Below are 143,559 nucleotides of genomic sequence, written 5' to 3'. Positions count from 1 at the left end.
AGGACTGCTCAGTATTTATTTGCATGTTTTGGACAACAGACTAGAGGACAAAACCAAAAGGATGACAGCTGGGCTGGGGGGGTGTCAGTCCCTCCTGAAGGCAGGGGTGCTGGGGTGATGTGAATTTGAGAGGAACATGAGACTCTGGAGAGCTGGGCCACCCTCTGCAGAGGTGACTGCACCAAGACACAGTTCTGGAAAGGTGACTGCACAGACACCAAGTGTGCTGGTCCAAACCACATTGTAACCGTTTTGGCAGCAGTACAGCAAAGAGCTGAGGTGGGACTGAATAGGAGCCTGTTAAGTGAGGTTCCCGCAGAAAAAAAGACATATCTCATCCTGAGATGCTTTAAGGGGAGTTTTGTGTAAAAGGCAAAGGAAGCAATTATTTTGTGTATTTACTTGATACTGCTGAGCTCTCAGCAGGAACAGTGTGTCCGATTCCAGGCACTACATTTTACAGGAGATGCAGAAAAATTGGGGAGAGTCCAAAAAAGGACAGCAAAATGATAAGAAATGTGAAAAAACATGATTTATAAGGAATGCATAAAATAAGTGAGTTTGTTTTCTCTAGGAAAAGAACAACAGGAGGAGAGGCATGATAACAGTCTTCCAGCACATAAATATTTGTTATAATAGGCAGAGAAAGTAGGCAGTTGTCCTCTACATTCACCAGAAGTAGAAGAAGAAATTATCAGTTTAATATGCAATAAAAATGATATAGCTAAACATTAGAAAAACACTTTGCAATGGCAAGAATAGCAAAGCACTGCAACACACTGCTTGGGGAGGCTATAGAATCACAGGAGGTTTTTATGAAGAGGTAAACAAACATCTGTTAAGGATGATCTTACCTCATACGCAGGAAAGCAATCAGGGAAGAGAAGGAAGCTTTTTGAGGCCTTTAGCCCTACACAAAGCTGCAGAGCCAAAGACCTAGAGAAATCTCAGAGAAATATTTTAAGTTTAAAATATATATATATATATATATATATATATATATATATATATATATATATCTTGCCGCCAAACTGGAAAACTCAGCCTGGACATCCTGGGTTCTCTACACCACCCAGTGCAGAGCAGAGCTTGAGAGATACCAGCTCAGGCCTGGGAGCAGGTTGGCTGTGTCAGCAAAGCTTTCCACTTGAGCTAATGATCTCCTCTGGAGTGGGGCTAACTATCTGGAGCAGAATGAAGCACAATGGTGCCGTGCTGTTTCCCATGCTGGTGCTAGCTCACCCCAGGCTCCCAGAGGTATCTCCACACTGCTCTGCAAGGAGGGCTGTCCTCAGGGAAGCTTTGGGAGGATTACTGCTCTGTTCTTTGGCTTCAGTGATGGCTCTGAACATGCCGCATATTAGGTATTTTCTCACTGTAACCACACTTCAACCAGTTTGTTCTCTTACTGTAGTAAGATTAAATGCCGTAGCTTATTTAGAGTGTTTCATCTGGACATTGACACTAAACATGAAAAATAGGGTGCGAACAACCTGCAGCACTTCCAGTAAGAACCTCTTTTCTCACTCAGTTCAGCCCTGACCTTTTCCAGAGCTGTTGATTTTAGAGAAGAAGCCATATGAGGAGCGGCTAAAGTCTCTGGGTTTGTTCAGCCTGGAAGAGACTGAGGGGAGACGTCATCATGGTCTATGGCTTCTTCACAAGAGGAGGAGGAGGATGGGGAGGCGCTGATCTCTCTGGCGGCCAAGGACAGAACCTGGGGGAACGGCAGGAAAATGTGCCGGGGAGGTTTAGGTTGGACATAAGGAACAGGCTCCCCAGGGGGGCAGTCATGGCCCCAAGCCTGACAGTGTTCAAGAAGAGACTGGACAACACCCTCAGACACATGGTGTGAACTGTGGGGTTGTCACATGCAGGTACAGAAGTTGGACTCGATGATCCTTGTGGGTCCCTTCCAACTCAGGACATTGTATGATTATATCTGAGGGCAGGAGGAACAGGAAGAGCCACCCACCTTGACCCATTGCAGTTGCTGGAGTAGCATCAGCAAAGCAGCCACAGGGAGCAGCAGCCGCTGCCCAGCCGCCTCTCGGGCTGCTGCAGCCTAAACCACTAGCGGGCGGTGTTTTCTCATTCATGCTCTGAGCAGCACCAGGGGAGACCCAGAGATGCTAAGTGAGAAAGGAGAAGGCACGTTGTGCCTATTACGCTGTGCATAAACCTTGCCTTTCTCTTCCCTCATTTCTTGAACTTTTTCTGCAAAACACAAAACTACAGCAAAGCAAACACAGGAAAGTTGCAGTGATGCAGTAATACCTATTGTGAATATGATCTTTAATAGTACTTTTACAACAGTTAAACAGATGGAGCTAAGCTAACATGAAGGTCATTTTTATGTCATTGATTTTACCCATAGAGTCAGTGTAAACTTTGTTGACAAAGCACTCTTTTTCTAGTATTATCTTTATTTTCACTTGAATCTGCATCCCTCATCCAGCAAATATTTCTTATGCGTACCAGCTGACCTCCATGATTTTACCTTTAATAACAGCATGGTTAATAATAAAAACTGCACTAAACTTACAAAGAACATGTAAGGCAAAGGAGATGAACTCGCATATGTCAAGAATAGGTGCTATGGTACTGCAGCAGCAAAACAAACAAGGCTAGGAAAAGAAGAATCCTCTTTTAGACACGTGATTTCATGTATCAGAATGATTTCACTTAAAACTTGACCAGGCTGTTCCCAGAAATACAGACCTTTACAACAGGTTAGAAATTCCAAGCTTTTGTGACAGCACAGGTGCTGTTTCTGAAGAGATACACTGGGAAAGAGCCCAGAGCTTGCAGGCAAGGTGTAGCACATGTATTATGGAGCCATCATGTACAACATGCCTTTCCTAGGTCCCCATATACCCTCCTCTTACCTGTCCCTTTCTCTGCCCTCTACCTAGAATCTACCACCTGGTTGGACATGGAGGTGGAGCACATCACCTGGAGGACATCACTGAGAAGATGTGAGAATAGAGGCAAGCTGCATTCTTAGGTGGTCCATGGACTCAAATTTCCCTTGGCATATATTCTAGATGATGGCTCTTCCACCACTATTGAGATCCTCCACAGAGAAATGGATCAGCTGCTTCAGGAGCTGTGAGGTGTTAGATCAGTTAGAGAACATGTCACTTACAGCCAATCTGGACTATGTAAAGTGGATCCAGGGAAAGCAGTGACAACCACCTGATAATACTTCTGGTAATAATTAATTGCTGCAGGCCTGCCAGTAAAAGAGGGCCTAATAATATCTCCCAGCCTCTTTAGTGGATCTCCACATATTTGTTTTATCAAGACCTTTTGTGCAATCTCTTAACATCCACAGGGACAAGGACAAAGCTTCTGAAAGATCTGAACAAGTGAGTATGTCTGGAAACAAACCATGTTATCTCACTGCCCATGAGGTTTGTTGCCATCCAGTTTCTGATGAGGGCTCATTCCCTACCCTTTTCTCCTTTCTTCTGGGCTCTTCTAACACCACCAAGGCCTGCCTTGCTGAGTGGTAGGTTCAGAGCTCTCAGGAGCGTTGTCACCACCCACTCTCCACCTTTATCTCCCTGCCTTCATTTCCACATGGCAGAATGACATGATGGAGGTGCGCTGTTCATATGAGGTGTGGAGGTGGCCTAAGAGAGCTCACAAGCAGGACAGGGGAGTGATGGGGATACAAAACAGGCCATTATCTGTTCTTCCAGTCCCGAGAGATGTGCATACCTGCCACACACTTTGGCTGACCTCAGCTTCTCATTTCCCACAGCAGAGCCTGTTCCCAGCCTCTCTGGGGAGGACATCCGTGGGGACAGTTCCTGTTTCCCTGCCCTTTCAGTCATTTGCCTTCCTGAGCCTGATATGATTGTTTCTCTGGGCACAGCGTAAAGATGCCAGCAAGGAACGGAAGCCTCTCATGCCTCAGCAATTTATTAAGAAAAGGAGGTTATTGAACTTGGAAGCTGTTGAGCCAGTCGTTCTCTTTTCCTGATCAAGAAGATAACCCGTCCATAGATAAATCACCCATCCAAAGGTGATGAGATGACCTGGCCTCAAACTAATAAACAGCTGACTATCTATGTATAGACCTACTAGAAAACATAGGTGGTAGGGCTGAAAGGCTTCCAATTTGGAGAGACCTGTTTTTGGTCTGTTTTTTTTTTCTGTCATTATTTACAGCAAACTTCAATCCCTTGAAGTCCCATTACTGCTCATTGAATACGATATTCTTAACAGCAATATGGTTTAAAGCACTGTCAGGATGCTTGTAAGAGAAACATTAAGGCTCTTTGGGGGTCCCCTGTCCTGAGGGGTCAGACCTGGCAAAAGTTTCAGCAGCTGCTTCTACGTCAAGTCCCACCTTGGCATAACAACTGTCAGTGACTCCTCCATATGTCCTGTGCTACAAGGCCCCATTCTTGTCTGATTGATAAACACTGTCATAATGAAAGCAGCTATTACTACAGAAGCAAGGACGTGAACTCTAATATTTCTGTTGGCCACCCTGCTTCGGCCCAGGGTACAGCAGGTTTGATGGATTTCTAATCCCTCTGCTGCGTATCAGGTCGAGTGCTGGCTCTTCCTTTTAAAAATGTGCCTTCTTTTACAAAAGCACAATATAGAAGTCCATTCTAATACATCCTCTTTAGCTGTGGCATCCCTTTCCATTTTATATTCATGAAAGCTTTGCCCACCGTGGGACTACAGCTGTAAGACATTGGAAAAGACGCTGGGATGGTTTGTATGACTGAATGTTAAAATCAATGGCTATAGCCCTAAGAAAGACTGAGTGGACAGAAGTGGGGTAAAAAGAAAAAGTATTACCTGCTTGCTTGTTTGTGACTTTGAATTGTAATTCCCTAGTTAACAATATTCAGTAACTGTGAGTCAGTGTTCCAGTAACTGGATTGATGATTTGGGTCTGCGACAGAAAAGTGAGCAACACCGGAAGGTAGGAGCACTGGTTTGTTTGAGCACTAAACAAAACAAAAAAAAAAACCATCAATTATTGCTTAGTTGAACACATACTGATGTTGCTGACTCAAAAACAACCTTGGGGATTTCTAAATGTTCTAAATAGCTTTCCCCTTTTGCAAATCATAAATGCAGAATGAACAAAACCTGTATTTCACCTCATCCAGATGGGTACAGTGATGGTAGAAATGAGAGGCTGGTAGCAGGTTTACTGATCCCCAATTAACTGCACTGTTCTATGAAGCAGAAGAAGGTCTAAAGTGGTAAAGCAATGCTTTGAAAGACATGATGTTTAAAAAGTACTGTTTCCCAGTCCTGAGTAGAATTCTGGACTAAATCAACACCAAGAAAGAATTTAAATAAGAAAATATAAATAATAATTCAGAACTGCTTTAAATTTTTTTACTAGGCACCAAAAATATACAGCTCCTCGGTAATGTAAACGAAAAAAAAAAAACACAACCAGGTTAAAAACTGAAATGGGAGTGGCTTTAAGTAAAACATATAGCAAACAATTATAGAGGAGAGAGGATATAAATTAGAAGATAGGAATTATTTTAAAAAATTATGGAAGCAAAAGGGGGGAAAAAAGACTGACAAAGCTATTTTTTTTAAAAAGTAAATTAAGAACAAAATTAGTCTTAATCAAGGTATTGATCTGTTATCAGAAGGAAATGTTATATTATTCAATAATAATGCAGACAAGAAAAATGAAATCAATAAATACTTCTACTGCAGGGAAAAAAAAAGTTGATGATAAAGACATTCTTGATGACATGTCTATTCTTGTAGTATCTCAGAGGAATTAAATACCACCTACTAAAATCAGACATTTAAAATCAGCTGGATAGGATGCCTTGCACTGAAATGTTCCTTTGTTTCTTCCTTTTTTTTTTACTTTTTTCTTTTTTTCTTTTTTTTCTGTTTTAGTTTTTTAAATAAGCTACACAGGATGTCTCTACACAATTTACGTTGATTTTCTGTATTTCTTGGTGCAATGGGTAAAGTCCTGGAGGAGAAGAAGAAAACATTTTGTAAAGACAATGTAGAAGAGCATAATTATTTTATAATTATCTCATAACTGAAATTACTCACAGGTAACTACAGACCTGCGATAGGATCTCAGTCCTAAACTAAATAATGAAGTGGCTAACACAGAACACAGGGAATAAAAGGAGAGAATATAATTAGGGGCAATCACCATAGGTTTATAGAAAATTCACTCCCTTGAACTGCATTAATGCTTTTCTCTGAGGAAATTGCACATACCATTGTTAAGTATAACAAAGCTGGTACAATATAACTGAGATTCTGGAAGGCAGTTTCCCTTCTACCACATGGCAATTTGATTAAAGAACTTGCTTGACATAAAAATAAGATAGGAGTCATTGAAAAGACTATAAATGACCTATCAGATTGGTGTCAAAATATAACTGAGAACTAGAAGTGATTTTTTTTGTTTATAGCATGTTTGTACCAAGATCCTGGAGGGTGTTTGGCATCACGATATCTTCAGTCAATAACCAAGAAGAAAACATGAAACGTTTTGCAAATGTCACTAAGTGCAGGAGAGGGATGAATCATGAAAAAGGGGACTGCTGATCTAGAGCACCCCTGATGGCACAGTGAGGTGAGCAAACACAGACAGGTTTTGCTTTAGCACAGGGAAGGTCATGTCTTGCGTGTCCACAAGATCAGCTGTAGCTCTGCTGTGGGGAGCTTTGTCCCAGGAAGCAGTGACTCCCTCTGCAGAGAGCTCTGAGCTCCAGGTACCTGAGGAGCTGCAAATGCTCACACTACAACATTGTGCTCGACAGGGCAAACGCAATCCTTGGATGTACATGACCCCTAATTCAGTAAATTAGAAAAAGAGTGCTTATTTTCTCGTTCAAAAGTCAGCTTGTTTTAATGACTACCCGCCAACTTGAACAAAGAAGGTGCCTCCCAGGACTGCCTTCTCACCTTGTACTGACCTGTGAGATCTCAGATCTACACAAGGGCTACTACTATGTAATTTTAAGGGCTTAAATTGGCTTATCTCTAGTCCAGCTCCCCAAAATAATTTATGATCTGCAAGGGAGCCCAGAATACAGTGTCAAAAGTGGCAACAATACAGCGTCATCCTGAGGATTCTTGCTCGTCCATTTCAAAAGCTGGTCCCATCCAAGAGCAATGTCTCACCTCCCAGTCCTGGAAAGACAGCGCCTATCTTTGCTATCCCTATAAGGGAAGCAGCTTGAGGGACACAGGCAAGACCATGTGAGAAGCAAATGTGAAGGGAGAAGACTAGAATTACTGCAAAGCAGAATGAGAATAGCAAGAACACTCAGCAGAAAACAAAGCATTAAAAGACATCGCCAGACCACAAACCACATGTGCCAAAGGACAGCTCACAGGCAACTTGGACGTAGATCCTCCCTCCTTCAAGCTTAATACAGACGATGCCCCACAAAGCACCTAAGTGCTTTTGTATCAAAGGGTATCACACATCAGCACTTGAGCTGCCTATAGCAGACTCGTATCTGTCCAGCACAAAGGTGCCAGCAACCTCCTGGTCGTTGTTACTGTGCTGTTTCAACTCTATTTATTGAAGTACAAATGACAATTCTGGCAAACTATCAGCAAACCTACACTTATGGAACAACCAGCCATCAATCAAATAGCCAGAAGAGACCAAAGAAATGCAAATTCTCTTGGATGCTATTTGCCATATACATTGTCATAGTTGTCAAAAGCCTTGTGACTGTCCTATGAGTAGATTTTCATTCAGCTGGAAATTGACACTGGCATTAACAGGTCTCCCTGATGACGAAGACTTTAGTTGCTGATGAATCTCACATGTCAAATGTTGAAACTACTTCATTTCCTGCAAACTAGTCCAGTGCTGTTACACTCCTTAAATGTATTGCCTATCCTGTCAAAGCATGGAAAACCTGGAACTCTCCTAGAAAAAATCTGTCCTGCGAAAAGCAAAGGCTGCCAGGCAATTAAGAAAGGGTGTTAATTTGTGACCTTTTCATTAAAAGCCCGTGCCTGGGCTTGCCCAGGCAAAAAGTCAAGCAAGAAGCAATTCAAGTCTTACTCATGGAACAACAGAACAAAATAAATAATGCAGGATTTCCGCCAGTGCAGGGAAGAGGGCAGGCTCAGGCTGGGACTTCTAGAGGCAGCATTTAGTCTAGCTTGTGTCCCTTAGAGAGAAGATAAAACTTCCATAGACTGCCATGGAAGGAGATCTGTGAAAATGCCAAGTGCTTCTGATGATCCAGGCTCAACTCGCCCTTTTAGGCAAGATATTTAACAGTCACAAAAGGCAAACCACACATCCCTGACCTGTGGAAACCACTGCCACAGACAGAGTCTGAGCCCTAAGGACTGTGTTTATCAAGAGTACTCATGATTTCAAGGGCTGTGTGTGTGTGTGTTACAGAAAGGGGAATGGACTCCTTGGGAAGGGTTTCTATCTGAGCAGCAAAGTCTTCATGCAGCAGGGACCCAGTGTTCCTTTTGAGTCATCAACCCGGCTGTTTTGTAGAGCAGTAAGCCTTCAATAAGGAAATACACAAGAACAATGCAGGTTGCCAGAGAGGGATGGGGTAGAGCGGAGGTCCCTGCTTCAGTTCCTGACAAAACCCTTCACATTTACTCCTCATAACTGGATATCCACCTTGGTGTCACAGGTGACACATCCATGAGCAGAGGTAATCCTGGTGCCACTGGAAACAAACCCAGGGAACAGAGTCATAGCATGTTTCTGGAGAGAACCACAAAAGCCCAAAAGCTATAAGGACTGGAGAAAATCTCCTGGGGCCCAACTGTGTGAGCACAGCCGTCCCAACCATGTGCTGGCTTGCAGTGATAACATTGTGTGCTGAGGTTGGCACGCAGTCCAGGTGAAATCACAAGAGGAAAAGCTTCCCACCCCGCACAGCCTCGGCGGTCACATCCCCAGCTCCTCACCCACTTACATCCCTCTCCCCGCTCCACCCAGCTGGCTCTCCTGTGCCGCAGGGGAGACACTGCCCAGCTTGGCTTTCTTCCATTGCGTTGGGGTAGGGCTGGCCCACAAGTGGCCATTGTGTTTCCTAGGAAGTGTGGTTACAGAAAGTACCTGCTCATACCGGCTGCATGTAAAGGCTCAGAGCCTCTGCTGGCGCCTATTAATATCACCCCAACCTCCATCCATGTCAGTGCTCATCTTCCCAATGCTGGTCTCAGAAGTTTCTAATGATGCATTGCACCACCGACTCTTTCACATGTGCACTCTTTGCCTCTGCCACAGTTTAAGTCTGCGGGGAATAACGTAAGAAATGAAGCCAAACCCTGGCATCATGGGATTATAGTTTTTTCACAAAAAAAAAAAAAAAAAAGTCCATTCGGGGGAGGGAAGGAAAAGAACTAATTCTTGTTTGGCTCAGAAATATAGGAGGATAACTGTTTGAGGTTTAAAGTTTGAAATATATGACAAAGCCATAGATGATGGTATGCAAGTGAATGCCTTGGCTTGGCCAGAGGAGAAATAAAGCAACACTGATAAATGACAATTAATACCTCTTATCACTGAACACCTCAGTGGACACTAATGAAGCCTCATTTGCTTTGGGATATTACTGCAGCATGATCCAATAAAAAGGTGAACCAAAGACTCTGAGTTCAGGTGAGAGGCCTGCACCTAGCCCATACCCTCTTCTCCCAGTGATGATGGTGCCTGCTTGCTCCCACTGTGGATTCTGACTTCTCCCACCCTGTACAACCAGACAGCCAGACCCATGGGTGCCACCACAGAGAGTGCAACAGTGCTCTGGGATGAGGGGCTGGTAGCAGGGTGGGGGTGGCAGCAGCTCATCTTTGAAATGTTGGTGCTCACCTCCACCATTCTCGGTGATCTTTCAGTGGTGCAGGTGGCTGCAAATGTCACAGAGTAGGAACAGGTTAGATGATTACATGGGAAACTGGAATTAAGGGGGAGCAATGGTGCTTACTGGAGCAATAGCATTTGAAACTTAAAGGGGGAGGAGTGATATGGAATCATAGAACCACAGAATCATTTTGGTTGGAAGAGACCCTCAGGATCACCGAGTCCAATCATAACCTAAACCTCTGGTTTGGCTGTTTCCACAGGGCAGGGTAAAAAGAAGTAAGGCCTTAGGTGAACGGGGGCCTGCCTTCTGCTATTGCCCTGAGGTCCCAACTTTCAACCCCATAGCTGCCAACACTGAGCAAACCTCTGCCTGTAATGCCAGAAAGAACTGCTGTGAGCACCCAGACCCACACCTTCGAAAACTTGGGTCAGAAGATTTGACAGAAATCCTTCCCATCTCTGCAAGGGTCTACTTTCTGACAAGAATACAGACACAATTTAAAAGCATCCTGTGGAGGATCCTCCACAACCCTCAGTGAGTTTTTCTAGTGGTTAATTACAAACAATGTTAGAAAAATAGCGCTCTTTTTCATGAGACTTTTCCAGTTTCAAATTCCAGTTTTGGGATCTTATCACCCTTCTGTCTACTAGACCATAGAAAGTTTGTTCCCCATGTATAGACACTGAAAAAAGTTAGCCTTCAGCTTTCCCTTTTCCCTTCAACTCTTTGACCTCTTTCACTGAAAGGCATGCTTCCAATTCTTTAACACCCTCGGGCATTGTCCCTGAAACCTCTCCCATCCAGGAACCACCAACAAAAGCACTAAATAGAGTACATGGGAAGTGACCATGTTAGTGCTAAATGACACACGCACTCAGCCTCCCCTAGAGCTATTCATCTTGAAGTTATTTACCAAAAGCTGCATGTGTTCCCCCAGCTACAGCATCATCCTGGAATTTTGTCATCAGCCAGTGAGACGCTCCAAGCCCCACTTCTTCCCTGTTGTTGCTTCCGGAGACAATCTTGCCAGCTGATAAGCATAGCCTGTATTCCTTATTCTTTGACATGTGACTTACAGCAGCTAATGTTATGCTTGGCCCCATCTCTCTGAGTCATCCAGACTATAGAAGTAATGTTTGGGTTTTTTGCTAGCTTACTGGTTTTTGAGTCATTCTGACTTATCGGTGACTATTTTGTTGTCTTTCAGATCATTGATAGTAGAGTTAAATACTATACAGCCACAAATGACCAACTTTTCAGTGCTTAGTCCCTTTTACCATTATATATCTCCATCCATTTGGAGGGCCAACACGTTTCTTGTGAAGTTCTAATGTCTGTGTTGCAAGGAACTGCAACAACAAAAATCCCTAAAAGCACTATACCAGCACTGTCTGTTCCTGCCTCAGCCAGCCTTATGTAATTTGATTGTAAGTGCTTTAAGGTAAAAATCACCATGCAATACTGTAACTTTGTTTCTATAGTGTCTACTACAAGTGGTCCTTCAATTAAGAAATGGTAGTCTTCCTTTCTGGCAGATACATACACAAGTGACTTAAAATTCTCAAACTACTGCTAGGATCTCATCTTTCAGAGATGTAACATTTCTCATGAAAATATAGGAATGTGAATAAGTTGTTCTCAGAGTATCTGTAGTGCAAGTCCCTGATCTGGAAAAGCTTATGCACATGCTTAACTTCATCCTGCACCAGAGGAATTAATCTCAATGCACACTAAAATACCAGCTTTCTGCTTTTGCAGGACTGGGCACTAGGAAGATGCATAGCATGCAACAGGGAAGGTGAAACAGAAGGTGAGACAGCCAAAGCTTTTCTTAATACTATTGTAAATACAAACCTCTTCTCACTTCTTCTTTTCAGTTGTTAAATACACAAATATGGTGTTGCATTCCCATGCCTTGTTGCCTCAGGGGCAGCACACAAATTACACAAATTGCAAATAGGCAAATATATGGATTCCTTTACTTCCAAGGGATTTTTTAATATTAACTACTTAACCCCTAATTATACCAGCATTGGCTGGCTAATGAATGAGGTGAAGCAAAACCCTTGGCTGGTGAGATTCATGAGGAAAAATGGTGGGTTGTTCCATCTCAGGGAGCAGAAGGGCTCATGGATCTGGCATCTCACTGTGCAGATTTCTCATCTGGGGCAGAGTCCCAGTAGTCTGTGTCTACAGGAATGTCTGATCTTTCCCGTTTCACTGTAGGATCACTGTATGAGAAGGTCTGAAATCCAATAGCTTTGTTCAGTGTAAACAAAGGGTCCAAGTGACACAGATCCTTCCCAGGGAGGCATTTTTCCCCACTGTCATAGCTGACTAATGTGAGCACAACCCACCTCCTCAAAGATTTCACTTTAGCTGTGAGGGACACGTTGGTTTCCTGCATCATCCAAGCGGTTTGCCCATCCATGTCTGACCACACACCAGAGAGGATGCTAGCACACTCCAGGCTGCTTGGGTTTCATGTTTCTGACTGGGAGGAGAGATGTGATTTCAGGGTGAATCAGTAGTCATTGCTATCAGAAACACCAGCCCTTGCAATATTCTACTGCATATTAAACTATTAGTAACCTTCACTTTGGTCTGTTGATCAAGACCAGGAAATATAGAGCAGTGTCTCATAAGCAGTTCCAAGCATCAACACCCTGCATACCCTGCACCCAAAGGTATAGCTGTGGCCTATGGTGACAGACTCATGAAGATTTTTATTGCCCATATGCCAAGAATGGCTGCAGAGACTCAAGCTGCATTCAAGCTAGCAAGAGAGGTGGGGATAAACAGACCATCCACGACTACTGCATGTGGCACTTGCCTGGTGATCCACAAAGTAAAATGGTAAATACATTCCTTCCATCATATCTTCCTTCACATTACTTCTGGGAGTATAGACTTACTCAGAGACTGGATACAGAGGATCCAAACCATGATAGAGCCACAACCCCCCAATAAGAATTCTGGATAGTTATCTAGGGGATAAATTCTGCTCTCATTGAATTTGGAGAGAGCAGCAGGACTTGGGAATCCACCATTTTTGTACTTGCCTGTGCCCTCAGCCTAGATAGCTGAAAAAATACAGTATTTACAGAGTGTATTAAAAGGCTGGGACATTTCTCCATTGTGCAAACTACTGTCAACCCTTCTCCCACCTCTCCCTGATTATTTTCTTCCTCTTTCCATCTTTGTTTTTGTTTTCGACTCCTTCTCCTTTCTGTGTCCCTCTGCTTCAGCTTGACTGGGCTTTCATTTCTTCTTTACCACATGACTCTGTCTTCAAGATCACCTTCTTGGATGATCCACACCAGTAGTATTGGGTACTCCACTCCCCCCTGACTAATGGGCTTCATCCACCTCACAAAAACAAATCCCAGTAGTATCAAGCCTGTACAGAAAAGCAGAGATCTCTTCATTACTGTTAGATACTCATTGCTTCATACAGGAAGAGCCTGTTTATAGCCTGGAGCCTACAAAGATTTCTGGAATTTGAAATGCTTTCTCCTTCCATTCTGAGGGCAAGCAGCTGAACAGAGCAGGAATCCTGCCTCTCCTCACAAATATCTTGTCCTTCCAGATATCGACCTTACCTTTAGATCCTGCAGCTCAGCAAATGTACTCTCATATATCGCAGTGTTTACTCAGCCTATGCAATCTGATAGGGCACCTATATTGAAGGGGGTGATTAACGTCTAAGAAGGGATGGGAGGTGACCTTCCACACAGCCATGATATATTTTTGGAAGGGCAAGGCAAAGTCAGAAGGGCTTACTAAACTCTTTGATCATTTAAGCTTCTGGTTACCAAATAACCATCAGTATCCTTTCCATAAACCCATTTATTCTTAGCAACACAAATCCCCATCCCCACTTCTGCAACATTAGCATCTACTCCTAAGCAATGTCTTTCCTCCCAGCTACACCAACATCCCTCAGCAGCCTCAGTAACCCATTCCCCAAGTCTTCTCCTTTTTCTGATTGATGACACATCATGTGTCTTGCTTACAGCACCCTTCTCTCACCTTTCACAGCACCCCAATCACTTGACGCAGAATCACAGAATCTTAAGAATGACATCATAAGCAAGCAGTAGGCCACAGTTTGAAAACTGCTATTTCAAAGCCCCCCACAAAAGAAACTGGAAGAGAATCTATTTAATTCATGCATTTCTCATAGCTTCTGTCATTCCTCTGTCAGTTGTTGCATTCACATCTGCTGCTAACTAGCCTCATTTTTAGCAAGATACAGCAGAAGCTAAAGAAAGATGTCTAACTCTGGTAGAATTGTAATAGCAGAATAACTCCCCCATTCCACTACCCTCAAGTCTTGCTTTTTCTTCTCTTTCCTCTTCTCTTTCCTCTTCTCTTCCCTATTCCCTTTTTCTTCTCCTCCTTGCTTTTTTGCTGGCATGGTGAACTGTTACACTAGGTCTGCAGCAAACATGAGCTGGTTGTTGCTGAGCACAGAAGCAGTTCAGCTGGTAGTTCACATCCCCTCGTTGCTGCACGCTGGACAAAGGGTGGAGGTGGCTGGTGCTGGGTGCCACAAAAGAGCACCAGCAAATACCAGCTACCCTTAAGGGACACCATGTACGATGTCCATGGGAAAACACTGATGGAAGGCATGACTTCAGGAGGACATAGGTATCTCACACCTATCTGTGGCAGAGGTATTCATCTCAAAATGGTACTCACCACCTTGCTGTCTTTCCCGGTTTAAGCACATAACACAGTGTTTCTTTTTGTCAGAAAGCACTCCAGAAAACAAAAGAAGACAGTAAACCAGGCTGGTGGTGACATGGCCCAGTGGGCCACTAATTAGGACATCTTACTCGAATGTGGGGAAAAATAAAATTAGAAAAAAAAAAGTCAAGTTCAACACTTTGCCCATTTGATCTCAACTGTCTTGGGCATATTGTTCTGCCATCCAGGCTGGAGCACATTCTAAGATTAAATTCACCAAAATCTGACAAGAAAGTTCCTTGAAATTTCAAAGAACGTAACCAGACAGCTAGAAAAAGTACAAATGTAAGTCTTGATCTTACACAGGCAGATTACCAGAGGGACATAAAGGAAGCACAGTCCCACTTTTTGCCACCATAACAGCTTACCCTAACACTGTGTACACTTATTTTCATGTGTTCTGCTGATCCACTGAGCAAACCGCAATGTCATAGCTGCCTCTGTCTGTACACTGGATTTCAGAAGTGAGGGGGCTAGGTGCGGTTTCCCATCCTCAAAAAAAAAAAAGTTAATACTGGTCATTTACCTCCTGGTCTGAGACACCAGACACAACACTTACTTTCTCCATCAGACGTGCACAAAGCACCAATTGATCCTGAAAGCCTTCTCTGAAAACCTGTATGAGAGCAGGTCCTGACAGACAGATGGACAAAGAGACAGCTTGCTTCTGGATCCCAGCAGACTGAAACGACAGCTAGATATCAGGTTTCTCAGGCTGTCACCAAATGCAGACTTTGGGAACATTACTGACAGATACCACGGACTTCCATGGTGAGGTGGCATCAGCAGTGTAGGGAATCTAAGTCTCAAGCACTAACAGTGGGTGCCAGGTAGCACGCTGGTACAGAAGTACCTTAAAAATATTTGACTGCCTAACTCCTAGGTGGGCAGTTAATCAACATTCACTTCAAGGGGGATTAGGTGTTTACTGTCTCCAGGGTGGCGTGTTCGTGATCCTACCTTGTACGAACAGCGTCAAGGAAAAAGTGTTGAAGTGTAAGAGAAGAAACTTTGAAGGCTTGGAAAAAGGCATAAAGGTGAGCAATCAGATGCAGAAAGAGTCAGTAAGTGGTTAAACATCACTCATGAAGATGGCAAAGCGTGAAGGGATAGCAGACAGACTATCGGGACATAGTTTGTCCACATGGAGAAGCTGAAACCTGACAGAGAAACCCTAGAAGGAATATGAAGCTGGAGAATAGCAAGGGTAGGCAGCAGGACCTGGGAGCCAGGAGGCCAGGACTGCAAGCAGCGCTGCAGTAACCAAGGACAACTGAGCTTTTCACTTAGACAATGTAGGCAAAATGTCAGGTTTTAGAGGAAAAACTGGTGAGATTTGACAGGTCCATATGCAAGACAGCTTGCATACAGTAAAATGTGCAGTAATCTGTATGTCACTGTCAGGGAGAATGCTGGAAGTGCTGGAGGTGATGAAGAGAGGTGGTTGTTAGCCTGAGTCTCTGCTTCAGGAAACCTAGGGAAAAGAAACTTCCTTAACAGTGGTCTTGGGAAAAGGCCCGGGTTTCCCACACATCAAGTTCCAGATGTTGGTAGGGGATGATGGAAGACAGGAGAAATGGGGAGATGCTGGAACAAAGAGGTGGCCGTACAAGATGTTGGACAGAAACGAGAAAGAGAGCAAGCGGGGGGAGAACAGTTCAAAAGTGAAGGGAAGATCAAAGCTGGTGGGGAAAAAATAAGAGACTCCTAAAGGTGGCTGGGGCAACACTAGATATTCCTGTGAGAACAACATTGGGATTCTCGTATTGAAAATAAACTTCAAGGTATCCAAGCAAGTATTGGAGAGGAAGAATTTGGCAAAGATAATGTGAATACAGAGAATGCAGAAGGAGTTTGTTCCATTCCTCAAGTTTGCAGCATGTGGAAGCGATTACAGGGAAATTACAAGACTAGTGCTATATAAGATACGGGATAATAACATCTAATGAATAACATAGTGCAGAGTAGAGCTGTAGCCCAAGAAGAAAAAAATATGTTGAGATCTGCATAAGTCTATTTTCTGAATAAGATGGAAGTGTAAAGGAGCAAGTCAAACTGAGACTTTTCATTGATTTCACTGGAAGTTTCTGTTGTTAATGATAATTCCTTCCTCTAAAGAAGTTCCTTGTTTCACCTTGCATCATTTAAAATAGTTGTACCAGGGAAGCTGAGATCTTCAGCCATGAAAAAGGTGAAGGACTTTGGCCCCAGGTTCTTTGATAAAATCTTCGGATGTTTTTTTCCAGCAAGGAATTTTAGCATCATGAATTTTCTCTCCAATTCAGGAAGGACACTAAGTCTAGGACTGATACCTTTTTTTTTTTAATAAATAAATAAAAATAATAATTTTAAAAATCATTCTTAAACATCCTAATTTCTTACTCAGAAGGAAAATTCTTCCTACCTGCCAGTTCCGTGACAGGTTTCATTGTTCTCCTCTAGTGATAAGATACTGTACACCAGTTTGGCACCAGTTCCAGAAATGACATACCTGCTCAGTAGTTGCTTATTGCTTCATATTCAGTGGTCCTTAGTTCAAACTCATAAAGGGAACGCTTCCAAGTGTATCACTGCAAGTTGCTTGCCTGTAAAAATAAATGTAAAATATCTTAAAAAGGGCCTACAGGTAGCACTTACATGTTGAAAAATGATACCCTCCTTTAGTGGTAATTAAGATTTGTACAAGAACTACTTAGGTGCGTAATACTCCAAGAGGGAGAAATAAGTTACTTCTGGGGGAAAAAAAGAATAAAGTCAACAAAAAATCCTGTGCATTCCTTCCCATTATCATAACTCGATTGCTTATAGCTCTAGGTACTAATATACTGCTATCACTTCAGATGGCTTATATTTCCAACCCCAGTAGGTACCGAAAAGTAACAGCTATCCCAGCTTCTGTAAACCCCTATTCTAACACAAAATCCATGCACTGCCATGCCAACCACATAGCACACCTGGTGCTCCTCATATCCAGGAGGTTGTTCTGCCCTCACCGTGTCTCAGCTTAGGGCCGTTTCTTCGTTACCTCGCTCTGGACCAGCATCCCACACTGGCTGCTGGCGATTTGGCCTCCCATGTTCTGCAACGCTTTCTGCAGAGCTGCTCGGGAGATTACGCCAGCGATGGCATTTTATCAGTGCTGCTACGAGGTGAGCGCAGACACGATAAGGAAGTGTTAAAAGTCAACGAGGTGCCGTTGACAAGGATTGGAGCTGGGCTCACGCTTCCCACCCACCATGTGTGTGCTGACGCTGTGCAGCCCCGTTGCCTTCTCACCAGCTGCTGCTTTGGCAGGCAGCACCTTTCCCCCTCTCTTTTCGGTACGCAGCCTCCTGTCTAGCCAGCCAGCTCATCTCCACTGGAAACTGTCGCAGGATCAGGCCTGCAGGGAACAAATCTTTTCTTATGAAACGCCCCCCAGGTTCCCTGCTGAGCATTGGAGAATTTTTTTTTTCATTGCTCAAATATGCTGATGGAAGGATAGCCTGGTTGCTTTAGAATTATAGAATCATGGAATGTCCTGAGTTGGAAGGAACCCACAAGGATCACCAAGTCCAGCTCCTGTCCATGCATGTGACAACCCCACAGTTCACACGATGCGTCTGAGGGCATTGTCCACTCTCTTCTTGAACACTGTCAGGCTTGGGGCTGTGACACCTCCCTGGGGAGCCTGTTCCAGTGCTCTACCACATCCTGGGTGAAGAACCTTTTCCTAATGTCCAACCTAAACCTCCCCTTGCACATCTTCCTGCCATTCCCTCAGGTTCTTTCATTGTTCTCCAGAGAGAAGAGATCAGCACCTGCCCCTCCTCCTCCCCTTGTGAGGAAGCTGTAGCCCCATGAGGTCTCCCCTCAGTCTTCTCTACGCTGAACAAGCCAAGTGTCTTTAGCCACTCCTCATATGGCTTCCCCTCCAAACACTTCACCAACTTCACGGCTCTCTTCTGGACACTCCAGTAGCTTTATATCCTTTTTACATCCTTTAGCTCCTGCCCATCATTCCCTCCCAGAGAGGAAAGATCTGCTCTCTGAAGTGACTGGTTTCCCAGGCAAGCATTTGCCCACACTGCCTGGAGCAGAGCAGAGGCCCCAGCAGCACACCTGGCATGCACCCCACAGAGATGAGCCGCCTTGGGAAACCTGCTGTGACTAACGGCTTGATTAGGACCCAAGACTTTTTCCACCAAGTGTTCAGGGGCAGGTGAAGAATCTCATAGGAAATTCATTTATTTTGTGCAGCCATTAGCACAATCCCTAAACTGGAACCATGCAAGCAGCCAGCAAGCTGTAGGATTAACCACACCACAGGGCAATACATGCTGTTAGAGCCAAAACACGCTGGCTCCATCTTTGCCATGGTGACCATTAACTCCACATAGACAATAGCAAAGATAGCTTAAATAGCCACAGACTGGTCACAGTGTCTCAGAGCCACCTGAAACTCAGGAATCTCTTCCACAACCTGCATAACAAGGATCCACACTTATTACCAAGGACACCAGGGATGCTCCCACTGCCAGAGCTACCACAGCTAAGGCCCAGAGGCTCAAGCAATGCTGCTCTGGAGAGCAACCAAGTAACCAGAGCATCACGAACAGGCAAGACCCCGCAATTGCTACAGCGAACTAAAGGGCTTCATTATAATCCTGTGGGGCAGGTGTGGTTGTAACAACCGCCCTCTTTTCCAGCTGGTACAGCAGCTTCAGAACAGAAGCCCAGGTCTGAAAGAAATTCTCAGTTCACCTCCAGAGAAGCCTTGTCTGTGCAAAGTTGTGATGAACCAAACATTTAACCAGGCAAGCTGCATATTGTCAGTCATCTGGCATCCTGGATTTACATTCATACTCTCTTCTTGGTGTGTGCGTGCTGGAAAACACTTTCTAAGACATCTATGCATTCTGTTTCGTAGCCTTTGTAAAGATGCTAGAGGCAAGAAGAGTCTCTCCCTGCTCATTGAGATTTGATACAAAAGCACATCCAATTGACACACCGTGCAAGCCATGGGCAGCACAGTCAGAGCCCCCTGCTTGGTCCTGGGAGAGCAGGAATGTCAGAGTTAGTGCGGAGAGCAGTGTCAGAGCCAGCCCTCACCATGCTGTACCACACTTGCATTGGCAGGCACCACTTCCCATGCTGTGCAAAACAGATCTGAGGCTCCCGGGAGAGTTAAAATCCCAGGAATATCATTAAAGGAGGATGTTTGTTTCCCACAAGAAACAGATTTCCAGTATAGGAACTCCATCTAAGGCCACCCAGCTGTGGATGTTCCCCTGTTTATATTTGCACAGAGGGAAAAGGCTGTGACAGTATCTCTAATGTGTATCACTGTAGGAATATCTGAAAACAACCGTCACTGACTATATGCAGGAAAGATGCCATTCAGATACCTAGCAAATGCTGTTTTAGCTTCATCTGAAACGATTTCTCCATTTTCTGTAATTTCTATTTGTCTCCAACCCATCAGGACAAAGGCTTTGTCCGAAGACAGGACTGTGCCTCTGCCAAATACCACACTGGAAACCTCAAGGGTTTGACCTGCTTGTCCTTTACATTATTTTTAAACACACCTCTGCTCTTCACCAGGGAAAAAATGCAATCCCTGAAGCAAAAGGTACTGGAGAGTTAGGGCCAGGGTGGGCCCATGGATCTGGGCATGTATACTGGTATATGTGGAAAAGGACTAATAGAAATCACAGCGAGGGCAGTGCAGGTAGCTGGCATGTTCCCCTGGCGCCCTCTCTGTGGGGGACACAAACACTGGCCTTTCTGTCCTTCCGGTCTCCAAACGCAAGCAAGCCTTCAGGAGTGAACAGAGCATCCCTCCCCATGCCACCCTGCTGCTAGCCAGGCTTCTTCCATCACCTGACACTGCTCCATGACCTGTGAAATGAGCCTTTGATGCTAGAAATGCAGAATTCTTCCAGAACTTCAGCAGTTTAGGAAAGGAAAATTTAAAAAAAAAAAAAAATCTGATGGAAAAAGTATTATTGAGAACACTTTCCTTTGCCCACTGTCTTCCTCCAGCACAGTGAGCCCTGCAGTTGCGTTGGGTGTCTGCCTGCCAGGTTTTCTGGCCTTGGCAGCAGCTGTATGGTGTGTGTCCCCTAGGCAGCCACCTCTGGCAGCCCCCAATGCCTGCTGCCCCAGGGCACGGCCATCCTTGCCCTGTCTCCCAGCAGGCATCCTTGGCTCCCAATTCCTCTGTGTCACCAGTCCTCAAGCATTTTAGTCAGGGACCTAGCAAGCTCCTGAGAACACAGCGCCTCTCAGGTTTTGCCTGGAGCAGAAGCACCTTCATGGACGTTCAGTCATTCAGTGTCTGCTCCCAGCCCCAGGCAAGAGCAGCAAGTTTGCCTGTCTGGCAGGCTTCCCCCCAGCATTTTCACAAGCAGTTGACTTACCTTGTTTGAGCTTCAGGGAGTTCAGCTTGGGGTGAAGGGTAGGTCAGCTCTTATCTCATATCTACACACACAAATGTAACCCTTACCAGTTCCCTTTCCAGCCCCCAGAGTTCCTGCCTGGCAGCACAGCCAGGACCACACTTTCCCTGGCTGCTAGGGCCATTCAGCAGGAGCCCAGCAGTGCCAAAGAGCCACCAAGATTCCCTAGGGACACCCCAGCTTTAAGGAAAATTCTGGAGGCATTTCTGACCTTTCTCCTCTGCAGCCTTTGATGAAGGACTCATGGCTAAGGAAAGAAGATCCACAGGTCCCTTCTCCAGTCCAGACTGGTGAGAGCAGCCCCAGGGTGATGTTCAGGGATGATAAGAGCTGAGTGAAACCCCCACACAGGACCCTGCAGGCCCTGTGAAATTCAAAGATTATGGAAAGCCACCTTGGCCCTCTTCTCCTTCTGGAAAATGTTTTTAGTGGAGCTGAGGCGGATTCAAAAGCTTCAGCTATGCGATGTTGCAGTTCGTTTAAGCAAATACCGCGTTTGTAAATTTTCCAAATGTCTGTTCACACACAGACTGTCATAGCATCCTGCCAGGACTCCAAACATTCACCTATGGAGAAATTTTCTGGGAGCCTTTGCCTGCATCTTTTCCTTGTCTTCTGACCATTTGAAGACCAATCACATAAATATGAACCCATGTGGATATGTAGGTGTAAAAGACTGCATTTTCCAAAGCCTTGCAGATGTATGTGATGTAGGGAGCCCTGCTCAGGCCACCATCGCCACCTTGTCCTAAACACAGAACCTCACATTCAGCTCAAAGTCCAGACTAGCAAATTGTATCTATAGCCCTCACTAGCACAGGCTGCCACAGGACAAAGGCACCAAAACTGAGTGGGGGTGGGTGGGAAGGGAATAGTGGAGCAAGCAGAGACAGTTGGTCCCATGTGTTTTCTTTCCTTGAAGATAAAAATTTACCCCAGTCAAATGAAAAATCAGGAACAATGCAGGAATTTTAAAGAGGCCCAAGCTGCCACCTGACTCAGCGTCTAGGCAGGATATTGATTAGTGAGGCTATTCTTTATTCCTCTGCTATTGTTTAAGACTGGCCTCCCTCATGACAGCAACAAGCGTGGGAACACAGCAGCTTTGGTGTTAAAAAGTGCTTTTATCACCAAGCTGAGTAGAGGGGGTCTCTGGGAACCAGAGATGGTGTGTCTGATTGTCAAGGAAAGGCATTCAAACCAAGAGCCTTATTCTGAGATCTCTAAGGCCCTGCTAACAACTCTGAAGCACACCAACGTGATGCAGCACAACTCCAGTCCAGCATTTCTTCTAAGTTGTATCCAGGCTCCAGTGAGTTCAGAGAGGTGTAGAAAGAAAACAACTCTGCCAACTCTGCCTGCTAAAAATTCTCAGATTTTTCCTTGAGCCCCAGTAGCTGCTGTGACAGCAGCTCCTACAGACATACCAACCCTGGTTTTAAAGAAACCAGACATGGTTCTGTAAATGGTGTGGCACAGCACAGAGAAGAGGCTCACCAGCCGTGTCCTTATCCCTCCTCTTAAGCAGGTCATTGCCAGCCATGTTGGGGTCCAGCCTGCAATGTCTGCCACAATAATGTCAGTAGGCAAGGACACCTCTTCCTTGCTCAACAGAACCAAGCAACTGTGGGGTGGCATATATCGCTGGCACTTAAACTATCCAGGTGCCTGCAGCCTACCAACAAGCCAACACGAGTCCCTACCAAGTGACCTGACGGTCAGCTATACAGCTTCTGCATAGCTCCGGCAGGAATAAAGCAAAAATCTTTGGTTTCCTAGTAATTCTCCATGCATTAAAAAGTAACACACTTCAGTACTTCAGTATTTGAGTACCTCTGACTTGACTGAGTAGGGGGAAAACAGCAACCACCAACCAGGTTTTCAGCCAGACAAAATATTTCTGGGTCCCCTCAGGGCTGTACAGCTGGCTCCCAGTTTTACATTCTCTGTATGTTTGTTCTTCATTTGCAACAGAATCTCATATGTAACCACCTTATATAAACATAGTGGGGTCTTTGTTTTCACCCGTCCTTAAGATAAAGAAATTAAATTCCTTCAGGTACTGACTGGACAAACATCAACATATCAATTCACTTCAAGGACATCCCAAATGAAAGTGCACAGTACACTGGAGAGTGGACACAGGACATGCTCTCTGTACACAACAGATATTTATTCCAGCACCTAGAAACACTCTGCAACATCGCTTCACGTGTCTGTGTAAGAACGCACAGTTTGGTAATAGTGTTGACTGCACCAACGTTTTCTGCAGGCTTTCATGCTTCAGTTTTGTTCTTTCCATGCATTTTTGACCTTCCCAAAGTTTAAAAGCAGTCAGGACTCAGCCAAGATTCTCCTTCTCCAGTCTGTGACAAATGGACAACCAAGCTAAACTTAGACTTTTTAAATAGGTGATAGCCCCCCTTCTACAAGAACCATGTTAGCACACAAATACTTGGCATTGCAAAAGCAAACCCTACTCTAGCACTAACCTGCACATCAATCCAGAGGTAAACAAAGTAGCTACTGCATCAGCTCACAAGTTTAGCAAATATGTCGATGATGACCTTATCCACATGTTTGGGCAGTCAGGAGTTGAGGAATCCATCATCTTGCCCATTATTCCACAGTCCAAAAAGCAATCCAATAAATGCAGCAGGTTGCAATTTAAGGGACAGCTCCTCTGTCCTTGAGCTCAGTGGCACAGTCATGTTTTCACTGCCTACTTTCTGACCTTCCTATTTCAAACCTAGCTTGCTCTACAAGTGAAGGTCCATCTACAACTCACAAATTAACAGGACCAAGGCACAGGTTCTAATATGACCCTGCTATCATCGGTACTGTTGAAGGGTCAGCATGCTCCCTGGCAATTTTGCTTCAAGCCAATGATGCTTTTCCAGGGTGGTTTGGGTGTTGGCCTGACGAATAATGACTCTCACAAGGCAGCATGGACAAAAGCACCATGTTTGGGGTCTGAGGGAGGAAGAGGAAAGCCAAATGGACAGAAGCTGTGCCATGAGCAGTTGCTCATCAATATTTAAGATGTTGTCTTTTTGCCCCATATTGATCAAACCCCAGAACCTCTGCCTGCACCTAGAAGCCCCATGTTTGGGGCATCACACTGCTCTTGTCAGGGAGCTGGTCACAAGAATTCTTCCTACAACTTTCTATGAGGAGTTAAGTTTACTTAGGAGCCTGAAGTACTTAAAGATCTATATGCTTCCTCTGCTGACACAGCCGTTTGTGCTCCTCCCACGAATTTTACCCACTACCATGCTGCTTTGTCTCCTGGCTATTTTCTATTACTCCACCACATGAGGCTACAAGCCACATAGGACTCAAGGCATGGTGCCTCACAGAGCAGGAGAGATGCCTCTTCAGGACTGCCTCAGAAATCCCCTGGCACATGAAAATAAAGGTGTCAAGCTCTGGAGCACTTCAACAGTTGTTCCCTAACTGGAACAGGAACTCAAAGGCAAGGATAATCTATGTGAAACTTGGAGACAAAGTATCCTCTGCCAAGGATGTCTCAATCATGGCACAATCTTCCAGAAAGAAGCAAACAAATCTAGAATGCAGGTACCTATTTTTACCAGTTTTTCTTGTTGAGAAAAGCTGGCCATGAAAATAAATGTTGATACACTTTCTTAACCAAGAAGACTCAATCAACCAAAGCACAAAAGTTACTCTGATAGATCTGCACCGAGAAAAGCAAATAATGTATTTTTAAAGATAGATGACTCTTCCTCAGTGAGCCATCTGACCACCCAAAATAGGAATGTTAATGATGCCATGGGACATGTATGCCAATGCCAATTACTCACCAGATACATACATAGGTAGATAGATACATTTGTGCTAGTTGTGTATTTGATCATGTTCTTGTCACTGTCTAGGTTACTACTATATATTTTAAACATTTGTGCTAAAATGTGCTCTGGGACGTGTCCCTTAATTAACTTTTTTTCTGTGTTAGGCTGGCAGACTACTTCAGTAATTTCCTTCTTTTTACTTGTTCATGATCTATAACAAAACTTCTTCCTCAAACCAAGGCCATTTGGCCTCCCAAATAGCTTAATCTGTGGAATTTTTGAAAAACAAGATGAATATGCTGAAGAAATCCTGTACACTGTTATGATTTACCTGTATAGAAGCTGCTGCATTGACCTCGATCTGCTACAGAACATCTGCTCCCAGCAACTTATAATCATAGCGCAATTCAGGTGAGAAGGGACCTCAGGAGGTTTGAAGTTCTTGTTCTTTAACTTCACCAGCCAAGATCAGCCTTCCTTTTAGACACCAGTTTCCCCAGCAGTTCATCTCTACTACCAGTACTAGACAGACTAGGAGTCTAGCCTGGATTGTGGCAGAGCTGAGCAGTGGTATATCTCAGAGGGCAGCCTATTATCAGGTAGAGCAATTTGGAGGCTGCTTTGTGTAACGCAAGAAGCCTCAAACAGTCCCAGAGCTCAGAGGGCTTTAAGATGGCTTAAGGTATGCAAGTGGGGGGTTTTCTCTGCTGTGTCCCCGTTCTCCTTCACTGCAGCTTACAGCCCACTCCAGAATGAATTTCTCCATATTAACCACACTTTGTCAGCAGCTGGAAATGCTGCAGGACTTTTCTGACCATCACCAGCTGGGTTCAGTAACTTAGGCAGGAGTTAACAGCAAAAGATTAGAGGCAGTAGGAGGCACAGAAATTTCTATCTTTGGAGATCTCTGGCCATTACCAAGGCCAGATAATATTAATGTTGGCATCACATTAAGTTTCTTTAGTTCTATCTTCTTTTTTTCATAGCTGAACCATCTCACAGCCTAGTTGCACTTGGAAACAAAAAGTGAGTTCCCATCCAGTTCAGCACCAAGCAGATTGCCTGCACAAAGCAGGCCAGATGCCACTCCACAGATCACCAATGGCCTCTGCGTGGATTCCTGTAATGCTGGTCTATTTGCTTACACAGCTGCAGGTTACTATTTCACATCTCTTCAGTAGCTGAAAGATAATCTTGTGTTATTCCTGTGCCGGAGTTTCCATGTGGATCCACTTTTCTGAGTGGAAAATAATCCTTTTTAACTATAGGAAGCGATTTCTCAAGGTATCCTTTTTAATGGAAGGATGATCACACGGTTCTGAGCAGAGGAGGAAAAATTGAAAGGATTGCTCGGGTAAAAGGGAAGTTGCATGGCCTGGAAGACCAGCTTGGATTTGCCCAGACCTATCAGATAGGAATGGGAGATCAACTTCTCTCAAAGGTTTTTGGGATGGAGCTGTAGGGAATGCAAGAGAAAGCACCTCATGTGACTCATATGGGCAGCCACAGGAGCTCCAGGAGAAACATTTGCATCAGGTTTAGATTTACCCTGGATTTTGGCATCTGGGAACTCCTCCAGCTCTTAAGAATGTGATGGCATTAAAGCACTATCAGCTACTCTCAAGGCAGCGTTCCTCATGTTTTCCAAACAATTTGGGAACTGCAAATCAGTGCAGATTTCTCAGCTCGGTAATTGTGATGTTGCCTCAGCATTTTTCTTCAAAGCCCTTTAGATTTTCTCCCCAAATATAGCCATCCATCTTCCTGCAACAAATCTCAGACCTCACTGATTATTAGCAATAAAATTATTGATGTTAGAAGTGCTGATGCAGGAAGATGAGGCTATTTAAGAACGTTTTACCAGATGTTAGTTGAGTGATACTGCATCATTTCATGCAGCACATCGCAAAACCTCTTTCTTCCATGCTGTGTTAAATTGTTACTTTCCCTGAGAGAGAGATGTGGTTCTTCACCAAGCTGGCCTGAGAGGAAAGTGGGGAACGAGTGTGGGAACAGCAGATAACATCAAGGCTTCCCATTTCCCTATTTTCTGCTTCTTGTAAGCAATCTTGCATGGCTTTTAACCACTGCCATTCATATTCTGAAGTGCTCTTTCAGTGGGCACATCCTGTGGTGTCTCTAGCTTGGTGATAACACTCCAAAATACTGAGTGCATTGTCAACAAATCAGTCTTGGGTTCCTCTTGGTCTGAACGAACCAATTTACTTTTCTGCTTTGGGAGGCATAGGAAGCCCTCACGTCATACCATGTGGGTATCACATGCAAAAAACATCTATCCTACTAATGTACATTGCTTAGGCATCTCTGTTTCTCACACACACAGAAAGTCAAAACCCATCCTCCTCAGACAGGAAAAAAAAAATGCTTGTTATTTTAATAGCTATTTTTGTCATATCTCAATTGGGGGTGGGGGTAGTTTTTAAGGAAAACAAAATTCAGTTTTCTCACCAGGAAGCCAAACTCTGTATTTGAGTACAGGACTGCAAGATTCAGCTCAAAACCAATGAGTTTCTAGCTACCTCAACTTGCTTCAATCAAGTTTAAATATCTCTTCCTTTACCACCATTTTAGGGAAAACAATAAACATTGGCAAACAAACACAATCCTGTCTGACATCACTTACCAGTCAGGTTTTATCACTGGATTTCTGCATGAGCTCATCCACAGGTCTCAGCACAGTGCAAGCCCACTTTGATATGATCGTCTGTCAATCACTAAATCAGAAAGATGAAAAAACAGCAACAAACGAAACATCTTGTCACAGGCTAGCAATTTTGCATATAGTTTTCTGCTGGATATCCCATGATCATCAGCTTCTGCTAGCATTAAAAACAAGAAGCTACAGTGTGCAAAGGACCCAGTGAGAATGCAGTGCCTGGATTTTTATAAAGTCAGCAGTTCAGATCAGAGCAGAGTGCATCGTGCTATGTATGAGAAGCAAGAGGAGAGAATTCAAATGAAATTAAATGGCAAGCTAAGAGGGGAGCTCTTAGGCCATCAGCAAGACTTCAGAGCTCAGAGAAATTTCCTAGCCCCCTCCTCACTCCTTATAGCTTTAAACATGAGCATTGCTTGTGGCCACCTGGAGAGCCAGCATGGCTCTCTGAGTGGCCTTGTCTGGCTGCTGAGGTGAAGCCAGGGCAGCCGCTTCCTCGCCCTTTGTGGCTGCAGGTGACTAACGCGCACACCTGCTTCCTCTGCGGGCTGTCACCTATTCTGGGCAGGGTGGGCTCCCAGAAAAAGTCAAGCAGGCAGCATTTTACCAGGAAAACACAGGTGTCTGGAAACACAATTAAGGAGATTTGAATTGACCCAATCTTTCAGCCTTCCAGAAAACACAACTGGATACAAACCTTTTCCAGGCTTTCCTCTAATAAATACTCAGGACACCAGGCTGCCTGTTACATCCCTGTGAGGCTATTTGCCTTTATGCAGCCACACAGAAGGTGCAGCAGGAAGGAGCAGGGCTGCTGCTTCCCTCACTCTCCTAAGTCGATCTCATGGCTCACTGTGGAAAGGGAAGCCCCTTGTAATGGACCGTCCCTGCACACTGTGCACCACATCACTAGGAATCAGTTTCGCTTGTGTGTTCTTGCCAACAAATGAAACATAATTTTATTCTGTGTACATGTGTGTGTGTGCACATGCAAGCTTAGTGCATGGATACTTGGTCTCCTAACATAAAATGCACCCTTCTAATCTGCTCGGGCTAGCAGTGTCCTCCTGCCCTCTCCCTTTGCTGTTGTTTGCATTGTTCACAGAAGGCTTCAGAATCCTGCCAACACACATCAGAAAACTGGTGGGAAGAACCATTACTCCTAAATTTGTGCAATTAAGTAAGTTCTTAATTTTACGCAGGAGGTCAAATCCTGAAGTGCTTTCAGACGATCATGAAAGAGAACAAACTGGCTGGGAACAATAAGCACCATCTGAGAATCCTCCCATAACTCAGGCTGTTTACTTTTCAGTTTCATTCACCACTGTCCAAGCACATGTCTCTTTTTCCTCAAATCCTTTTACTGTTTCTTTTGAAGTTGGCTTCCAGGGAAAGCTCCAGAGATCTCAGCCTTCAGAGCAGATTCAAGTCCTGATTACTCTTCCCCCTGCAGAGAACGTATAGAGCAGGCTGAGATGTTTCTAGCTAGCTTGCTTTATAATGAAACGTGTGCCTGTGATTCTTTCCACATTGGCAATATTGCTTAAGCAGCCTTTTTCTAAATCCTCGAGCTTTGGAGCTGGGAGATCTTGCAGCAGCACAGCTATCTATCCCCACCACGGGAGAGCATATCCCGGGAATGGGGTGCTGGCACCACATAGCAGTATGCTGCAGCCTTCTGGGGATGAGAGGTCCCCCAGCATCTATGCATCCAGCCAGCTAGTAACCTCTGTCATGCCAGGAGTTTCTGAGCAAACATATTGGCTCCTGGTAGAAAAAATGGGACCTTCAACAATCTACGATATTTGCCTGTCTGTGACATTTGTAGACAGAGGGACCTTTACCCACACGAATGGCCCCAAGCCGTGGCTATATCAAGTTACTCACATGACAGAGTCTTTGCAGGATCCCAGCCTCAGGGACTACGGAGAGACCCACAGTCCTGAGCAAATGACAAGAAGACTCTCACAACGTGCATTTGGGGTTGAAACACAGCTTACTAGAACAAAGCATGAATTAAATATTACCAGTCCATGCAGATGTCACAGATTCCAAATAAGTGCAATTAAAATATTTTCCATTGCCAGAACACTGTCATGTGATTTGCCCGTGGCATCCCTCACAGCAGAGGTGATGGAGAAGCATATCGACTAGCTGCTGTCTGCCTCGGAATTCCCCCAGCAAAGCTGGCCTGGCTGGCAATGAAGGGTGCTTAACTTCTAGGCTATTAAATTTTATTTGAATCAATGCAACTCAAGAATGTACTTAAAATTAAGTAAATGCCTATGGACTATAATGAACTAGCATGCTGTATTTCTCTGTGTGCTTCTCTGGCTTCTTTTTTTTACCAAGGAAAAATCTCATAGGAACAGAAATTAGAGACACCTTCTAAAAGATATAAAAATACCTTAAATAAATGCAAGCTTGTTGCTTTGACATTAAAACTATCACATTTAAGACCCAGTTCCTTAGGCGCTTCCAGAGATCATGCACTCACTTTGCCCCTTTTATAAGCATCTAACCCAGAAAAATTAAAAGGAACATATAAACAGAGATCTTCTGCCAACTTGCCAACAGAAGATGCTTTATTGCCCTATGCCCCAGAGAAAACTGTAGCTTTGCATTCTCGCTTTTAGTTGAGCCAACGAGGAGAAGAAGGAAGAGAATTCTTGAGGTGGGATCTTCTTCCTTTCATCTGAAAAGTGGTTACTGAGTTGCTCAAAGCTGGTGCACACAGCTCTGCCGGCTCAGCACCCGACTTTCTAGAGACTACTACTGCACTGTAGAATGTAGAGGTGAGTTCTTTCTATGTGCTCCCTGCAAGCAAGTTAAATGCTCAGTTAGCAGAGAGCCCTATGAAAAAGAGATACGGCTTCACATTATCAGAGTGTGTAAACGCTTCTGTTACTTGTTCTATTCTCTTATTGTTTCCTTGCAAACGAAACTCCGTAGAAAGGCTCAGGCAGCATAGACACTTTCTGCTTGTGAGTCTAATAGTTTGGTTGTCTGTTCTTCTCCCCAGCCACATGCCAGCGTGTTTCCAGTGACTTAATGGCACTGCTACTTTGGGGTAGCTGAATGGGGAAGCAGACTGCAGCTGTTTTTGAAGGATATAAATATTCTTTATAGTCGGGGGGCTCCAGCAATCCAGCAGGATCAGGGACACCTGGGCTCTATTCCTGGCTCTTCTGCAGACGTGCTGTATTGTTTTGCTCCTTTCAGTAGCTCTAAACAAAGATCTTTTCCTGCCAAATTTGTAATCTTAGGTGTGAGGTGTGAGGCTTCCTTTTGAAGATTTAGGCCATAATAAGGAATTTGGGGTGATGGAGCTAGCCTATGAATGCAATCCCAGGCATTCATTTGATAACAAAACTCCATGAAAGCCATCGCACTGGTGAACACCACAAGTGATTCACAGACCAACCTTACTTGCACCATTTACGTTAGCCATCTGCTCCCTTCAGACATTATTTTATGGCTTTCCTTTGTTTTCGCCGAGGCCTAAACAGGAATGAAATTGTGAGTCTTGTCGCTAGCCCTTTTAAATAAATAGCTCTGCCATCGCTCTAATAAGTTTGACAAGCTGGTCCCAGGCCCTGAGCAGGAAGCTAATAAACTTCAAGTTGCTTTTCTATTGTTTTCCTAAAACAATTTGACTTCCTTTCTGATAGCCTCAAATTCCTTCAATAAAAATAGAGTAGCTGGGAGCCAGAGGAAGAGCTGAACTTGAGCCAAGTTGTGCTTACAATGCCGCCTGCGTAAGATCACATTTTTATCCTGATCCATGAAGACTCTTTAAAAGAATAGCAGGCAGACAGCTGCCAGTGCATGTCAGGAACAGCTCGGGAGCTAGTCTCCCCCAGCATTGGTCCTCCCCCAGCATTGGTCCTCCAGGCTTGAGGGAACCTCCAGCCAGTGAGCCAGTGTCAGACCATAGCAGGAGGCTGAGCTCCTGGGAGCTGACCGGGGTTTGCTTACCCTGTCCAGAGTGTCCTTCCTCCGACACGGATCTCTTCTGGAAGCCAAACGCTGACAGAGAGTTGGGCTCCAGCAAGATCAAGGGGCTGCACTAAAGCTCACTCTTCAGTCAACTTCAACTGCTCCTCCCTCTACCTGTGCAGGCTCAGCAAAAAGAGGTAAAGGTCTGTTCTTTCTTTTCTTCTCATTTTGGGAAACATATGTATGTATTTATGTATACACACATATGTTTTTGTAAAGCAGCAATTCATTGAGCTGGAAGTTTACAGGACAAGATAAATGTCTGGTGGCCAGGTAGATGAGGACTCCTTGCTTGAAGATGACTTGATGATCCTTTGGACAAATCCTTTACACTTGGTTTGGTTCCTCTACCTGCAAAGCAAGAAGAGTGTTTATAGAATGTGTAATTACATTATCATTTGCAAAGCACTTCTCAACTACTCAGAGATGCTGCAGAGTTGAGAGGTAGAAGCAGTAGCTGTGAGAGTGCAGTGCTTTATCTCCAGTAACATAAAGCTGACAAATAAGCATTTACTTTGGGATAGGTGGTCATTTATCCTCAGTGAGATGAAATCCTCTTCCAGGTTTTCTTGCTGAAAAGTTTACTGGCAAAAGAGACTGACACACAGTGACATTTCACACCTTGCAGTTTCTCATTTCCTCTTTTCTCATTCATGCTGGTTTGGTACTGTAGGCTGGGAAGGGGAAAATGGACATCTATAACAGAATAATTAGAGATTTTTTTACTAAATAAGACACTGTGACCATGAAACTGTTCCCCCTCATTCAGGGCACCATCATCACATGCTACTCCTGTTCCCTGGGGCCCAGCCTGTCCTTGGGAATTTGCCTCCTGCTGGAGGATGCCTTCAAACTGTCTCCAGAGGTCTAACGTACAACAGAGAACCTCCCTCTCCTTCCTTCTCTTTCAATCATATCCATGCATGGGGATTTGGGATAAAAACATTTCACCAGAAGGTTAGCATCCATTGGTGCTTTAGGGAAGGTACTAGAAATGACTGTCCAGCATGGGACAATATGAAGAATTAGAATAAATGCAATGCTGTGGCCAGGCATCAGAGATTGAATATATACAAGAAGTTTCTATCTCAACCTCTCCTGAGGGGTGTTTTTTTCTGAAATTTCCCAATGCAGTGAAATCTGATATCCTCCCCAAGCACAAAATACTCAGCCATGTGAGGAAAGTAGAAGACATTTTCCCTTCAGACAGTCTCTTGAAGTTCGCAATCCTCAGGAGAGCATTTACCTACATTTGAAACAGCCTTCCAGCAAAGCCAGATGCTCCAAGAACATCTGTTTTATGTGAAGAAGCTCTTTCATATGTGAGCTCTCATCTGTACTACTTCATATTTGCAGACTTTCTCTATGCATTGTGTTGGTTTGCTCTTTTGTTTTGTTTGAATTCCTGATACAGAATGAATCCTCCATTAAATATCCATGGGATCAAAGCTGAAAAACTCATCACACTGAAACCCTGTTCAGGATTTACCTGGCTTCTGTGTAAAAGGCAGCAGCTCTGATATGGCAATAAAGCAAGTACAGGAAATAGAATGAAAAGGGGATGTCTTGGCTTATCAGGTTCAATCCCTTTGAATAACAGGCAAGTACAAAACAAATGGCCTTTTCTAAACTTACTAAGCTCTGTCCTAAATCTCATTAGGTTTCCACCCTCACTTGTGCTACTAGAATGCTATTCCAGCACCTCCTTCCCTGCTCTGTTGCTTAGAAACCTTCAGATTTCCAACCTAAATTCATTCATGGCCAATTTATATCTATTTATTCTTGTGCCACACTGTCCTTTAGCTTACGTAGCACTCCTCTCTCACTAGCACTTACTTTCCTAACCCCCAATTCCTAAAAGTATTTATAGGCAGCAAATCTCTCCTCTCTTAACCTTTGTTCTGCCAGACTAAGTAACTAAGCTCCCTTATAGTATTCACCCTGCAGGCACATCACACCGTGTTTTAATTACTTTGGGTAGCTGCACTAGCATGAAATTCAATGCAAAATAATTAAGGTAGAATATGGTACCTCATCTATTTTCAAATCAGCTCAAATATCTCTCTGCAGTCACTTCAGTGAGTGATAAGTAAACGTACTCTTGGCCAAGAGACACCCCGTTGCCTTTCTTTGCACCTGTTCCAGGCTGAATATCTTTCTTGAATGTGGGTGAGCAGCACTGCACACACTAGTTTGGTGGCATCTCACATCTTCTTGGATGACATTAATCTCACTTGCTGCAACTGGAAATACTGCTACATCCTGAAAGCTCACTTGCCTTTTTCACCCCTACGTCACATCACTGGTTCCTCCTCCTTTGGTGACCTTCACCCAGGACTTTCCCCTTCTCAATCATGCCAACCAGGAACTCTGAGCAACAAGTTCCTACTGTGTGACTTTGTACTCTCCCATGTAACCTCACCTGGATCACTCCACTCACAGAGTCTTCAAGCCCTCCTAGTGCTGGAATCCACCTCTGCCCTGATAATATCTCCCAGCTTGGTTCCATCAGTACATTTCATTAGCTTTTCTACTTTCAGTGCCAATGTAATTAACACAAATACTTAAAAAAAGATCAGTCCTAAAAGCAATATTTGAGCAGCCTCACAGATAACTTCCTTTTAACTGCTGTCTCAGTTCTGTCAGCCTCTGACTCACTTGAGGATTTCTCTAATAATTGCTGTTGTCTTCAGCTGAATCTTCTCCACTAATTTGCTTCTTTTGGGACAGCACATCATATGACTGACTGAAGTCCAGGTAGATACGGTCTGCTGTTTCTTTCACCTAGAGGGCAAGGAATCTTACCCCAATAAAGCCATTTACCTTTGATCAAAAGATGGTACATGTTGTCCTTTTTTCCCCTTATCTTCTCTCTTTTTTTCTCCTTTCCTTCAAAATCTGTTCCACAGCATCATAAACTGCTGAGATGTGCAAGCTGCACATGGCAAGCTATCAGCTGTTCTCCTCATTCCCACTGTCTGGGGGAGCATTCTCTTCCACTTGCTCTCCTCACTCAAGTCATACAAGTTTTGCATAGCAGTGTCTTGGGGAGGGGAGGAAAAATCCTTCTTCCCATCTTAGCAGTGGGCAAAACAGCTATTTCTCTAGCTGCGGAGCAGGAGAAGCTGCCATGACACCTCTGTTTTCACTTGAACAGGGTGCAGTAGGGGAAGGAAAGGACAACACATTGGCTGAGTCATCCATACAATATCCCTACTCGCATTTCTGTCTTTGCCTCCTGGTCTGCCTCCACCATTTGCCTTTTGTGCATCAAAATTCAAATAGTTACCATCAGCACCAAAAAAAAAGAGCTTGTAACAGTTACCTCAAGTGCATGATGCATCAGCATCATGCTGGACACTCATTCATCCAACTAGACTGTATCTGTTGGATTCAGAGATTAACTCTGTAGGAGAATGGGTGTGCCACTCAGGAACAACACAGGGACAGGAAACACAAAGGAATGAGCAAGTAGAGTCAGACCTGGTCACCCTGATCCTACAGTGAAGTGTCAGCCAAGCAGGGTGGGGATCACATTTCAGACAGCTCGCTCATGGGAACTGCCTCTCTATAGCATGTGAGAAACACTTGACAGGCCTTAGCTACCTTATCCCAAAGCCACCTGTGAGCTAGATCTGTATTATTAACACCTTTTTCTGGACATTTTTGTTATGAAGTCCTTGACAATTTCACTGGCATAAAATCAACAGGACTTTACACAATCATGCTTTATGGAAATTACTCCAGAAAGACAAAAGAACACAGTGATATTCTCCTTCCTGTGGAATTTCATCACAGGTATACAAATACCAGCCAGGAGAATGAAAAATAACTCCAGAAACCTTCCCATTTTCTTTGAAGTCACAGAAGGCCTTTCAATAAAGCTAGAAATGAAGCAACAAATGACTCTCAGTTTTTCCATATGAGGAGTTTACTGGGCTGCTATGGGAATTTACTGTGCGCTGTATGTCCTGCACTAACTATTGGTGACAATACAACCCTGTTGAAAGGAAGCTGCGCACTTAACTTCAGAGTAAGAGTGTTCACATAGGATGTGCCTCCAGAGGCAGCATCCTCTGCACAGCACCCTCCCTGAGTAGGCTGGCTTTCAGTCTTGTGACTAAAAGGGATACTAAATTAGTGGGAGAACAATGATTAGATTAGAATAGTCTGTGTTTTAGTCCCTGGACTGCTTTTGCTTCGTGACCTGCACTAGCTGCTGCATAGGGACCACTGGGATGGGAGATACCTAGCCCAGGAAGGCTTGCTGGAGGGACACCCGCCAATGCTGGTCCCACAGCAAGCCTGTTCTCAGGGTAGCAGAGTCTTTTGTGCAAATCTCACTCCCCTGACACCGGTTCTTTGAGACCAGTCTTTATCAAAGCCAGAAGGCATCCCTGATTCACTCTCATCTCTGGGGCCTGCTGTGCAGGAATCAGAGGCTCAACTTGACACATACATGAAATACAAGACCTTCAGACACTTGATGTGCCAAAAGCATTTTTTAGAAAGGCTAAACACTCATGCATCAGACTGTGTGCAGAGAGGTGGAGGGGTGTCAAAAACCACCTCTGCCTGGCCAGCACATTATTTTTATCAGTTTATCAGTAAGAGGGCCTGTGAAACCCTCCTGGGAAGCAGCAGGTGCTCTTTGGGGCAAAGCTCAAGTTGTGCTGGGCCTGTGGTCCAAGCGAGCAGAGTGAATCCTATGTTATTTGGGGAAGTGGAGGACCCTGCTCCACATGAACTCTGCTTTGCCTGATTAAGCTTGAGCGAGTCGGAAAAATATCCTTCTTTGATGTTCTGTGTGGAAGAAGCTTCCCAGGGTCTGGCTGGGGTAACTGTGGGCAACACTGACTCTTTTCACTTAAAGAAGGCTTAGACCATGGCATGTTATCTGGGGGAGGAGGCGCAAGGAACAGCAGTAGCGGCAACTGGAAGGGACAGCGTGAAGCCAGCAGTGAGTGCATCCTGTCGGCATGGGGAGAGTGGCGCGGGGAAAGTCTGGGAATGGAGAAGGAGGAATGAGATCCATGGTCTTTAAAGGAAAAATGACAGGAAAGTAGGTTTGAAAATAGAAAGATTAAGCTGGAGGGGGTGGGAAAGACAAGAAAAGTAGGTGAAGAAAGAAGAGGGAGAAAGGCAGAGAGGCAGAGGAGAAGACAGAAAGTGACACAGAAAGGGGGTGGAGAAAAAGAGAGGAAGAGAGAGAGAACCATATTAAAGGAATAAAACCAAGCAACTGAAAAGAACAAGGAGTCCAACTCAACTACAGAAAGGCAAAGCGTTAAAGCAAGGAAAGGGGACAGAAGACAAGATACTGGAAATCAGGTGAGTAACCACGAGGGGGAAATACCAGAACCGCAGGAGCATCGATAGGAGATCGAGCTGTTACACTCAAGGGGAAAACAGCATGAGGGGAGAGAAGGATTTGGTGAGACAGGAAAAGAAAGATGGTCAAAAATTACTTAAGAAATTTACTTTTTCTTTTAATGTCGTTCCAAAACATTCTCACTAGTAACAAGACGGGCTTGAAACATTCTAAAAATTAAACTCTTTTTGCCACGGGCAGCTACAGAAACGATGAGGAAGTCTCATTGTAGTGAACACAGATACCGATAGATTCCAATGCATCAGAAAGCAGGATAAGAGTCCCAAGTATCCTCAGACAGTATAAAGTACAAACTGCGGTTTCTGTCAGGTCTCATTTCAGCATGCTGTCGGGCTGCTCAGGGTAGGGTGGTGAAGGGAACTCTTACCTGTGAGAGGCTTTCAGGGTATAAACACTCGATAAAGTGTTTCCATGAACCGCCTGTATTCCAAAGTACGCAGGATGGTTTTCAAAATACTGCATTTTCTTTTCCTTGAGAGTATTGCATCCTGGCTGGCCTGTGACATGGAGCCTGAGAACATAATGTCAGTCTATTCTCTAACAGTAACTCAAATGTAGAGAAGTGCCTTGCTCGTATCTCCCAGTCGCCCGTACCGTGTGCGCCGTGGGGAGAATGCCTTTCTTCTCCATCCCGACACTGCCCAGGGCAGCCTCAGCAAAGAGGCACGCAGACCGAGGGACAAACGCCCTCTCCCACTAGCAGCTGCCGCTTCTTTTTATTTCCCTTCCTAAATTTTTTCCCCTTTCTGTAATTGGAATAATTATTTAATTGCATTTCCATAATTTAATACTTCTAGTACTGAAACTGCATGTTTCAAAGAATAGCCCAGCTTGAGAGCACAGTACCCCTATACCTCCACCTGGAAAGAAGCATCGGCAATCAGTGTAAAGGCTGCCTGCTAATTGCCACCTCTGATCTGTGGTGAATCCTTTGATTTCCTAAAGGGCCATTTTACTGGCCATTTGTCATTTCTAACAAGCTTTGTGGCACTCTTTAACAGCTCAGGTAAACTGAGGCAGTACCTCTGTCCCTGAAATACAGTAAAAAATATCAGAGCTTCATGTAGGTAGCATTTCTGGACAAATCTCAGCTAAAAAAATCATGGGCTGCATGAGCCTTAATTATCAAACTGTTTCTCCATGCCAAAACCCTGTCAAAATTTCTTAGTGAAGCAGTATGTGTGAGAGTTTTTCCCTAGTGCTGCCTATGTGATCCTCTCTTTAAGGCTAAAGAACTTAATGTATGTAACATATGTATGCATATATGTGTGCAGCTAGGAGCGGGTTAAGCTGTTATTCTGAAGCCCCACAATATTCAGTATTTTCACCAGAAGCTGAAAAACTCTGCATTTGCTGCTCTTTTCAAAATCCACTCTGAAAAGATTTCTAACTTTCTAATTTTCTTGCCCCTTTCCTTGGGAGCAGAACAGTAGTTTAGGAGAATTCCTGGGGCTTCAGCATTTAAAATACTCGTCAGGCTCTGGTCACTTGGGAACTATGTTAAGTATTCCTGCTACTATAACTATTTGGGGTTGTTGTTTTTTTTCCACTCAACAGTATATATTATCACAATATTTTAGTATTACGGGCTTTCACATGAAAAATTTAAACCTTGCCAGAAAATACAGAACTTCATACCCTAGCCTCTCTTTTTGACCTTCAAACAGATTTCACACATTCTGCATGTTTGCCCTTGTTTTCTGACTTATCTCGCAGCATTGAAAGTAGACTAGAAGGAATAAGTAATTCACCACTATACCATGTCATTAGGGAGCACATCTCAGAGGCTGCTCCACACCTCAGGTGCTGGTGTATGAGGCACGAGAACAGAGGCTTAAAATTATGAATAGTTCCCAGGAGACACCAGAGAAACTTCAATGTTTGGGCTAAGAATTCATAAAGAGGAGGGGGAAGGTCAATTTTATGGCTATTGATAAGCAACACAGAGAGCTCTATGAACAATACTGTAGCACACCGGCTCTTTCCTGAAACAAAGAAACATTCGTGCCACACAGTAAGAAATGAGCATAGAGATGCCTGCTTTTAAGTCTCTCTAGTGTATCTTTAAAGAGGGGTCAGTGGTTTTTAATGTAAGAACTAAGGCATTTACACTTACATTTCCATCTTTCTTCATTATCCTTGTCATTATGGACCTGCCTTGGGAATGGTTGAGAATTTCAATAAGAAACTCCTCTCCCTTTGAAGCAGAAAAGCTGACAGATGCCTTGGTCAGGGCAGAAAGTCGCTTGGGAAGGGAAGCAGTCCAGCCAGGGTGGCTGCTGCAGAGCTCCAGGGTCTTCAGATGCACTTGGGTGTCTGGAGAAGAAGGGAGGGAATAGCAGGACAGGAGAAAAACTGTCTTCAGTTTAAAATCAGATAAAGCTACCCAAGAGGACTGGGGTTAATTCTGGCTTTTTACGCCCATTTCCTGTCATGGTGGGGCAAAATCATTTAAGTCACTTTTCTTCACAAATTCCCCCCTCAGTAGTGTCTCTCTGGATGTCTGACTTCCAGATGTGGTCCAACAAGTGGAAGTGATAAACTCTCTCACTCCAGTGTTAACCAGACAAAGCTCTGCTTTGTATATATGTTATGTAGTGCTAAGTACACTGAAAGAAAAAAAACAGATTAGCAACATCACCAAACAGCTGCCAAAATTAATGAGCATTTTTTATCTTAATCTCTCACTGCCTTAGTTCCTCAACTGTAAAACTGATCTAATACCATCTCATCACCTCCAGGTGGTAATGAAAATAAGTAAATTAATAATTTTGAAGCAATCAGATAATGTTGTGATGAAAGCCATAGGAAAATCCATGAGGAAACTAATAATTCTGTCTTTAGAACTGGACTTGAATAATGTACAGTAAATGAGGCACAGGCCACCCACTGAACAATGAGAAGAAAACAAAACATTGAATAGCTGCTGTTCAAGAAAGCCCCAGCCAAGCTGGCACAGAATAATGCAGGCATCCTGTGCACAGAATTAGGTGACAATGTAAGGATGTGGTTAAAGACTCATAGCTATGCGGCACAGGCACAAAGAGATTGAATTAAGATTACTGAGAACAGTAACTCTAGCATTTCCTAACTCCCTACTGCTGGGTTTTGCAAATTTAATATTAGTTGTTCTTAAGGGGGAGGGGGGAACGTGTATATATGTGAACATACACTGAGTATATAAAATAATCCACTCACAAGTTATAGCCAAACTTTGCCCTCAATGAGAAATAAAATACTTCAGGCAAGGATACAGCAATAAGGCTGGAGCGTGAAGAGATTTTTGAAAGAAAGAAGAAATGAGATTTGACAAGGTAGTAGTAAGTGGGAAGCAGATAGTTACTGAAAAATGTCCCTTTCTGAAGCTGAAAGCATTGGCAATCTGTGTGCTGTAGAAAGTTAAGTGGTCAAAACTGCCAAAAAGCTGAGGTTGGTGGGGGGTGGTTTGACGGTAGGAGAGCAACAGGGAAGTGATAGGCAGGGAGACGCTGGGGGAAAGAGCAGGGAAGAAAGGATGGGAAAAGACCAAGAGCCCTCTTCTTCTCCCACTACCTCTCCAGTCTGTTTTATTTCAACACTATAACAAGTTGTATCTCGTACAGTCTATGAACAAGCCTAAAATCACATGGACGGGTCTTTTGCTGCTATATTTGGCCCAATGTGATGCCTGCCATCACCTCCGCATCTCCTTATAACAACCTCCTTCACTTGGCTAAGCAGTGCTTAAGATCATTTTCTCTCAGCAGAGCTCGGGAACTGCTTTACTACAGCAGTCCCCAAATTTTCCACGTTTTTCTGTTTTCCGGAGCTCCGTCTGCCCTGTTTGGCTGTCGTCTCTCCTGTAAACAGCACTGCCCAATTCAGCATCAGCTGAAAATTCATATAGGTTAGCTTCTTCCTGGAAAGATAAAGAAATTGTAAAGACCACTAAACCCTGTAATCCTGAACTGGATGCTTTTCATCCTGTTAGTTAAGGGGTAAACTGAATAATATCGATTAGCCTTTTTGCAGCATTTACATCAGTGAGAGAATTGCTGGGTTTTTTTCTAGCAAAAAGCACATGTCAACCTTCATTTAGCTTATCCCAAGTCTAGTTTTGTTGGACTCTCTAAGAGCCCACATTTCTCTGAGGCACAGAGATAATCCCAAGAGAATTAGAGGGTGCTCCCTGCATGCAAAATGTAAGCCTGGATACCACTATCACATAACTATTTGACTCAGGCTTTTCAAATACAATGGGAGAAATTCATTGCTCAGCTTGACTCATTTGAGTTCAAGGTCTTTTCTGGTCTTGGTCTCCTGCATCTACATCAGGCAGAGCTTGGTCTTAATATCTGCATATATGAAAGCATAATTCAACCACGGCCAAGGAAGAGAAAAAAATAGCATGAGGTGGCCTGGATAGACAAGTAATAAAAATTCAGCTTACTGGGAGCTTCTACCATCACTTCAGATGAAAATATTCTACATAATACTGTCATCTGTGTGTGTAACACATTCCTGATGTACACACTTGAAGGTGTTGAGTGATTTCCCTCCCTCTCTGTGTCTGTGTGCGTCAGGGTGGGTGTGTGTTTAGGAGGTGACAGGTCATTCAGCTCCCTTATCTTCTCACCCACTCTCTTTTTTGTGAGCTTTGAGATTCTCCACATTTGGAGAGGAGGGGGAAAGCAGACCTCAATGAAGGAATAACAAGCTGTCTGCAACTGTAAGCAGGGCCCATGGTCTGGATACCAGCATGACCCTTCCAGAAATTGCAGTGAACTCAGAAGGAGCAGAAAGATGGGAAATGTTGGATGTCTGTCTTCTACGACAGGAGCTGTTAACATGGAGCTCTGCCTCACCCACGAGATTTAAGCACTTGAGTCAAAGTCATTCTCCCTTCTGCTGATTCAGCACAGGACTTTGAACGCAAGGAACTAGAAAGGAACCTAGGGAAACATGTAGTCTTTTTTTCAATAAAGCATGAAGAAGTACAAATTTATTTAAGTCCACACCACTGCACAGATCAGAGTTACAAGTTTAGCTAAACAATTGGCCTATTTCCGACAGAAACTTATAAACACATGCAGCTATATATGAAGTCAGAAGGATGGTGCTTGGACAACAATGTCTAACAGGTCATTGCTTGTCCATTGTACACACGTAAGAAGAGGCCAATGTCAGTAAACCGTGAACAAAAAGATACCAGTTGAGGTGGGCTTTAGGATTGATCTATGTCACAAAGATCTGAAAAGCCTCTGGAATTCAAATAATCACACCCATTGGACAGTACATTTCTAATTTTATTAATCTTTTAATATTGTAAACCATGTGTCCTGGCAACGAAGGAGCACTGTACATGTATACTGAAAAGGCTCCTTCTTTCCTTTGGACACTGACCATGGCTGTGGGTGCTGCCAGCAATAAGATGTTCACCTCTTAAAAAGGCAGACAAAAAATTAAAAAAAAAAAAAATAATAAAATAAAAAAAGAACCTCTGGTTCTGCCAGTTGCACCTGCTGTAGAAGGGTAGCACGAGAGGGGTTTCTTCCAGGTGACCAAGACAGTATTGTCCTGGGGCACAGGAGACAGGAGAGAAGGGCTGTGGTCTGTAGAAGAAGATGTTCTCATGCTGTAGTAACATTGTGTCACTATCACCAAGTGTAAGAGGACAGAAAAAAGGACACGAGTTTACAAGTCACAACCCCTGAGCTCTGTCCCCAGACTGCCACTGACACAGTGACCTTGAACAAGCAGTTTGCCCTTTCTATACCCTAGGGATCACCATCTGCAAGATAAAGATGACAGCACCTGCACCGCATGGGATGCTGTGAGCCTGGACTACTGCTAACAGAAGGCTGGAAATCCTTAAGTAAAACATACAGCTGTATAGTAAAGCAGCATTAACTAAACTCCAGTGCAGAGCTGAAAGTGTCTTTCCCATGTGTCTACAGGTGTGAGCGGCCAGTTTTGCAGAGCAGAGACCACTCGGGTCTGGCTGCAGCCTGACAGCTGTCAACGCAGGGGAAAACATCTCTGCCCGCATACCCCCACAGTAGAATCATAGAAGAGTTTGGGTTGGAAGGGACTTTCAAAGCTCATCTAGTCCAACCCCTTGCCATGAGCAGGGACATCTTCAACTAGATCAGGTTGCTCAGAGCCCCGTCCAGCCTGGCCTTCAGTGTCTCCAGGGATGGGGCATCTATCACCTCTCTGGGCAACCTGGGCCAGTGTTTCACCTCCCTCATTGTAAAAAATTTCTTCCTCATGCCTAGTCTGATTCTCCCCTCTTTTAGTTTAAAACCATTACCTCTTGTCCTGCCATAACACACCCTTCTATAAAGGTCTATCCCCTCTTTCTTATAGGCCCCTTTTAAGCACTGAAAGCTGCAATACGGTCTCCCTGGAGCCTTCTCTTCTCCAGGCTGAACAACCCCAACTCTCTCAGCCTGTCCTAATAGCAGATGTCTTCCAGCCCTCTGATCATTTTTGTGACCTCCTCTGGACCCTCTCCAACAGGTCCATGTCTCTCCTGTACTGAAAGCTATCTCTTGTGCCACACGCTTGCCTGGACCTGCTATGAGGTGAGGCAGCTGGAAGAAGGCAGGCCACAAGCAATTCCCAGGCACAGACCATGCCACAGCTGGCCTTGATGCCCCACTGCACAGGTCTGTCACTTCCCCTGTGCCCAGTACCTAAAGGAGATGGCTGCCTCCCCATCTGGGAGCTCAGAGGGGATGAAGGCCTTGCCACACGGCCTCCACATGCAGGTGTGTGAGCCTCTTCACATCATCTTGGGCCACAGCCTTCTAGTTCCATGGGGCATCTGATTAACTATCAGGTACACACATTCGTACCCAGTGGAGCAAATCACACACGCAGACTGGGCAAAACCACAATGGCTTTGACTTTGTTACTCTCTCCCTCCCTGGGAACTGCTCTTCCTCCTGCCACACAATGAAGCCTTCCTCGGAGAGCCTCTCTGTGCCCCTGGGACCTGCTAAGGGGAAGAGGTGAGCCCAGCGAGGGAGAGCAGAAACAGTGTCATAATCAGGCTCTCCACTTCATTTTAGAAACATCCTGCAGAGATGCCGACCTCCTGTCACCTTCCTTGTGGGAAAAGTTAGTATGAAGTGTCAAGCTCAGCTATTTATATCACTGCTGATAGCCTTGTCTGTCTTCTAAAGAGGGGAAAAGTTTCTTCCTAACAATCCCTGGGGAAATAAACTCATATAAAGATGATAGTGCAGAAACAGCCCTCCTGGCTCTCTGGTGTGAATGTTCTAGCTGTTCCTCAAAGGCCTGGCTAGTCTGACCAAAGTGAGCACACTAGTCATAGCAAGTGGCAACAACGCAAAATGCTCACCTGTCCTTCAGAGCATGCAGCATCACCAAGGGGATGGGCAAAACTGCTCCAAGAGCAATGAGCGCTTCCCCTCCCACAGAAAAAGGCAGCACAAAAATGGTGGAGATGGTGGAGAGCAACCCATGGCCAGCGAGCCAGCCCAGCATACTGGCAGGTGCCACCTCTGCTGGGGTATTTTTATCATGGAATTTGGCAATCACAGGCAGCCTGGAGCTGGGTGGACTCCACGCCTGGCCTGCAGTGTGATATTAATTTTTCCCCAGCTTTAATAGCATTCCAGGTGATGATTAAGCCGGGGCGGCCACACCGCTGGGTTTGTGCCAGGCTGCGCTGGTTTTTGTCACATACGCATTTGCCAGTGCCAAGGTCCCATGACTGCGCTCAGCTCCTCTGCTGGTCCAGCAGGAAGCTGTCAGCCAAAAGCACAGCCGGGCAGTGGTACAGCCCACCACTCTGCATGAATATGCACAACTCTGCTGTCAAGACAGTCTGCTATCAGGTGCCCAGACCTCTCAAAGATACCCAGAGGTGCTTTTCGCTGACTCACGCCAAAGCGAGATGAGATTTGTCCAATTGAGTCCAAACTAGGAATAAAAAAGGCCGCAGATGCTCACATGCTGAGAGGTCAGAGCATGTGAGAACAGCAGTCTGGGAATGAGGAAAGGGAACTACATGGAAAATTCCCAAGAATAGTAAAGCCCTGAGGAGAAAGGCTGGGTCAGAGGCAGTCCTGCCTAGCCAGGAAAAGCTGTCAGGAGGTGACAACAATCCTTCTTTGCTTGCTGGCAGCACAGACCTAGATGCTCTTTTCTGTTTTAGCAAGCCCATGGACTGGCATTGCAAGAATAGCTTGCTAATAACTAAAAAACAGCTAAGCCAAAACCACTGCACTAGGAGGTAAACCCCTTATCTTGGGTTCCAAAACCCTTTCTCCTGTGGCCACTTACCCCCTTGTAGAAGCCACCTCAGCTCTCTGTGTGGCTGTAGCAGGACAACGAGGAGGTATTTGGCTCTTTGGGCAGCCCCTCCTTTAAATAGCCTGTGCAGGAGAGCAGCCAGCAGCAAAGAGCAGGAGAAATGGCCATATTATTTAGCCTAAACTTCATGGCTGCCAGCCTTGGATCATTCTGATTGACTTCCTCTTGGAATATTTTGTGCCTGTGTGAGGCAGGTAAATTAATGCTATTCTCACATCTATTACCATTTTTTTGTTTCTGGACTCCTCTTGCACTTACGTTTGCTTTACTTTGTGTTCTGTAGACTTTGATTTTTATAATTTGTTAGTGCCCAGATTTAGTAGCTTTCCTTAGGAAAAACAAATGACAGTAAAACTCCAAATTACCTGCACATGGTAGAACTGATGGGAAGAGGTACTCAGTTTTTGGTTGCACATGCTCACAGCAGGAAGGAAAACTCAGCCTTAGCACTGCCAAGGAGAACTGTGTTCATTTTTATCCTAACAAGCAAGGAAAATCAAGAAAAGGCAGCTGTCAGCTAACAACAGCAGGAGGAAGAGTGGTACCTGCAAACACCACCAACTAACCTGGAAAAATAAGAATATCCACCATTGTTCATGCTGTCTTGGAAAGAACATTCCATGCGTACAGTTGTGCTACAACATATTGACCTTGGATGCACCTGTATGTTGAACTGTAGGTAGCTGGCTGCCTTGTCTGCACTCTGGGAAAGAAAAAAAAAAGAGTACTTAAAATGCCTGATTTAAGTGCAACTGTCTGTAAATATTTCCCATCACTGATGTATCTGACTGTATTTAATCCCCTGGTATCCACAGAGCGAAATCATACACTAATTTCTCCAGAATGCAGTAACTGCACCAAAGCCACTTCAGAAGATAAGACAGACCTGCAGATTTCCCAGTTTTTACCAGTGCAAACAAGAGGAGTCAGAAAGACTAGCTAATTTTTCTGCATTACTGCTTCTCCAGTTCGGGGCTGCCAGCAGATGAAAGCTTCTGCAATAGGCCAAGCAGCCACCAGAACCTATGCCAGGAGGATGGCAGCATGCCTGCCAGAGCAGGAAGGAGCCAAAGCCCATCCTCTGCTTCCTGGTGCCCCTTCTGCCTCCTCACACGGCTTCCAACAGGTGGTGGGGCAGCAAGTGGTCACATCCCCATCCCCTCACCCTGCTGCAGGGCAGCCCTCAGCAGCGCCAGGAGTTTAAGGGTTCAACTTCTGATCTTCATCCCCATCCATCCTTGCAGATAGACACCACACTAAACAAGCAATGGCATAAATCATAGTGCATGCTGCTACATTAAATTATGTCACGTACGTAACCAGAGAAGGGGATGTTGTTCCCTCAACAAGCATATCTCTCTGTTCTCCAGCTTTTGCTCACAGGAAATCTACACAATATTGCTGCAGTAAATTTCCAGCATTTAACAGTGTCTACTCTCCACAGACATTCTCTGCACAGTAAAAATAATTGACTCTTAAAGACAAGACAAGGGACAATAAAGAAGGAGAGTTAATAATTTTGTCCCTACAGCTTTGGGATTTACCTTGACCAGTGCTTTTAATATTTCATTAGGGTGATTATTAAGCTTTTCATTTATTTATTAAAAGGATATTTTCAAAATGAGTGACTGTGGGAGTATAGTCCCTCCAAAGTAATACTGCACACTTTAGAGCACCTAGCCTGTAACTCATGTGCAAGGGAGAGCTTTGCAGTGCCCTGGGAAGGTAAGCACGATGAGTACAAATGGATCAAATGATCTCTCAAGTACTCCCACAAAAGATGGATTAAACCCATCGTTCTCTTTTTATCCAGAAGGTTAAGTGGCTGGGCCAGAAACGGTCTGTCAAAGTCAGAAGGGAAACTGAAGCAGGCTCTCCTACATCCCCACCTTGCAATCCTACTACCAGCCTACCAAACCTTTCCTCTTATCAAACCAGCTACCCAACAGCACTTCCCAGGAGCTGCTGGTCCTTGAGAGGCATTTCAGAGGAGGCTTTTTTCCACTGTCTGTGTCATTTGAACCATGAATTTTGTCTTAGAGCTTAAGAAAAGAGGAGGGAGTAAGATTGGCCACTTAGATTCTGCAGCAGTTCTCTGTCAGAGAGGAGTGACAGGGTGGCACAGCCCACTGAAGTCTTTACACTACTCAAAACATTTGCAACTTGTAAATGAAACTCTTGGAACTAGCAACACTGCAAAAACAAAGCAAAACCTATGGACAAGGGGCAGGTGGGCAACAAGAAGGTTTTCTCTGCATTTCTTTCAGTGCTAGCACTGAGCTCAGAAATTAAGCCCAGAGCTGTGAGCGCTTTACATTCCAGGTGCCAGTGCATGTATTACACAAAGGCAACATATGAAAGTGCCAAGGCACTGCTCAGGCCAAGCTGTAGACTCCAGTCTTATCTCCCAGGGGATCAACACATTGAGGATTCCCCAGAGCACAGTTTGCAGACAGATGAATACTGCTTTAACTACACAGTCCACAGAGGAAGGAATATGCAGACCTCAGTGAAAGGACTTTCTGGACTGAGAAAAAAGTCTGGCTCATCCTCAAAGTTTTCATGGCCCATTTAAGAGGTTGGAGTTGGATTATGAAAATAAAACAAAACAAAAACACAACACTTTTTGTGTTGGTAGCTGAATTAAAAAAAATAAAAAAACACACCACACTGTTTTCAGTGGATATGAAACAAAGTTTTCAGCAAACCAGACCTCATTCATTTCAGGTCAAATTATAACATTTCCTTTGACACAAACCAAATCATTCCACTCCATGCATTCCCAGTTGGGCGTTTCCTAACCCTCCTTAGAATCACTCTCTTCTATTTTCTCCCACAGAAGCTGCATTCAGTTATCCCCTCAAGACTCCTGGTGACCAGAAATGGGAGACTGGAGTTTCCTGGGAGAATTCCTCGAGGAGGTCCACAAACACTCCACAGTGGTGGGCAAGGTCTGGTTGACTGTGCTCTTCATCTTCCGGATGCTGGTGCTGGGTACAGCAGCCGAGTCCTCCTGGGGGGACGAGCAGTCTGACTTCATGTGCGACACCCAGCAGCCTGGCTGTGAGAATGTCTGCTATGACAAGGCTTTCCCTATCTCCCATGTCCGGTTTTGGGTCCTCCAAATCATCTTTGTCTCCACCCCATCTCTGGTGTATATGGGCCACGCAATGCACACAGTGCGCATGGAGGAGAAGAGGAAGATGAAGGAGGCAGAAATGGAGGCCCAGGAGATGAAAAACAACGGTGACACGTACTACCAGCAAAAGTGCTCAGCGGCAGAGAAGTCCGAGCTATCTTGCTGGGATGAATCAGGAGGCAAAATCATCCTAAGGGGCAGTCTGCTAAACACCTATGTCTACAGCATTTTGATTCGCACTGCCATGGAAGTGGCCTTCATTGTGGGACAGTATCTCTTGTACGGGATCTTCCTGGAGACTTTGTATATCTGCCAGCGGGCCCCTTGCCCCCACCCTGTCAACTGCTATGTTTCCCGTCCCACAGAGAAGAACGTGTTCATTGTTTTCATGCTGGCTGTGGCAGTGCTGTCCCTATTTCTCAGTCTAGCCGAACTCTACCACTTGGGCTGGAAGAAAGCCAAGGAGAGGTGCTCCCGGTCCTACAAACCCAGCCCCAGCACAGCCCCCGGCAGACTAGAGTCCGCCCCACAAGCAGAAAGGGCCCAGATGTACACTCCTCCACCAGATTTTAACCAGTGCTTGTCAAGTCCCAATGGGAAGTTCATCAGCCCCTTCAGCAACAAGATGGCCTCCCAGCAGAACACTGCCAACTTTGCCGCCGAGAGGGTCCATGGCCAGGAGGATGCTGCTGGTGAAGGGACCTTCATTAACTCCAGCTATGCAGAAAGTCCAGAGGTGGCCAACCAATGTGCAGCACCTGCCTTCCCTGAGAACTACTTCAATGAGAAACGCCGGTTCAGCAAGGCCAGCCGTGCCAGCAGCAAGGCAAGGTCGGACGATTTGTCTGTGTGACCTGTCTCCAGGAGAGATGAAGAGAAGAAACAGTCTCAGTGCTTAGTAAAACTTCTACAAGGTGGACTCCAGACTCTTGCCACTAACCTCGCTCTCTGTTTTAATACCCTCTTGCTCCTTTTCAGTCAACATCATTGTTATATTTCAGATAGCACCTCTCGCAGCTTAAGGCAGGGGCAGCCACTGGGAGACAAGTACTGAAGAGAGGCACCAGTCTCAAGATATGAAGCTCTTGACCATATTTTCATCATGGGACCCATAGGGATTGTAGACTAACCATCCTTAGCCTGGTAGAGCACAGGCCAGCAAACTTCTGAGGCTGCCCAGCAGGTATCCAATGTGACACTGCATTCAACAGACTGACCAGACCTCAACCCCCTTGCACCTTCTTTGGTGTCTGTTCAACATTCACTACAGCTTGGCACTTATACTGAGCTGAAGCTTCTTACACCTGCAGGCAGCAGAAAGTCTGAAAGAAAGACTTTCTGAAAGAAAGACTTTATCTGCTTTGTTCTAGCTCTTTCTAACCTTCCCTTTCTCTACTTGAGCCCAGATACTTTATATCAGTTTACTTATACAATAAATCCTACTTGAATTTTTTGACACTATGTATATAACTCTTCCCCATAGATAAAGACATCTGTGGTCCTCCACACACAGCTGCCTCATATCTAACATTGAAATTCCTTCCTCATTCCTAAGTCAGGGCAGCAGACTGGCCCTGGGGTCTGGGGATATCACTTAGATGACCAGTTGATGAAGACTAGGGAATTTTCCCAACATACTTATGTCATCAGTTCTAAGCAAGACATCCATTAACAGAAACAGAGACTCTCTTGTGAGAACAAATATCCTACTAGTAAAAAAGAAGGAATTACCACATGGAATCAAACTGATTTTTTCCCTTTTTAAACTTGTCTTTCAAGTAACATGAACGCTGCTGAAAGGGTGCTGCCAGCTGCCAACTTGAGAGAAAAAGCATTCTCTGTTTATCTGCTGAAGAGGTACGGCCTGTGTCTTCTCTCACTAATCTACCAAAACACTTCGGCGTATTTTGCAAGGAGCAAGAGTCCTCTCCAGGTCTTGCACACTATCCAGCTCCTGGCTGCTCTCAAGCCTGCCAGACAGTGCAAGCCAAGATATTTGTCTTCACAGCAAGTCCCTGTTCTGCCATCAGGTCATCTTCATCTCCACTCCATCCCTAGCACATATGGCATAAGAACCACCGATGGACCAGCGCTTTCCACCACTGTAGCCTCTCAGAGCAGCCATTGGGGCTCAGCACCCCACAGTGAGCCAGGTGGATGAGGCCCATAGGCAGCTCCCAACTCCAGATACATCTTCTCATTGCGGAGCTGACATCCTTCTTTTAAAGAGAATTGCTAAACAGAACTAAGCTGCTCCCCGTCGTTTACCCTGCGCTGCCCCCTTCAGACATGCGCCACAGCTTCCGAATGTTGGACTGCGTGAGTGAATGGCTTGGGACCAGCACATGAGGGGCCTGAGCCATTCCCTCTCTTAGGGGCCGCTGAAAGGGACTGTGAATCCTTGTTCCCAATACATAGCTAGCTTGGTACAGTTTCCTGTACATACACATACACACAGAGTGGGGGAAACCATTTTTTTTGTTTGTAAGGTGTTTTATATACATGTATTTTTTAATCCTGAAAAGACCTATGTGCTCTCCTTAAGAATTTAGTTAATCATGCCTTGGTTTCTCCTAATAAAGTTCTAAATCCAACTCTCCTTGTTGATGTTTCTCCTCTCATGTGGCTGAGAATGAGCTGCTAGCATTGATCAGGCCAGCCTCTGCTGCTCAGAAATCACAAAAATTCCCATCACCCAGAGTGGAAGGGATGAGGAGAGGGCTCAGCCAGGGGCATAAATAATGAATGTCAGGAAATGATTGATCGACTGGCTAACAGAAACCCCCTCCAGCTCCCCAGCTTGCCCCTGCATTACCACAGAAGACTGGGAAGAGCTGGCCAGAGAGCAAAGCTTCCATCCTCTTGCAATGGAGACACAACCTCCTTGCATCCCCTAGCACACCTCTGCACCCAGAGGGGCCACCTGCGATGTGAGGCCAACTCAGTAGGAAAAGGATAGCAAAACCCATCACCTGAGTATCTGGAAGGCTTTATAAGAGGCAAAGTCTTGAGAGACACTGAGAATCCACTGCTAATCATCCTCTGCAAAAAGTTCTTATGGGTACTCAGCTCTCTTAAGAGGTAGTTGCCCAGCTCAAAGAAAACCCTTTCTTCCCCCAGCTCATGCCTCTCCTCTCAACTTCATCCTTTGCTCCCACTTTCTGACTTTCACAGGATCCCTCCCCTTCTGACCCCTGTCCACCCAAAGGAAGTGCCATTCCTTCCTTTCTCCACATAATCCCCCATCCCATGGGATTCTGCAGGCTGGGAAGCTGGAGACCAGTAAAGTACTGTGTCCCAGCAAGGAGTCTGAGAGGGGGTATAAAGAACAAAACCAGAATTTGACGAGGACACCAGGACAAGGACCTTTAACTGTATTAGAATCTGCAAGTACCATTTAAGACGCTTGGTTTGGGGGTTTTCAGCACAGAAAGGAAGGTGCCACCCGAGCACCCAAAGCCATACAATGCAGTGAGGAGGCAGGATTAGGCCTGGCAGGCCTGGGTTTTTTAACTGGCACATCCCCAGCCAGAGAACGCCTGTCCCTCAGGGTGCTGCCTTGCCGGGAGAGATACACAATGGATAAATCAGGAGCTTATTAAAGCATACTCACAGCAGATCACTCCCCTTGGAATACGAGTGATATTGCTGTTTCATAGGGCCACTCAAGCACTAACCCAGGCCTTGTTTAATAAACCATTCTTGGTTTATAATAAGCAGTAGGCCAAACTTTAAAACCTCTGTGCTACAGCCACTCAGCATCTGTGCTGGAGAGCAAGGTATAGCCAAAATATTACGATAAAGATCTCCTCTATTCCATTTCAAACCTTGCACATGTTCAGAGGTGGTGTTTTGTGGGTCTTTGAAACCACAGATGTACAACCATCCAAGCTCTCTGTCTCCCAGCCTAGAGAATACTTGCACCAAAGCAGATAATCTCTCTCTGCCACTCATTCCTTAATGCCTCCCTGGTTCTATCTTCTAGGTATAACAAGTGGGGAATATTTGATGGATGGACGTTTGCACTGGCTGACAGACCATAAACTCATGATTCTTGGAACCCATTGTGAAGGCTGGCCAGGCTATCACACCACAGTAGGAGCACATTTACTTCAGCCAGCGAGCAGAGAGACCAGCCTGTCATTTCAGACAGATTTTGTATTTATTACTTTGTATCAGATGGATGGACAGACAATCTCATAGTTATGACCTAAATCAACATTATATATTAAATTCTGCCCTTGGACAGACACTCAATCTTTAAATGGCAGCATTACAAAGACAATGCTCTGAAGGCAGAAAAAGTGAGAATTTTTCATTCTGCTCTCAGCCATCTTTTCTTCAGAGCCGTACCTGCTGGCGTCCACTCAGCCTCTCAAAACTGAATTCTCCAGTGAGAGCTGGAACTGACATTTAACAGAAATACCATCCTCAGTTGTCTCCTTGGTCAGTGCCTCAAACCGTTTCAGCATCACCCCCTCTAACTGGTGTCTGAGGGAGCCCAGTTCTGATCTTCAACCTTGTGCTGATCAGCTGCCCATCCTAAGACAGGAGAAAAGGGAAAAGTGTGTTTCACCAAGATCTTAAAACAGCAATACTTAATTCTATAAACGGAAAAGCTATATTTAAAAATGCATAGAATGCCAAAACTAACAAAGTAATAAATCGAGACAGGGTCATGCCTGTAGTCCCTCTCCTCTCTCCGAACAGCACAGTGGGACAGCTGAGCGGGCCAAGAGACAAATGAGGGAGAAACTGAGAGAAATACTTAGAGGTAATGGCTGATCTAGAGCACGTGGGTTGAGCAAGTTGTTTCCTCTTTCAGAATATGTGAGTAAGGCAACACTCCAGCAAACTCAAAGCTGATAACATTTAAGACTTAAAAGGGAACAGGTCAAAGGACACCAGATTATACAATCTCCCCTCAATCACTTTTCTACAAAATATCACTGAGGCAAATGAATTAAGATCCAAAAGCCAAACAATAAAAGCACTGTGTGTTCACAGGAACGAAAACATGCATGACTGGACTGCAAATGTCCAAAGTATGAAGAATGCAGAAATTCATTATTCAAAAAATCAGCGCAGGGTAGCAGAGAGCCTGACCCGCAGCAATGGCCAGCACTGCTGCCCACCAGCATCAGCAGGAGCCGTGGAGCAGCATCTCTCCTGCCAACGCTGCTGTGGCCTCTTGGGAAGCCCAAAGCAGCATGAGGGGAATCGCTGTCCCCAGGAGAGCCCCCTCCTCTGACACCACTGCTCCCTTGGGAGTTTCTTTGCAACAGCATGGTCTGGCCAAAAGGATGCCCAGGGCCTTTATAAGCCTGTGTTCAGCACGAGAATTGAGGTACGGACAGCACACAATCTCTCTCAGTCTGGGCCTAAGAGTAGCTGGCACCTAATTTTCTACTCATCCAAGCAAGAAAGAATGATTAAGAACTGGCACAAAGCTGAGAGGCAGCTGAAGGGGTATAGTGCCACTGTTTCAATCATAGACCACAAGTGGTTTTCTCTGCTCAGCAAAGATCCCAGGGAAGTCTGGTGCTTTTCTTCCAACCTGGTGAACTATCACCAGGTGCACAAAAATCAGAAATTTCCCAGTGGCAAAAGTGATGACAGAAAAGGGCAGCAGTGTCTTTACAAGTGACACTAAAATAAATTAATAAATAACACAGCCAACCAACAAAACCAAACAGCCCTGTTCAGGGCTATAATATCAACCTGGAAGTTGTTAAAGAGAAAACAAACAAACAAACAAACAAAAATAGAGGAGGGAAATCAATACCTGAGCAACCTGGGGTATGGAGATCTGTTCTGGGTTCACATCACACCCAGGTCTCAGAGCTGAAAGAGCTGGTTGGGCTATGAGGAGGTTTGAGCTGTGATTGAGACTGGTTTGCAGCAAGAAACACCAGGATAGGGACTGGTCAACTTTTACATTAGCAGTCCAGTGAGAACTCAGCCTCTTCCCTCTTTCCCCAATAAAACTTCTAACTGTCCCAAGGAATTTTGGCACCTCCTCCCAGCACGGATTACAGGAGGGATCCTGTACAGGGCTGATGCCAATTTTTTGCACCCATTTGTGAATAAAGTGCAACATTTTGGGGATGAGGTTTACCAGAAGCAGCAAAGGTGTAGATGGACTCAAAATGAGAATGGAGAGCAGCAGCTTAAGATACACTTGTTTTAGGGAAAAACTGTGACTGAAGTACAAAATTAATGGCGTAGCTTTTGCCTTAAGCATTCATGGCTTTCATGGTCTAGATGATTAAATATCTTTCCGGGGACCACAGGATTTGTAATACCAGGTGTGTATATATATATGCATACACACATAACATTGTCATGAAAATTTGATGACAGAAAAAGAGAGAGAATCAAAAGAGCTTATAACACTCTAGCCAAATAATGCAGAAAGGCTCCATTTTGCCTCCAGTGAACATTGGTTTACATTTTTTAAAATGAATCTGCTGAGACCACATTCACATACCACCACTGGTTTCCCACAGACATTTGAGCAATTGAGTTTGACGGGCAACAGAGTTCTCAGAAAACAAATGTCAGTCACAGAAACTAAATTTTAAAATCATATGGGCCAATATCCCCCTCAGAGGCAGCTGTGTGTTCCTTCAGCCATCGGGAAGCACAAATATTGTGTAACCAATCCTGCCTATCACAAACCAAACAACCACCTCCACCGGAGAGTATGTCCAATAAATACATGCCAAAAGATGTTTTAAGGATAGTTATGCATTAGATCAGTAATAGAAAACATGTGAGAGAACCATGATGTACTGGCTCGTGAAAATAATGGCTACTCCAAAAGCATTTTTAGGACTCATCCACTCATCCCCAGGATGTAGGGAGATAAAGGGTGCAGAAGATCCCGCTTTCTTGACTGCTCATGAAGTTCCCATGGGAAGGTTCGAGTCCTTCAGCAGTTTCTCCACATGAAGACGCTTCACCATTTTGTGCTCCTGCACAGAGGGTTTCATCACCCCCTTGTCAAGCCCCTACACTTCCCAAGCACAAAAGTAGCGAAAGCACTGTGAAAGCACAACAGTGCTGGCATAAAACGTTCTCCCCCGTCCTCTAATGCAGTTTGCCATGCAGGGCATTGTAGCCTACCTACTAACATAAAACAACCAGCTTCTGGGTGAATAAGACCAATTGTACCACATTTACTATCAAAAAGCATTCGCCCAGAGAAAGCCAGGAAGCAAAACTCAGAAAGGCTGCAATATTTACTTATTCCCTTAAAATTATTTCTGGACCAAGGCCTGTAGGACTGCTACATTAAGCCACGTTCCCCCATTGAGGTGGCTGTATCTCATTAGCAGATCAGGCGCTTTTTTTCATTTCTGTATTATGAACTCTGTTTGCCTGGCCCTTGACAAGCTCCTGTGAGGCAACAGCCCCGCTGCAGCATTTGCAGCAGCAAGACCAAGTCCCCTGCAGACCATTGTTGGTTTCTGAGAGGACACCTCCGTCTCTCAGCACTGGGCCACAGCAGGAAAGTGCCCAGGGTTTACTCTCAGTTGGGTTTTGTGACTCACTATTCATAAGCAGAAGCTCCTTTTTATCATAAGGTTAATTTAGATGGGAAAGGTCAGGACAGATAGGGCCCAGCTAGAGATCAAAATGAACTGTTAGGGACCTGCAAGAGAGTTAAAATTTCTTGCTCGTCTTGGACATGAATCTCACCTTAAAAAGGCACGTTGGCGATGGTCGGCTATACGATGATATAAAGAAAGCGAGACACATCAAGCAATTTTTCTAGAAACTAGATAGGGGTTGCTAGGACATGACATTTTTAACAGCAGCCCCAGCAAAACCCGACACACTCATATTCGGCTACACATAGGGTTTCACTAGAAATCATGTTAGCCACCAGCTCCTACCCTTAAAAGGAATCAGATTAGCAGGCAGAGGCAAGCCTGAGGTCAGAAACTTGCTGCTATTTGTTTGGGTTTGTTTTTTAAGTAAATGCCGTGCCAGCTCTTCAGCCTGGGAACAAACTTTGAGGTTGAAAAATGCTCCTGACAGAACCAGTTTGATGGGTGCCAGGCTACGGGCAAGACGTTTCAGAAACAAGTGTCTAAAATTAGCCATTGCTAAATCACGTAGTCTAATGAAGCCATGATCAGTTCCCACCTTGCTTTTCTTCTACCTCAACCCAGATTCAAGAAAACACTTAGGCACACTTGTATTGCAAAAATTACCATCACCTTTGCTGCATAACATGAACTGCCAACCCAAAAGCATATGTGGTAGCTGGTATTTCACTGAACAATGGGCTTTTTTCCAATTCGCTTTCCCCTTACAGACCATGGCAACTCTTTTCTCAACTTTTTTTCCTCTGAAATTGGGATTTTGTATTATTTTTCCCCTCTCCGTCTAGTGTTCTCTTCAGATACGGTTACACTTTCATCTCTGTATTTCTAGTTTCTCCAGATTCCTTTCGTCTCTGGCATTTCCAGATAAATGCCAAATTTGAGGACTTTCTGAAAAGTTAATTGAAGTATCACAGTATCACAGTATGTTTGGGATTGGAAGGGACCTCAAAAGATCATCTAGTCCAATCCCCCTGCTGGAGCAGGAACGCCTAGGTGAGGTCGCACAGGAACATGTCCAGGCAGGTCTTGAATGTCTCCAGAGAAGGAGACTCCACAACGTCCCTGGGCAGCCTGTTCCAGTGCTCTGTCACCCTCACTGAGAAGAAGTTTCTTCTCAAATTTAAGTGGAACCTCTTGTGTTCCAGCTTGATCCCATTACCAGTCTTTAAGTACCCAGTCTTAAATGTACAATAAGGAAAGAGAACAATCCTCACTGATTCCTGATGGACACATCTGACCACACAAGCACATCACAGGCCCCAGCACAGTGAGGTACCCAGGAGCTTGCGGACATCCTCAGAAGCACATGCTGAGGTACCTCAGCCCTTTTCCTCTCCCAGTGCACACCTGGGGGTACAGGGAGCAGCCTCCTTCCTACAGTGCAAACAGGCTCTAGCTTTCCAGAATGCTCCTCCCCACAATTCAAATCAGGGTTGCCGCTGCCTCGTGTGTATTTCTAAGCAAGCAGCAAGGCTGCGGTACACATACATACATGCATCACGTCACAGCATCACACATCCGTGTCACCTCAGACTCGGGAACACACAACAGCAGCTCCAGCATTACCCCCAGCATCTCTGCACCATAGAGTGGCCCACAATGGGAGCCCACAGCTTGCCCTGTTTCACTTAGCAAGACAAAGTTAAGAAGCATTTTAATCCTGTTACTCAAGTACTGACAATGGGGACAGCGTTTCTGACAACCGATTGCTCTCTTAACAGAAGCGCTCTTATAATGAGGACTATTATTTTAATTAACAAGCGGAAAGCACAGTCTGGGGATGAGGTAATTTCTAATTATTGCAATGGGGTTTATAAAGGTATGCACTGGTACTAATAGAAGTTACTGACCCCACTGGAAATCACTGGTTAAGGTTCTCTCCCCTGCACTAAGCAGACAGTCAGACCAGCCACCACATCATTAAAACCTACAAATCTGTGAAAAGTTTGCTGCAGTCGATACACTGCAGTTCATAGTGATTATTTTTTGTCCACAGTGCTGCTGTTTGTTTCAATCCATTTAGCAATTCTCATGAGCTCCCCAGTTCAAATTAGGGTAATTGAGAGTAAGAGAACATGTAATAAATTTTTTTACTAAGGGAGACATGCCCCATTCCTTTCTCTGATTCATTTGTTGACTCTGTTGACTTGCAGTCATGTTTTACCAGGTATTTTCCTTCAGAAATGCCAAATGCATCATGGACTATGTTGTGTCGTCCCTTTCTTACAATCTCACCATCAATGAAGATTTTTAATCATACGTTTCTCTTCTGATTTATTCTATTAACCTACAAGGGAAGTACATTAAAATCCAATGCGAAGATGGTTTTGCCTCTGACTTTTTTTCGTGGCTGAAGCCACAGATAGAAAAACTAGAAAAACTCATGTGTGTCAACAATCCTTAAAATAAATACTAAAAAACAGTCTTACGACAAAACCAATGCTAACCATACCATTGTCTGGGATACTTCGCATTCTTCCTCTAGAGGAATCTCAGTCACCCGCATTAAATGACTCCCAATTGAGACATGAGAACTGGCAGCAGCGTAAATACCCACGGAGCACCGGCTGGTACAGCTGACAGCCAGATGGGACCAGAATGGCAATAAAAGATAACACTGAGTCTGGACAAGCAGCTCTGGCACCTGCCTGAAACTTTGGAGAGTGCCCTCAGATCCCCACTCCAGCAAGTTTTGTCTTTGACAAGAGGCAAGTCACCTGAGCCTTTCTTTGCCTGAAATTCCCATCTGGAAAATTAATATAGTGGGCCTTGGCTCCTGCTAATGAGGTGCTGAGATCCTACAGGAATGCAATGCCCTGAGATAGACAAGAGATGGACAGGGAACCAGAATAAAAAAAAAAAAACTTTGCATCCAAAGGAAAATCAGAGGAAGACAACTCAGGATAATAAAAAAGTTTAAACTCTGTGTCTGGAGCTACAGTAAAACACAGATAGGGCACTCTGTATGTACCCACACAACATGCAGAAAAGCAACGCAGGACCGTTTCCATTTAGTAATAGCAGAGTTTCTGTAACCACGGTCCAGGGGCTGTCAGGCAAGACCCAAGGAAAGGCCGTATTCCTCATTCAAACAACTACTAATATTGTTTGAGAAACAGTTGAGCGCTTGCATATACAAAACCTGCAGGCACTTCGCTACCTCGCAGCCTTCCTGGTGAGGCAGGGAATAAGTGTTATTCCCACCTGCCAAAAGATAATCTGAGTTGAAAAGGACTACTGAATGCTGTCTTTGGAAAGGACTACTGAACTACTGACTTTGACTCAGCTCAAGCTCTCAATGCTCCCTCCACAATTCCCATTGTGTGTCAGGACCCAGTTTCAAGTTCATTACCTTCATGTTTTGAATTAGCACCTGCCATCTGCATGAAAATGTACTATTTACAGCTACCATTTCAACAGCCTTCAAAAACTATGAAAACTCTCAGAAGAGATGCAGCTCGCTCCTTCCAGCGCTGTTGCAAGACACGGGCTCCTGTGTGCTCTTCTCTGCTTTGCCATGGATTCAGGGCATCACCCATCATTAAGTCTTCTCACAGCACCATCTCTCATAGGTGTGCACAAGAAATCACAATGATGTCTGTAGGACTTCACTGGGGAATGGCACAGATTTAATGACTGTGAGCTGCTTTGCAGTGTATGAATGAAATACACTATAGACTTATGAACCATAAAGTTAATAAGGGCTAAACGTATTCCTTCATTAAAATCATCAGCTGCTGATTTGTACTGGATTTCTCTTGCTGATTGCACATAATAGCAACACTCATGTTCTTTGTTTATGAATGTAAAAAAACCCCATGGTCTGTCTCATCTCTCTGCTAGTTCTTGGAATGAGGAGCATTCACCCCATAATTTTGCAATTGGTATCACACCAGTTCTGGAGACTGCCCAGTCTCTGCCATAATTCACCTGGTTTTGTGCTTCCTTATAGCTGGAGTGGGCTAAATGCTGTTGGCTCCCCACTGATTTACACCGTCCAGCGTCTGTGTCAGTCTGATATGCAAAATAGTTTTTTCCATTTGACCATACAAAACATGTTAAAGAGAGCTGCCACACATTTGCAATTAGGCACTGAAAAATAAAGTGACAAGACTCAATGTCTGCTTTGAAAAAGCTCTGGTTTAGCCCAACAAAACTAATTTTAACAAACCTATGGTGAAAATGCATTTTTTTTTAAGGTTTTGGGTTGTTGGTTTGTTTTTTGTTTTTTTTCCCAGGATACAAGAGCTGCAGGACCTAAAATAGAAGGATGAGTTATAAGCCTTTCAAAGCAGAGATTTATCATGGAAATTCTGACAACCGTCAATGTGAGCAATGCCGCCAGGCACCACTCACAATCCACTGCATCTTTCAGACCTGTCGGGGTTTTTTAGAATGGGCTAAAAATAAATGGAGCAATATACACACATACACACATATATATTGTTCAAAAAAGAACAGGTGGCCCTGCCAGCAATATAAACACAGATGACTCTTGAAAATAGCTAACAACCACCCAGCTAAGCAGCCTTTCCTAGCCATGCAAGCAGCACGTTCAGAGCTCTCCTTGAGTTCTCTCAGTCTGCAAGCCATAATCATCTGGGATCCTGACACTGTCGTGACGAGGTCTGAGGACTTCCAAGAGTCTTGATCTCCATCACTCAACGTATTCGCACAATTCCACCCTCCTGACCTTCTGCGGATTATTGCCCTTCTGAAAATAACGCACATGGAACAGCTGGTGGGGCCAGAAATGTCTTAAATGTAAATAGCATAGGTCCCAGACATGAGGTTTATGTCCTCTCTTCTAGCTCCCCACCACTTGATCTGACCCTCATCCTCATATAACAAAGAAGAGTCTATACTGAATGGGAAAAAGTATCAGGGTGCTATGGACAGCCCACACGCACTCAAACAGACAGTCTGGATGACTGAGTGTTGAAACCCACCAAGTCTACCACCCACAGGGAAAGCAAGGAAGAAAACAGAAAGCAGCCCTGGAGTTTCAAAACTTAACCAAAGCCTGAAGCAAAATGAAAGGATAACATTTTACCCATGGTTCCAGTTGTGTCTCCCCAGTCCGTGAGAGGGAGAAAACAAAGTTCACAGGTTGCATCACATACACGAATTCTACTGTTTGATCACTTCTGTGCAAGTATGAAAGCATAACAAAACAACTCACTTTGCTGGGAACCTACTGTAAGGTTCAGAATGACCTCTGTAGCCTTTTTCTCCTTGGTGCTTAGAAAAAAGGAATTGGAGTACTGCGTCCACTTCTGGGCTCCCCAGTTTAAGAAGGACAAGGAATTAGTGCAGGGAGTCCATTGGAGAACTACAAAGATAATCAGAGAGAGACTGAGAGGGTTGGGTCTGTTCAGCCTGGAGAAGAGAAGGCTGAGAGGGGATCTCATCAATGTTTATAAATATCTCAAGGCGGGGTGTTAAGAGGATGGGACCAAACTCCTTTCAGTGGTGCCCAATGACAGGATGAGGGGCGATGGGCACAGACTGAAGCACAGGAGGTTCCATCTGAATATGAGGTGAAACTTCTTTACTTTGAGGTGCCGGAGCACTGGAACAGGCTGCCCAGAGAGGTTGTGGAGTCTCCTTCTCTGGAGATATGCAAGACTTGCCTGGACACATTCCTGTGTGATCTGCTCTGGGTGAACCTGCTTTAGCAGGTGAGTTGGACTAGATGATCTCCAGAGGTCACTTCCAACCCCAACCAGTCTGTGGTTCTATAATCATTTACACCTGCACCATCTCCTTTTAATTTCATGTCATCCCAAAACACTCGGTGTTACATCTATTCACAAGAAGCAAAGGAGGTGGTAAAGATTATAAGTGCCAAGTGGTTAAACACTGCCACAGGGGAGCACATCTGCCCCCACTTCGGAGCACCAAGCCCCTGGATGCAGGATCTCAGCAGCAGGGAAGGGCTGGCAGCTCTCCCACCGCACCCACACACCTCAACCATGCACACATGGACAGTCCACCTGACATGGCTGGGGACAGCTTATCCAGCATCTCAGCCTTCATCTGCGTAGGAAAAACACTCCTTCAAAGTTGAAGAGAAAACTGGCCTGCTGTTATCTCAGAGAGGCGCATAATTGAGTCGGCAGGATGCCACCGACTACCAAATGCAGCAGATGGCTGTAGGCATCATCCAGTTTAGGATGACAAAGTTCGAACAAAAGACAAACAGAAGGCAGGGAGCACATCTTCTGTGCCTGGCTACAGGGCAGGGGATGAATCTTTACACCATCAGCGTGTCACCCAGCACACAGACGGCTTCCAGCTCTCCAGCTGCCCTGCTGACTGTGACCAAATGCCCAAGCCTTGAATTTGAAAGAAAGAGAGAGGAAGCATCATGTGGTCACAGAAAAAAGAGACAAGAAAGAAGAGCTGACTGTCTGATACCCTGTTTCTAAAATCCACAGAAAAAGATCTCCGTAAACATCCTCATGATACCACGCCTAAATGTCAGCACTCTGACTTCCAGGACTGTCTCACATAGCCTGCAGGAATTCAGAAATAAAATTATGACCTGCAAGTATCTATACACACCATTTCACTCCTGGAAGGTAAATGGCTGACGTGAAAGCATGCAGAAAAGGAGACAAGATGCATAGATCTGTACACTGTACCACGAGTGGTGCCTTACGAGGAGGGCTTGGTCTGCAGTGGCATTTAGGAGTTTATTTTTGCCAATTCCACCCCAAAGGATCACAGAAATTAGGAGTGGAAACATTCCTTCCATTTCCCAGGCGCCTTGCTCACAAAGCAGCTGCCTACAAGGTTCACAACGACAGACAGACTGGAGTAGACAACAGCGATACAGCTCCACTGGAAGCAACACAGCACAGTTAAACAACTTACAAATAAATTTTTGCTCTTTGTGAACACAATACAGCTTATACGCCCAGACTGACTAGTTTGTAATAGTCACTGTGGTCACCGATCCCAGCAGGACACAGAGACATCACTCGTAGCTCTGCAGCTGGGAATGGCAAAAGCTCTTTTGGCCACAGAGTAAAGCAGCCCGTGCTTCTGAACACAAATATTGTGTGTATTCTTGCCTGTGTTGCAGGAGTGGGGACCCGCCACTTACAACACCTGAGATTTCAGTAGCCGTAGCCACTTCAAGGGACCAGAGCAAAAGCACCTTAATTGTACTCAGAGAGCCACTCACAGGAACATTTTGGAGTGCAAAGGGTATTTGGAAGGGTAGGAAAACACTTTGTGCTCAAGAAGCAAATAGTCCACCCAGAAGTGGCTCTGGCAATTAAAGTACCTGGCCATTAAGATATATTCCATATGCTCCACGCCATTCATGGAGCTGCCACACAAGACCAGAAAAGGGAGATGTCATGTTTGGCCTGAGCTGCTCGTGGCTCACTTTGGGCCTGGTTATGCCACCCTCCTCTGGCAGCCAGTGTCACTGCTGTGTCCCCAGCACAGCTGCAGCCTGTGTTGCATAGAGCTGTGAGAGAATGTTTCCAGCCCACTTCCCTTGCTGAGCAAAAAGCACTTGGGAAGGAATCAAAGAAGCCAGGGCAATATAAACCTATTTTCTGACCTCTACCATTCAGGGGGAAAAACAAGCACCTACCTAAGCGATGCCCAGATTCTATTTCTATTCTTGACCCTGCAGACATTTTGCAGTAAATCTCTGATTTACACCACAATAGCTACAGTCCTTTGTTCGGGAAGAAGGTGTTTACCTAATCCAAGAAACAATCACAGAATCATAAAGTAGTTTAGGTTGGAAGGGACCTTCAAAGCTCATCTAGTCCAACCCCCCTGCCATGAGCAGGGACGTCTCCAACTAGATCAGGTTGCTCAGAGCCCCGTCCAGCCTGGCCTGGAATGTCTCCAGCGATGAGGCACCTACCACCTCTCTGGGCAACCTGTGCCAGTGTTTCACCACCCTCATTTCATTGTAAAAAATTTCTTCCTCACATCTAGCCTGAATCTCCCTTCCTTTAGTGTAAAACCATTACCCCTTGTCCTATTGTAACAGGCCCTGTTAAAAGTCTGTCCCCATCCTTCTTATAAGCACCTTTTAAGTACTGAAAGACTGAAATAAGGTCTCCTCGGAGCCTTTTCTTCTGCAGGCTGAACAACCCCAGTTCTCTCAGCCTGTCCTCATAGGAGAGGTGTTCCAGCCCTCTGACCATCTTGGTGGCCTCCTCTGCCCTCCCTCCAACAGGTCCATGTCTTTCCTGTACTGAGGGCTCCAGAGCCCAGTAAAAGACTGGAACTCATCAGGATAAATCGTTTCTTTGGTGGATATTTTTTAAACACTATTTAATGTCAACCCATGTTGTGGGACAAAAATCTAATCATGATATTTGGTCACATACCTTATCAACGTATCAGCCACACAATGACTGTGTGGTTTGGTTGAATTATGAAACTCACTATGACTCAGTTTCACCTTCAAGAAAATTTGGATGTAAATGCAAGTTTGTCATAGAGAGTGTTCTGAAGCATGATATGTTTGTGACACACTATAAAAAGGTAAACAACAGCAATGGTAATACTTTGCAAAGGTAGCAGTCATTGTAATTTGGTTAAATTCCAGCCAGGAGGAAATTTGCACACTGGTTTCAGCAAGAAAGGTTTCCTGAAGCTTGCTTATTCATTAGAGTTCATTAACTTGCCCCCAGTGAAAAAAAGCTCACCCACAGTGGCTATTTCAATAGCCTTCTGCTCCTTGTCTGGCCACAAAAAGCAACAGGAGGGTAAAAATAATAGATCCTTTGAAAATGTTTCTGTAAAGATGATGCATCTCAGAATAAATTTCTACATAGTTGTACAAAGGAAAAAAAGGGCAACACCATTTGCTAAAAAATTGACAGCCGCCTGCTATTTTGGAGAGCTCTCCTCTAATTGCACGCACCTGCTGTGGAATGGTATATTCTAAAATATATCTCAACAGTAATGCTGCTTGGCACCAGCCAAGTCCCCCCAGGAGGGACCCAGTCTTCACAGCTTCACAGGAACTGGGGTTTTCTTCCAGGATAACATTCGACTGGAAATTAAATAAATTCACTGTGAGCCTCTTTCCTTGTTCCACCTCTGCTCATTTGTATCGTATCACCTCTCTCTCTCTTCCTCCTTTCCTCCCTCCCCTTAATGACGTTTTCTTATTCCCCCTGCCCCCAGCATCCCTGAACCCCCTCTTACACTCCCACAATGCAAGATTTAGGCTTGGTTCCTCCATTTGTTATTTTCTTGGCTTGTGAGATATTTTTTCCTTCTCTCTCTGGTCTGGTCATGCCTCTGTGTTTCACATGCTCTAAGCTCAGAAAACTGAGGTAACCCTTTCAGAACAGTACTGCTTTGAGAGACACGAGGAGATCACCATACTCCTCCATCCACACGTCCTGGTGGCTGTGACAACCTCCTACCAGCTCTGGCCTTCGTGCAGGTCACCATCCTCTCCCTCCTTTTGCTCCTTCACTGTTGTCCTGCTCCCTGCGTGTACCAGCTGCCTGTGACTCCCCTGGTGCCTCCAGCCAGAGGTCCTGGGAGCTCTGCTTGCACCCCTGCTGGGTACCACTCCTAAGAGATAAAGGTAACCTCAGGATTGACACTCAAGGGTCTCTGATTCTATGCCCAGGTCTTCCTCGCAACATAAGGCAAATTATTCAGCTCTCTTCACTGCAGATTTCTGTCTGTAACATGGTATTTGTATTCCTGAATGGTTTGAGGATATTTGCCCTTAAAGTGTGGCAAGCCTTCAGCTGCTCTGGTGACAGGGTCATAGATGAGTTTCCAGCAGATCCCTCTGGGAGCAGGAGACCCAGGGTCTGCCAAGTGGACATTTACAGGCACATGCATTCAGCTTGTTCCCCAGCCTGATACCAGCTTGGCACCCATGCCACATGTATCCACACACGGCTTCTCTTCCTTTCAGGGGTGACCTCATGGGAAACAATCTTGTCTCTCTTTCCAGGATTTCTTTAATTGCCTGCAATGGAAAAAAAAAGGACAGCGGGACAGCTGGAAGCCAGGGCGAGGTAGATGGGATAGGAGGGTATGCTGGGGATGGGGACACTGTGTCCTCTCATCCTCACTGTCCCAGCTGACCCAGGCAGCCCACAAGCTGCCAGCACCCACTGCAGGTGCTGAGCTTTTGAATTCAATGGGGCCAAGCAAAGGGTCTCTGCTGGTGTAGGGGGCTGCTGATGCCAGGCCAGCAACTGTGATGCCAGCCCTAGTGTTAAGGGTCAGGTATGGCTTTCTTATGCTCACCTCGTGTGTCATCTAGGGCATGTCGTTGGCAACAGACCAAAGGCAAAGCCGCAGGATGCATACAGGAGACCAGAAAGCTCAGAGTCCTGGCAGGCAACAGACCTGCGTGTTTCAGACCAAGCAGAAAATCAAAGTCTTAGAGGTAAGACCTTCCCCAGAGGAAGGGATGCTCCAGACTAGGGCAGCAACAAAGCACAGAAGGGGCTCCTTTGCCTTTTGTAATGAGCTGTGGGCACTTTAGGGAGCCCTGAACACATCAATGCCTCACTGTAGCAATCTCCACTCAGTAGCTTTCCTGAAGGCCTCATTTACTGTAGACACCCTCTTTGGCCCAGTCTCCATTCCATTTTTGTGGTGTACTACTTTTCAAAAACCACTTTCCACCAGTTCCAGCACTTCAGGGAGTGCTCCAGCTCCCAGCAGACAGCACCTGCTTCCAATGGGAAAATAAGAAAGAGAGAGATAGTGAGTGCAGTGTAGTCTGGTCTGCAATTATCTGTGGGCAAATTAAAGAAATTATCTTTACACACAGTAAAATAACTGATAGCTTCCATCAACATCCCAAATTTCTACAAAACTTTTCCTGATGTCCCTGAAGAGCTTTAAAATGTTGATACCCTGAAAGAATAAAGATAAATTAGGGTGAGACAGACAGGACAAGTGCAACCAGGGAAAGAAGGGCCCCAAAAATCATCAGCATATGCGGGAAGAAAGGGGGGGACAGGGATTGTGAAAGAGATCCTGGGTAGAGACATAAGCCTACAAGAAAAGGAATACTGGAGCCTAAAAAATACATAAGGAGGCAGGATGGCAGGCTAGAGGAAACACAGAAATTCCTAATAAATGCAGGTCAAGCAGATATAGTCTAAGCAACAAGCAAACCACTTATTCCCTGATAAAAATACTGTTTATGCAAGAGTGACATCACCACCAAGTCTTGAATCAGGAACCAAAGACACATGAACCTGTTGATGGTTTTATAATGTCTAAGAAAGGCTATACGGATACACAGCTCTCCAACTTTCACATGTTCAAAGTTATTAGCCGCTAAGCTAAAAAGATACTAAATAGCACTTAACAGTTAATCTGTGCAGATTCACTCGTCCTCCACATCATTGCCAGGAAAGAAGCAGCAACGGTTTGAAGAAACAAGGAGTGGAACATCCACCTCCAGGCACCAGGTTCACATTCAGCCCAGGACAGCTTCGCCGAGTGCTGCTGGGAGATGCCAAGAGGCAGCTCTGATGTTACAAACAACCAACCCTGAACTTCAGGTGACAGGAGGTTACCTACGTGGCAGTGCCATGCCTTCACCCTCCTCCCTGCTGCAGCTCATCTCCAGTGCTGTGCTGGTTCCCAAAACGGCGGTGGAAACAACAGGTCAGACAAGAGAAGAGCAAAGTGATGCATAGGGGTGACTGGCCCACACTTGAGCTGAACACAACATCCTCCCCAAAGCTTCCTCCCTGATCACTGGCTGTGAACTGAAAGGCACAAGCAGACAGATGGAGAGGAAGCCAGGGACCCCCCTCCCTCCTCACGGGCTGTTCCCTCCGCACTGAACTCAATACACCGGGCAGCGCGGGCTCTTGCACCCGAACACACCACGCCCGCGGCCAAACGTGCCTTCGGAGGGAAAGACTGGCAGAAAACCAGACCGCGGCAGGAACCCTCCGCTCCGGGAAAGCCGCGCACTCGCACCCGGCCAGTCAGCCCGCAGGAAAATGAAATTAAAAGAGAAGGAGAGAATGGGGAGCAACCAGCAGGGAGGCTGCAGGGCGACAGCGCTGCCCCGCTGCAGAAGGAGACGCTGACAAAGCCCCAATGCCGCCCCACTCCGGGGCTGCGGCTCCCGGGGACCCCGGGGCGGAGGCGTCGCAGTTCCCGCCTCTCCCGCCCAGGGCGGGGCGGGAACGCCCCCCGAGCCGCGCCCGACCCTGCGCGCCTGCGCACGGCGGATCCCCGCCAAGCCCGCCCCCGCGGCGCGGTGCCCGCTGGGAGTTGTAGTTCACCGCAGCCCATGCTGCTAATCGGAGCCAGCGGGGAGGACTCCGCTTCCCGTCAGCCCCCGCGGCGCTGCCGCCGGGTGCCGGCAGTGACAGCGCCGCCGCCATGGGCTGGGGTGGTCGCCTGGGCCTCCTGGGCGGCCTGGCCCTGTGGGCGCAGCGGCGGCGGGCAGCGGCGGCCGCCGGACAGGACGGCAGCAGCAGCAGCAGCAGAGAGCGGCGGGACCTGGAGCTGAAGCTGGTGCAGGTGGTCTTCCGGCACGGGGCGCGCACCCCGCTGCGGCCGCTCCCGGGGGCAGCGCCGGTGAGGACGGGAAGGGACCGGCGGGGCTGCGGAGCGGTGGCGGCTGCCCGAGGGGCTGCAGCGGGCGCCCTTCCCCCGAGGCGGCGGGGTGGCCGCTGCGGACCTGCTGCTGTGCTTCCATCAGTCTGGCTTTGGTTTTGGTTTGGTTTTCCCCTTCCACGGCGCTACCGAGAGTAAACTTGGGGAAAACGCGGGAATTTGGGAGTGCTACAAAGATGATGAGGGGTCTGGAGCATCTTTCTTATGCGGAAAGAGAGCTGGGTCTGTTCAGCCTGGAGAAGAGAAGGCTGAGAGGGGATCTCATCAATGCTTATAAATATCTGAAGGGTGGGTGTCAAGAGGATGGGACGAAACTTCTCTCAGTGGTGCCCAATGATAGGATGAGGGGCAATGGGCACAGACTGAAGCACAGGAGGTTCCATCTGAATATGAGGAGAAACTTCTTTACTTTGAGGTGCCGGAGCCCTGGAACAGGCTGCCCAGAGAAGTTGTGGAGTCTCCTTCTCTGGAGACATTCAAGACCTGCCTGGACACATTCCTGTGTGATCTGCTCTGGGTGAACCTGCTTTAGCAGGTGGGTTGGACTGGATCTCCAGAGGTCACTTCCAACCCCAACTATTATGGGATTCTGTAAAGCAGAACAGCGATGGCATGGTCCCACTGCCTGTTAGCGGGTGGGGCGGGGGGAGGTGATGGCAGAGGGAACCATCTCCATGGTGGCTTCAGGAAGCCGCCCAAGGAAGGACATAGTGGTGGACTTTGCTGGGCTGCAGCCACTGGCAGCAGCAATAACTTGTGTTATTGCTGCTGCCAGGGACTTTGGTCTTTAGTGTTGAGCCGTTCCCCTGCACATTACAACAGATGCTTGGCAATGTGCCTTTATGTGCCTCAGTGTCATTGCAATTGATTCATCTCCCCAAGGCCTCCAATGAGCTGGCGGCTATTAGTTCTGGTAGTTAGCTAAAGAAGCCTTTCAGTGTGTAACAAACAGCATCAATAGCGATTTCCTACAGATTCTTCTCCTGTAAGGGGAGGAAAGCAAGTCCTATGTTTCAGGCACATCACCTGTGCGTGATGCACAGCAGATCAGCAAATCCAGGGTGCAGCACTGCTGTAATTTCTGTATGTGCCTCATGAAGACATCAGTTCTTTTTGGGCCTGTGTTGTGTTATTGGCAAGGCAGCACAAAATAACACCCCAGCATTGGTTTAATGCTCTTGAAAGTCCGCATTTTCTACTGAAGCACTGTTTGTCTGTTTTTAAACAGGTAGAATGGCATCCCACTCTTTTAGATGTACCCGCTCAGACAAAGTTCGATTACATGGTGACTGACCTAAACGGAGGGCCTCAACCTCGCTCACCCTATGAGGAGCACTACAAAAAGATCATACTAAAGGTGAAGCAGTCTTTCATGGTGGTTTCATGTTCCCTCTGGAGACCTGTTTATTTCCATGTTCTACTGGAGACCCTTCCTTTTCTTTGCACTTAGGGTGGTGCAATTGCAGGACAGCTGACAACAGTAGGGATGCAGCAGATGTTTGCCCTGGGTCAAAGGCTGAGGAGAAGCTATGTGGAGGAAGCCAACTTTCTCTCACCAACCTTTAAGCCTGCTGAGGTCTTGTGAGTCTCTCGTTTCTCTTCTGGACCTTCCCCTGTTTCCTCCTTAATGAGTAGCCCTGTGCTAGGGAAGCTTTCTAACCAGCATATACTTCTCCACCATATAGCAGACTGGCTGGTCCCTGGGCCTTCATCTCTGCTTAGCCTGGAGAGCCCGCCATTAGAACTCACTCATGACACAAAGCATCCAGCTTCCCACAGCCCTGAGAGGGATGCCAGGGACAGATTCATCCCACCCTACATTTAGCCATTGACAGCAGTATTATGCATCTCTATGGTGAGTGAAGGGAAACAGGTATTTCTGGAGCACAATTTAACTTGCTGTAGATTACACAGATAAGTTTGGTGAGCTGAAGTGTAGCCCTGCTGCTCACGTCAATAATGCTGGGAGTGTCTGGTTTAGGATGAGATAAAAATCACACCACAGAACTACACATTTGTTATCTCTGAAGGGAAGTGAAAGGGCTGTTCAGATAGAGGTATCTGTTTTTCAAGATAGTTATAGCAAGGCAAGGTGAATTCCACCACAGGTTTCCAAAGCCAGAGTGAAAGCAGAACCTTTAGTTCCACCAAGTCGTCCCCAGCTGCAGCCATATCCAGGTGGAGAAAGTGCTACCTCACAAACTCCTTTCTCTCTTTCAGCATCCGTTCCACCAATATATTCCGGAACCTGGAGTCCACACGGTGCCTGCTAGCTGGGCTGTACCAACAGCAGAAAGAAGGTTGGAGAGGCTTCTCACCAGCGCCTTTCCTTTCTCAGTCTTCCCTAGATGCGCATACCACCTCGCACATCCCAGCTCTCTCTGGCTCCTGGTTCTTGCTTCTTCCCCCGTTCTTCACTCCTGACCCTCTTCCCCTTACTCTCCTGGTTCTGTATGTTCTTTATCAACTTGTCACTTGCTCCCTCTCTTTGTGTAGCTTTCTGGGGATGCTCAGCTTGGATGTGTTGCCATGAATCCTGCAATTTCAGAGCTACTGAGGAGGTTAGCATTAACCTGCTTCAGAATCAAGAGGGCAAAAGGTTCCAGATTCAGTGTTCACGAGCTGCACATCTGAAAAAAGTTTCTCAGAGAAATTCAAGTATCTCAGCCATAGGAGTACCAAGATCCTTTACAAGTTTGGTATCTGGAGTAACTTTCAGCTGTATCCTACAGCTGACAGCTACTTGTATGTCTTAGAAATATGCTCTGGGTTTTGAAGATCTTGTTTCTGCTCCCTCTGTATTCAGTTCCAGGAACAAATAGCAAAACTGACTTGCCATAGCTCCTTACACCTCATGACATAGAAGCTGATTTTTGTCACGTACACAAATACTAGAAAAATGAACACACAACTGAAAGCTTCACAAGGTGCACACTAGACATCGCTGTGGAATTAAATGCTGTGTGTACAAAAACAAGCACAGTGGCTTGTGTTGCAGGTGATAGCTCAGGGGGAATTACTAGCTGACAACAATGAACTTGAGCACAAAGCCCATGGGAGTGATTAAAGCAGTCTAAAGACACACAGATGCACTAGTGATCACATAAACTTCCTTCTCATTCCACAGGATCTGTTGTCATTGTCACTGATGAAGCAAGCTCTGAAATCCTCTACCCCAATTACTACAACTGCCAGCGCCTGAAATGCTTGAGCAGGTAATTGCCAGCCATACCTCCCCATATGATTTCACTGCTGTTTCATTTCAGCAGTAGTAATTTAAAACAGCACGTTTGCTTCCCATTTCCCAATTTCTTCCCCTGCCACTTACTGTTCTTTGGGCATGGTTAGCTAGTTATATAAAATAACTCGGTGAGTGGAGTCATACACCAAGCAGTGGCACCAGAAGAAGAAAAACAGAGACTTTTTCTTGAAAGACCAATTTAATTTAGTCTGTGTCTAGCAAACACTCATTACTAACTAATGTACAGCTATTCTGCGGTATTGCTGCAGGGCAGAATTAATGTCATCTACATTCCTTAACAAGCCTTTCAAGTGTGAACATACTGGGCCTCCTTTTTATATTGCATTTCTGGTTTGGGGGTTATTACAACATTCGTGTCACTTTTATACCTTGAAGAAACTGAAATATACACAGCCTTGACACATTTAACAAAGACTAATGAAGTAAAATAAGGAATATCCTACCTAGAAAAAACAGTCATGTTTGCAGAATTAAGTACTCTAAATGTCTGTGCCAAGTTAGGCATGGGGTGGAAACTGAACAAGAAAGGCAAATGTATTACAGTTTGGTTGGATTATACATTAGCATATTTTTGTTCAAAATTCAAGAGTTGTCAGAATTCACTTGCAAAAGCTCATTATATAATGTTCGACTCTGCAGGCCAAGGGTTGTTCTTGGCAGCGCTGAGGTGACGGCCCATAGAAGGAGTTCATTCAGCCTCCTCTAGTAACATCAACTGTCCAAAACGGGAGTAAATTGGAAGCTTTTCTCCTCCCTCCTCCCCAGCCCACCAGCTGAGCACATTTTGTGACCATGTCAAGGTGGATTTTTTTAAGCTGCAGTAAGAAGCACCACCTGAGTTCACAGGCTACCTCTGCCAGAACTTCTAGCACATTTCATTTCAAACAGAAACTAGAGCTGTTCCTAAAAAAAATTAAAAAGCAAACTTAAAAAACATTTCCCACCTCCACCCTAACAGATTAGGGTCAGAGGAAACAAAACCTATGCAACATATTTTGCTTGATGTACGTGGCCAGCATAGATTTTCTCAGCTAAACTTTTAAAAATAAAAAACAGGGTAAAGAGGCAAATGGCTTCGAACAAAATGAGGGGTGAATTTAAGCTATATGTGAGTATCTAGGTGTTTCCCTTTTCCCACACCATACAGCAGTCAGTTCAAACCTTCTGCCCTTTCTTCTTTCATGAGCCAGTTAAAGGCTACTCCCTGAAGACAAAGACTTGTACTGTTCCAGTATGACCAGATCTGTTAGCTGATACACAGCCCTTGCTCATGGGAACCACTTCTGGAGTGTTCACATCTCATCTTTATTTTTTCTTCTGCCTCTGTGAGAGCAAAGAGCCAGCTACCGTCCTTGAAATCTGGACAGAGTGTCCGTCTGCTCTGCAACTCCAAACATCAGGAATCCCTCAGTATTCTGTGGTGCTTCTCTTCTATGCCTCACTGATATGAGACAACTCCACTGGGCTGGAGTCACAAAAAAAACCCCAAAAGATAGAAAGTCTGATGTATGAAAAGTTTTTGTTTTGTTTTCTTAATTCCTTGACAGGCAGAAGATGAAGAATGCTTCACAACAGCCAGGTATCTCTGATGACTTGAGAACAATTAAGGAGAAGATGGGTATTGATGGTGATAAGTCTGTGGATTTTTTTCTCCTCCTTGATAACATTCTTGCTGAGCAGGTGAGCTGAGCAGTTCTATTTCACTGTCACAGAAAGAAACATCCATCTACCTACATATGGATATATGTATGTATATATGGAGAAAACCACCAAGTGCCAACACCCACTGATAGCAGAGGGTACCCTAGTGCCTTTCTATGCAGCCCAGAAAGTTTCTAGAAATAGCATGGCCTTTTTAAAAAGCGAGACATGGAGTCAGCCTTGCTCTAGGATGAAGACTCATCTCCAGTATTTATGTTCTTACCTTGAAGTCCAGTATTCATGTGTAATGAAGTAGAGCTAAGAGAGCAGTTGGGCCTTGCTTTACCCCATTACAAAGTGTTTTCCCTTTTCTGTCAATCAGCACCTAACAGACATCTTAATCCTGATTCCAGTATACTACCTGTAAGCCAAGTTGCTTCTGCTACTGGCATATTTTTTGGCATGCTTGTACACCCCTTAGTACCTCTTGTTTGCTGGAGCTAATGGTAATTGGTCTGTCTGTCAGTTGAATAGCTCAAGGCCTTACACTCCCTTCACACAGAAATGTATCCTCAAGAGCAAACATCCATCCTTTTAGTACATGGAGAAAGTCTGTTTGTTTAAAACCATCCTAGAACTCCTCATATGAATACCATAGTACAAATGCTGTGACGTGAACAGCTGTTTTCTGTGGGCAGTCACCCACATATTTTCAGGCTGAGTTCAGAAAGGGCTGAACCGTGTTCTGCTGCATCTTCTCCTTCCAGGCGCACAATTTGCCGAGCTGCCCTGTGCTGAAGAACTTTCAGCAGACAGTTGAGCGTCGATCTGTTGACTCGCTGCTTTTCCTTCTGGAAGACAGTTCAAGGTGATTGCCCGTGTCCATGCCTCCAGCCTTAGGGGTTGTCTTAGGCTTACTATGGCAGATACAAGCCCTTTCTGATCTGCCGCATTCCTCCACCAGAGGCTACCGCCCCCTCATGAGGTTCGTGCCTCAGCCATCTCCATGAGAAGAGTCCAGTGTCCTTGGGAACATAAACCAGGAAAAAAAGTCCAGACCAAGGAGGCCAAGATGTGGGCTTAGGTCCTGTTTTGCTGTCAGTCATGGAGAGAGTGGTCTCCAAGCAGTAAGCCACTGAGGCAGGCAATGAACGCCTCTGTTGCCACAGTTAAGTGAACCTGCGTCAGAGGCAAAAGCAGAAGAGAACAGGAGATGCTTCCAGCCTGGGCACTGAGGCTGCACAGGCGAGGCTGCCTTTGCAGAGGCACAGCGGCTATCCAAATTGCAGCCCAGCAATGGCACCTGCACAGCTGGGCTGAGAAGTGTTGATGCTAGTGGAAAAGGTGATGCCAGGCCCTGCACACATGTAACTACTTGCAAAAGAATCTGTTGCTACATGCAGTTAATTGCCTCCTCCACAGTTGTTTGTAAAGGTGGCTGTGTTGCTAGCCTAGCAGCCGTTTTTGTTTCAGATTCATTCACAACTGCCATGTTCACCAGCTCTTGTCAGGCAGTGGTACAGGACTGCCTCTTCTGTTAGGACAATCGTCCTCAGCCTTTTCTTTAACTTGTATTAGAGGTGTTGGGTACTGTAAAACTGATTTCCCGCACTCCCACAACACCCAGGAGATCCACAGTCACGCTCATTCTGCATTTCCACTAACGTATTAATGAGGTAAAGGGAGGGTTTTTTTTTTTCACACAAGAAGTTGTCTGAAGATCTCCCCTTTGTTTAATACAGGGATAAAAACTAATTTTTAAATATAGCTGCCCCCTTCTTCAATTCCACCCCCGCTTTCCCACCAAAGACCTCAACCACTTCAGTTGCTGTCAACTACAGTCATCTTTCTCTAGCTGAAAACCATGCATCCAAAATGACAACTAGGCAAACAAAATATAATAGCATAGAGAACATCAAGGAGTTTCTAGGTTTGCCATTATGTGGGCCACACCTCATGAGACTGCTTGTTAACGCATCTCACCTCCCTATCTGCAATGACATTAGAATCTCTGTGGTGACCATACAACTGCTGAAATAAAGTAACCACAGCCATTGCATTTAGTGGTTCTTTGCTACACTCCGTACATTACCAATTTGTAAGAGAAAAGCAGGTTCCCAGGTGTTCATTTGAATTTTTTTTTTAAAGTTTAGCAACTAGTAGATTTATTTCTGCTTCTTTTATAGAGAAGTTCTTCAGATGAGTATTGGTCTCCTTTTCTATACCTTACAGAAGAACATTACAGAAGCAGTAGATTCCTCATCTCCAGCTGAAAAGACCAGGTACAGGGCAGATCTCCTCCTCTAATTGTTATAGATTGACTTGCTATCAGTGCAAAAAGCTGGTTCAGAAAGATGTTGAATGCGTGGGTAAAGAGAATGGGTGCTCACCTGCTAGAAAAAGCACGAGTGCCATATTTGCTTTTGCTGAGTTAGATTGTATGTGCAGCATACTCTTTGTGTAATCAAGACACCAGCCCTGAGCTTTGGATGCCCCATTGTAGCATTAGCATCTAGCCATCCATGGAGGAACACAGCCAACATTTTAGGTTTGTGTTGTTTTTCTTTTATTTTCCTTCCCTTTTTATCAGAAAGCTCATTCTCTATGCTTCTCATGACACTACCCTTATTCCTCTCCTGGTGGCAATGGGCACCTTTGATCACAAGTGGCCACCGTATGCTGCAGATGTGACCCTGGAACTGTATCAGCACCGGCCATCCAAAGAGTGGTTTGTTCGCATGACTTACCATGGCGAGGTAAGATCCCAGGGAAGTCGGTCTCACAAACCTTGGGCTTTTGTTTTTGTCATGCATACATAAAAAAAACAGAGTAAGGCACCTAGAGCACATCCATGGTAGCCCAGATCTCTTCTCTGTTGAGCTATTTATCTACTGTGAGTTTATGCAAAGACTTCGAACCTCTGCCTCTCTGTGTCTGTGCCTTGACTAGCATGTTTCCCTGACACAGAATGCATCATTATCAGTAAAAAAACAGCTTTGGCAATGCATGAGATCTGCGATTTTATCTCTTTGTCTTCACAGGAGCAAGTGGTAAAAGGATGTAGAGCAGGTCTCTGCCCACTTGGAGAATTTTTAGAAGTTCTTGCACAGTACTCTGTCAGTCCAGAGGAGTACAATAACCTGTGTTCCCAAATGGAGGGGAATCAGCAATCTGACTCATAAATAGCTTGTCTTAAATTAAAATTAGTATATTGTCACAATCTTTGACTATTTTTCTTTATAATCCTCCCAGCCTTCCACTGTTTTAAAGACATTTTAGATGAGGTGACTTTTTCCTACCAGACACAGGGTGGCACAGTGTCACTTTTCACTGTTAGCAGCAAGATGAAAGAAGCGGCGTAACAGAATGGCTCGAGTTCACTTCTGAGGTAGCCACACAAAAGCACAGAGAGGCTGAAAACAGCAAGAGAGAGAACAGCCCTGTTTAAATTGCCCTGCTGCTTCAGGAATACGAGAGAAAGCATACCTGTTCCTCATATGCTGGGACTGTGGGATGAAGCCCAGCTTGCTCTGTGCTTCCAGACTTGCGAGCTTTGACATAGCGATTGCTTTTATGTGTGGCAACCTGCAGAAGCCACTGCGCTGTTCCCTTTCTTCTATCATGTTGGAGGGTTGCTCTGCAGACGGGTGAACCTCCCAAATTGCATAGCATTTATCTACTCCATCTTCTTGAGGGCATTTTTGTGCAGGCAAAACTTCTCCAAAGGGACAGAAAGCCTCCAAACCTCTTCCCCGCTCTCCTGTAATTATGGAGATTCTGCTGCGAACATGAAAAACAAACACAGTGGGCCAAGCACAAGAACACACACTCCTGGTGAACTCTGCTTAATGCGCTTTAAACAAGGAAGTCCGGGGAGCTGCTATTGACTTCAGCTTTGGGCAGCATCACATCTATTTTGCGCTTGCCGAAACAAGAGTACACCAGCATAGCCAACAGAAGTACTTCTAGCTGAGATGATGACACTTTTTTTTGTGTAAGACAGTACTAAGGATCACTATGTTGCCAAAATCCCCATTTTCCAATCAGTAAATAACACCTGGATCCTGACCTACTTACTTTGGGATATGTAAAGGCTAAAATAGCAGGACCACTTATTAAGAACGGCCCTGCAGTTTTTGGTGCTGCGTTACCCCTTCCTTCTCACTTAGTGAAAACAGGCTGCAGTGATGCTAGTGGAAGCCATTGGCAGATATGTGACTGGAGGCACTACAGCACCTTCTCCCTGAGAAGCGTGGGCTGGATTTACCTCTACTCTTTCATTAGCCTGCCCCCACCACAATTACATGTTGACACCACGCACAGTGAACAGAATAATTTGAATACCAAATACATTGCTGGAGGTCTCACTGAACTGCTATTAGAAGCTGTCAAAAAAGCAAACAAAACATTGTTATTTTCCACCAAGTTTTTATACAGCCTAAAAACATAATGCCATTATATAAAAATCAATGGCCTACCCTTGCATAAGAACAGTGCGTTCTGCTCTGATCAAGCTCTCTCTTACGCATGGTATAAAGTATTTGGAGAATGGTGATGGAAACATTAGGCATAAAACGGCAAACTGTGAGGCACAGAGTGCTTGGGAAAGGGATATCAGGGAACAGCACCAGAAGCTTTGGCCATGCCAGTAGACAAAACAGGAATTCACATAGCTTCTAAACAAGAGCTAGGAGCATCGCCCAGCAAAAACAGCTAACAGCCAGGTTAAAAAATGGTGACATAGTCAAGAGCCATCGGACTCAGCAAAACAAGCTGACCTAGTACACATAAGATTGGTCAAAGGTGCTGCATTCACACCATTAAAATAACTTGCTCTAGGCAGGGTAACATACATTTCAGTAACAGCAGAAGACTTCAGAAAAAGAGGTTAGCTCCTTCCTTCTAGGAAGAAGCCTCTGCTGGGAAGAAGTTATTTCCCCCATTTCTTAGGGGGTTTCTGCCATGCCCTCTGTGCCCCACTCCAGCCTCACCATCCCCTCGAGGTGGAGGTGATTGGGCCACACATTGGTCTCATCCACTGAGCAACTCCATGGTAGTCGTGGCCCATGGTATGAAGGAGTCATTTCTGACCGCAACTAGCATAAATAATGATTTCAAAAGAGTGTTGGTGGGACAACAGACGAGTTTCAGGACCAAATGACACAGGTAAGTGGGAAGTGCTGAACTGCTAACACAGTGTGGACGAGCTGAGGCATTCTGAGAATCGTAGAATCACAGAATGTCAGGGACTGGAAGGGACCTCGAAAGATCATCTAGTCCAATCCCCCTGCCGGAGCAGGAACACCTAGATGAGGTTACACAGGAATGTGTCCAGGCGGGTTTTGAATGTCTCCAGAGTAGGAGACTCCACAACCTCCCTCGGCAGCCTGTTCCAGTGCTCTGTTACCCTCACTGTGAAGAAGTTTCTTCTCAAGGTTAAGTGGAACCTCTTGTGTTCCAGTTTAAACCCATTACCCCTTCTCCTACCATTGTTTGTCACTGAGAAGAGCCTGGCTCCATCCTCATGACACTCACCCTTTGTATATTTATAAACATTAATAAGGTCACCCCTCAGTCTCCTCCAAACTAAAGAGACCCAGCTCCCTCAGCATTTCCTCATAAGGGAGGTGCTCCACTCCCTTAATCATCTTCATTGCCCTGCGCTGGACTCTCTCCAGCAGTTCCCTGTCCTTCTTGAACTGAGGGGCCCAGAACTGGACACAATATTCCAGATGTGGTCTCACCAGGGCAGAGTAGAGGGGAAGGAGAACCTCTCTCGACCTACTAACCACCCCACTTCTAATACACCCCAGGATGCCATTGGCCTTCCTGGCCACAAGGGCACGGTGCTGGCTCATGGTCATCCTGCTGTCCACCAGGACCCCCGGGTCCCTTTCCCCTACACCGCTCTCTAATAGGTCATTCCCCAACTTACACTGGAACCTGGGGTTGTTCCTGCCCAGATTCAAGACTCTACACATGCCCTTGTTATATTTCATTACATTTTTCCCCGCCCAACTCTCCAGCCTGTCCAGGTCTCGCTGGATGGCAGCACAGCCTTCTGGCGTGTCAGCCACTCCTCACAGCTTGGTGAACATGGAATAAAAATTTCCAGAAATCAAGATTTTTCCCAACAAACCAGTGCATTTGCCTAAATAAGCCACCTCTTTGCAAGAACTGGAAAGACACAAATCCCAGGGGACAGAAAAAAAAAATCCAAAACTTCCTTACCCTAGGCTGTCAATAGCAGAACTGCTGACACAATCAGCTGACTGACATGTTCAACCTGAGGTTCCCTCAAACTTGAGCTGGAGCTGCTAACCCAAGTTGGTCTGCCTCCCTTTATTTTAGTCCAATGCAGTTAACACAGGTTGGTCAACTTAAAAAAAGAGCCTTTTAGGTTTATTTTGTATTGCAAACCTATCCTCATATAGTATGTTTCATTTTATAGTAGGTAATTGGCAGGAAATATGTCAACTTGAATTCAGAGGTTTGTTTTCTCATCATGTAAAACATTTTAAAATGAGTTTCCTGTATCCCAGACAAAAGAGCATCACTTTTTTTCCTGCCTCATGCTCTGACTCAAACAATCATAAGCTTAAAACCTGAGTGCATAAGAGTCACAAAGAACTACATCTCTTGACACAAAAGGTTTGCTAGTTGAAGTTTAAAAGGAGATCAAGAAGATCGTCATCTTGGTATATTTGTCAATAAAACCAACATCATAAAGCTAGCAGTTTGGGTTTGTTTTTTTTTAAGGCCTGAAGAACACTCCTGATATAGCAGTTTAAGCAAAGCATGATAAAGCTAGGTCTTACACATCTGCCACAACAAACAGCTTTAACAGAAATAACTGGAAAGTATCTGGACTGGATAAAAATGGAAAAGGTCTTTAAATTGAAAGGTCTCCTCATCAGAAAGATGGTATACAGCACATGTGCAAGACAATTTCCCTTTTTAGGTTAAGAATTACTACCAATCGATACAGTAGTGTGCATTCTACTAAATCCAGGCCTACATCAAAACCTGGATCATTTCTCCTCGAGAAATATCAAAATAGGGAACAGGTTTCAGCCAACAGCCTGCGAAGGCTGCATGAGGAAAGCATTCACCACGTTAAGATAACCAGCAGTGAAACGTTGCTTTTTCTGCTACCAGAATGAAAATCAGCGCAGCAGACAGTCAGCACACCCAGCATTGCACAATTAAGTCCTGTGTATACAGTATTTGAAACAGCCCCAAAGCTTTAGCACAACAAATGCTGTGTTCCAGGTGTAAGCAGTGTGTTTAGGCTTCACACCCTCAGGAAGAGTCAGGCACCCATGTCTGCTCCAAGTCAGGACTCACGTATCATACCAGAAGCACCACAAGCATTCAAGTCCCAACCAAGACTGATGCAGATTAGATCTCCACACACTGGTCTATCTTCTCAAACGTTATCCATCAGACACCACTTAGGAGGTCAGGACTAAATTCATAAGGCTGGCTACTTGCTTATCATGTTCTTTGGCAGATTAGCTAGCCCATGATACAGGTACAAAGCCAGAGTTGATTTGGATGATGCTCAAAACTGCCAGCACACTTCACAGATGACCTGTTCGCAACAGCCTACTACTTTAAAACAAACAGATTTCAAATAGTTTAAACTTTTGATTTAGCAGGCGCGTTACTTCGCGTTTCAGAAGTTCACCATCTGCTGGGTTTACCTTGTAAGTCTCTCCACACTCCGGCTGCGCAGCCATCTGGGATGAGATAATTTGAACGGCAGACTGTTTCCTCCCATGTTACTAGAGAGGAAGAGCAGCCAAGCCTGCATGAATAAAGTCTATTTCATTCTTTCAAACAAAGGTGGAGGAGGATTATTTGAAAGTTTAAAGAAAAAAAAAAAAGAGGGAGGGGGAGGGGAAGAAAACCAAAAACGGCAAGCCCGCTTTCCGTCTTCAACTGCACCATGACTACCAGAGCTGAGTCACGGTTACTATTGATTATAAATAAGCAGGAGAGAACAGAGTCTGACTTACAGATCCCAAGGTGAATCTGCAAGGCTGGCAGCTAGAAAGCTTTTTCATTTGTGAAGCAAAAAACGAGAGAAGCAGAATCAGAGCAAAGCAAAGCAGCTCAGCCTACATCTACCAAGTCGGTTTTCTGACCAGAGCCAGCCAAGGCAACAGCATCTCCTGCCCATTAGCTAGTGCAAACCTGGCAATGCCACTGAAGTTTAAATGCACTTACACAGACTCGGGAGAATCCACATCTTTTGCATTTTCTGTAGGACAAAAGAAAATCTCGTTAAGATACCGAATACCAGCATATTAAGTTAGACGGATAGAGAAAAAACTTTATTTATCCAGCATCTTTAAAGTGTATCCTTTCACTATCAAGTGGCTTTGAAACCGCAAGCCCCCTATACTAATTTTTCTAGAATAAGTTGCAGTCATCTCAAATCCTTTGCTGTTCAAAATGCCTCAACAGGCAAAGGAGGCACTGAGAAAGACTGCTAAGAAAACAAACCCTCCAGGTTATTTCTATGCCGATCAAGAAGTTTGCTTTGTTCAACACGGTCAAGACAGTCAGGAGTCGTGCCAGAAGTGGCAACACTTAAAAAGGCTGCATTGTGACAACTCCCATGCAAGGTCCTCAAAAGGGAGCTGTGCAACCGTTTAAAGAAGAGGTAACTCCATTCTACAGAAATAGCACTTACTGTGTCAATTGTCAGCTCTTTCTAAAATCTTGACAAGCCCGTGCTTCAGGCACGCTGCTTGTCTTGTTAGAGGGAAGCACCACAACATACATCCTACACTTTGTCAAAAGAGTAATTCTCACCCAAAATCATTGTAAATTTGCATGACAGCACAAAGGTGAATCTGGAAGCAGGCAACAGAAGGCTCTGAGGCTTGCGTGCCTCCAACAGTGCATGGCTTCACTCATCCTGTAAGACTAGCAACGAAGCTTTAGTAAGCCAGCCACAGACAGCAATTCTTTTTCCACCTATTAAGGATCAGTTAACTCCAAAAAACTTCCCAGACAAACATATTAAAGGTACTCATTGTTCACACAGTTTCCCACTAATAGCCAGTCCTTTGAGGAAACTACTCACTGAAATAATTTCAAGTAATGGTAAGTGGAAAAAAAGAACAGATTACACACTCCATACGCAGTCCTGGGGGACCAGAGAGCAAAGAGCCACAGAATCCACTCCCTGCCCTACAGATCCACATCTGGCTCATCCCAGTCTTCTCCAGAAGTGGGACTCAACTCCCAGTCCATGTTTTAGCATCCAGTCTTTCACTCCTCACAGACAAAACCATAAAACCTTCTTGCGGAAATGCCCTCAAAAGGCAAGTTTGAAAAGACAGTGGATTAGGAAGCGATCAATGAAAACTGCCATAAAGCAACAATTTACCCAGCAGGGTTGCGTTGATAAAAATCTGCTCGCTGACGGTTTCTCTCTCACCTTTGTTATTTAAGTTCATCCATTCCCCCCTATCACAGCCTCTGAGCGATGGCAGTCAGAGACCCTACCCAATCCAGAGACCCCAGGGGGACACACAGCCCTGGTGCCCTGCACAGCACTGGACTCCAGCACTCAACAGGCAGGCAGGGCTGCTTAGGGAAGCTCAAAAACCACATACCTTGTAGTGCTGCGAACACTCACCTGGAGGAAGCGACAGAGACATGTTTCATCTGCTCCTTGACTCTCAACAAATTGAAGAAGACAGACTGCAACTATCATCCCTGCTTGTCCTGAAGACCTCACTCCAAGGGAAAACGAGCTCAGTCCAGGATTAAGGGAACAGAAGTACACACAGCTGCCTACAGACCAGACTTTTAGGAGCTGCCAAAGCTTACCCCAGCTGGCCTCTGCGCTGGCTGTGATCACGAGAAAGAGCAAACAGTCATCTGGCCAGCCATCTGATGTACACAGAAACAACTGGACTGGATAAAGAAGACAGTTCATTTTTGTAAGAAACAATATATTTTATTTTTCTGACACCACAGCCCTGGCGAGTGGTTTTGTACCAAATTTAATGGAGGTTACACAGAACGTTTTACGCTGGGGAGGAAAAAAAAAAAAAATAACCACAAAAAAAATCCTGGGTAACTTTTAGTGTCTGTTCCACTCCCACATTAATAAAATCACTTGGGGTTTCTAAGAAAAGGAGAATAGGAAACAGTGAGAGAGACTACTGTAGGATGTAACAGTGTCCAAGTCCAGGCCCTTCCTAAGAGTGGGAAGAGTCCCCCACGTGAGGAGAGGCTCTCCTAGGTTTACTCCTCAAAGTAACACAATGTATTGCAGCTGCCATAGGAGGAGACAGAAGGGGGACGGAGAGAGAGAGAAGTCTATTTAATAAAGAGTGGGAGGGAGAGACAGAAGGTGCTGGACAGCACGCCATAATTTGAAAAATATGTCCTTAACTTATTATTTATTTCTTTTAAAAGATTCCCCTCACTGAACTTAAGTTCCTTTTTGTGCTTTTCATTAATACTCTGCTCTGAGGTCGTAGTTTGGTTTTTCTATACATTGGAGTTGAAGGAAAATAGTCCGAAGTTCTGAAGATGGATTCTCCACCTAAAGTAAACAGCCTAGAATCCCATTCTCCTCTCACCCCAAAGACTAAAGTCTCTGCTAAAATCCCTTTTACAATATAGTACAGTACACAAAAAACCCCAAAAATAACCGAGAGTTCTGGGAGAAGCCAGTCCAAAGGACGTAAACATACAGAGAATGGTGCAACTTGTGACAAATGGCAATTCTCAAAATACAGCTAGAGGTTCTCAAAGCAGGTGCCATCACGGGATACCCAAGTCCACAAAAATAATTTTTAAAAAATAAATCTTAAAAAAAAACAACCTGTTAAAATGAATATTTTTTTTTCAGGTAATTCCATACATTCGAGATTTCCCAAAGTGTCCTCTGGTCTCTTTTCACCTATTGCATGGCCAAACTGTACTCCTGAAGCTCCCAAAAAAGCCCTCAGGACTTGGAATCTCATCTTGACAAGGATCAGAATATCCAGTCTTATGGTAGCAGCTTAAAACATCATGTTCCCTGGGTTTCCAGGGCCTTGGCTAAATCCTCCCATGCCAACGTCAGCAGCCATACCTCGGGGCCTCATCTGGGGGGGAATCATGATGTTTTGTTGGGGTCCCACCATGCCCTGCATTGACATCATCATACCAGGCGAGCCTACGGGGCCCGGGTGGCTGTACAGCCCGGCAGGGGCTCGGTCCTTGCCTGGGATCATGGCCACGGGGTTGCTCATGAGAGCGGGCTGGCCGGGCATGGCCGTTTGTGCTGGTGACATCATGCGGTGGTGCGGCCCCATCATGCCTTGCTGCAGGAAGGCAGGCGGTCTCATCGGGTTATGGCCCGGCATGGACGGAGCCGTCCCAAGAGGGATGTCCGGAGTCCCCACGGGCCCGGGGCCACCCATGCCGGGCAACGTTAGTCCCATCCGCGGGGTCTGCTCTCCTATCATCCCCTGCATGTGGGAGAACCCCGGCCCGGGGCCCTGCGGCTGCTTGCGGCCCGGCACCTCCCCACGAGGGAAATACTGTAGTGTCTGGCTCGGCTTCTCCGACGGGATAATCCTGGACAGGTCAAACTCGGGTATTCCCGTGGCTCCAGGACGGATCACCTCCTGCAGCTCCGGATCGGTGAAGACCGAAGGCATGTTGTTCCCAAGAACGGCGAAGGAGTCTGGACCGCCAGGGCCTCCAGTCTTGCAAAGTGCTGGATCTGTCGAACTTTGGGGCAGGTTGGTGGGACGCCCCAGAGGTCCTTCTCCGTGGAAGCCCATTCCTGCTGGGAAGTTGCCTTGTCCACCGCTGGGCCCGTTGTGTGGAAATGGCACCTGCTGTGGAGGGGACTGTACAGGAGGGAACCCCTGTGGGAAGCCCAGGCGTCCTTGAGGTACCATTGGAGACTCCTGGGAACCGTGCCCCATCATTGGATTGTGTGACATCAGGCCAGGTCCCACGGGGACCCCATGAGGAGGTATATTGGGTCCCATAGCATTTGGAGAGGGCATCTGGTTGTTATGGGAAAGAGGCTGGGTCATTCCCATTGGGCTAAGGGTTGGCATTGGACCCACTGGGTTTGGACCTGAAATTCGAGGATTCTGAGAATTAATGCCCATTCCTAGGGAAGAAACAAAGAGTCACATTTAGATAAAAGCCAATAATAATCAAAGAAGCTATCAGAGAGCTTTCTGGATGGTTATCAAATCCACATGCACTCAAAAAAAAAAAAAAAATTAAAGCTAGTAAAAAGCACCTATAGCAGCTCTGGAAAATGTTACTTTAATCAGAAAACAGATGCCACTTGCACGATAGCCTCCCTAAACTTGCCACTGCCCTATCAAAAAGTGACTCAAACCTGCTCTGTAAGTAGGATCTCAATCCAACCCATACCTTTACTACTTCCCTGGCAGTCCAGATGAGGCAGGCAGTAACAAACATGTCTGTGGCAGATTACCAGCATATGGACACTTGTCCGCTGGGAGGTGACTGAATCTCCTTTCAAAACTCAAGAAGTGATGAATCAAGTAACCCTCATATGACTAGGAGGCAGCAATCAATGAGGTTAATGAGCTATCATCGTGAATTTATTCAATTAGCCAGCTTCCCCAGGTATACTCACAGCCACTCTGATCATTACTGCGTGAAACAGACAGCAAAGCTACAGGTAAACTCATCAAGAATTCATTACCAGTTGCCACTCTCATGAAACATCCACTCCTCTTCTCTTTCAACCACGTCAGTTCAATTGGGCGGAGAGGCTACAGCTTACTTTGGTATTAAATATGTAGCCACAAACATTAAGCTATCAGCAGGAACTGGTTTTCTCACACAAGTAATTCCAGTCTGCCTGAGTGAAAATCTCTCCCATACGTAAGGATTTTCAAGATTAGACACTTTCTGAAGAACAGACACTTTTTGGGACAGAGAAACCAGTTGCAAGGAGAATTTCTGTCTCCCCACTTCAGAAAATTGCAACTGCCTTCCTCAAAAGCAGCCCACGGCTATATATTCTTCTGGGCTTTTTCCTCTTACCATCTTCATTTATGAAGCTTTCATAAAAATTACACTCACCATATTGCCTGATAGCTTGGGCTTAGGTTTCTTCGCGTTTCTTACCTGGTACGCTGTTCATAGGTGGCAAGTTTGGGGAGCGTGCTGGAGGGGAGTCATCATCCGAGCTAGCCACAGTTTTGATGGCATCATGATAGAGCGGTGTAGAGCTGGGCATGGCAAATTTGGACATCCTGGACATCATAATGGAGAGGGGATTCTGGGAGAGGGTCGGCTCTGGAGGCATTGTGTAAGGACTGCTAGAGGGAAGATTTCCAGGAAGAGTCACAGGAGCAGACTGGCTGACTGTCGAAGGAGGTGGACCACCTTAGGACACAAAAAAAATAAGGAGAAAGAAAAACACTTTATATATTTTTTTTTCCCTCTTGTAATTTTTTCTTTAAACCACACCCTTTTCTCCTAGAAATCTCTTTTATTGTAAGAGACCATCTGGCTAATGCAGTCAATGGTTGTGAAAAGTAACCAGAAAAACAAGCCTATCGGTCAAGATGGCTAACATTGGTTATCCTGGATTCTGCACTTCTGCTGGAACTATCTTGAGCCTCTACAAATCCACAAGAAGAATTATCAGGTAAGTCTGAAAATCCTACAGTCCAACTGCCATACACTGAAGACAGATTTAGGTACCAGGTCTAGCCATAAAAACCTGTAGTTAATTAACTGTGCCTGCACCCACCAAACATCAACTATAACTCCTTTCCTTTTTTGTTTAGGAAGCAACAAACAAGCACAAGAGACATAGCCAGTACAACAAAAGCCTTAGCAAATATTATGCCAAGCAATGCAAGCAAATTTCTGACAAGGCTGCTGCAGCAATTACAAGTAAATCTCCCTGTTTGTGTTTCATTTCAGGTTTTATATACATGTATTTATTGCTCATTCCAGTTAAAGAAGTGTTCTCTGCATCTATTAGCTTAACGTCATCCTTTGCTCTCCCAAAACTACAAATAAGTTAACAACACTTCCAGTATCCTTTGTTCTTCACCCATAAATTTCATGCCATCCAGACCACATTAAGGAAAGATCCTAAATCAAAGTTGTTGTACCACTGAAAATTCACTGCACATTCCTCAGTTTCCCCCAGAGAAAAAAAAAAAAAGGAGAACAGAGAATATAAAATTCCTGCGATACCGAAACATTTATGCTTTGGAAGAGCTGCACATAAAAACATTTATTAAGCACAACATTAGGAACGGACTAGAGAGCACTTGGTTCAGACTTGCAGGCACTTGCGCTCACGCTGGGCACAGCCTCAGCAACCAGGACAGACACTAACACACAGGCTCCCTTCCTGAGCAGAGACACCTGGCCAGCAACCCCAACAGCTGCTGTGAGCAAGAAAGAGGTTGCCCTCCCTGCCACCGCAGGCATGTCCTGGCCACCATGCCATGACCCGTTGTAGCACCAGAGGGCCCCACAGCCAAGCCTCCTCTCTGCCAGGAGACCCTCTGGGCAGGACAGCCAGGGCTGTGGCACTGAGAGCCTGGATGGAGGGACAGAAGGATGAACATGCTCCAGGGTGAGCTCCGGGAGGGTTTGGGAGCAGGAAGGAGCGGGCAGGGGCACACAGACGTGCAGGAGCAGATGGGGCAGTGCCACCAGCAGCACCCTGAGGTCCCAGGCACAGCATAGCTCAAGCATGCTACCAAATGCTACCTAGGGTGTTTAGCTCTCTCCAAACCTACAAAGCACTAACCATACCTAGACTGGTGACTGTCTTTGTAGTAGCCTTCTACCTCAGTGTTTTCACAAAACATCAATAGGATCTTCTCCACAAAGCTATGGTCACCAGGAGCTATGACAAAATGGCCAAAAATCCCTCTGAGGAGAGATTTCTCCTATCAACACTCCACATCTTTTCACACTTCTTGACCCCACCCTTTCACTTTCATGTTCTCTGAGTGACCAGCCCTCATCTCAATACACAAACCACAAATACAACAGGAGGAAGAAAAGCGCTTGCACTCTACTCACGTAGCCGCCCACCAGACCCTGGGCATGGCCTCCCTCAAATGGGCAAAGCACTTGTCTGTTTTCTGCCACCCTGCAAGAAACCTTCCCCTCGCTGCACACCTCAGGGTAACCCAAGGTGAAGAGTCACATCCAGGAGCAGAGGCAGCACTCACCTGACTCCACATTCCCCAGCATGGCTGGAGAAGACATGGTGAGAGACGCCTTGTGGTTTGGGGGTATCCCAGGGCTCTGCAAAGGAGGCTTTGGAGACGAAGTCCATCCAGGAGAAGGTGCAGGAAGAGATGGAGACTTGAGGTGGACAGGAGAAGCAGCAGCTGACCCCAAGACAGGGGGGGACTTTATGGAGGCAGCGGCAGCTGCGGCAGTGGGGCCCGCAAGCATTCCTGCCAGCTGGGAGGGCGTCTGAGGGGACTTGAGGTTCCCCGAGGGAGACCCCATCATGGGAGACTGGACCTGGCGCATCGTGGGGGACTTCAGGGGGTTGATTCCTGGTGAATGCACCTGACCCGCCGTGGAGATATCCAAGGGCTTGCGGCCGAGGCTGCGCTGCGCGGGGGGAGCAGTGCTGAGGCTGTTGGGGTTACTGGTGGGATTGAGAGGTAGTGGCGGCATGTGGCTGAGCCGGTTGTTAGTCCTTTGGTCAGGCCCGATCTGTTCTCTGAGATTTCGGAGACCGACTCCTGGGCCCTGAGACATGGGAAGGAAAGGCCTGGGACCCATGCCGTACTCCTGCTGCGGGTGCTCCCCAAACGGCAGCGGCACCATTTTCTGCTGAGAGGAGAGCATCTCCGAGACGCCAGGGCGCAGCTTCATCATCTCTTCTGGCCCGACTCCTGCCTCCCTCAGCTTCTGAGGGACCAGGGGCGGGTTGGAGCCCATGCTAACATTCATGCCCATGTCCCCCTTCATGCTGCCAGGGCCCATCCCGAACTCCAGCTCCCTGTTAGAGCCCATTTGTGGGGGTATCCCTTTTGGGAAGTCCCCCCTGGAGGGGCTCATCGGCCCTTCCACCGGCATGCGAGGGAAGATGGGGTTGTTCCCAGGCTCCATGTGTCTCTGGGAGGGCATCATTCTGTTCATCTCCATGCCGGGCCTGATGCCTTCCATGTTCATGCCGGGAGGGAGGCCCATCTGTTTCTCAGCCAGCTGCTGCTGATAGAGCTCTTCGGGCAGGCCCTGCGGATTGGGGAACCGCTCCCCTCGGCCAGGGCCACTGAAGACACCCTGGCCAGGAGGGAAGTTTCGGCCATCTGGGATTTTTGGCACATCATCTGGCCAACTAACTCCCGAAAGCCCAGGCCGGGAGGCAGGATTGGGGACACTGGGGCCCTCCATGTCCGGGTTCATCATTCCTGCAAAACCAGGCAGGCGCATCTGGCTCCCAGGCATGTTGGGATGAGGGGCCATGCCCCTGGGAGGCAGAGAGTGCGACATGTTCATGCCTTCAGGGAAGGGCTCCGGACCCCCAGGTCCCCAGCCCTCCCCAGGGGTCATCTGATAGGGAGGGGGAGGACCTCGGACCACTCCCCGAGGCCCATGCTGATGGACCATCATGTCCTGCAGCGAACACTGCTGCACAACCACCTGCTCTTGCTTCCTTCTCTTCTCCTCATAAAACTCCTGCTGTAGCTTGAGCCAGGCCACCTGCTCAGGAGTCATGTGGTCCAGGTGGTCTGGACCTATGGGTCCTGACTGGGAGTTCATTGGTGGTGGCCCAATTTCATCTGGGGAAAAGGGCATGTCCCTGTGTCCTTGAGGGCCAAATGGAGCCCCTCCATCAGTCCGAGACCCTGACCCTTTGCCTAAACTTTGGGATTGAGCCATCATGGCCTGTATCGGCCCTTCAGGTTTCTTTTGGGGACCATCCAGCACTCCAGCATTTGGGGGTGGCCCCCCACTTTGTCCTCCTGCAAACTCCTTCTCATCAGGGAAGAGCATGCGCTGTATGTCTCTCAGGGTCTGCAACGAGCGTTCCCGATGCTCCAGCTGCTCCTGTGACAGTCCATCTGGGTTCTCGCCCAAACTGGATGGGTCCCCACCAGACACCTGCTGGGGAGGACCTTTGGGGTCTGCAGCAGAGCTATTGCTACCTTGGGAAACTGGGCTAACTGCTCGGTTATTGGGAGTCGAACTCTGCCCAAACCCTTCTGTCTGCAATGGGGTAGAGTTGGCAGGGCTGCCCACAGACATCACTTTGCTTTCCACGCTGGGACTGTCCTGATCTATAGGACATGTGGGGCCGGTGGGTTTGGATACCGGCGCTGACAAGGGTGGAGTCGGCTGCATTTTGGCATTCTGGGGAGGGTTCTGGTCCTGGGTGGAAGGGGGCTGCGGCTGCGGCAGGGGCTTGGGTTCAGTCCGAAGTGCAGTGATCTGGGGGTTCTGCAAGAGAAAGCCACACGCTGGCACTCATTCATCTTATAGCCGCGCCACATAAGCAGAGGTACAAACAAAATGTCCTGTCTCAACCCCACCAGCCCACACTCTGCAAGGGAGGGTGGCCTCCTTGCAGAAACCTATTTTGTTCAAGCATTACAGCAAGCAGCCCTTGCTTCTGTGCTAGCTCTGCATAAGCAACGGGTCAGAAATACACAGCCCAAATATTGCAGGACTCAAGGGTCTTCTTTGCATGATCCAAGACATTTATTTGCAGAAGGCTAGGACAACAACTCTCTTTAGGGTGTTTTTCCACCCTAAAACTAATTTCAGAGTGTAGATAATCATCCTTCTCTCTGAATCACACACACACACGAGCACATTTACCATTTCCCTTCCCACCCACATGCAGATATTCCCTACCAAGGGTACAGTGTTTCGTTCCGCCTTGCTCTTCGAGATGTTCTGGATATGAAAGGACACGATGGTTTCCACCTGTCCCTTCAGCACAGCTTCTGCAGCCCTGAAAAGACAGACAGACGCGCATATCCAGCTGAAGCCAAGAACCAATTTTTCTTAATCACTCTCCCTTCTGTCCTTCAGCTGGCAGAATGGAGAAAGACTTAACCACACATATTTCATTCTAGATGAGTAGCAAAAGAAAAATGCTTACATCTACAAACTCATCGGCATTCAGGGTTCATGTGTCAGTTTAAGCCATCCTGGCTGCTACTCACTGCATGGATTGCAAAACAATATCTACCAGCATTTGCCAAAAAAAACACACCTTGGGGGAATAAATAATCGCTTCTCAGAGGGCAAGAGGTAGCGACATTCTCCACTCCAGCCTCTTCAGCATCCCCAAAGTAATGACTTTTTGCTACAAGAACACACTTGACAGAGGAAATGCACTTGTGAATTGCTTAAAAAGGGAGCACAAATACAAGCACCGCTCCCTGAAGACATTTAAGCATCTACCTACTTACTTGTTGGCCATCTCAGTAGAAAAGACGTAAACCACTTTGGATGGAGTCTTCTGCCCACTTGCTGGCTCCAAAGCAGCAGTCAGGCCATGGGAAGGTGTGGAAGACCTTGGGGCTGAAGCATTTGAAGGAGTCATGGAGTGTGGTGTGTGCTGAGAATCCTGGGACTTCACATGATCAGCAGAATTGCAGTCTGGAAGGGAAGAAATAAGAAAAGAGAGCAATCAATACCTTGGGAGCTCTTTGGAAACCATTTCTGGAAGCTGAGCAGAGCTTTTCCTCCTCTGAAATTTCCCACTTCTCTCTCAAGCACCACTAAAGGCAATTCCTCTATTACACCATGCATCTTCCCTCTAATGCCACACTACCCTGGGAGTAGCACGGCTGGGAGAAAGCTCAACTTGTCCCTTTCCAAGGCAAGTGACAGTTCTGAGAGTTGATCCCTTTAGAATTTTCCAGTGGCCACAGAGATTAGCAGGAAAACTATACACCACAGTGAACAAATGTAAATATCTCTGCACCCAAGGTGCAAAATTTTACTTTTTTTGTCCTTCAGCCACCTTAGCCAGGTGACCTAGCAAATGAACAACAAAGGAAAGATAGACAACTGCACATCTACTCTGTTTTCGCACTGCCTCACAGACATAATGTTAGAGCCAGGAACAGAACACAGAAATTCCAACTCTCTGGCTTGAGATACCAGTCAGGGTGCTACGGGTTATGTATCTGTGTTGACAAAACATGCTTGCATATTGTTCGAAACCCATTTACAACAGAGCGGCTCCTGAAAGGCCAAAGGCCAGAAGGAAACCAACAGGTTGCATTTGTACTTTCAAATCCTCCAGGGGAGTTTCAGAGCTACAAAGGAACTTTCCCACTAGAGTCAGGTCTGCACTTTAACTGAGCGTGAATGGGACGTTTACGGATGCCAGCTATGAAAACTCCTCCTCACCTGCTCTCAAGACCTTTATACTTCATTGGCTGGAACTTACAGAACCCCAGACAAATAAATGTTTTGCTAACACTTGCATAGCAATTCTCCATCTCACAGAGGACTCAGACTAATTGCCTGCACTTGCGCACGAATTCTAGCAAACATACCTTTGATTTCAGGGTCGTCGTTAGGAGTCCCAGCTTCCCTCTGTTCAAAGGAGTCTGCCGAAATGCTCCTCTCTCTCTTCCCCTTCCCCTTGGCACCATTTCCAGCCCCATTCTTCAGCCCCATGCTCCCACCTGGGCCAGGGAGCACTTTGGGGGGGTGACCTCCACTTTTGGGGTCACAGGGAGAGGGCTGGGATTGGCTGGTGGAGCCCCCTTGTTTGCCCTGGTTGGAAAATTTGGAATCCAGCTGGGGGTTGCCAGACGGGGACATCACTGTAGGGGGACGGACCATCACCTCCTGCTTTGATTTGGGGCTACTGGGGACAGAGCAAAAAAAGGAAAAGCAAAAAATGTGACAAACCACACCATTGATTCATTCAACCCTGTAGGAACAGATTAGAGAGAAGCAGAAACAACCACTGCCACCTTTGCAAGCTAAGGCAATTGCTGACAAATAAAAAATGCCTGCACGCTTAGAGCCATGCAGGTGCTTTTTTGAACATGCCCTGAAAGGGTTATTATCCAAGACAGGATCTCATTGCTCAAGAAGGCACCAGGGCAAGCTACAGACCTGCCAGATCCCAGGAATTGCTGTCACATGAGGACCTACCTCTAGGGCTTCTGTCAATAAAGACAACGGTTTCTATGTGCACAGAGAAGCACCTCACATGAAGACCAGCTCCGAGTAAACACACAAGGCACAATAAAGTTCACCTCACCAATCTCCTGGACCTCAACTATATGCTGCAGCTCTGACTAGAGCAGGACCCCCCCACCCCCTCCCTTGTACCTCTCTATCCAGTTCTACAGGGAGCACAAGGAAAACCCAGCATTACTGCAGCATTTATCATACATCGGGGCAAGCTGCCAGGAAAACACAAACCTCTGACCGTGAAAACAATTAAACCAGCTACAACCTGCCTCTGAATAAGGAAAGAGGAGGATACCATCTCCCTGCACACTCCTGCAAAATGGGGCAGGCAAAGCTGCTTTAATTTGCCAAAGGAGATTCAGAGTCTTTCCTTCCCTGGTCCATTCAGCAAATTGCATCCTAAAAATATTTTGTTCCTCTGGGTTTTACAGAGGTATTAGCCACCCCTTCCTCCTCACTCTCCAGTTACTCCATTGCTATCAGATCTTCCGCACTGTGTTTTCCCATGATCACTACCACTTCCAACAGGCAGTGCTACTAGCATCCTCACTGTGGGACCCACACAAGCTGCCTGGTCCTTTGGACAGACATCTGACTCAGAAGTATTCCCACTGAATTACTCTTAAGCTCCAGATGACCTCTAGGAGTAAGTAATCAAACTCGAGAGTACTGTCAATGATATTATTGCAAGTCCCCGGACACTGCTTCACTTTAATATTTTTCCCCTTACAAATGAGTGGAGGAGAGATGCTGACCTGCTGCACAGGCAGGTGAATGATGCAGAGGATCTCAGTGCACAGCTGATCCATCCTCCAGGCTGTTCAGGCCAATAATATGGAGGAAGCATTTTGGGTGAAAGTACAGACAGAGAGACCTGCTGCTGCCCAACTACCCCTCAGGGAAACAGATAATTAGAAGAGGGAAAAAAAAAAAAAAAAAGGAGACTCAGCATGTTTACTCTCCTACAGCCTATTCAGACACCTGATGGGAGGAAAGAGGGCATGAAGGATGGAGAACCTGCACCTCACACGTGTAGAGCCTTAAGCTCATCCTGAGCCCAGCTCATCAGCACTGTGCAGCCAGCGCCCAGGTACTCAGCAGGTCCCATGGTAGCACAAAGGAGGACCAGCAAGTCACACGCACCAGCCCCTAGATAATTCTGGAACAGGGCAGGGACAGCATCATGCTCCAATCCAGAGCGGGTGAGTACAGGCTCTTTTCCTTACCTCTGTGTGTTGCCTGACGGGGAGTTCCTCACTTTGGGGTTACTGGAATGCATTGACAGAAATCCTGAGCTCACAGTCTCACACGCACGCAGATGGGCTCTCGTCAAGTTCCTCTGGGGAGTGTGCTGCCAGAGGCAGCGTCGAAGCACGTTCTGCCACTCGCTTCTCTCAATGCTGGCTGTCTGCTTGCCTTTTTTCTCTTGGCTCCTCTCTGGTTTTGCACTGGGTGCTCCCCTCCTGCAGTTCCAGCATTCTCTAGACGCGTGCCTCCTGCTGCCCAGGGGAAGTCTCGCATCTCCAGGGCACACTGTTTAAAACCACCCCACAAGAAGAGAACAGAAAAACAGTGAGGAATTTTCCAAGCATACATGGCTGGTGTAAAGCAGTACACAGCGATTTTTCCCCCACTGCTGAGAGGACGCAGAAGAACAAGAACTTTTAGATGGCTCAGTACAGCTGTGTATTTCCAAGCAAAGGCAGCCCTGGCTGGCCACTCGGTCTGCAGGCAGTGAGGCCATCTTCGCTTCATCCAAAACAAATCACTCTGGAGTCAGTAAAACAGGGAAGCACCTCGTACCTGAACGCTTTGATTCCACACCTCTGCTCAGCTCAAAGACACCTCAGAGCAAGTCAGTAGGAAGCCAAAACGTCAAATCCCCAACATGACTTAGCTATCCAGAATTCCCCTGTGAATAGCCATCATCTGATATTTCTTAAGAACATAAGACTCTGCTCAAATCTCTTCTGTCTCCTTGGTCCAATATAACTAGACATATCTCCAACAATGTGTGCTAAGGTTTGCACAAAGGGAGGAAAATAAAATAAAATGTCTTCCTGACCACCTGTAAGTAACCAGCTATGCTGTGATAACTCTGAAAATACCAGACGTTAGCCACTCATTTAATCTATTAGAAAGAGCAAAAGATCACCAGAGAACTACAGCTTAATTCACTCAGCAACACTATACAGACTATTCAGAATTAAAAAAAAAAATCCCCCCCAAATAAGCACTTTTTCAGCATCTTTCTAAGAAACAACATGTGTGACGCAGGCAATAAGGCACATAAAACTGTTTCTGGATGAGGAAACTATTGAACATTATTGTTTATGTCCTTTGGGCTACATTATTTTGGAACAAATTTCTGTCTTGTTTATGTTTCAACAAAATCTCTCCTGTTCATCTCACCTACTCAGATGCAAATCCACTTAATTTAGAATCTAACCAAGATTTATTGTTAATGTATTAAGCATTGCTAGTTAAATATTATTCAAATGTAAATATTCCTAGTATTCCTTCTCAGCACCAAAGAAGCAGTTTCTTCCTGGGTATATCAAATGAAACAAAACAAATCTCAGACTGGGAGTGTCTTGAATTTTATGAAGAAACTACTGTTTAAATTGCATTTAGAAAACAAAAAGTGGTTTGCTTACATGCTGACAGCAGAGGACTAAAAAGCACAGGTACTACATAGTCACCTCTGGCCAAGGACAGTTATCAGTAACTTGTAGCACTCAGCACCATGGTTTTCCAGTTCCCCAATTTTATCTTGTTGTGAGGCTGTGCCATTACACTTTTTAGTGACTTTGCACTGCTGTGCTTTAACATGATCATGCTCCACACTGCAGTTGTTCCATGGAACTCTGCATTACCTCCAAAAATTCTTCTCTCTACCACACGCCTCCTTCATGAGCCAGAGGAATCATTCTGCTCCCTCTTCTCACCTCCACTGCACAAACTCCAGTCTGAGCCACACATTCCACAGGATCCACACATCTCTCTGGAGTTATCACCTGGTTATCCCACTGATTTTGAGAACAATGTTGGAGTTACTCTATTCCTATTGTTACTATGATCACGCTGTAATTAGAGCTGGTGCTATACAGATATATCAAAGAGAGAACATCTTCACAAGAATCTAAATTATACCATCTTTGCATGCAAATTTGTCTCCTATGTCTGTTTGGACAACAAAACCAAACATTATCAACAGCACCCAACTCCACTTTTCAGGAAAAGTCAATGGAGCTCAGTGATACTTTGGGGTTCTCACTTAAGGTGAAGGTGTGATGGAAACCATAGTGCATTTCAGGTAAAAAAAGGCAAAAAAGAACAACAGCATTAAAGTGAGCAGAGCTCAATGCCAAAAGCAGGATGCAGATGCCTGTGTGATGAACTTAAGTATTCTAGTTGTTTCATCCTCTGCTTTTCCACTTCTGATATTTATGCATTATCATGTTACCTTTTATTATAAAATGAGAATTTTCTCAGACTCACAGTGTTGCGCAGTGCAATGAGAAAGCTTGAAGAACAGACTCAGGATGACACTGGCTGCACAATATTTCTGACATCAAACTTTCAAGTACTTCACAGGGAAAAAAAAAAAAAAAAGAAATACACCTTCAATTTTTTTAACCCTACTTTTTATTACATGTATCTTCTACCTATTAGAACTGATACACTCTGCAAGGGAACTGTATTTTCCCATCTCAGTTTAAATTTCTTCTTACCAGAGAGAGCTTTAAAGGATACATCAATATATTCATTGGCGGAACAACGGCAACTCAACTTCCTCCGCTTCTCATTTCTGCACACTGGGAATGTACCATCTTTTATAATGTGAAATGGAACGCCTCATGATTTTTCTAAATGTGCTTCCAGCATATGTGTGTCTGGGAATCTAGGGTTCAATAATGGAAAAGCTCTAGAGAAATGTATTTTTGCAGCTGGAGTCTGCCTCCCATAGCAAAGCCTTTATCGTTGCTCTAAAATTAGAGGAACAGTCATTGACAGTGAATGGTCAGGCCAATTTTCAAGACATTTTGGCAAGCTACATCCAAAGCTGTATTTTCAGGATTGCTATACGGTATGCCAGGCAACGGCTGCAGGGAAAAGGGACGGTTCGACTGTCTACTCATTCTCAGCACTTCTCTCCTGACTAGATCAGGGAAAGATCTGAATGGGAACCAACCCAAGGGAAACAGCAGAAATCTCTATTCAGCTGGATCAGTCCCCTGATCTGGTTGATCATGTAACCACATCAGCACCACTGCAAGCTCAAAGGAGGAGGTGAGAACAGGTGAAAAGTAGCCTCACCCCACTTGGGTACAGCTAGCAATTTGGATGGATTAAAATTACTTCAAACCTCAACTGCAGAGACAAGAGAGAGGGACCCAAGTTTGTGGAGATATGATAGGTCCTTGCCTTTCCAGCACGTAGTTCACTTACCAAGACCCCTGGTGTCACGACACGGCAGTACTCATTGTGAAGGTCACAAGTTGTGAACCACTTGTCTCACAAGAAAAGATCACCTGGAAAAAAAGAAGAGAGCGGTAGAGTTTCACCAACAAGAATGCACAGTCAAGCTGTGTGTCCCTCCCACGCATCCCACCTCAGAAGTGGAGGAATCAAAACTTGCTCTGAACCACTGACAAGCAGAAGCCTCTGTTCAGACTGGCAAAATCTGTCAGCACTGAGAAAGCCACCATGAGACTGGAAGAGTCTGAAGACGCGTGCTGCACAAAGAGGGGAAATAGCTCAGACCTGCTTTAGCACTCCCACATTTGAGCTACCTGGATTCCCATGAGCTCATCTGTACTTAGAGAAGCTGGCACAAAGCTTGGACGTGTAACCTCCCCTTCTCTGCACCCATCTCTCTTCAAAGGCTCACCATCCTCTCACTGTGAGCCCATCAACTTCTGCCAAACCCCTGTGCTTCATATATATAACCTCCTCCACAGCCAGACAACATCTAAATAAAAACATCAAGCATCAGGTGAAGCCAGGGAATCAGTCAGTCACATCTAGGGGAAAACCAGGCAGGTTTCATATGGAAGAAGGACTGTGTACTGTTTGGCAGATCCCACTTCACATCACTGTGCTATGCTATAGGGAGAAGGGAATCCAACTGCAAACCTTCCCAAGTAAGACACTTCCCAAGTAAGACACTGCAAGTTTGCTCAAGGTATAGGGATGAGCTCCACGTTGTGCTGCAGTTATTTCCTATAAAGCCAGAAGAGTTCATGGCCCAAGAACCCATCAGCCACACTTTCAGTGATGGAGACCACCATGCATCAATTAATCTTCACACACGTTAAAGCAAGTTTAGGTGCCTGAAAGTTCAGTAACACAAGGAAAGGCAGACTCTGAGGCATGTCTTAATGGTAAACCTGAGGTCAGTAAAGAAAGAGCAGCTACCTGCCAGCTTCTCCCTCACCCACTGTGAAAACTGGAGAGGCTGCAAGAACAGTATGAATTCACACAACATTCACACTGCCAGGGTGGTTTCTCAGAGCCGTCTCAGTTATTTACACGGCACAGCCAGCCTTCCAACTAAAGAACGACTGCAAACTGAAATCACTACCAGAGGTTTTCTGTGTAATCCCAATGCATTCTGCTGACCAGATCTCCCAACAGGAACACAGGAGTTGTTGCGAGGCTCAATTAGTTACTCATTGTGAAACCCTGTGCACATCCTCTTCTCTCCAACATTCTCCAACTATTATCTACTGCAGCTTCACCTTAATAATGTAGCAATGCACTGCCATGTAATCCACCTCAACAAAACCAAACTACAAAGCTAGTCCCAAACAATGCAGCTACATTCTCCACCCAGTCCAGCCAAATCAAACAATGAAATCATCAGCGTGATAGACCATCCTTATCTAGCCAAGTCACACCTGCAGACAGAAGCTGAAACAAACACCTATCGCAACAAGCTGCTTCATCCAGTAAAACCTACCACAGCAGCACAATCATCCCTGAATCCAATTACCCAGTTATATCTCCTCTCCCCTTTCCCCCACCCCACCCAACAAAACAATACAGGCTAAGCCATGACAGTGCCAATACTGACACACCTCTATCAAAGCAGTGACAGAAATCACCTTTTCCCTTGAAAGGGAAAACATGTGAACACCAGCACGCATTGGCATGAAGAGAATCTGTCAGAGCCAACAGTTGGGGCTCTACTGCTTGTACCACCAAAGTTCAGCTTAGCCAAGCCCCAGAGCAGGGCAACTCTACAGACCATCTCCCAGGACTGCAAGTGGGACACAAATGATCAGACATGACCCATCTCTAAGGCTGCCCAGACAATTATTGCAATGCAACTCCATCCCCCACAGTTTACCATTTCTGCTGCTTACCTGCACAGTCTTAGCCCACAATCAGCACAAGACAGCTTGCTCCACAGTGAATTTAAGAGCAAAAGGGCAAGAGCACGTACACCAGCAGCTACCACAGAGTAACTAACAAGAAACAAATGCACATCTTAGCTTACCTTTTGGTAACTTATTTATGAACCACCCCTGTACCTCTATGAACTAGCCAGCATGTTATTGTACTGCAAACAGAAGAGGAAAAAAAAAAAAAACAACAAACATCCAAACTAGTTCATTCATCCTTTATGCCCTTAAATTGTGGAAGCTTGATAGTGACAAGTGGTCAGGTACTTGGAGGTGTACGGAATTATGGCTGCTTCAGCAGGAACAGCTGCAGTTATCACTGCCTCACTTCAGTCTTTTCTCCCTCTTTGAGAAGGATAATGTGGAGAGATGAAATAAAGGCATACCAAGTAGATAAAAGTATCCAACTTGTGGCCTTACTGTGACACGAAGCATTAAAGGCAAGAAACCTCTTTCTCTGTGTACAAGAAAGAGCATGCTTCATTTTTTTTCCCACGGCCTTTCTGAGACTGTCACTCTGTGCTGGACTGAGGGTGGTGAGAGCCCCAGATCAGCACAGAAAAAGAAAAAAAGGCTAGAGATCTGCTACAGAAAACAAATGACGACTTTGAACGCAAGCTGAGCCAGCACCCTGAATTGTAGCTGTGATAGTGGAGTGGGAGAGAAAGAAGAGATGGAATAAGAACAGTGGAGTAAGAGATGGCTTTGGGAAGGGCAGTGGCTCCAGGAGGGACCAAGCACAGCAGCAGCAGGAGCTGTTGGAGCCACCGCTCATCCTGGCACTCACCGCGAGGCAAACCTCTGCGTGTGCATCCACTAGTGGATTCCTCCTGTCACCAGGGAGGTGGGGCACAGCAATGAATCAATCAACGCGCTCCTCCAGTGCAATTTTACCGGGAAGGGCACAGCCTATTTCTCCGACCCCTCAATTCAACCACATAAGAGGCAGAACATCTGCACTGGCAAAAGGTGATTCCACAACACCCAAGACACCCCCAAGAGCTAACACTGTTTTTCACCACATGCTATACAATCACGAGTTTTGTGAAGCATTTGCTTATTCTGCACAGTTGCAGCTGAACTGCACGTTACTTTTTAATAAGCTGCTGTTTAATAAAGTGCTTGATTATACACCTCATTGATACAGCGTGCAACTGGGAAACAAGGAAGACACAAGAAGTATTATTTGATGCTTTTATTGAACCATTAGACTCCCTTAAGAACATATAAAAGTAAAAGCAAATAGATAAATTGACATGAGTATTCTACACCACACGCATCTCCTCATGACATTCAAGGATACAGGGACAGAGGACATCTTAAATCCCTTGAACCAGTCCCAGCTTCTAGATAATGGCCCCTACCAAGGGCTTTTTAATTACATCTTCAAATCTGCCCCTACCTCTTAGCAAAAGCTGCCTTCCTCATCCTTTCCCACAAATGCATAAAGCATGTGCTTGTAATACAACTAGTATTGGACCCACTAGCATTCAAATAGGTTTGTCAAAAACACTGCCTTACCTGCTGTGCACCAGGTGTGTGCTGGACCCAAGAAATCAACCAGCCTAAGTCTATCCAATTCTATCCCTCCCAGCCATTGCTAGCACTTGTGACCCAGATGAAAACTAACCCTAGATATGATTAATTTTCAGCGGACAAGCTTCCTGTTTCAGCAAACCAGGTGGCCACATGCTCACTGGTGTTGGCACAAAGGAGGCAGCAGTGACTGATGGCACAGGCACGGAGAGGCTTAAGTTGGTTTTTCAAATATACTTACATCCTTCTCCTGCCAGGTCCCTCTGCCCTTTTCCTTAAACAAGGGCAGAAAATACATCAGGTACCTAAAGAATTGCTGGGGCTAGACACAGTATCAATATGCATGTCATCTGGACACGATACATCCCTGCTTGTACAAGCAAGTTGTCAGCAGATGGCCTGACTACCTACTGTCCCGGCTCTTTCTGTAGCAGGGTTTGCAGACCTCATCCTTTAATCAAACTACACAGCTACCACATGGTAGACTTTCAGCTGATTCGCTCATGGGTTCCATCTGCCAGAAAGGCAGTGACCACTTGCACCAGGGGCACCTCATCTGGTACACAGACTATGCTTCACTCAAAGCAGACGCTTATTTGGGGAAAATACCATGTTCTGTCATTCCCTAGTAAGCCACAAATGTCCTTTACTTATAAATTACTTTCTCAACATCAAGAGCTCTCTTGTTAATACTAAGCTGATTAGACAGCAACTCACAGCCAGTCACCAATTTCTAGATGGCTCTAACCTATTCTGAAACAGTATGGACTTTTCTACATTTATGTATTGGCAGTAAAAAAAAGATGGCATATACAAAGTCCTCACAGTTTCCCAAAGCCAAGAATTCTGCATTCCAGAAAAATCACTGCTAATCCCAAGTCTGCACAGCATTACCTCTTCACTCATGGTGTTGCACCAGAACAATCAGTAGAATTGAGAACTTGTCACCTAAACTCATTTTGCAACAAGAACATGGAGACTACACGATCTTTACCAGACTTACTTCAACAGAGAAAATAACTCCTCTTGCACACGTGGTGTGTACTCACCTCCCTGTTAACGTCTAAAACATAGGCAGATTATTGCCCACAACTACCTCCATGCCTTGACGCACAGAGAAAGGGGCTGAGCAAAGACAGGCTCACTTAAAATTAACACCTTGATGACCTATGGGCACATTGACAAGGAAAAAGCAGGCAAGACTCTTTGCCATTACAACAAAGAGAAGTTCCTTAAAGCAGCTCAGACTAATTTTAAGAACTTAGAACCACAGGATAAACCTCCCAGAAACTACTTAATCGCCTCCATGCAAATTCAGTATGCACGGTCATATAAATGTAGCTCCACTGAGCCTCCCTGTGCCTGTCCATCCACATATCTTGAGTAAGACAAGTGCAGACACTTTTTTTCCCCACACTCTTCCCCCCACAGCTCCTATCACCACATGTGGCCATTTCCCAAAGAACCAGTCTCTCCTCAAGTCCATTCAAAACAGGGGCAGTCACAGAAAGTCCAGCCTTTTGCTCTCCATCCTTAAAAAGTGCAGTCAAGTACATCACTGACAAAGTGCAATACAAACCCAAAGCCTCAAAGAATAAAGTGGTTCATGACACTTCTCACGCAACCATCCCCTGCTTTCAGACAATGGTATCTGCATCAACTACTCCTTCCTCCTTCTGGCAAGCACATGGATAACCAATAGTAGCCATGATGCAAAAGGTGCTTAAGTAACTATGCTTTTTAGGTAGACCAATCGTTCTAAAATAATATTTTGCAACAGGCACATTGTTCACTACACTCATAACCATCACTTTTAAGAGCTGTAACACCAACACCTTTTGTCAAAAGACAACTACACATCCATTAAACTTTATTTTTAGCACCTCTAACAACACGTTGGTGTGTTTTAACACAATGGGGATGAACAGCTTACTAGACAGTTTCTGATTTTGTACAACTCTTTCTACAACTCCTTCCCCAGAGTAATGGAGTAGCCACTTATGGACACTGGTGAGCAGAACACAAACACTTGAACTACTTGGTCCACTTGGGACTAGAACAACCTCTTGGCAAATTCTGACACAGTTCAAGAAATCAGTTAGGGGAAAAAAAGCTAAAAGGAAAACCCTTAAAAAAACAAACCTAAAAGCCTAAGCTACAACTATCCACTTCTGTACAGGGATGCTACAAACACTTCCCCTCACCATTCACACCATTTCAGCTTCACCAGCACCAGTGGCATTTCCCGGTGCAGGTCAGCCAGGCGGCTGCCAGGGTGTTAGGCGTGCGGTTGCGTAACCCGTAGCTCCCCATGACGTCATGCTGACCTCAGCTCAGCTTCAGCGTACTCCAGCACAGCTGCCAACGTCAGTTCAGCTCCACCTATGTTAGCAATGTTGGGAGCAGTCTATGTACATTACGACTGGAGTTTTAAGCACTTTATGCGGAGCGTCACTTACCTTAGCAGCAGCCTGTCTGTTCTAGAGTTCCTACTATTGTTAACACTGATAAAGATCAAAAGCTCTAGCAATAAGGGATTTTTCAAGACATGTTTAAATAGTATTTCCCTAATATATGACAGGCTTCTGCAGCTTACTATATATCATGTTAGCAGTTAACAGCCCCAGCATCAGTCAGCATTACACACAGGAGTCCAGTAGATAACGCCAGAGCTTTCCACAGGCTGCTTTGATACCTTTGCCTTCTGTCAAAGTCTCATCTGCTTTTTGGGAAGTAGGTAATGTGTTCGGAACCAGAAGTCATTTCTTCTCCCTTACTTCTCTGGGTTTATTTTTTCTAAAATGTAAATAGGGACATCAGTATGAACAACCAGAGGTAAAAGACACCTGTATCAAGCTTGCCAGCAGCCCATTCTTCAGAAACTAATCTGTGGAGTAGGAGGAGGGAAAAAAGAAAAAAGGCGGGGGGAATGTGGAAATAATGGATGAGAAGACAAGAACAAGGAGACACCAGTTTGTTCTTCCACATGTAGTAACACCACACTGTATGTGCACAAGGCTTGGAAAAATAAGCCACCTATCAGTTCAACATGAAAAAAAAAAAAAAGCACTTTTTCTTTTCATTTCAGCATCCCTTCTCTAGGCTTCCAGAATGAGAGATAAGAAACAGTCCTGAGGCATAACTCCTCAGGCTGCAATCCTGTCAGTTTTCATCAGCTGAGTGGGGTCAGTACAGCACAGACCTCCTCCAAGGAAAACCCAGCGCCACAGCAAGCAGTAATTCCCCAGTATGCTGCAAGGGAACATCACACAGGACACCCGTCAGAATTGCTGGCGGCAACCCGCACACCTTCCTTCGCTTTAACCTCCACCTTAATAGGTGTCTGCGCACTCTCCCATCCCAAATGAGCAGCTTTTCAAGGCTCCTCTAAGCACTGCTGCCTTCCAGCACTGTCCGTAGGACTGTTTTTTGTTCAGGACTGTCACCACCAGCCATCTCTCTGCTCTCCTCCCTTACGCCAGCTCTCCTGCGGCTTCGCAGCACCAGGAGCTTGCACCTGGGGAGCTCAGCACTGCCAAGCGGGCATTCCCGTGGAGGCAGAGATGGAGAATTACTCTATCCCATGCAGCCTACTGCTGGGTAAGGTTTGTGCCAAGGGCTATGCATTCCTGGTGCACTGAATGTCTCATTTCTTTGCTTTTAGACCCACATTCAGCAAGTTAAGATGTAGAACGACCTTCAGTGACACAGTGCAGTGCTTCTGTGCGCTGGTTTCCTAGTCATTCTATGTGGGATCTTCAACAGAGCAATGACTCTTCTCAGGAGTAAGGCACTTCAAAGAACTCCAGCAAGTGAAGACTGCATGTACACTGTACTCCACGATGCTACATGATCATATCAAAGCTGCTGGGATGAAAAGCTGACATTTGATAAATAACATGAGGTCACCTAAAAGATCTCAACACACTGCATGTGAAAATGTTATTTTGACAAGAAATTAGCAACTGTATAATCAGGTCTATTATCAAATCTACTGCTTTGACATGATCTTATAGAAGCATGAAGAGCATGTAATTCCAATTTCTGTGGGATCCTCCCTCACTCAACACAAGATGTACACGTTTAATATTCTTCTAGTTAGCCACACATGTACAGCAAAGCCTAACGTACTTCAAAGTATTTACTGTGCTGTATAAACAGAGCACTATTTTCAAAGACTCATAACTGTCAAATCAAAGCTAGCTTTCACAAGAACATTCAGAAGCATTTCTGCTGGATGGTGGCTATTTGCCTGACAGTTTCAACTTTCTATCCCCAACCACAAGAAGGTTATTTTTTTTTAATATATATATATATTTTTTTTTAGAGACAGAAGAAAGCATTTTCTTGCTAACAAGCTGTCAAGACATTCTGGCCTGAAGTTCTTTATTCTCATACATTCACATAAAATGTGGTGGAAAACTCCAATTCCACTAGCAAAGGTTCCAAGAAGAGTTTCTCCATACATAAGATGCCTAAACTCTCCATGTGGCTGCTCACCTTGACAGGCTACAGCTTTGTTTTGTATTACATTGCAAATACATTTCTAATCAATCCTCAAACAGATTGGTACATAGATAAAATACTGTCATTTCACAGGCAGTGGAACAGCGATATCAAGGCACCTGAAGAAAGCTTAGCAAAATGCAGAGAGCACAGCTCTGAGCAACCTGGAAAGGGGTCTGCTGCTTGATCTTACCCAGTGTTTTTAAGCAGTGACCACTAAACCAGAATTTTCCTTCAGGTTTTGCAGAATTCTATACACACTGCAAAGGTGGCAAAGATAGCTTCCAGCAACATACACAAGCAGACTCACAGATTTAAAGCAATTTGTAGAGCATAAGTGACACGGTCAAGCAGATAAAACACAGATGCATTAAGAGCCAGGTTCTGTTCTCAAGTTTGCCACCAAATCCAACATAACCTGGTTTTAAAAGAGCCGATGGGCCCCAGCTGCCTTACCGATAAGGTAAAACAGATACCTGCAACCTTGGTTTAGAAGGCAGAGAGGACAACAATAGGCACATGGAGACCACCCAGCGACAAGATGGGTCAGCAATTTAAAGCTCCCTTGCTCTGCTACGATGCAGACAGCCCCACCAGAAAGCCAAGTTGGAAGAATACAGTGGCACTGCTTTCTTGAGTGGTCGAACAGCCATGAAAACAGAACCACCAGATCAGAGTAGTTGCAAATGATAGGAGTTGAGCAGGCAGCTGTATGGGTATCCATGCCTGAATCACAATCACTCTGAACTCAATACAGAAAGCAGCAAGCCCTCCCTCAATTCTATATGCAGTTAAATTATCGCATATATCATACACTCGTTTTTGCCATAGATTGTACTGCTAAGGGGCACTTAAATTCGGTATTGTGTTCAAGACTACAGCACCCAATTTTCAGTGAACTCTCAGAGGACATTGCTCCACCACCTCTCAGTCCCACTTTGTTGAAAGAAATGTCACTGGTAAAGCGTACTATCCATTTTCCTTCATTCAAAATTATTTCATTGATTCTGCCCAGGCTTTAAAAACAAACAAACAAGCAACCCCCTTTTTCCACTTTTCATGTGCCTTCCCAGTTCCACAAGCTTCTTCTCAGAAGCCAAACAAGGAAAAGCTCACCACTGCTTTTAAGTCTGTCTGAAAAAAGTGGACCTTGGAGCATGTCTATCTATTCTAAAGACATAATATTCGTTCTTCAGATACTGTAAACTACAATTTCATAACAGTCTTTAAAACAAATTCAATAAGTGTTGTCAAAGTAGATCAAAAACAAAGCACTGAGATCTGACTCTGCTAGAGAGCAGGTAAGAGCAATCCACAGAAGTAGGAGTAAATCAAATGTAAAAAGTCAGGTAGCAGCAGTTCACTTTGCAATAGCCACAGTTTGGTAGCTCAGACCGGATTTCAGGATGGGTCACCAGGATCCAATCAGAATCCTATGCAGTTCAATGGCATATCTCACACGCTGGTCCCAATCAAGTTTCCAGAGAAGTGTGCAAGAACCCCACAGAAAACCCAGGCACAAGAAGCTATTCCCTCCCTCCCTTTCCCAATATAGAAGCACATCTGCTAGAACAGAATAAAAATCAAGGTTTTTAGACCACAGGTTTAATACCTCTTCCAAAACTTCTACTGTCACTGATTATGATAATTGAATATTCTTCATATTCCTACAGACATCTGATTCTTTTTAACTCTTGTTGAATTCTTGCTCCTGATGATTCTCACAGCGTGAGTTTCACTGCTTAATTGCAACCATACTAAATAGTCTATCATCAATTTGAACTACATGTTCTGTATCATCACACAGTCTTGAAGCAGCAGAAACTTCTCCATACCTAAACCACCATACTCTTTGCCCTGTTTAAAGCTTCTTACAGAGGGTTTCTCTTTTTTATACAATGCATATATGCTCAGAGATGAGAAACATTTTTGGCAAAAAGAACAAGGTAAGCTGAAGGAACTGTTCTCAGGCAAGGGAAGCTGTAACAAATAGGTGTAAATAGCATTTCACAAGCTGAGCAGACTCTTCAGGGTATAGTTAGATGAGCATTCCTCTTGGCAGCAATGCCAGCTTCAAAACTGCTGCTACCAATATTTACTTCCAGCCCTGCACCACACTGTCTGATGTGCCCATACAACTGTTTGCATGGCCCAACAGTGAACAAGTTTGGCAAACTGATGCAGCCAAAGTGTAATCATTTTCTTGTCAGGCTACTTATAATCCAGATAAGTTCCTTGGTCCGTTTCAGTTCAGGGCTGCTCCAGCAGCAGTACCAGCACACACAAAGGGGTGATGCAGGCTCAAAACAGGCAAGTGCTGAGGACTCCTCCAAAACCAGCCCTGGCACCAAAATAAATGCTCACAGGCATATGAACAGAGGGCAGCCAGGCCTATAGGCAGGAGTGCAGTCATGAAGAACAATCCCACTTTCTTAAAAATATGAATAATGCTCAGATTCAAGTCAACACTGGAACAGTTCATTTGGATTCAACACACATTAAAAAAAATCACCCTATGTTTTGCTATTGTTATTGAGTTAATGAGATTTAGGACCGTGTGGTCTTACAACTCTTCAGAAATTCCCCAATAGATGGGTTTTTTAGCTCGAGTTCTTCAAGATTATCCAGAAGTCCTTATAATATATAAGGTTTGTGTTCCTCTGCACTTGTATAGTCCCCATCACAAAAAAGGTCCAGCTTCAAAATTACTAAATTTTTAAAACAGAAAAAAAAAAAAAACAGATTATTAAAGGTAAGGGGCTGGGGGGGGGGGAGGGGGGAAGCTGTTTAAAATACGATAGGCAGAGCAGTGCTCAGACAGAAATTCTCCAACAAAATAACCTTCCATTCACAAATTACTCTGAAAACCTGAATTAACACCTTCATTTGGCCAGCAGGAAGACTAGAGGGACTCCAGCAGAGCTTGTAAGCAGGAAATCCAAGCCCACAGCAAATCTTGCTAGGTTAAAGGACTTCATATCTATGTAAACAGACGACAGACCTTACCAAGGCACAGAGATTTCTGTGAAGTCCAAGGCCACACAAACTAGACAGAAGGATTTTATGAAGGCTGCCTGCAATGCTCTGAAGAAATTCTGGTAAACTTCTAGAAAGGGGAAGAGATCAAACCCTGCCAGGTAACGCAGCTGACATTTAAGATGTGAATTAGTTTGAATACTCGCTTGAGTGTAAATTGCTCCACAGGATAAAGTTGAGGGTTTTTTTTTTTCAATTGAAATTATAAAAGACCAACAAAATTCCTAAGCCATAAGCACAGTTGGTAAGGCAACAGAACTGACACAGCATGTCAGAAACTCAAGAGAAAAAAAAATAAAATAAAAAGAAACATGTAGAAATAGGTATAGGAAGTCAACATATTGCAGAGTAGCAAGCCTTTGAATAGCTAGCACATATGGATCAAAGGTACTCGATTCCACCTCAAACATATAAACTGCTCAGAAAAGCTTTTGTATATTAATATTTTAGCCTTGTGGCTTACAGTTGCCTTCGTGTCTGTATTTGGATATTTAGTGACAAATGTAGATTCTCTGGCTCTGGACTAACCCTAACTGAAAACAATCCAAGTACACGAACTGTAAAGACGAAATGCAAGATGGGGGGAGGGAGCAGAGGAAGCTCAGGGAAGAAAGAGTCCACACCCTTTGTATTCATAATATACAGAAGAGATCTACAAAGTTTTTGGTTGCATGAACAGAAACCTATTTATTTTATTGCATATTAAAATTCAGGTCCTGCCCAGTTTAGAAAACTATGTTGATCAATAAAGAAATTAACTGATCACAACAGAGGAAAGCAAAACACCTCTGCAAAACCACAAAAACCTAAAAAGACACCTATATGCACACCCCTAGCCCACAAAAAAAGATGGTTACAACAGTACTGTAATAGTCTAACTACTTCCCTCACACCAGAGTAGATCATAGTTTCTCCCAGAACATCTTTATTGCATCTACGAGCTAAATAATCTGTATTGGGAAAACTATACTGGGAAGTCAGCAACAGAACTTTTACCAAATGTTGCCAAAACCAAGTACATACACACACACAAAAAATACATCCCCAACAGAATCTCTAATGTTAACCTGACCAAAGATGAGCAGCTGAATGGGAGGGGGGCTTAGACAAAAACTTGTTTCGGGTGGGTTTTTTTTTGTTTGGTTTTGTTCACACTTATTTAACGTCAATGATTGATTAACATTTTGGATAAAGGAGGTCTTTGTTAGTGATTCAGCATCTCCACCCCTTCAATTAAGGTGTTAAGAGTTCACAACAGTGCAGTGAGATCCAGAGATCCCCAGACTTCTCTCCACACACACAAAAATTTCAAACAAAAAAACAGATTAAAAAAAAAAACCACCCTATTGGGAAAATTCAAAAATCCCAAAATTGACATCGTTGCTAACTCCAACTTAAAAAAAAAAAAAAAAAAAAAAAAGAAAGAAAGAAAGAAAGAAAGAAAGCTGTCTTTCTTTTGTTGTTTGAGGAGGGGCCAGCAAGGGAGACAGGGAAAGAATATGAGCCCTTGAGCCATTTTTATGCTCTGAGTAAGAAAAAAAAAGGGACACATTCATTAAAAATAATCTCTTTGGAGATCACTATTAAAAAAAAAAAAAAAAATCACCACACAACAGAGCCATCACGCCAAGTCGTCCAAAATGGCTGTAATAACTCACCAAAGCAACTCCTGTGATTCCCAGGGGAAAGCAGATCGGTCTGCCTTGGGATGTGGGCATGAGCACTTCTGCTAGAATAGCTCTGCTGCAAGCGTAGGGCAAACACAAGACACGTGGGTGTTAGCCTCTATTCACCTTCACCAGTTCAACACCTGTAACACCCCACTGCAGACAGCAATTGCATTACAGCCCCTAATATAAAGCAGGAGAGAGGTAAACAAAAAGCAGACTCAAATAAAGCTGTCTAGGTATATTAATTCTTTCATTCTATACCCTGATTTTTCTTAAAATTCCATTGCATGTAATGCCTTACCTAGCCTTTCAACACTTGTTTTCATAATACTTTGAGCAATGACTGACCCAATATTATCTTCCAACAAAACAGAAGAATAAAAAAAAAAAAATCTACATCACTTTCTTTCTCCTCTGCTTTTTTAAAGCTTGATACATTTAAAGATGCTTCAGAGCATCCTATGATGTCTGTGTGGGCTTTTCACAGAGAAATTGAGGACAAAATACTTTCAAGGAAAATAAAAATGTTGCTGGAACCCCTCAAAACTGGAAGAACTGTCTCCCCCGCTTCCTCCAACTGTATTTTGACAGAAGAGCAACTAGTCACCAACAGGGAGGCTTAATGAGCCAGACTTGACTTGGCACATCCTTCTCTTCTCTGCCCGAAACTCAGTGAGAGGCTAATGCCCAAACTAAGATGTCACTTTACGAGATAAGAGCTATCAAGACTTGATGCTCCTCTCCTAGAAAGTGAGGTTCGTGGTTATTTCTGGACCAGTTGCAGAGTCCACATTAGGTTTGACATCTGGAGAATAAAAGCATCTTCCCTTTCATATGGGTGGGCTCTTAACTGCTCCACAATCAGCTTCCTTACTGCCATTTATTACATCATACTTTCTTTCTTTTGCTTTCCCAATTTCTCATTTTGTTTACTATTAAACCACTAACCATATAATCATCCCACCCTAATATTTTATGCCTAAATAATAACCCACAATTGACTGTCACATCAGAATTTTCATATCTGCATCCTCATGCTTTGTCTGCCTTCCCAAAGTAATATCCACCTTCCACATCCCAAACATTCAATCATCAGGTCTTTTTAGTCCCATTATCCCATCACCTACACAAAGGCCTCAGGGACAGAAAGCTGGACAACATGGAAATACCGGGTGCTCTCTCCCATCCTATAAGTGAAGCCTTACTGCTAGTATGCATCCACCTGCCCCATCATTTCTCTCAGAATCTGGGGTCCCCAGTGTTGGGGTTTTTTCCCCCCCATTGTCCAACTCAACCTCATGAACTTGCAGTATCTCTATGGATTTAGCCTCTCTCATCCCACCGACAGCTCCGCATACACCCTTTGCAGTCGGCCAGGGCACAGACTCCCTCTTATGCACACACACAGAGAACTCCCCTCTCCTCTACCTAGCAGAAACACTTCCAAATAAACAAATTTCCCCTGCCTTGTCAGATACTGCTCTTCTCCACAATCCCTATACACAAGACCCCCTCCCATATTCTTAGAATCCCACAAGCTCCTCTTGCACAACTATCCCACATAGAAGCTCAACACTGCATACTTAGCTTCCCTGAACTATCTACGTTCTTTCCAGCTCTGGGCCCCTACAATTCCCTTTATACCCACAAGCGCCACCTCCCTCGTGCTAAAAGCACTTCCTACCCCATTTTCTGGCTCCCAGCACTTCCCCACTCCCCACCCCCACAATCCCACTCCCATCACTCAAGTCCCAGCTCCTCACATCTTCTCATTCCTACATACATCCTTTAGTGTATCAACTTATTCTCCCCATCATACCTCATACTCCATATTTCTTCATCCACCTTTCCACATCCCTTCCTGCAGACAACAATATTTCCATTCTTCTTGCTGTCCCTTCCTCACAGGGAATCCCAGATGATCTTATGTCCCACGTACCATCTCCCATCCCCACGCTCCATGCTTCACCTCGTACTCCACTCCCTACATCCCTACTGTAGACATTTTTGCCCCAGCCCCTCACTTCAGATCCACTGCAGAGTCCACACCCCCAGCTCTCACCCAACTTACACCAGCTTTTTTCTCTTCGGACAACCCACACCCCTAAACCCAACAGCCTAGCCCCAGTGTTGCATCCCCTAATATCTTATGTCCCAGTCCCTCACTGGGATTAAAAACTCATAACGACCTCTCTAATCCACCCAACTCCATCCTCTCCATTGAGCACAGCCCATAGGGCAACCTAAGCACATCAGCGCATCTCAGCACAGAACGCTCCATGCACCTACTCGTACATTGCGGCCCCCAGAGCTTCTCAGTGCTGCAACCCACAGCACCCCGCACAGTACAGCCACCTGGGCATTCCCTGCACCCCAGAGCACCCCACACAGAAGCCCTAGGGCATCCCCGACATCACAGGGCATCCTACATGCCCCTCCATGCGGCACAACCTTCTGGAGCATCCCCTGCAAGCCAGAGCACCCCATACATCCCTCCATATAGCACAGTGCCCAGGGCATCCCCTGCACCACAGTACAGTGCAAAGCACCCCGCATACCCCTCCACGCAACACGACCTTCCCGTGAGCACCACGTTACCCCACACGGCCCCCCACAGAGCACAGCCCCGGGCATCCCCGCACCCCAATATCCCTCCAGAGAACACAGTCCCCAAGACACCCCTGCACCCCAACATCCCTCCACAGAGCGCAGCCCTCCGGACACCCCCAGCAGCACACAGCACCCCTCACCGCTGGGTTCGGGGCAGCCCCCGCGCACTCCCGCACGCCAGGGCACCCGCACGGCACTCCACGGAGCGCAGCCCCGGGGCACCCCACGCACCTCGGAGCATCTCCACCCCCTTCCGCGCCGCACACCCCCGGGGCACCCCACAGCCCTGCACGCAGCGGAGCCCCCGGGGCACGCCACGGAGCCGAGCAGAGCCCCGAGCGCCCCGGCGCCACCAGCGGAGCCGCCAGAGAGCCACCGCCGTCCCGGGGGCAGCGCTCCCCTCAGCCGGCAGCGGCAGTCCCACCCCGCGGCGCCCGGGCCTCCCCCAACTCTCAAACTTTGGGCGGGTGGCGGCGGCCGGTGCCGGTGGTCGCCCGGTGCCCGCCGCGCCGCCTCCCCCACACTCACCGCTGGGTCGTGGGGGAGGGGCGGGGGCCGAGGCTCCTCTCAGCCCCGGGCGGGAGGGGGCGGCGCAGCCTCTCCCCCCGGCGACGGCGGGTCCTTCCCCCTCCCGCAAACACACACAGGCTCCATTGTCCGCCAGCGCCTCCCCCCCCCTCTTTCCCGCACACATGGTACCGCCCATCGCAGCCCCTCTCGCCCGCTCCCCCCGCGCGCTCCCTCCCCCCCTTTTCCCCACACCGCTGCCCCCCCCCTCGCCCCCCACCGCCTCGCCTCCCCCCTCCCGCCGCGTCCCGCAACCCGGAGCGAGGAATGGTACCGCCCGTCGCGCGCGCCCCGCCCCAGGAATGGTACTGTCCCCTACTCACTCCGCCGGCGGGACCGCCTCTTACACCCCGTTCCGGGCAGTGGTCTCGCCCGGCCCCTCGCCCCGCCCCTCCCCAGCGAGAGGGCGGAGACTGCATCCCTCTCCCCCCCTTTCCCCCCCCCCCCCCCCCCCCCCCCCCCCCCCCACCCCGCACACGCTCTCCTCCCGCCTTCGCCTACACAGTGGTAGCAGCCGGGCTCTTAAAGGCACAGGCCCGCCACGGCGAGCGCCCCGCGGGAAGCACCACCCACCCTTCCCTCCCCTCGTCCCCGCTCTCCGCGGCACCGCCCCCTCCATTAACATAGCCTGTCCCCCGCCTCGGGGCGGCCCCACCCCCTCCTCCCCTTTAAAGAGACCGCGCGCCCAGGGCGCTTCGTAAAGGGGCCGCCCCTTGCCGCGCAACATTCCCCCTCCCAACTCCCCTCCGCGAAGTCGAGCGCAGAGAGTAACCCCCACCCCCTGCACCCCGCTCCCCGGGCGGGACCGCGCCGCGGCCGCGTGCCCCGGTGCCCGCAGCCGCAGGGGAGGCGCCCGGGGAGGGGCCGGCGCGGGTCCCTGTCAGCGCGGGAACCGGCGCCCCCCCCGGCGGCGCACGAGCACCTCGCGCTCCCCTGAGGCGGCGCGCGGGTCCCGCCCCCTAACGGCACCCCTAACGGAAACAGCGCGGGCCCCGGGGTGATGGGGACGGGGGGTGCCCGCCGCCAAGCCCTGAGGCCTCGCGCGGCCCCCGAGGGACGCGCACGCCGGCGCCGGGGGGGCTGCGGGAGAGCGGCCGCCCGGCCCAGAACCGGTGCCCCGCCAGCCGTCCTCAGCACCGTCCTGCCCGCAGCCACCGCGGCTGCCTGGGCGGCTTGCGCCATGGCACCTTTGCTGGGCACTGCCTCAACTCGGCGGCAGGCGCCAGCTGCCCGTGGAGGGGCTGCTACACACTGGGAAGCCGAGGCGGGCGCTGGGCATCGCAGCCAGCCACGGGCACAGCCGTCATCCCGAAAGGGGCACGGCCCAGAGGTACCGGCTGGTGGGTAGGCAGCACCTGGAGCAACTCGCTTGCTCGGCCCGCTGACAGCAAGCATGGAATTTCCCTTCCGTATATCTGAAGAAGGAAGGAGACGGATGGCCATCGTTAGGAAGAATAGCAGGAGAGAACTTGTGGAGGAGAAGCACGTTTCTCCTACCTGGTGGCTGAGCAACTTGACTCTGCCCACCAGCTGCCAGCGAGTTGATGGAGCCACTCTGAGGGCCTCTTCTGATGGGAGAAAGCACTGGGTTAAGCAGCAGCTTGCAAATAAACAGGGAGGAACCAGGCAGTAATCACAAACAGACACAACCTATCAACTCCTAAATATGCTCGAGGGCCCTATCCTGAACAAATGCTCCATGTTTGGGGGATTAAACATCAATGTAGTTTGAAAACAGCTGGCAGTTATGAGCTTTGAAGATGTGTAGCAATCCCCCCGCCCTTTTCAGTTTGCAACTTACTCTGTGAAAAGAGCGCCTTCAACATCCACTAATACTCCTTCACCTCCACAAAATATTCTTAAAACCGGCAATCTCGTGAGTTGTGAGGAAGAGCCTTCCAAACCAGCGGTGGCACCCAGATGCACAGAACCACTGCAGCCCAACGAGAGAAAGCAGACTGATCATTTTTGCATATCCGCGATGCCTGAATAACCTGTTTTGCCAATACAACTGAAGTGAATAGAAATGCAGAGTTATGTTCTCGCTCTATCCTCAAACGACCCACTCTTTACCTTGTCCAACTCCCACTTTTAAACAACCCAAGTCTTTGGAAGAAGACCCTTTCAGCACTGAGCATTCACACTGGGCGTCACCCTGGCAGATAAAACCACCTCCTCTCTGCTCAGCCCTCAAGGGGCTTTTCCTCTTTTTGTCTTGCTCTGCTTCCCTTGTCCATTCCCACTTGGTAACTTCGTTAAAGAACTCTTTACAACTTCCTGAGCACTCCAACAGTAGCTAATTCACACCTCTTACCCTAGATAGATACTCTTTCCTTGAGGGGGATACTTCTTAACAGCGTGTTTCAGCCCCTCCTGATTTGCAAATCAGATCTCACTGGACTGACTTTCAGCCCACTGATGCCTCTTGCTTCCGTCCCTCTTGTTACTTTTTTTTCAGACAAGTCCTTCAATCTAAAAGTTCCCAGGATCCAAGACCCAGTGGTGGAAACCACTGGCTTCTGGCCAGTCCTTCCAACTGACCTACCAGAACTAGCCCTACCTGGACCTTCCCACTGATCACAACAGGATGTCCTATAAAGGTGAAGTGTTGGTGAAACCTGACTGATCAGCTCCACTTGAACCACCACTTTTGTTGGCATCGGTTCAGGCCGCTTATTTACCTGACATATAAACCTTCTCTATTTTCACATTGATATGGGTCTTTTTTAACGTAACACCAATGATTCCTCCTCTCCTTTACATGTCCCACACCAGAGGACAAAGCCCAGGAAAGGTTGCAACAGCAGTACACAGCAGACCAACCAGGCAGCAAAACATAGTGTAATGAACAGATACATCTCGTGGTGTTTTATACAGAAGGCCCAGTCCCGCTCTCACCGACATCAGGGACCCATTGTGGTTTGCTTAAAAGAAAGTTTGTTTCCCCTGGGCAGTAGAAGCTGGGATTTTTCTAAGGAGCCTAAGGAAGACTGGCACCCAACTTCCGTTTCCTGAAGGTACTTTTGAAAATCTTACCCTATGCTTCAATCCGGACATATGCAACAGCAGCGATAAAATATGAAGTGTTAGCTGACTTCCTTTTTTGTTCTTTTCCCTCCTCTGACCTGGTACTTGGCTGCCTCATCCCTTGCGGAGTTAGACTAGAGAAAAGGAGCATAAAATCCTACTAGTTCGCAGATGCTGTGGTTCCTCCAACTCCCCTCCCATCCCCCCGACCCCATCCCCCCACATTTCAAACAGTTATAAATGACTGTGCAACTCTGCAGGCAGCGGTCTCAAATAACCACACCAAGCCTCTCCCCTCCAACGGCTTTATGTCTCTTCCTTCCTCTCTTTGGGGCTCCGGATAGCAACTATCAAGGTGTTCTGCTTCACTCTCGAGAGTTAAGTTGCTACTTCACCCACCACCTTTGGGAATCTGCCACAGTAAACTGCCATGAGCAGTGAATTCCCCAAGCGGGGATTCTCTGCTGAGAAATCCCTCCTGCTGTCCTCGAAGGGTTTTACCATGGGAACTGACAACAACAGGCTTCCAAATGATCTTAACTGTGATGACAGGTTGTAAGGCAGGATTTCAGGTAACGGAGCCCCAGACCACAGGACCAACACTGCCAACCTCAAGAGCATTGGGGCCTTGCCCTCCCTCGGCCCAGCTCATAAAAGCTGCCCTAGAGAAGCCAGCTGTCTCGGCTCTTTAGAGCACTCCAGCAAATCCAAGAACATCTTGGAAACATTACAGCTCTCGCCACACTGCAGTTTCCTCATGATTCCCTGGCTGCAGCAGGCATAGAAGATCAAGCCTTTCTATTCAAAAGCAAGGTCCTCTTCCACTAGCACCATCCAAGCCTAAGGAAAGTTGCTACAGGAGCTCCAGTTCTGCAGAGCAGACAGATCAGACGAGATAGGCCAGCCAGCAAAACACATTTGCTTACACTTTCTATATATGGTTCATAGCGTGGTACATCCCAATCACGGCTTTTATTCTCTTTAAGGGCCCAGCCCTGCAAACACTTAATTTTACATGTGTAAGTAGAGTCTCACTGAAACACAATGGAGCTGCTCATGCAAATAACGTTAAGAGCATGTAGGGCTGTGGCTCCGTTTCACTATTCCATCAGTAGCAGGCCCACTTTAAGAGGATCCTGCCGCGCTCTCTCACAGTTATTAACGCTCGCTTGTACCAGTTAAACCATTTATGTAGCTACACTCATAGGTGAGCTGTTTAAACAATGCAACTTTTTTTTAAAAACCTTACTAACAGGAAGAAATCCTTAGCACCAGACCAGCTCCCATGCAGATTTCATCCCCACAAGCAGCTGAACTGGCACAACTGGAGGAGGTGGAAACATCTGAGGAAGAGGAACTTTTGAAGATGGGATTGAGGGCAGGCGAAATGGCGACACGGAGCCTCAGCATGTGAAGGCTGGAGGCATTGCTCTCTTCTGAAGATACGCCCTGCTCCTGACCATCCATTCTGAAGCTGAGCCTCTTCCCTAACCACAGTCGTTCCACATGAAACAAGTTTCACCTCAAATGCAACAGCAGATTGAGCCTTTTCAGTCATTCATGCTTAAAAACATTCCCTCGAGAAAATCTGTACCAGGAAGAAGGATCTGCCAACAGTCACCATACCCAGGATCAGGGATGTGTGCTCCTCCTTGCAGGTAAAGGATGTAGTCCCTACTCGCATCTGTAGCCAGTACACCACTGCTCCTGCAGCCAAAGGATTCCTCGCTATTAGCTTTGACATGGCATGTTTGGGCCATGCGAAGTGTTTTTTTCGGTTTGTGGACTATTTTATCTCCAGCAACTCTCTGCTGAAATGGCTTCACATATTTCCTGTCTGCTGAGGGAAGATTTCCCTCTTTCAGTGTGATTATAACCTTCCAGCATGGAAGCTCCACTAACTCCTTAAGAGCTTTGCTCTCTGTACTGCCTCCCGACTTCTGCATTCATGTACACCTGCGCAAAGGGGGTGTAAAATGCTATCACTGTTGGAGGTGAAGAACACACATCATTAAGAGGATGTTTTGCTTTGTTTGTTTGCTTTAGGTTTGGGGATTTTTGCCTTCTTTTTGCTCTGGCGTAAATGATCAGAGGAGCTGCAAGATGAGACATCAGGCTCTATGAAATATTTTTCGTATGAGCTTTGAGTTTTACATGGCTGCGTGCTCTAATGAGCCTTCTCGAAAGGAAACAACCCATTTCTGTAAGGAATCCAGGTGATTACAGTTCGCATACCACCATGATCTCTCTGCATGGGCAGAGGGGAGCTGCCTTCATGAATCTTACTGCGGGATGAAGTCTAAAGCTAGAAAATGTGAAAGGGATAGGAAAGGACCACAGGGAAGGGTAGTTTAACATCCACTATTAAATTGGAAAAAAAAAAAACTTCTTTCAGAAAGTCTTTTATTTATTGTAAACTATTCCTAAAAGATTAGGAAATCAGGCCTGGGGGAGGGGAAAAGCTTGTTGTGGCTTTCTTTCTTGTTCAGTGTCTTTTGGTATTAAACATTACCGTGAGTCTTCCCAGTTTTGCCAAATCTCAGTCCTGCAAACAGCAGAGAACATTCGTAACTTGGTTCAGGTGAACAGTCCCTCTGCACGGGGGCTTTTGTGGGACTTCAAAGACTCACAGAGAAGGAAAATGCGTATGTATCCATATCAATGTCTGTATCCGCATATGCAGACACACACACATCCTCCCCCAAAATACACATACACACACCCCTATGGTCTGTCCCCACTGCTGGCATAAGACCCCCTGTAGCTCACCTATTCGGATTAGTACTGCCTCAATGGCTGCACAGTGCACAGAGCTCTGTGAGGAAGGAGACTGGCTGATGGATCTGACCAGCACTGTGTGCACAACATAACCCTATGGAAACATTAGTCAGACCATGGCAAATTCTGTTGGGCACAAAAGGCCTTGCTCTCACTTTTCCTGTCTACACTGAAAAGAGATAAACGCTTGATCTTGTGCTTTCCTATTAGTGCATGCACATCCAAACAATCTGAGCCTTAACCAAGTTTGGTCTGGAGCATGGAATTGAGCCTATGGTTAAAATACTCTTCTGGATCTCCAGAGAGCCTTCTAGTTGAGCTGCCTCCCTTCAAGACATTATCCCACGTCAAAACTCTGATGCGACATACAAATCCCACATATTATAACATTCCAAATGCAGGAAGCTTTTGGCCTATTTAGAAAGTCATCTCTTAAGGCAATAAACAGGTATGAGGCAAATACCATGCAGCCATAGAGATAAATGTTCAGCTTTACCTCCTATGATTAAAAAAAAAAAAAAAGAGAAGGAGGAGGAGAGAAGAGATACTGAATGAGAAGGGAAATCAGGTAAACAGAATCTGGGGAAACATATGTTCATGCAACACATGTAAAATATGAATTCATACTAAACAAAGGTGAGAAATTTTGACATACAGCAGACTCCAAAATCAATGTTTGCCCAGGCACACTGCTCCCATTACACCAACCCCATGTTTTACAAGGAACTGCTGACACTGAATGCTGTGGTGCCACCAGGAGATTTTGACTGTGCAATCACCTGACTCTTGAGCCTTTCAAGCCATTACTTTACACTCTGTATGTGTATGACTATCAGCTACTTCAGTGAGAAAAGACACATCAGCAGCCCAGAAAATTGCCATTCTCACCCCTGCTTCCACCCAGCCACCTGCTGAACCTAGTCAAAGACAGCAAGCCCTCTTGCACAGCCACACAGCTACATTCTCTGTAATGCCTGCCCCACCACATTGGGGCACACACGTGTGGACTTCTGTGGTGTAAAACCAACCAAAGAAAACTCCATTCCCAAAGGAGTGTTTCTGAGAAAGCCATGACCAGCTGAAGAAAGCACCTTTCATTAGAAGCATCATTCTCATGGAATAAATAGAAGGAGACTAAGTCTGTCCTTGGACAGACAGAAAAAAGTCATCTGCTACCAACATATACACCAGCCCTCTGAGCATAACAGGCTTTTTGTGTCTTCCAGTGCTGCTCCTCCAGCATCCAGCTGCTCAGGGTGCCCATGTGCTGTGCGACAGGGCAGCAGCGCAGCCGGGTAACACTCAAGGACTACAGCTGCCCCTACATTCAGCACACAGATGTTTGAAGGTAAAATTTTGCTCATGTCTCTCCTGCAAGGCTACAATAAAATAAAAATAACTTCAGCATGGTTTCCCCTCTAGATTGCACACAAAGAAGAAACCAAGCCCCCACTGTACTGCAGACTGGCCCATTAAAGCGAATGGTTAAATTCTTGCTATGAAAAAGTAGGCGTTGTTGTCTGTTTTGTGAGGCAGGAATCAATACTCCCGCCTCCCCTCCTTCTGTTATTTCACCTTGAGATACTCATGCTCAGATAGATGAGATCTGAATCTTACTCACTGTTACTGTAACTTCTCTCTCTCCAGCATTTCACAGGGTCACAGATGTTCTTGGAGTCCTAACCTGCCTGTAATTTACCACTCAGCTCCCTAAACTGAACACCACTGGTGACTGAAGTAGTGACTGATTTTCCTTCCAAATCACACCACTGCGGCTATTTCTAACTATTTATCTGCACCCTCTATCTCATCATTTTGCTCCCTGTGTCCTCCAATAACAACTCTCTCTCTGCCACAGCCTCTTTCTTCTCTGGACCCCTATAATTCACTCCCTGGTGCTAGCCTCTTCCACACCGCAGCCCTCTCATATAAATGATGTTTTATTGTGAAATGCCCCTTCTGCTCTCTGTCCCCCTTTATTCTAACTGTGGGGGGTAGCATGGTTAAGTCTACGAACTTGGGGCTGGCGGGGCAAGGGGGGAAGAACCTGAATGACTGATGCTCAGCCCAGGCAAGCCTGAAGCAACACTGGCTGGGGAGAGATAGGCAGGGCAAGACAAGGTAGCACTGTACCTCAACAGCCGCTCCTTCGACCAGGTTTCCCTTTGGCGGTTCAGACTCAGGGGCCTGGACCGATTCCCGCAGATCAGGTAGCAATAGTGCCAGGCTGGCTGGGCTGTTCTGACGAGTCCTCTTGGATGCGGCTCTGTCTACTATCGTGCCTGCCTCTGTCACCTACGGATTAGACAACTGCAATATGCTCTGTTTGGCACCACGCTTTAAATCCATTCATAAATGGAAGGCAGTGCAGAACTCAGCGCTCTGTTAGATAAGCCGTCTCTCTCACCCACGATCATTCTCACAATCGAGCTCCATTTTTATGCCATCTCTGACCACTGGTTTCCAGACAGATTTTAGCATGCTCCTGTTGACCTCTAGCACTTCATATACCAGAACACTTCCTATCTGAGAAATCACCTCTTCTGTTTCCCATAAGCTGTAGAAAAGACACCAGGTATTCTCACACAGGTACCTAAGAGAGTAGACTTGAGGGCTGTTCAGTCTTTAATTTGCCATTGTTTGCTGGTGACAGTCTGATGAAATTGCTTGAGTTATAATGAAGCCAGTTTTCATTATCTGTCATCTAAAAATGTCAGGGGAGCTTAGACTGAATGGATAGGTGCTACCTGTTGTTTCAAATAGCTTTTGATGAAGGAAATACATTTCAAAAGTACCAGTCACTGATTTACAGGTGTTATACAAAGATTACATAAAACAGTGAGATCCCTCCAAAGAAAACAAGATTTTCCCCCTTGCTCTTTAGTTTAGACATTGTCTTATCATCATTGTGGTGCTGACTTTTTTCTGCAGTAATCACCGTCAGCTTTCAGATCTGCAAGATCCTAGATGATGGAGGACTATACCAACAAAAACAGGAGTCTTCATTATCAGAGGGCACTCAAGAGTTTTAGCTTAGCTACATAAATGCTCCACTCTCATTCTTCTGCATTTTTACCGGTGCATTTTTATGGTGGAAACTCCAGGCCACTTCAGCAACAGATGTCATGACCAGACATACTGCTGCCCAAACATTTCGCTAGTCCCTCTCTGCTGAAGGTGTTGGCCTCTCACAGCTGAACTGCAATAACAGACTGTCTGAATGTTCCTAGTCCATCTGAGCACGAAATCTGCCAGCTTCTTTTAAATCATATTTGTTTCTTCCCTAGCACGAATACATCTGCTTACAATACCTGCCTCGCAGGTCCTGAGAGACACCTAGGACAGCATGTTTTTCTGTCTATATCCTTATATTTCAGAGCACCCATTTAACAGGTGAGATGGTGCTGTGTAGGGGACCTGCCTTGGTAGTGTTACACTGATGGAATACACTCCCTGTGCCTTGGCTTGCTTACAAGATGGGCTGATCCTACAAACAACCTGTACCTTTTGCCTGTCCTTTCTGTCAAACCAAGACAAAACAAATGCCAGCAGTCCAGCCAGCATGAAAGGAATGCAGGTCATACTCTGGCCACAGTGTCTTTAAGAACCACTTGCATTTTTGGTAATTGCTTTTATACAAGTATCCAGCACCAAAGACTGTAGCACGAAATCTCTTGTAAACATTTAAATGCTGAAGCACAGGTACCTTCCACATAAGAATCGGATAACAAAGATTTCTGCTGCTTTGTCCAGTTAACACAACATCAGTCTGCCAGGTCCCATGCAGGTCAGCTGGCTTCCTCACCCAGGTCCCTGTGTCGCCCATGTGCAGACACTGCAGTGTCCCCCATGGTGTCCCAGCTCTTGGTGGTGTACGTGATGTTGAAAACTCAGATGTGATGGTAATGAGGAAGGAGAGAAGGACTGAGCCTTAGAATGGTGGGCTCTGAAGTCACAGATGTGGGGAATAAATAACAGTTGTTCTGAGACCCTATCATTTCCACATCTTGTTTCCATTAGGACAATGCTCCCCAGGCACTTACTTGAACCATCCTTACAAAGCATCTCCCAAAGAAAAGGGTTTATGTTCCTGGCAAAACATTCCAAAAAAACATGTCCCCAGCTCCTTGCTGCCATAAGCAAGCACAACTCCAATGATTTCAATAAAGCTGCACTTTCTGTGGCCCTTAGGCTATTAACACTACAGTAAACGAAGGCAAATACTGTAAGCCAGATGCTTTAAGGTCTGAATCCAAGTCTTCAATGCCTTACACATATGATACACAAAAAGATGGCTGAACCCACACCTTCACCCGCCTGTCACAGAGGTCCTTCTCCCACCAGCAGACCATGGACCCCAGGGCCTCATCCTGAGGTAGAGCGATGGCTGGTGGGCTGCAGCCCCCTCCTCATGGGCACTTCCCCTTGAAAAGCAGCGGTACTGCACTCCTCCGGGCTCTGTGCTGCATCGGTCCTCGCAGCCTGCCTGCTGAGTCCTCTGACCTCTCCAAAAAGAAACCCCACACCTCACTTTAATGGCCACAAGCATGAGTTTGAGCAATAAAATGCTGATAGGAAAATCAAATGACCTTACAGTTTCAGCTGCTTACCACTCCAGTTTCTTCACTTCCCCATCATGCAGCTTGTTCTTCCCTTCTATTTAAAACATCTAAACAAACACCACTCATTCCAAGCAAGGGATAGCTCGAGGCTGCTGCCAGGCTAGGTTTGGGATCCACTGGCACATGCTGAAAACAGACCCACAGCTCAGTCAGACGACAGCGTACATCCTGGAGTAAGAAGGCTGTAATGCTGGGTAGTTGCTCAGGTCTGAGTGAACACAGTCAAAGAATAGTCTGTCCAGTTTCAAAAGTGGTTCCTGAAGGCCAGCAGTACGGGACCTTGGCTTGATAGTCTGGGGAACATACTGCACACAGATCCAATGAGTAGTGTTGAAAATCCATAGGCAAAGGAAATGTTTTAAAACAGAGGAGGAAAATCTACTTGAAATCAATACTGTGACGGTCTCTAAAAGGGAACACTTTGCAAAAAAGGGCACATGTGCCACACATAAATCTTTAATGATATCTTGTAGTTCTAAGAGAGCCTTTCTGGAAAAAAAAAAATACCCAAGCACTGTAACACACCTGGTAATCATTCTCACATGGCAAAATATGATTTTCACACCTGGTAAATGAAATGACTCTGCTGCATCCTGAGGCCAGGGTTAGGGCTAAGGTGAGCTGTTAATGCAAGGTTAGAGACCACATAACAGTTCTTCAGGGAGAACCTTTCAGATGCTCTTTTCATGTACAGCAGCGCACAGTGATCAGAAGGCACTGGTGGCACATACTGAAGTCGCTGTCAGGGACAGTGGTTCTCACTGTGCAGTTGCCAGTTGTTAGCTTGGGTTAAGGTAGCCGGCTCACACGCCAGTGCTCCTCAGACTTAGGACAAGGCTTGCTCTCTTGTAAGAGCAATCCCGGATTCTTTCATCTCCCTCCTGGCATGCCTTGTGCAGCACACTGGGGTTAACCACTCACTCTCTCAGACAAAGAGCAAAGCTACAGAGCCGAGACAACAAACTTTTCGACCACATACAGGTAAAACCTCTGAGACATTAGAAGAAATGCATGCGGTGAAAAATCAAGGAAAATACCGATCACAGGCCGTGCTGGTGTGAGCCCAATGGCACACAGAATCTGTCCTGTATCAGCATACAAGGCTGCTAGATCCAGGGACAACGGCTATGCAATTTGCCAGTCACTCAGGAACAAGAGAGAAGTGAGACCTGCAGAAAGCCAGCAGGCCCGGAGGTACGGATATTTACAACAAAAAATCTGAGTGGAATCAGCAAGAGGAAGATGTACGGAGAAATACGCTACATGCTTTAGCACCAAACAAGATATGTGGCTTAACAAGATGCTTTAGAATATCTGGCTCCATAAATTAGACTGCGATTCCCAGTTATTTAGCTCCCAGCTCCTGCTGATTTCTGTGGATAAAGGGGATGTTTGTCACTCCCAAGATCAGACGCCAGATCGAATGCTTTTCAAGAAGTACACAGATGAGTATGTTCCTAGGGAAGAACGAGCAAGAACTAAGCCTTCAAATGAGCACAAGGAGAACCTCCTGCCCACAGACAGGAAAGTGGTAACCTCCTTCACTTCCTTTGTGGCTTTAACCTAAACCACAACTCCTCCCTTTGGGTTAGGAGTCTCTTCCACTCATTCAGATGTTTGTCAGCTTCTCTCTCTCTAGTACCCAGCATCCATCACTGCCACATAGGAAAAATAAGTTCTCTTTCTCTTTTCTCCTCTCCCACACCCTTTTTGCAGTTTCTTTCCTAAACAAGAATGGCTTCGATGCATGGCAAAGCAAGTCTAAACTACAGCTCTTCAGGCACAGGCACAGAAATTAGCAATTGCAACATGAGGGAGCAGGGAGAACGGAGACATTGGCACACAGGCTACACCAACATTTGGGAACGCTGGCAGCGAGGAAACATTGCTGCCAGCGGGAAGAGTGATGCCAAACCAACTCACAGGGCTTTTCCATGAGTGCGAGCCTTCCTTCCCAGCCTGGGGTGCGACATCCCTCCTTCTACCCCAGAGAGCTTCAGGGCACGGACAAGGTGCTGAAAGTGGGGCATAAGGGGGAAAGTGCAGGGAACAGCTGTGCTGCTGTGGAGGAGGCCCCTTTGCCCATGCATGAGGAGAGAACAGGTCCCTTCATCCTTAGTGTGGGGCATCAACTAGAGAGAGGCAGCAACTCCCCCCTCACTGACATCCCATTGTCTGCTGAAGGGAGTGAATGTGAGAGACAGCAGCTTCCACCCAAAACCCTCCTGCTCCAAAGGCTTAACCTTATGATACCCAGGTGATATTGGGGTTTTTTTTTAGAAAAAGCTGCGCCTTATGAAAAATGTAAGCAGTACTGCACAGGCATTTTTTCCTACCTGACAGCTACTTATACCAGGTAGGCAGAGAGGTACTCGCTGGGTGATCTCTCCCACTGCAGCGCACCAGGCAGCCACACACTGGGTTGAGTGACGTAGTTGCTCCCTTGTCACATCCCACTCCCAGGACAGTTTGGAACTATGTGAAAGGGTGAAAGGGAATGCTTTTTATTCCAAATCATTGTCCTATTTCTGATCAGGGTAAAAAAAAAAAAAAAAAAAAAAAAGTAGTTTTCAAAACTTACACCTAGGAACTATGACCAAATGGATTAAATGCAACTTTCTTTTTTACCTTCTTGAAGCACTTCATTTTGACAGATTCAAAACTTTTCTCTGTTTTTTTTTTTTTTCAAGATGGGACATGAAACTGGAACTAACTTTTCCTGAAAATACCAATAGTTTTGGCAAATCAGCAATTTTCTAAGAAAAATGTATCACTGGAGAAAAATACTAACAAAACCTAGTTCTATTATTTCCTCCCAGCACTGCACAAGAATATGCCTCTGTGGTGTAATTCAGCCTTAAGTTTCATAGCAACTCTGATTCAGACATATTGCACACACAGATATTAGAATATGCCTTTGACATCATGATAGCAATGCAAAATAGTGTATATACAACATGGCCAAGCAATGCTGCTATGGAAACCCTTGCTTTGATTTCCCATATATGGGGTGTTTAAATTCTTATCCTTAATAGTGCTTTAACAGAATTTGGTGTATTTTATTTCCTTGCTCTAGTCATCTCCCTCCTTCTGGACTCTCCCCCTTGGAAAAGAAAGATGTTTTTGTGGGTGAAGCATTAGGCAATGAGATCTGCACTGCATTCCTGGTGCTGCCATACACACTAGCTCCATGAGCTACAGCAAGAGAAGCAACTGATTTGTGCCTCAGTTTCTGCAGCTGTAAAATGGAATTAAGCTGATGCCTTCCTTTGGCTGTGACTCAAATGTGCTTTGAAATCTTTTGCGACAGCCAGAAGATACATGCATCCTTATTCCTATTTGTTACTTTCCGTAGGCGAGGAGTTACTGTCCTCTACAGACCTATGCTGATGATCTCTCTATATTGAAGAACCAAATCAGGAAGTACAGTCGCCCACTCATGTAGCGAAGAGATAAGTAATAAAGCGGCGCACTTGCCAACTTCTAAGGAGGTGGTTTCTTAAAAAGACATAGGAAGCTTTCGTGTTTTGAAGCTGACTAATTTCAGAAAGTTCCCGTTTCGCTCTCTTAAACTTCTTCAAAAAACACCTGTTCACCTGCTCTTCTGAAGTGTCTTCTGCTAGGGAGAGTCAGACCAGCTAGATTAAAACTAACTATGTTGGAAGAGGACACTTTATCTGTCCATCTCCTCCACTTGCAAAGTGCTCCTGGTGACGCCAGCGGTACCGTTAGGGTCTCACCCTGTCAAGGAGAGGACACTGCAGCCAGGAGCGGCCATCTGAAACTCTGCCGGCTGCTTCGGGGTGCAGTGTGTCCTGGGACATGGGGCACCAGCTCCCGCAAAATCTGAGCGGAATGTGCCATCTAATAACGATAACCCAGCAGCCAAACAAACTCACCCGTGCAATCCAGTGATCGCAAACGCAGATTAAGTTACTTGCATTCGTCTGATGGTGTAATTGCCAGACTGCACATTCAAATGAGTATTTGTTTAACTGTGTGATATACAGATAGAGTCTATGCACTTGAGGCCAAATTCACCCCTGTTGTAATTTCCCTAACTCGGGTGGCAATTACTCAAAGGATTAATTTGGCCCACAGTGTTTCCTAATATATGTGATTCATCATTTCTTTCCTATAACAAAGAATAATACACTGTTTCAATCAGCGGTGATGTCCTGGCCTCCTTGAGGCTGCCGGACTCCCTGTTTAATCAGACATAAAACAAATCACTTGCAGAGGCAGAGGCGTACAAGCATGCTTTAATTACAATATTGTAACACCAATTAGAGATCTATCTAATCGAGGACTCAGTATTTCCTACTCGGGTATTACTCCCATGTTGGGATAATTACTGCTAATTAAGCTTGGAACTAATTAGGCCAAATGATCTCATTTATACCAACATAGATGACTTCTAGGAGTTCACACACACAAAAAAAAAATCCAAGGGTGATTTTATCATTCCTGGACTCATCAGCACTTTGATTTTGAAACACTGTCCCTCCTCAAAGGATAAGCCCTATTAAAACCCAAGTACGAGATCTCAGATTCTCCCAAGGTAGAGAAAACGCCCTCTGAAGGTGTTTCAGTTGGTTGGCCCAAGGCACCTTCTGCTCTAATAGACACAGTGGATCAACAGAGCTGTGTCCCATCATGGTCCACCGGTTCATTCAAAACCTACAAGCCACTCTCACACATTTGTGGTTACAACTTCTCAGTACACTTAGCACTACTTATACCACCACCATTGCTGCACAGAATAAGGAGGTTTGCTGCAGGGTGTGCATGGCGTTAAGACTTACAGTCAGTTATATATATATATAAAAAAAATCCTAAACACGCTGATAGCCATAGGTACTTGTTGCATGATTTGCATCAATGCTTCGTATAATTAGAAATTACATCCTGACGCTGTTTAGTGATGGTGGCTCAGCTGTGCTGTATGTGATGGCTGAGGGAAGAGGCTGACTCCAGCTAATGGAGCTCCTTGCAAAGCCCCTCTGTGCTACAAGACTCCTCCTCATGTTAGATACAGCCTGACTGTATCTGACAAAGTTGACTTCACACTGCAGTCAGAAAAATAAAGGACAGCCCAGGAAGTTGTGTTTGTGTTGAAGTTTCTCCTCCTCTCCTCCAACCCCAAAATTTCTGCACCAGCTCACCACTGAGATTCTCACACAGAAGAGACACTAAGGCAACTACCATTGAGACCTGCCCTTGGTTTATGGAAACAGTCACAGGCACTAAGTAGCGTGTTCCCCACCTAATGTTGCCATAGCTGAACTGGTGGGTAAAACAAAGCTTAAAAACAAAACTTTGACCACTGCATTTTTGTCTGAGTATTTTGGGGACTATGAGTTGGCCAGTATTTCAACAACTGCTTCTCACCCAAAGATGGTTTGTACCAGTAGCATGATTTCCTCCTGCAGTATTTGCTGATTGAAGTTCTGTGGCTGAGTAAAAGAATCATAGAACTACAGAATGCTTTGGGTTGGAAGGAACCTTAAAGATCATTTAGCTCCAACCCCCCTGCCATGGGCAGGGAATGTCACCTACCAAAATACTAGTCCTACCTCCCACAGTGACTGGACATCTTTTAAATGCAAGGAAGGACTAGTATCCAAGAACTGTCTGGGAGCACTGATCCGGGCATCTGTCTGAGCTACGAACTTTATGAACCTACGCAGTCTCCTGTCCCTGGGTAGCCAGAACACCCCAACACCTCTGTGTAGCCTGTCACATCTGCTGTGGCTGCAAACTGGTGGGTCTGTGCTATCATACAGCACAGCTAAGTCAAGAATGGTTCAGTCATATTCACTGCACAGGCCATTTCTTTCTGTACATCCCTTCTTCCAACTTCTGCCTTAAACTCAAGCCTTCCAGGATTCACTTCAAGGCACAGCGTGTAGTAAAACATGCTTTCTCTTTACTTTTGGCTTTTTCTTACCAGCTGCCTTTATTACTCCTAAAGCTTTCTCCTAAACACTTCATTTTCTTACACTTTCTTGTACTTCAGGCTGGAATCCTAAAGCGTCTGAACCCAGGAATTCACCATTGTCTCCAGGTCTTCTTCCAGCCTGCCCCTTTATCCTCACAGCCATCATTGTTCCCTGGTGAGTCACAGACACCCCCCCCTGCTTCTTCCCTCCAAATGCCTCCTGAACAATCTTCTCTTTTCCAAAGCCTGTCAAAAGTGAGCCCAGCAGGATTCCCTACACCACCCTGACCTGGTTACAATACCTCCTAGAACTGATCCTCCAGCTGTCTGTGAAATTTCTGCAGAACTGCCACTTCTTTATGCAGTACCATTAGCAGAAGATAAATGAATAATGCACAAGAATAACACAATCCCCAATAAACAACATACTACTCCTTCTCTTATTTTCTTAAGTGAACAACATGGATCCTAAATCTGATCTCCCCCTCCAGTTGTTACCCAGCTACCAAACTCTCTCCACCCTCCCCTGACAAGCCCATCATTCCTTTCTTTCCAGCTGCCAAGGCCTTCGCTGCTACCTCCTCCAGCCCAAACACACTAGCAGATACGAATGCAAGCATCCATACACATATCAGATTGCATGTTGAAATTGCACATGCTTCCATACACTGTAGTACAGTAGCCCACTGAATCATATTTAGTTGGGTGTCTGCTGGAACTCCTGCAGGAAGAGGTGAGCTGGAGGAGGTCATCTAATGGAAACAAAATCACTGGACTCAAAGTCTGAGCAAGCCAGGGGTAGATATATGATCAGGGCAGTGTTCAGCAGAAGCACACATTGGGCCCAGGGGGCCACTCTGAACGGCATCTTTCGTGTTAAAAGGGAGGAATTCAGGAGCTTTAGATCAGAAGTGTATCCCAAACGGGCATTAGACTCTAATAAATAAGATGCTTTACACTGACAGAGTGCCAGAAACCTCCTAATATCCTCCCCAAGCTCTGCATCCAGGCGTCTCTTCAGCTGCCTGTGGTTTGGATGGCAGAAACCAAACAAACAAACTCCCTGCATAACAGAGGAGGGAAGGGAAGCAACATCCTGATGGGGGAACATCAAGTTCACATCATCAACAACCACTACCGAAAGCACCGTGAATGCTCTAATTTGGGACTACAATAAGTCCTTCAGGACAGGCACTGTCTCCTTCCGGAGACTGGACAGCACACTGCACAACAGGACCCCTACCAGAACTTTGGTATGCAGTGTACGAACAGTTAGTGTGACCAGCAGCCTGCAAAGAGAGGCCATCTCAGATGGACCTCCCCAGGGGCATCTGCAGGGGATGATGGAGGTTTGAGTAAATGACCCAAGACCCAGACCTTGGAAGCTTGCTGTTGAGTCACAGTTCCATACGTCTTCCTTCCAGACAGGTTCCCTCAGTTATTTTCAAACGCTCACCAATCTGAGGGTTTTAACACTTTTTTTTTTTTTTTTTTTTTTCAGAGAGAACCTCATACTCTTATCCATGGTCTGCCTACATGCAGAGGTCAAATTAGTGGCCAGCCCTGTATGGCCCTATATGGTCAATCCTGTATGTGAAAAGAAGAGGCAGAAAGTGCAGGGAAACAGACCAGAATAATCAAACTCTCCTTCTCCCTGAGCAATAGGCATGGGAAAACACCCAGGGTCCCAGCAGCAAGAGAGCAGAAGAGTTGGGGACACTGGCCCTGTCCCCTCCTATTCTGATTATCTGGGTTGGTACCAGCTGCATTTTCAAAAGGCAAAGGGGCTGCCGCTTACTGTAGGCAGCTGCCAGGTTCATATCCTCAACATTCCCAAGAGCCATGGCTCAAGCTCTTGTTGCATAAGGCAGGGACACATCCCTACGTCTGAGGTTTAGAAACAAGATGTTTTTATTTGTTATTATTTTCAGTTATCTGAGTGCGGTAAAGGTCAGAACACTTATCTTCTAGGGTTGGTTCCTGCTCCCACTTGTGATTCAAAACCAATTGAATTATTTTTTCCATACTTCTCAGACAGAAAAAAATCCAGTGGGAATGAAACCTGATACGGGGCATTTTCTAAACAGGATCTGTCAGAAACAAGGATCCACTTCAACCTGAGGAAGGGGAGGTTTGTGGGCATTCCTGGGTACCTCCTACCAGGTCCCTGTTAGACACAATGAAACACAAATAAAGATGAGTGGGGAGGCCACAGCTTTTTACCTAGGTTTTAAGCTAAGGTGATCTCGAGGACTGCAGTGGACAGTATCACCTACATGAAACTCACAGAGCTGCATTTTGGGTGACAAGTCTCAAAGACACAGCTGCATGTGCTGCCCTATGCACAGGTTGCTCCATAATCCTCCAAGATTAATTTATGCAAAACACCGGAAGACGCGCTTTTTCCTTTTGCTGTGAATGCCTTCATTAACCTTTCTGGAGCTTGCCGATAATGATGTAGAAGGAATGGGACAATCGCTCTTCTGGGGGAAGGGGACTTCTGCCATGTTGCTAATAGCAAATACCTCAGAGAGGTCAAAGACATCAGCAAATGATGGACCCTGATCTAGTAATACTCTTCCTTCCCCCTCTGCTCTGCCAAACGCCCTCTGGTCTCTCAAAATGGTCCATCTCCCCTTGCTGCTGACAGCTCACGGCATGACCAGAGAGACAAGGAAGCCAGATGGGAAGACAAACAAGGCAGAGGAACTTGATTTTGGAAAGAGTCTGGAGAGAGACCTAGCCCAGAGGCAGAGCGGGAGAGAAAGAGCAGGTAAAACAGGTGAAGCAGGTAGGGAAAGAGAGAGAAATGGCTGTGGGAAAAATGGGAAAAGGTTTACAGCACCTTGCATGGAGCACAAGGAGACCATCGCAGCATGCTAAGGACAGATTGGTCTGTTGCAGAGACAGAAGGAAGAAATCAGGACCTGTCTGGTTAAGAGAGCTGAGGCTCATGACTTTTATGAGCCTGGGACTGAGTCATGCCTGACAGGGGCAAATGTGGTGTTACCCAGAAACAGAGCTAAACTCCACAGGAGGTCAGAAAGTCACCATGCCCTGTCCTGTAGGACATTGGATGAATTTCAACACACAGCCATGTGCGTGACCTCTTCGTGCCTTGCTGCCAGGAACACCTGATGAACACTGATTTGGCCAGCTCTCCTATCAGCCTAGCTGCTGCCTCCTCTCCCTGTCCCAGGGAAAGGACTTCTCCATGTCACACGTCCCCATCATGGGAAGCAAAACAGAGTCCATGCTGGGATATCCAAAAAACCACCACTTTTCAAGTGTTGCTGCTGGCCAGGATCCTTGCAGCCAAAATCCTGTTCCTGCAGGAAGGTGGCTGCATCTTCTCCAGCTGACTTGGAAGAAACTGTTCCACATCAGATAGTGTGATGGCCTCTTTGTGGGATCAGGTGGCTCTCTGGGCAGGATGGGAGAGAGGTTCTCCCTAATGCAGTGACCCTACTGCTCCTGTCCCATCCAAAGAGCAGCTCTCATCCCTCGCTAAGCGCAGGTCTCCCAGGAACAGAGCACATCTGTCCTAATCTGCTGGACATCAGCTTGCTGGCTCAGTGAAACTCTCTAACAAGATGCAAAGGCCTCCCCAGATGTTTGGTGCTAGTCTTCTCCACCGTCCATCACAGCTTTCTCTGGCAGAGCACGGGACCCTGAACTCAGCTGGGAGTGATGCAGGGGGACAGTCACCCTCCTCTTGACAACCACAAATGTCTCCAAGCAGCCAGGCAGAACACAACCCACGTTTTCAGGGCAGAACGTCTGGAGCCAGTTGGGGGAACGGGAGTAGGACAACAGACCAGGACCAGAACAAGTTGTGAGGCCATGTCCAAGGTGACACAAGGAGACAAAACTTGAGACTACAGACTTCATCGGGCTCACAGGGAGAAACAAAGCGCACAGACATTGAAGTGACAACCGTGCTGCCGCTCAGAACAACACCCGAGGCAGCCCCATCCAAAGACAGCACCCCCCATGCGGCCAGGCTGCAGGGACACACAGCCAGGGAAAACAAAAAGGGGTCCAGGGCAGAGACACGCCAGGGGGAATTTGGATAAACTAGCTAGAGGTGATAGGAAGAGTGCGCATGAATGGTGGGGGAGGGGAGAAGATACAGGGTGAGAGAAGAAAATGACATGAACAGAAGGAAGAGAGCTGCAAATAGAAGGAGATGTGGAAACAGCAGAGAGAGACAGATTGCAAGAGTGGTGGAAGCAGAGGGGACCTGAAGGGACAGAATATAATAAGAACTCTTAAAATGAGAGGAAAAGAGGGGAGAGGGGAGAGGAGAGAGGGGAGAGGAGAGAGGGGAGAGGAGAGAGGAGAGAAAGGGCAGAGAAGAGAAAGGGCAGAGGAGAGAAAGGGCAGAGGAGAAAAAGGGGAGAGGAGAGAAGAGAAAGGGGAGAGGAGAGAAGAGAAAGGGGAGAGGAGAGAAGAGAGGGATTTATGGTTTCCCAGAGAAGGAAGGCAAAAATCCTGCATATTTTTCTCTTTGTTTTCAAAGGTTTTGTGGAAGCAGACTGAAGAGCTGCCATCCTCATTTTAAGAAGGGAGGAACTAAGGTGCAGAGACCAAGGGAGGCAGTGAATGGGTGAGATGGTAGCACGGAGCTTAGGTCCCTACTTAGAGTCTTCCGCCAAAGATACAAGTAGAGAAGAGTCTTGATTTTCCTCTCTCCAGAAAGAACTCACTACCCAAAGCTGCTAGGAAGAGGTCCTACTAGAATAACAAGAGATAACCCAAAGTAACATAAGAAAAAGAGCAGCACCCACTCTTTTTTGCCAGCACCAAAGTCTCTGGAGATCTGAATTTAGACATATTCAGAGTAAACTAACCTAGAACGCAACAAAACAAGCATTGTGTGAGCTCTTATGTGGAGAACAACCCACAGGGAGAAGATGTTGCAGGGTGGGTTCAGGTACTTGCCAACCCCACCAGCTTACAGCTCCTGCAACACTCACTAACACCTTTTGTTTTTGCAGCTGTTTTTTTAGGTGTCTAATATTTATTCAGTTTAATTTGTACCACCTTCAGGTTTCAACTGCCACTATGGAAAATAGGCTTTTTGTGCTACAAACAAACACCAAGCCCCCAATGCCACGTACTCCTGAGCCAAATATGGCTTGTAAGAGCCCTAAATAAACCAAATACATGGTGCCTGCTGGCACTCCCGTACACACATGGGCAAACAGAGCTTCGCAGTTACTCACTGCACACAGAAACCCAAAGGATCCGGTATTCTCCTAACCTCAGACAACTCTACTTTATGGCTTGCTAGCACAGGAATTGTCTAGGATTCCCTCATCAATGACTGACGAAGGTCTCTCTGCTATAAACTGAAGTTAATGGCAGGTTGTGTACCTTGTTTGTTTATTGCCGAGGAGGAATGTTTGTCGTGGCTGTCAAGTTTATAAAAATATTTCCATGACTTCAGACAGCTTGGCATTTTTACATGCAGCTGAGAGAGTGGGTGAATGTACAGATGAAAAATTGAAGAAACATTATTAAGGGAGGAAAAATAATATCTCCTAGTATCACCAAGATGGCTTAGAAAGGCCAGGGAGGTCAGAGACATTCCTGAATAAAATGCATTTTTTTTTCCTCCTGGGCTTCTGAAGAGCTGGCAATAATTAAGCTTTACAACACCTTTCTGGAGTAGATAAGTCAGCTGAGGCCATCTGAGGTTAAAGGACTTGCCCACGATCACACAGAGCAAATCTGTGGCAGAGAGGAGAATTAAATCCAACAGGCTTAGTTTCCATTACCTGAGCCCTACACACCTGGCTGATGTTCAGATAAAAGGACAGGAGCTGTGCTGACTGTGGAACTGACTGTCAACCACAGGTCCTCTAAGACAGTACAGCAACCGGGCGAGAAGCTGAGCGGCAGGCATCCACCCCAACTTAAAGACGGTAATTGTGAAAACAAGTGACAGAAGGCTGGGAAGCAGTGCCTAGTTACGAACCGTGGTGCCAAGTGGATTAAATATACATCGATAGATTAGATTACAAAGAGCAGCATGCAAAACGGAAGTGACTGCAGTCAAGGACCCAAGATGGCAAGAAATAATCTCAAAATACAACCATGGGATTTGGTAGGACAAAATCTGTGCTTCTGGACCTTGTGGAGAAGGTGCAGCCTTCAGTCTGCGGGAGGACTGTCCCAGGCCACCCCAGGCGGTGAGCAGACAGTGACACCCAAGCCCTGAGGGCTGGTGAGAAGCCTGCGGGACTCAGGTTTAGTGGGCTGGGAGATCCATATCACCTAATGCTGAGCAGCCCTTTGTTATCGCTGTCACCAGAGAAGCTGGAGAGTGAAGTAGTGGAGAAAGTGAGCTGTTCCCCCAGCCCCCCAACTCCGCCCTGGCTGAGTGAGGAGGAAGAAACCTGCTCCTCACTTTGTTCTGTGCTGCCCTGGGCTGGAGATGGAGTACCTGGGTCCTCGTTGCTGTGGATACTCAGCCCCGCATCCATCTGTGCCCAAGTGCAGCTTCTGTTTTGGGGGGCCCTGAAAGTGCTGGACTGGGCAGAAGGCCCTCACACCATGGACCAGCTCAATGGTTCAATATCCCTCGACTGTAGCAGGAAAGGAAGCTCATCCCTTCACTCTCCTTCTTCGCCCATGCATTTCCCCAGGATTTCAAAGAGTTACAAAATTATCATTGTAACCCTCCACCCAACTTCACTGTGTGCTTACCATGACACATGTACTACCCCAATCACTAGTAACCATTTAATTTCCTCCATCTTCCTGGAGAAAAATAGCAAGGACGATCATTCAGCACTCTATACACACCACTGCCACCCGAAAAATGCAGGTGAACGCAGTCAAATGGAAAGGCAAGTACAACCTCAGACCATTTTTTGTACCTGGAGAACTAGACCAGCAGTGTTTTGCATGCAAGATTACAGGTCTGTGTGTAGTTGCATTTTCACATTCCATCACTGCAATTGCACACGGCCAGTTACGTGCCTTAGCAGCAGCTTACAAAAGCAACTGCTGCTAAACATACAAAATCCACCCCCCAGATGCACACACACAAGACTAAAAAACTGGTCCTTTTTGTACTGCTACAGAAAAAAACATGTATTTTCTAGCTGCCTGCCCCCTGCGCATACACCACACCAATGTATTTCTTTGCACTTATACTTGTATGTTGATCCACAAATTCATTCAAGCCTTGCAATAACCTAAAATACATGCAGCATTTTGCAATTAGAAGCATTCCCAAAATGCAAAAAAAGCCCCTGTTTTTGCATAAATTTTTTTTTCTCCCAGCAAGCAACTGTAACCACCTCTCCAGCAAGAATGTGCTGTCTGTTTAAAGCTCCAGAGAAACAGAGCGCTAACCCTTTAAGACAGTAAGAGATGAATACTTTTTTTCATTTAAACTATAGGGGAGTTTTACCTAGATAGACTGCAATTTCCTGAGCTCAAGTCTGGCAAAGTGCCCAGGGCTAAGACCACCCCCATCCCCACCCCCCCTTCTTCTGGGAAAAATCACCATGGCGTCTTCAATAGTCAGAAGTAGTTTTTAGGGGTTTGTTTTTACAAAAGATGCCGAGACAAAACTCAGTTGTAAGCAAGCCTGAGTACTGCAGAATTTCTTCCAAGAACTAAACTGATGCACGATGTCCTAAGCGTACTATCCCCAAATACCCTGCCGAGGGATGGTTCAGTACTGAGTCAGAGGGAAGCGGACTGAATCACAAATAGCCATTCCTGCAAACTGCTCTCCCCACACACACCCCAAGTTTACAATCCGAGCAGTGACCAGGTTGTGGTTAGCTTGAGAAAGCTGATGAGATCACAGCCTGGGGAGATAGAGCCTCAGACAGCCCCTAGTTTTTGTTAATCGGCTCCTTGTTCCGCACAGAAACACGGACAGCAGTTGCTATACCAGGTTTACCATATGTTTATAATATTGTTGTTATGGGAATGCATGTACAGCCCATGTCACTGGCGAGTTACGCTGTTTTCTGCTGGAAAGACAACAGAATTCACTGTTCAGCAGAGCGCTGAGTGTGCGCATACTTCTAGCAAAATCTATCGTAGCACGAGTCACAGTGGGTGCGAAAGCCACACGCCGTGCTTGTGTGACGGCGCGCAAGCCTGCCGTGGCGTCCACACAGGAGCATGACGCATTTTGCAAGCGTACGCAAGCAATTTGGTGTGCAGCTCCTTCCCTGGAAGGTGGGCAAGCAGGGCCCCCATTTCACAGATCTCAGCAGGAAGATCAATCCGAGCTTTAAAGCAATTTCCCTAAGGCCGCCCGTCAGATCACTGTCAGGATCTCAAGTTCTGCGAGATCTCCATGTCTGAGACTGCCGTTTCTCCAACAGGACAAGCGAAGCATAAAGTAGGGATGACATTAACTCAGTTACGTACGTAAGTCCACATCACATAGCAAAATATTTGCTTCCCCGTGTGTCCTAAAATGGTGTTTATGGCAGCGAGTTTGCCTACAGGACACAGGAATAATGTGTTTGTGTGTGCAAGACTGCTGTCAAACCTACGATGCCCAAGACACCCACACCCTTAGGTGCAGGGCAGGGAGCAACAGTGAGTGATGGTCGCATCTCCAGCGGGTAGGAGCGATGTCGGTGGCTCAAGTGGCTCTGCCAGGCAGGAGCAGCACCAAATAACCGCTGAGGAGAAATCCTCTCATCTGACAGCCCCCACTGCCACAAAATCCGGGCTGAAGGAGTGAAATACTTTTCGTTTACCACCAGCCCCACCAGCTCCTGAGCTTCCACTGAAGATCTCAGAGGCAAGAGCAGCTGACTAGAGCAAGGTATAACCAGTGCAAAGGAAAACCAATTTACCCATTTAGTCTCCTTTTAGACATCAGCAAACAGCGCAAGAAATGGTCAACAGCCCTCCCAACCTCCCTCCCACCCCCTAGCTCTGACACATTGCCATTTTCTGCCCCCGTCTCCAAGCAGCTCGTCACATCCCATGCTGCAGCTGAGGAGCGGCAAGGAGGGTTTAATTGTGTACACACTCTCCAGGGAAGGGCAACATGGGATGCAACCGACTGTCCACAAAGGAGCAGAGGAGGCAGAAGGCCAAGGCTGATTACTGGCCCCAAGTCATACTTGCTGATCAGCGCGTCCAGGATTTTAAAGCGCATAGCTGATCAGATCAGCAGCTTGTCCTAGAAGGAGAAAAGTGACATAAAATATGCACAAGCCTTCCTTCTGTCCTGACAGCAGGCTGAGTTTTCAGATGATGTGGGAACAGCAGCCTGCTCTCCTCCCCCAAACGTGGTCTCCTCTCATGCCTTTACTGCAGCGCTGCCGTCTTCTTCCCAAATCCGGAGGCTTCGCACCCTCCCCAGCCTTTGTGTGGAGGCTCAGGCTTTGGCCAGGGGGCTCCACACCACTGTTTTTATGCCCACTAAGCCCTTTGGCCTTTCTGCTCGCCATGCCAAGTGGGGGCTCATTAGTGTTCCCTGTCGTTAAGCTGTTGTGGCTGAAGCCCATCGAGCGCCAAGCTGGGACAGAAAGGGCATCAAATCGCCATCCAGGTGGTGCAAAACTCCCCTGCGCTGGAATGCCAACAGGTGATCCCAGAGAGAAAAGGTGGAGCATGCACACGTGGATCTATGTGTGCGGAAGCCATGTGCCAGCCCTGTCTGCGATGAGCAGACACTGCCGTTCTGCCTTCAGCTTCTTCCCAAAGTAACTTTGAGTGTGTCTGACCCAAGATCAGTCCCCCTGCATATGAATGTGTGTAATATTTTTATGGTATCGTTTGTGCGCGCGATGTCTGTGTCATGTGCTTGCTCCATCACAGGAATGCTGTAGAAAAGCTAAAACATGGCACACACTGGTTTTAAGTCTCAGCTGCCCCGTGCCTCAGATCATAATTTGTGCTTCTGCAAAGTTGGCTGTAAAATACTATTGCTACCAGGCTGATAGAATAAGGAAAACACAAGAACTGGGCCATGTCTGTGCAGGAACCACACTTAACATGTGCATGTTGCCCCTTGGGAGGAAGAATGCTCTACACAAGCAGGTATGTTTGCACAAACTTGCTGCTTCCATGCATGCAGAGGGGCTGTGTGCATGGAAGCATTAATGATAAAGCTTTATTTCATGCCCACACACATTTTCACAAGGGACCAATATTTTGTCCTTGCTGTTGCCAAATTCCAACATAAATAACAGAAATTTACAAAGACATTTTAACAGAAGGTCCCCCTACCAGACAAACCACCCATGGAAAGGCAAGCCACATGCTCCCTCTCCATCCCCTCAGCTGCAATCCTTGCCCAAACTGCTATCACCCCTTGAGATGCCTACAAAGATCTCTTACCCCTACCAACTGCCCCAAGCTCTGCCGAGTCAGAAAACTCAACCTCCGTTTTCTTCCACACCAAAAAGCCCTGCTACATCACATTCAGCTTAGCTATACTCCATCTTTGCTCACGTCCCAGTTCAGTTCAAAATTGCCCCTCTTTTTAACGCTCTCCAAGGAGCTGGTCCAAGGTCTTCCTTGGGCACCCTTCCTCCCCGCTCCCCCATCTATCTACATCCTCCCTCCATGGGTTTTCCACACAGCATCAGAACCATAGGTGCCAGAGCCTCCTCCTCAGGTCCAGCTGCCTGGAACAGGCATTTTTTCTCCCTTCCTCACTGCCTGGCAAGTCTCCTTTCAAACATGATCTGATACTTCTCCCCCTCCTGTGACGAAAAGCCTGAGAGTCTTTCTCCCTGCTTCTCACATACCTCCATCACTGGACTCTCTGACTGTAAAGCATGTGGGAAAGAGGTATCATGGAAAACGTTACAGCAAATCACAGGGTTTTGCTTTGATTCTTTTTCTGCTTATTTATTTATTTTTTTAAGGGAGGTAACAAGTCAGAGAGAAGCTGGCTGAGATTTCTGCCGTACATTTTTTTTTTGCAGCAGCAACATCCTCCATCTTCCTTGCTGGATTGAATAGGGTCTCAGGACAATTTAGACTCCCTCCCCCATCTCCCATTCCTGCCCATATTCTTCAACACATGATGCTCTCCTCCCAGCCTTGACTAGGAAAGCACACATCCTCACTCTCTCTCCCCCTTTCGGCTTCTGCCTCGCTTAGGTTGTGTCAGGACATTAGGATGATGAACATTTGTGCAGCTCAGATTCTTGTAGGTTATTTTTTAACAAAACAACTAGAATCAATGAAACCTGAATGATGTCAGATGACAAACTTAAAAGACCTCACGAGGATGCACCTGGCATACTGGGAGGCTTTCTGCTTTTCTGAGGGAAAAAATAACCCTCCAAATTATAACCAAGCCCAGTGCCGATGCTGTAATGAGGCCGGGTGTGAGGATCAGCGTTTCTCTGCCTTCTGATGTTTTTTGTTTCTTTTTTTTTTTTTTGCTCTTGCACATTATCACCTCACCAACAGTAGGTTAACAGCCACAAAACCTCCAGCAAGCAAGCTGGCTTCACATTGCTGCTCTCACGCCGAGCTAGGTATTTACTTGCTGATAAACGGCAATTGTAAATACATCTCATTTAATCTCCCAACATCCAGGAAAAAAACAAACATCTCCCATCCCCGCGGCAGACTTTCCCGGAGGCACAGGGATGGAGAAGTGAGTGACAAAAGACCGCGGCGTACCACCCTGCCCCGGGCCGCCCCCCCAAAGCGGGGCAGCGGGGAGCACCCAGCTCCCCCATCGCCCCATCCTCCGCCCGCCATCTCCCCAAAAGGCGCCGGGACAGAAGCCAACAGGTGGAAGGCGCTTTTTGTCCCTTCCGCGCTCGGTCCCGGCTCTCTCCCCCCGCGCCGCTCCCGGGATCCCCCCGTTCACCGCGGTCCCTCCCTGCTGGCCGCCGCCGGCGGGGAAACTGAGGCACGGTGGCACGGAGCCGCGGAGCCGGCCGCCGCCGCCCGATCGCCGCGAAACTTTCCGCCCCCCCGCCGGGCCGGGCCAAGCCGGGCCGGGCCGGGCCGGGCAGCGTGCCGGGGCTGACTGCGGCACAGGCAGCCGCCCGCCCGCACGCACACATGCCGGCGCACACGCCGCCCCCCGCTGCTGGCAGCCGGGCCGCGCCGCGCCGGGGGAGCCGGCGGCGGGGAGGCGGCCCCGGGGGCGGCGGCGCCAGCCATCGGCCCCCCGCCGGCAGCGCGGCGCGCAGGCTGCCCGGGGGCGGCGGGGCCGGGCCGAGCCGGGGCGGGCGGCGGGGCCGGCGCTTACCTGCCTCAGGCGGCGGAGGCGCGGAGCGGCATGTCGGGGGGCGGCGGCGGGGAGCGGGACCTGCCGGCGGCGCGGCCTGCGCTCACCGGGCGCTAGGGCAGCATCAAGGCAACTTAGGGGGAACCCTTGCGGGGCCTATTGTCTGCGCGGGGCGGCGGGGCGGCGGGGCGGCCTCCCCCCGCGGGCGCCGCGGCGCTTGGTACGGCCCAGGCATTCATGCCAAGCGGCTTTCACACATGGAGGCTTGTCTCCAGCGGCTGCTGACAAGCCACAAACAAGACGTCCCCCTCCCTCCTCCTCCTCCTCCTCCTCCCTCCTCCCTCTCCCTCCTCCTCCTCCGGCCTCCTCCATGCGAACTCCAACTCCGGTGACAGGCGGGCGGGCCGGGCCTCGCCGCCGCCTCCCCTCGCACCCGCCGGGGCGCAGGGGCCGGGAGGAGCCCGCCCGCCGTCTCCCCGGGAAAATGGCAGCCGGGCCCGTTTTCCCCGCAGCGGGGTGAGGGGTTTCCAGCTTCCCGCCTCCCTCCCCGAGCATGCCGGGCTCCAGCGGGAAAAGCCAAGGCGAGACCTGCGAAGTACATACAACACAGCTCCACCACATCCCTCCCCACCGCTATGTCTTCAGCTCCGGGCTGTTGTGAGCAAAGGAGCCGACGGAGAATTCGTCTGACTCCCCCAAGGTCACGCAAATTAACCTCGCTCCCTCACCCCCCAGGCCTGGGGGTCAACTCCATCCCATGCCATGAGCTGTCTTCACGGCGGCGCGGTGAGGGGAATCATAAAAAACAAGCCCTCATCGGCTCCCGAAAATTTTTGCAGCCCCCGGCACTGTAAACAGCGGGGGCAAGGGAGCCGAGGTCTCCAGTAGCCTGAGACACCCAAAAAGGATCTCACCCAACAGCAGGGCCATGTTGGGTCTGGGCTCACAAGAGATGTGGATAAAGTTTTTT

The 143,559-nt window shown here is 46.3% G+C and overlaps 3 protein-coding genes and 1 long non-coding RNA gene across 13 annotated transcripts; 2 read left to right on the top strand and 2 right to left on the bottom strand.

The window, feature by feature from the left end:
* The first annotated feature begins 31,363 nt into the window (after positions 1-31,363).
* On the top strand, positions 31,364-50,960 carry GJA5 (gap junction protein alpha 5). Of its 2 annotated transcripts, none has more exons than XM_082062109.1 (2): positions 31,364-31,653; positions 48,073-50,960. In XM_082062109.1, exon 2 carries the CDS (start codon positions 48,116-48,118, stop codon positions 49,223-49,225), a length of 1,110 nt encoding a protein of 369 aa, XP_081918235.1. In that variant the 5' UTR covers positions 31,364-31,653; positions 48,073-48,115; the 3' UTR covers positions 49,226-50,960. The 2 variants fall into 2 exon arrangements, with proteins under 2 accessions (XP_081918235.1, XP_081918236.1); XM_082062110.1 differs by lacking the exon at positions 31,364-31,653 and adding an exon at positions 36,585-36,847.
* A 17,386-nt stretch (positions 50,961-68,346) lies between these two features.
* ACP6 (acid phosphatase 6, lysophosphatidic) lies at positions 68,347-76,723 on the top strand. 3 transcript variants are annotated; one of them, XM_082065232.1, is made up of 10 exons: positions 68,347-68,561; positions 69,829-69,957; positions 70,051-70,181; positions 70,821-70,900; positions 71,728-71,815; positions 73,410-73,542; positions 74,271-74,371; positions 75,690-75,785; positions 76,094-76,259; positions 76,545-76,723. In XM_082065232.1, the coding sequence occupies exons 1-10, from the start codon at positions 68,364-68,366 to the stop codon at positions 76,683-76,685; spliced, it is 1,263 nt and encodes a 420-aa protein (XP_081921358.1). In that variant the 5' UTR covers positions 68,347-68,363; the 3' UTR covers positions 76,686-76,723. The 3 variants fall into 3 exon arrangements, with proteins under 3 accessions (XP_081921358.1, XP_081921359.1, XP_081921360.1); XM_082065233.1 differs by lacking the exons at positions 68,347-68,561; positions 69,829-69,957; positions 70,051-70,181 and adding an exon at positions 70,317-70,455; XM_082065234.1 differs by lacking the exons at positions 68,347-68,561; positions 69,829-69,957; positions 70,051-70,181; positions 70,821-70,900 and adding an exon at positions 71,142-71,161.
* Positions 76,724-77,017: 294 nt separating this feature from the next.
* On the bottom strand, positions 77,018-83,199 carry LOC309443673. Its single transcript, XR_014184843.1, has 3 exons — positions 83,159-83,199; positions 81,736-81,769; positions 77,018-77,283 (listed from the first exon to the last, which is right to left on the bottom strand). It is a non-coding gene; the product is annotated as an uncharacterized lncRNA (long non-coding RNA).
* Positions 83,200-83,469: 270 nt separating this feature from the next.
* Positions 83,470-142,749, bottom strand: BCL9 (BCL9 transcription coactivator). Of its 7 annotated transcripts, none has more exons than XM_082055882.1 (9): positions 142,611-142,749; positions 98,140-98,222; positions 94,914-95,220; positions 93,036-93,352; positions 91,938-92,127; positions 91,375-91,474; positions 88,728-90,957; positions 86,647-86,907; positions 83,470-85,648 (listed from the first exon to the last, which is right to left on the bottom strand). In XM_082055882.1, exons 3-9 carry the CDS (start codon positions 94,964-94,966, stop codon positions 84,540-84,542), a joined length of 4,260 nt encoding a protein of 1,419 aa, XP_081912008.1. In that variant the 5' UTR covers positions 94,967-95,220; positions 98,140-98,222; positions 142,611-142,749; the 3' UTR covers positions 83,470-84,539. The 7 variants fall into 7 exon arrangements, with proteins under 7 accessions (XP_081912008.1, XP_081912013.1, XP_081912010.1 ...); XM_082055887.1 differs by having other exon boundaries at positions 93,036-93,349; XM_082055884.1 differs by lacking the exon at positions 142,611-142,749 and adding an exon at positions 114,297-114,315.
* Between the last annotated feature and the right edge of the window lie 810 nt (positions 142,750-143,559).

This window comes from Streptopelia decaocto (assembly GCF_964273445.1).
Source record: "Streptopelia decaocto genome assembly, chromosome: 1".
In the NCBI taxonomy this organism is placed as follows: domain Eukaryota; kingdom Metazoa; phylum Chordata; class Aves; order Columbiformes; family Columbidae; genus Streptopelia; species Streptopelia decaocto.
Note: the sequence above shows the minus strand (reverse complement) of the source record. Positions and strands in the feature narration are given on the sequence as shown.

Bases quoted from the DNA above. Each gene is read 5' to 3' on its own strand.
- BCL9 (XM_082055882.1), bottom strand. From the start codon at position 94,966: ATGCATTCCAGTAACCCCAAAGTGAGGAACTCCCCGTCAGGCAACACA. The intron at 92,128-93,035 runs GTATGTTTGCTA...CTTCCCTTCCAG, and splicing joins CGACGACCCTGAAATCAAAG to ACTGCAATTCTGCTGATCAT. The intron at 86,908-88,727 runs GTGAGTGCTGCC...TTGTGTCCTAAG, and splicing joins GCTGGGGAATGTGGAGTCAG to GTGGTCCACCTCCTTCGACA.
- GJA5 (XM_082062109.1), top strand. From the start codon at position 48,116: ATGGGAGACTGGAGTTTCCTGGGAGAATTCCTCGAGGAGGTCCACAAA.
- ACP6 (XM_082065232.1), top strand. From the start codon at position 68,364: ATGGGCTGGGGTGGTCGCCTGGGCCTCCTGGGCGGCCTGGCCCTGTGG. The intron at 71,816-73,409 runs GTAATTGCCAGC...ATTCCTTGACAG, and splicing joins CGCCTGAAATGCTTGAGCAG to GCAGAAGATGAAGAATGCTT. The intron at 73,543-74,270 runs GTGAGCTGAGCA...TTCTCCTTCCAG, and splicing joins ATAACATTCTTGCTGAGCAG to GCGCACAATTTGCCGAGCTG.